This window comes from Micromys minutus (assembly GCF_963924665.1).
Source record: "Micromys minutus genome assembly, chromosome: 25".
In the NCBI taxonomy this organism is placed as follows: Eukaryota; Metazoa; Chordata; class Mammalia; order Rodentia; family Muridae; genus Micromys; species Micromys minutus.
Window position 1 is genome coordinate 3,907,966 of NC_137960.1, and position 142,847 is coordinate 4,050,812.

At 51.1% G+C, this 142,847-nt stretch overlaps 3 protein-coding genes across 7 annotated transcripts in view; 1 reads left to right on the top strand and 2 right to left on the bottom strand.

The window, feature by feature from the left end:
* The first annotated feature begins 9,895 nt into the window (after window positions 1-9,895).
* Window positions 9,896-54,054, top strand: PACSIN1 (protein kinase C and casein kinase substrate in neurons 1). Its single transcript, XM_080937677.1, has 10 exons — window positions 9,896-10,026; window positions 46,105-46,220; window positions 47,011-47,167; window positions 49,194-49,429; window positions 49,817-49,972; window positions 50,065-50,240; window positions 51,226-51,346; window positions 51,442-51,569; window positions 52,101-52,288; window positions 52,676-54,054. Exons 2-10 carry the CDS (start codon window positions 46,167-46,169, stop codon window positions 52,783-52,785), a joined length of 1,326 nt encoding a protein of 441 aa, XP_080793803.1. The 5' UTR covers window positions 9,896-10,026; window positions 46,105-46,166; the 3' UTR covers window positions 52,786-54,054.
* Window positions 54,055-59,177: 5,123 nt separating this feature from the next.
* Window positions 59,178-63,125, bottom strand: SPDEF (SAM pointed domain containing ETS transcription factor; the record flags this gene model as incomplete). The annotated part of the gene is made up of 6 exons (XM_080938336.1): window positions 63,037-63,125; window positions 62,083-62,508; window positions 60,199-60,396; window positions 59,831-59,878; window positions 59,582-59,728; window positions 59,178-59,356 (listed from the first exon to the last, which is right to left on the bottom strand). The coding sequence occupies exons 2-6, from the start codon at window positions 62,486-62,488 to the stop codon at window positions 59,178-59,180; spliced, it is 978 nt and encodes a 325-aa protein (XP_080794462.1). The 5' UTR covers window positions 62,489-62,508; window positions 63,037-63,125.
* A 26,212-nt stretch (window positions 63,126-89,337) lies between these two features.
* Window positions 89,338-142,847, bottom strand: part of ILRUN (inflammation and lipid regulator with UBA-like and NBR1-like domains) — a 59,230-nt gene continuing 5,720 nt past the window's right edge. The window contains exons 2-6 of one of the 5 annotated variants that reach the window (XM_080937777.1): window positions 138,971-139,073; window positions 129,389-129,543; window positions 121,335-121,532; window positions 105,236-105,564; window positions 91,822-91,996 (exon numbers count right to left, since the gene is read on the bottom strand). In XM_080937777.1, coding sequence (XP_080793903.1) covers window positions 91,961-91,996; window positions 105,236-105,564; window positions 121,335-121,532; window positions 129,389-129,543; window positions 138,971-139,023 — 771 coding nt within the window. In that variant the 5' untranslated portion in view covers window positions 139,024-139,073 and the 3' untranslated portion in view covers window positions 91,822-91,960. Of the gene's footprint in view, window positions 91,997-104,992; window positions 105,565-121,334; window positions 121,533-129,388; window positions 129,544-138,970; window positions 139,074-142,847 lie in introns of those variants that run through there. The other 4 variants (XM_080937779.1, XM_080937776.1, XM_080937778.1 and 1 more) reach the window with 4 other exon arrangements.

Consider the following 142,847-nt stretch of genomic DNA (forward strand, 5'->3'; position numbering starts at 1 on the left):
GATTTATTGATTTTTTTTTAAAAGATTTGTTTATGTATATGAGTACACTGTAACTGTCTTCAGACACACCAGAAGAGGGCATCAGATCTCATTACAGATGGTTGTGAGCCACCATGTGGTTGCTGGGATTTGAACTCAGGACCTCTGGAAGAGCAGTCAGTGTACTTAACCACTGAGCCATCTCTCCATCTCTGTAGTTCATACTAGCCTGAAACTCACACTATTGCCTAGGCTGGCCTTGAACTCATTACACTTCTGCCTCAGATTCCCAAGTGCTAGGATGGCGGCCCACATCACTATGCCCGACCAGGTCCCACCTGCATCCCATCCCTCAGTAAGAAGGGGATTTCTGCTCCTGCACTCACGGAGGGGCGGAGCCTCACGTGAAGATGCACAGGATGTAATAAGTCTGTGGGAGCTGTGGAGCTTCTGAGCACGGAGCCACCCTCTCTTCCCTGGTCGTCTCCAATTCCGTCATGTCATTAAGTTGCCTTGAACTAGGAAACGTCTTCAAGCTGATACTCAGCGTGCAGCTACAGTCTGGGTCTGGTGTGGCGGCACAGCCTCCATCTTAGAATTTGGGAGGCTGGGGCACACTTACCACCCCCACCTCTCCACCCCCCCACTACACACTAGGTGACTTTTTAAAATGGCAGACTTAGGCTTGATGACACATGACTGTGATCCCCAGACATAGGAGGTGGAAGCAGGAGGGTCAGAGGTTCAAGGCCAGCTTTTGGTACGTAGCAGGTTTGACTGCATGAGACTCTGTCCTCCATCCATCCAAGTACCAGCCAGGCTTGAACTGGCTTAGCTTCTGAGATCATATGAGGTCAGGTGTAATATGGCTACAAACTCAAGAACTTGTCTTACAGTTTCAACAGAAAATCAGGGCTCAACTGTGAAGAGCATTGGCTGCTCTTCCAGAGAACCTAAAGTCAATGGCCAGGACACAGAGCAGCTCACAGCCACCCGTAATGATAGTTCCAGGGTGTCCGACGCCCTCTTCTGGCCTCCATGGGTACTGCATGCACTTGGTGCTCATGGGCACATGCAGACAAAACACCAGCATTGACAAAATAAAAACGGATACTTTTTAAAAAAACAAATGGTTGCTTGGGGGTTAGAGTCTGTTACACAGGCAGTGGAATTCCATTTCCTTGCTGTGTACCTTGAGGAAGAAGGTGTGGAAAGGCTTAGGATGGGAAACACTGGTCCCATCATGGAGGAATCAGAGGAAGAGCCAGGAAGGGCTGGGGGTTCAACTTCTACAGGAGGATTTGGTTATGCATGCTGGAGGTCAGGCTGGCCTCTGCGTTCAGCTGTAAATAGTCTTTTCTTGGCCTCTTGAGTCCAGATTGGGGTTGGAGACTCAGCTTCAGAACATCTCTGTTTTGGCTGGGTTTGGACCAGCCAGCTCACATACCTTGTGCTGTGAGACTCCAAGCACTCGATATAGCTCTGGGACTACTGTGGACCTAATAGTGCACACCTGTCTCCCAGCACTTGGGAGATGAAGGCAGGAGAATCAGGGAGCTTTGGAGGGCTGTTGGGGACTCTGTTGTCCTTGAGCCTTCTGCTGTGGCCTCCATGGCTTTTCTCCTTGGCTTGAGTTCAAGACCAGTGGGGACGGGGCAAGCTGTGCTCCCCAATGGGGCCCTGGTTCACTCAGCTGCTGCCTCTGGTCACTGCGGCAGGTAGGGTCCAACGGGCAGGATGGACTGAGGGACAGGACGGACTGAGGGACACAGGGAATGCTACCACATAGCAACACCGCAGGTATTGTGGTCAGAGATGGTAGAGAGACGCAACCTTGGCAGAAAACACCAATCACTCCTTCCAGGCCACGCCCCGACTCCGCCCCCAACCGGAAGGCCCAACCTTTAGAAGCAGAGAATCCTGCAGGGAGAGCCGAGCTGGCTCCACTCCTGTCTGTGAGCGGCTTTCATCTGATGACCAGCCAAGTTGCCGCTGGCAAGAACTTTTGATTGTTCACCGAGGTCATTTTTATATTGATGGCATCCTTGGGACATCCAGTGACCTCCCTTATAAAGAACACAGTGCCTTATTCACTTGTTTTGTCGTTGTTGGGTTTTGTTTTGTTTCTGAGATGGAGTCTCAATGTGTAGCCTTGTCTGGAACGAACTGGCTTTGTAGGATAGACTAGAGAGATGGCTCAGCTCTTCCAGAGGTCCTGAGTTCAATTCCCAGCAACCACATGGTGGCTCACAGCCATCTCTCGTGTGTCTGAAAACAGCTGTGGTGTACTGTAGACCGACCTCAGACTCACACTGTCCTAGGCGGACATGGGGGTCAGTAGCCAGCCAACAACCTAGCCTAGTCCGTTAGCTCGGGGTTTGGTGAGACCCTATCACAAAGTCTGAAAGTGACCGAGGAAGTCACCTGTCATAAGCCTCTGGCCTTCACACACCTATCCATACACACATTCGTACCACGTGAACACACACATACAACACGCGCACACACACCCACGCCAAAACAGTAAAAGCAGAGAACAGCAGGCTAAAAGTTCCACACTGACCCCTGAGGCAGTGTCTTCTGCATAAACCCCATCTTCTCTTCTTCCAGTGGGATTTGATTTTGGAAGAAGAAGCTGGTGGCAAGGAGAACCAGGCTTGAGGCCCACTGTTGTCCTCAGATATCTGGGCCAGTCACCGGTGGTGGTCTGAAGATGCTCAGCCCAGAAAGCAGCACTATGAGGAGCTGTGGCGGAGGAAGTGTGTCACTGTGGGGGCGGGCTTTGAGACCCTTCTTCTAGGTCCTGGAAGCCAATCTCTCCTGGTTGCCTTCAAACAAGAATCAAAACTCTCAGCTCCTTCTCCAGCACCACGTCTGCCTGGACACTGCCAGGCTTCCTGCCATGATAATGGAACCGCTGAACCTGCAAGTCAACTCCATTGAAATGTTTGTCCAAGAGTTGCCATGGTCATGGTGTCTGTTCATAGCAGTGAAACCCTAACTAAGACATCACCCAATCCTATGGCCAAGAGCAAGGGTGTTTGACCAAATGTGGCCTCTGTGGCCACAAGATGCAGATCTCGAGCAACGGGCTTGGGTTCAACATCAACCCAGACCATTTCCTTATCAAAATAATGTGGGTTTCAAAGTATTATTGAGTGTAACAGTTAATCCTTTGAGGAGGGAGACACAGGGTCTCTCTTTGTAGCCCTGGCTGTCCTACAACTCACTCTGTAGACCAGGTTGGCCTTGAATTCACAGAGATCCACCAGCCTCTGCTTCCCGAGTGCTGGAATTACAGGCATGTAATCCAGCAAGACCCTGTCTCAAGTATAATATTGAAAGAAAGCAGAGCCCGGGAGAGGCTGGAGACTGTGGGAATGCACAGGGCACAGTCTTTGTGGCTGGGGAGCACAGTGGGCAGGGCTTTGTGGTAAGGCACATGGCTAGCATACAGGAGCACTGGGCTTGATCCCAGCAAATCAGAAACAGGGGTAAAGCGTGCACAACGGTTATCTGTGACCTGCTGAGAAGCAGGAGGGTCAGAGGTTCCTCAGGACCACAGCATGTTCAAGGATATATTGCACTACATGAGACCTTGTGTTGTTTTTTATTAACAATTTCTTTTTCTAGAATTATTTATTTCATGTATGTGAGTACACTGTAGCTGTCCTCAAGACACACCAGAAGAGGGCATCAGATCCCATGACAGATGGTTGTGAGCCACCATGTGGCTGCTGAGACTTGAACTCAGGACCTCTGGAAGAGCAGCCAGTGCTCTAACCACTGAGCCATCTCTCCAGCCCCGAGACCCTGTGCTAAAGCACCAAAAGTGGGTGAGGGATGAGTAAGAGGACCCGGGCTGGACGTGGGCGTGCTGCCCAACAGGCATGTCAGCAGAGAGAGGGACATTAGACAGAGAGACCCGAGTCAGGTGGTGGTGCTGCACATCTTTGAGATCCAGCACTAGGGAGGCTGAGGCTCACAGTCAGCCTGGTCTACGTAGTGAGCTCCAGAACAGCCAGGGCTACACAGAGAGACCCTGGTTTGTTTGTTTGTTTGTTTGTTTGTTAAGAATGCTCAACACTCAACATCAACAGAACAGGGATCTGTATCTGCCCGGGTCTGGTACAACAAACGCCTTCCCACTGCCGATATACTCTGGCTTCAGGCCTAAGGCAATAGGGTTGAAACCATGAGCCAAAATAAACTCTCTCTTCTGAAATGGGTTCTCCTGGGTGTTTGTCACAGTGAGGACAGGCTGACATACTGTGGTGAGAGGTTCGCTGTGCACAAACGCCTCGGAAACAGCACCCTGTAGGAACGTCCTCTCCCGGAGCTGTGACTAGTTTCCCGTCTGATTCTTTGGGACAAGGTGTTGCTCTACAGACCAATTACTTCAAACCCTCCATCCTCCTGTCTCAGGCAAGTGTTAGAGTTAAGAGCAGATGAGGGTTGGACTAAGCAGCTAAGGGCACTTGCAGCTGAGCTTAACGGCCTGAGTTTGCTCCGCAGGACTCATATGGTGGATGGAGACACCCAATTCCCAAAAGTTGGCCTCTGACTTCTACATACCCTACCACCCCCTCCCTGACACGAGTAAATAAATAACTTGGGGGCTGGAGAGATGGCTCAGTGGTTAGAGCACTGGCTGCTCTTCCGGAGGTCCTGAGTTCAATTCCCAGCAACCACATGGTGGCTCACAGCCATCTGTAATGGGATCTGATGCCCTCTTCTGGTGTGTCTGAGGACAGTGACAGTGTACTCACACAAAATAAATAATTCTTTAAAAAACAAATAAATAACTTAAAGAATAGGGTAGTGAGTAAGGGCAAAGGTGCTTGCTGTCCAGAGATGCAAGCCTGAGGGTCCAGAGTTTGAATCCAGGGGACCCCATAAAGTTAGAGAAGCAACTCTATGATATCATCCTCTGATCCCGCCCCTGAGACACTGATAATTATAGAGATAATTGAAACTCAATAAGGGTTGGAGAGACGGCTCAGAGTGTAAGAGCACACACACACTGCTCCTGCAGAGGACCTGGGCTCAGTTCCCAGCACCGCATGGCGGCTCACACTGTGCGTAACACCTCCATCACTGGGGCAGTGGAGGCAGGAGGATGAGTTTACCGCTATCCTCAGCTGCACAGTGTGTCCAGGCAGTCGGAGCTACTACCTAAGACCTTGGCTAAAAAATACAAATCTAAACCCAAAGCAGCATCCCTAACCCCCACCAAACACACACCCGGCCTCTAAGGGATTCTGTTTGTAGTTAAGGTAAAACACCACTAGGTGGCAAGAGTGTCCAGGCCATAGCCACAGGACTACAGTGCTGTTGAGCCCTCAGGCTTGGAGTAAGCACCTAGTCTAGAAGGCCTGTAACACGGTGGTCAGTAATCACAGTGGTTTGACCTGCGGAGACATGAGAGTGGGAGGGGGAAGGAAGTAGGAGGGGAAGGGAGAAGGGAGGGGAGAGGGGGGGAAGGAGGAGGAAGGGAGGGAGGGGGAGGGAGAGGAGGAGGAGAGGGAGGGGGAAGAAGGGGAGGGAGGAAGAGAGGGGGAGGGAGAGGAGGAGGAGAGGGAGGGGGAGAGGGAGAGAGAGAGAGAGAGTGAGAGAGAGAGAGTGTGTGTGTGTGTGTGTGTGTGTGTGTGAGCGGAAAGGCTGTCCCTCAGCATTGCCTGATCCCGAGTCATGTTGCTGAAAGAGAGCTTAGAAAATGAAATCCTGTCCTAGGAAGCCGAGACCCAGCCAGTCAGACTCCCTGCTCCGTCTTGCTTGGTCTCCAAACAGAATTCAAGGCACAGTGACCGATCAGAGCTTGGAGATCTGTTTATAGCTCCAGCTCTGTCACTGATGTGCTGTGTGACCCGGAACAAGTCTTTTTCACTCTCTGGCCTTCAGAATCCCCATCTACTCAAAGTGGGATAGATTCCTGGCCTTCCTTCCCAACCAAAGTTGTGGTAAGAACAGGGCTGGTTGGCCTGGGGGTGCGATGAGTCGGTACAGTGCCTATTGAGCATGCGCAGAAGGCGCAGCAAGTAAAGGCGCGCTTGCTGCAGAAACCTGGTGACCTGAATTCAATCCCGGGTCCCACCTGGAGGAAGAGCACCGACTCCCAAAAGTTGTCTTCTGACCTCCATACGCGCACCATGGGACTTGCACTCGAACACACGTATCATGCATGCTAGGCACACACAATAATAATAATCGATAATTGTTAGCCAACATGGTGACACATGACTTTAAGGCCAGTATTTGGAAGGCAGAGGCAGGGGGAATCTCCGTTAGTTTCAAAGCCAGCCTGGTTTACAAAGAGAGTTCCATGCCAGTCAGGGATACATAGTGAGACCCTGTCTCAGAAAATGAAAATAATAAATTTTTCAAAATTAAAAACAGAACAGTGGGCTGGAGAGATGGCTCAGTGGTTTAGAGCACTGACGGCTCTTCCAAAGGTCCTGAGTTCAATTCCCAGCAACCACATGGTGGCTCACAACCATCTGTAATGGGATCTGACGCCCTCTTCTGGTGTGTCTGAAGACAGCTACAGTGTACATACATATATATGTATATGTATACTTAAAAAAAAAAAAAAAAAAAAAACTGGACATGGTGATGCCCGCTTGCAGTCCCTGCACTGTAGAGAGAGGGCAAGGGTCAGAAGTTGGCATCACGGCAATGGTTCAAAGCCACCATAGGAAGACACATGTGACTGTCTGAGGAAGAGAGGAAAGAAAGAGAACTCAAAACCTATCCTCCTTCCTACCCCCACCTCCCACAAGCCATTTTTTCTATAAGGAAGACAGGGCAACTGAAGTCTCCCTTTTGCAGGGCCCCCTCTCCCAGGCCTAACACGCAGTGTCAATTACCAATGCATTATTCATTCATTGATTTATTTATTCCCATGCCTTTTGGTGCTGGCCCGCCTTTCTGTCCGCTTGTCTTTTGTGTTTTGCTGGCATCTGCAAACCCCCGGGGACCAGCTGCGCTGGCTCCTCGCTCTACGTCTGAGGGAGGATGGACCCAGGGAGACTCAGACCTCCGGTGGGGAAGAACAGTCCTATGGAAACAGAGAGGGGTCAAATCTCAGTGGGGCTGACAGAACGTGAGGCCAGGAGAGCTGCTGTGCTGAAACCCAGGGCATCTATGGAAGCACAGACTTCTGGGGGAGAGGTACACGAGACAGGAAGCGGGGTGGGGGCGGGGCACAAAACAGGAAGGTGGGTCAGGTTCATCTCTGCCAAGCAGGAGGTCTGCAATTAGAATGTCTACAAGGAAGCTGGTCTAATTTAGGAAGTGTGGCCATCCCGTGTCAGTTCCCGAAACTTTTTATTTTAGGTTACACTGGGCAGAAATGTGTGTGTGTGCGCGCGTGCGCGTCCATGCGCGCATGCATTCTCAATTCAACCCCAGCCATGCCTCAGCTCTGCAGAGAGCCAACCCCTGGCTGCCTTTTCCTCACTCCTCTTTGCTTTGGTTTGCTTGGTCTTTAAAAGAGACGACTTTATTTTTTAACGCACGTGTGTCTGGAGTCTGCGCACGTGTGTGCAGGTGTCTAATGAGGCCTCCAGAGGGCGTGAGGATGCTCTGGAGTTGGAGTTAGAGGCAGGTGTGAGCTGTCCTGTGTGGGTGCTGGCAACCAAAATTAGGGTGTCTGGGAGAGCAGAAAGTTCTCTTAACTACGGAGCCTCTATTCGTTTAATATTTTTATTTTTTTAAAAAGACTATAGAGGTTCCATTTTTAATTTTTTTATATTTATTTATTTTGTACATGTTAGTACACTGACACATTGTTTTCAGACACACCAGAAGAGGGCATCAGATCTCATTACAGATGGTTGTGAGCCACCATGTGGTTGCTGGGAATTGAACTCAGGACCTCTGGAAGAACAGTCAGTGCTCTAACCACTGAACCATCTCTCCAGCTCCATGAGCCATGTTATTAAAGCGCTCCGGGTCTACAGCTCTGTGAAGGCTGCACTTTCTCTGCGCCTCTGGCCTCTCTTCTCCAATGTATGACAAAGGGAGGGGCAGGTTCTCTAGCCTTTCCCTCCTTGACAGCTGTGAGAACCTTTGTGGGGAATGTGCCCTCTTGAATGTGAGCATTCCTCCCGGAGAATGTGACCACCACCACCATTGACGGATGAACTCACGAACAGAGCTGTGGGCGTGTCCGTGGCTCCCCTAGGTCCTAGGCCCCAGACACTCTATCAACAGCTTGTCACACGGTTATCAAGATGAGGCGTCTGAGTCAGCGTTTCCCCGGGACAGCCGTGTCACCCATGTGAGCCTCACAGCTTTGCCTGGGGCTGATGGTAAACTCCAGGTTGGGGTGTGGGGAACAGGCATGGGATGCCGAGCCTCATCAGCCTCAGGCTGCCGTATCCCCGTGTACAGAGGCAGCCCAGAGCGTCGGGCCTTGATGGCTTTGCCTCAGTTCCTCGACTCCTGAGCCATTTGACTAACCTGAACTTCAGCTCCCCTTCAGCACCACTAGAAAACCTTTCTGGATAGCTCCGTCCAGAGTCCTTCTGTGGAACACCAACCCCTGTCTCGGTTAATCTAGACTTGATTGGATCTGGAAGGAACTCTGGGTAAGCGTGGGAGAGTTTCTCCGGGAAGGACTGACAGAGGGGAAAAGAGACTCTCCCAAGGTGGGCGGTCTTTTTGGGGTGCTTGCCCACCTTTGCTTCATGCTCCTGAATGCATCTGTCCTGTCGCTGCTGCGGCCGCTGCAACCAGAATCCCACGTTTTCAACCTTCCAATGTCTCTTGAAGGCCTACGATGACTCCGGGGCTCTTCCGGAATCTTCCGTGCGTTCAGTGCCGCCTTGGGAGCGCAGACGCTTATGTGGTTTAAGCCGATCTAACAAGCCCCTTTGTAACAGACATTCATTCCATCCCTGTGTTCCCTGACTAATACATCCACTCACTTGACTGTCTGGTCCAACTCCAGAGTAGATGCCGCCCATGGCCTGCTCATTGGGCGATGTTTTCTTCTAGGTTCTACCAATGTAGCTTGAAACAAGTGTTCGTGGAATTCTCAGCGAATGAACGAACACTGTACGCAGGCACTTCTCTGGGTCTCAGGACTGGTAGACTTCAGAGCTCACGGTGAGGCGTCGCCTCACGGGGACAGGAAGACTTCCTCCCAGGAACCCGAACGTGAGCTAAGGAGGGGCAGAGATGGGCGATTTTCTCCTCCTGGTCTTACTTCTCTGGTCTATGGCACGTTCTGGACACATTGAATGAATATTCAGTTCTACATCAGGCCCCACTCCCTGGGGCAGCAGCCTGGCTCCTGAAAGCAATTAGAATACGCAGCACGAAAGCAAGCAGCTGGGGTGTGTGTGTGTGTCACTTTTTAGATCCCCAAGTCCCAAAGAGCCTCCAAAAAGGCCTCCTCCAGTCAGCTTTGCTGACAGCCAGCCGAGGTGAACTGTGGCCCGAGGATCCACACAGGTCTCCTTGGCAGAGCGGAGTGTGGAAGTGGACCGCGGGATAGGATGGAGGAGAGCATCCTCACTATTTGGCTACTCGGCCGGCTCCTGTTTTCCACGTGCCCAACACACATGGGTAGGGGACAGGGTCATCACACCAGGGCCTGTCCTTCATGTATCCATACACGTACAGGTGGGGGGGTGTCATCGCACCAGGGCTAGACCGCAAACCCCTATCCTGCGTGCACCCCCACACGAGAAGCAGGGATTAGGAGCGCGCAGGAGCCACACACGCCGAGCTGGGGAGCAGGCGGCCGGGCGGGCGCGGCCTCCGGGTACCGCGGCGCTGCCACCTGCGCAGCCACCGCGCCGCCATTGGCTCGCGGAGAAGCCGCTCTAATCCGCGCCGCCTCCGCCCCCGCGCGGCGCTGCGCTCAGCGGAGCCTCTGACCTTCCTCCTTCCCGCAGCCCCGGAGAGACGCGCGGCGGCCGCGCCAGCCTCCTCCTCCTTCTCTTCCTCCCCCGGGAAGCCGTCCGGGCTTGAGGCTGGGCCGCCGCCGCCCACTTTGCCGCCCGCCCAGCCGATGGTGTCCGGTGCTCCGGCGCCCAGGTAGGGGGTCTAAGGCGTTGAGAGAGCGCGGGGTGGGGGTAGGGTTGGGAGTGGGGGCAGTCCTGGGCTCTAGTGCGGGATGCAGGTGCCCAGCGTGTGATGGCGTTGGACACAGCCGAGGGCAGGTGCCTGGGGAGAGGTGGGCACGCGCCCCGGGTTGCTCTTGGGCTTGACCCAGACAGTGCCAGGATGGCCCCTTGGGGATGCTAAAGGGGAGGCCTCTACCCTGGGGAAAGGGGGAGGAAATGGGATCGTTGGGAAGCTGGGGCCTGGTCCCCCGGTTTTGAGTGTGTTTTTCTGGGACAGGCTGGGTTGGGTGGGCCGATACCAGCTTGGTGCGTATGTTATTTCTGGATCAGAGTGGGCTGGGGAGAAGCACAGCCGGCGATGTCTGGTTTAGATTACAGGTACTTCCTTCTTTGCTTCCGACCCCTCCCCCACCAGCTGGGGGTGGGAGGTGGAAGGAGAGAGGAGGTGGCAATGCTGAGCCCCCCCCCCCCCCCCCCCCCCGCAGATGCTGCAGAATCCTCTCTGCGCCACACTGCCTTCTCTCTCCACCAACCTCAGACCATTTGGTCACGTTTGGGGCGCTCTCCTGATCTTGTTAACCTTTCAGCGGGCTATATAAAGGTTAAAGGGTCATTAATGTGTCTGCGACACAGTGGCAAACCCCCAGAGCTTGGCTAGACTCAGCTTCAAACCCTGGCTTGGCTTTTAAGTTCTAGCCTCCCTCCCCACCTCCCCCAAGCCCAGCTCTGCAGCCTGGGGGAACTCACACATGCGGCACCTTCTTTTTCTAGGCACCACCAGAAATAGCCCATTGTCAGGGGCCCTGGCACAGCTGGGGTACAGATTGCCTGTGGTCTGGGAAGCTCTGCCCACAGCCTGGTTTTCTTACCGGATGTTTGCCTGGCTACTCAGTTCAGTCTCTAAGCAGCTTCCTGGTGCCCCAGGTGAGAGGTCACCTCCGGCCCAAGGTTCTGGGACCCTGTTGGCCCGGAGATTACTTATGTCTGGCCTGTCCCCTCTAGACCAAAGGGCCTTCAGGTTAAGAATCTGATTTGTCTCTGACACTACTCCAGTGTCTGAGAACTCCTTGCTGAAGAAATGTTTGCAGTATGAATGAATGAATGAATGAATGAATATGTAAATTCTGTGTGTAGCAAGCTGAAAGACTGAGGGGAGCCCCTTTGGTCCTTCTATTCCCCGGGACCAAAGAGCCATCAAGAAACTCCTTAGGGCCTGGGGTTGAGTGTCCGCTGTGACTATTGGAGGGGCTTCTGTCCTGCTGGCTCCTGACTTGTTGGTTCCCTGTGTCCCTGAGGAGCCTAGCCCTTTCTTGATGAACCTCCTCTGTGTCCCTGGGGGGCCTGGCCCTTCACTGACTGTCTCCCCTTCTTCAAACTACTGGGTGGGTGATTCCTCCTCTGGGGCCATGTCTATAACTATAAGCAGACAATCCGGGTCAGCTTCCGGGGCTCGGTGGGTCCCAGTCAAGCTGTCCTAGGTCCCTGGAGTCTTCCCAGTAAGCAGTATGTGTAAAAGGTGACAGTGGGCCTTTGCAGGGTCCTCCTTGGCCAGCCTTGTTCCCTTGACAGTTGCACAGCCCCCCGCCCCCAGTAGGCTGTACCACCCTGCCGGTGAGCTGACCCCTCTTCCATCTTTCCTGCCCTCTGAATTCTGACACTCTTTCTCTCGCCTGCAAACCTTCCGAAGCTTCCTTGCCTGTGGTCTTTGCCCAGTCTTGTTCTTCTCAGACTCGCTGTCTGAGCCTTTGAGTGGCACCGTCCCTGGGTTATGGAGACAGTCCGTGAATGAAGGAGGTGTGTCTTGGTCTGGTGTCCCCAAGGCCTGACACAGAGAGACTGTCACTTGTGGAAAGTGTGACGCAGTGGGTCCTCGTGACTTCAGGTCACTTGAAAGGTTCTTCCTCAGGAGATGCCTGCATCCTCAGCGGGACTGAGTGGCAGCGGGAGACTCATTGGAGAAGTCAGGCCAGGAAGGACAGGGAAGGCCAACAGGGGAGGAGCTCACTGATCCACAGTCCTCCCCATGGAAGCTAGAAGAGGAGCTGAGAGAATGGCTGTACTGAGGAGGTACAGGATCCCGCCAAGGGCCTGGAACCAACTATGACAAACACTTCCTGCTGAGCCCCGCCCCTAGCCCCTCATTGGAGGATTCTAGGCAAGGTCATTTCTCCTAAGATATGTAGCGCCAGCCCTTAGTTATACTTTTTTGTTTTGTTTGAGACAGGGTTTTTCTGGGTAGCCCTGGCTGTCCTGGAATACACTCAGTAGACCAGCTTGGTCTTGAACTCACCAGAGATCCACCTGTCTCTGCCTCTGCCTCCGGAGTCTTTTTGTTATTTTCTATTATGCACTGGTGTGCCTGCAGAGGTCAATGGTGTTGGATCCCATATATATATATGAATACACTGTCGCTGTCTTCAGACACACACCAGAAGAGGGCATCAGATCCTATTACAGATGGTTGTGAGCCACCATGTGGTTGCTGGAATTTGAACTCAGGACCTCTGGGAGAGCAGTCAGTGCTCTAACCACTGAGCCGTCTCTCCAGCCACCATATTTTTTTCTTAAAGGAAAACAACCAGAACAACCACAACCACAATCACACCCTCCAGGCCGGTGGGATGACTCAGTGGGGAGAGGCTCTTGCCATGAAGACAGATGATTTGAGGTCAATTTCTGGGACCCACGTGGGTGGAGGAGAGAACCAGTTCCCACTGGCCGCCCATTGGCCTCCACTCATGCTATGGCAAATAAAAAAAAAAACCCTGTAAAATAGAAGAAACAAACCCAACCTTTCAAGCCAGATGTGTACGTCTGTGCGCATATATATCCACAAAGACATGAGATCAGCCCATGGGAGGTAGAGGCAGGAGGATTAAAAACCAAGTCCAGCTTTGCAGCTCGTTTTGAGTCTGACGTAGACGACATGAGACTGTTTCAAGCAAAAAGCTTTCGGTTTTTTTTTTTTTTTTCTTTCTTTTTTCAAATGTAATTGGCGTTCTCTTCGAATCTTTTAGAGCGGGCTGGAAAGCTGTTAGCTTCCGTAGCAGCCCTTTGCCGGCCCTGTGTATCTTGCAGTTGGTTTCCATGGCCACGAAGGACTGGGCCTTAGGGACTGGCACAGGGTGGCCAGGGCACTAGGAGGTACCCAACAGGAGCCACCCACCCCTAGAAGCAGAGCTTCAGTTCACCGACAGTGGCTATCGCAGATGCCCCCACAGGCTTTGCACAGGCGGCAGGACCTTCAGAGGTGTGTCCAGTTAGGTCTCGGCATCCTCAGGCACAGCTGCTGGGGCCAGTGTGGGGCACCTACACCCCACATCTGTACCACGAGCAGCCAGGGTAATACAGGATGCTCTCTTCTAGGAAGGGTGGTCAGGAGGAATCTGCTGAGGACTTTGTGAGGCAGGAGCTTGGATGACAAGAAAGTGGGTATTGGAGAGGTGCTTGAGCCTTCAAACAGGGGTTCCTGAAGACCGGAAGGACCAGAGGCCGCAAGCATTGCGTGGTGGGAGAATGCCGGTGGGAGGATAGCTCAGTGGTTAGGGGTACTGGCTGCTCTTGCAGATTCCCAACACCCACATGGTGGATCAAAGCTGTCTGGAGCCTAAGTCTCAAAGCATTGTCAGGTACCAGGCGCACAGGGTGCACAGGTATCCATGCAGGCAAAACACTTATACACATAAAACTAAGCAAATATATCGAAGGAAAACAAAAGCTGGTATAGGCTGCGATAGGGGTTGTCCAATAAGATTCGGGATGTCTAGATAAATGATGAGATCCGAGTTTGAGCTAGGGGCGTGGCTCCATAGTAAAGTGCTTGTGTAGTGTGCCTGAGACCCTGGTTAAATTCCGTCACTCAAAAAAAAAAAAAAAAAAAAAAAAAAAAAAAAAAAAAAAAAAAAAAAAAAGCTCAGGGAGCTGGAGAGACGGCTCGGTGGTTAGAGCACTGACTGCTCTTCCAGAGGTCCTGAGATCAATTCCCAGCAACCACATGGTGGCTCACAATCATCTGTAATGAGATCTGACGCCCTCTTGTGGCCTGCAAGTGTAGACAGAACACTCATACATTAAAAAAAAAAAAAAAAGTTGTTTTATTCCTTTTTGGCATAAAAATCCCAAATGTTGTGTGAGCACACTTGTATTAAAAAGAGGGGTTTTTCATGATATCTCAGTGACAGAGCGTTCTCCTGTGAAAGTCCTGAGCTTAACCCTAATAGAAACATTTAATCTGGGGCTGTTGGTCCAGAGCTGGTGCCCCAGAGGGCAATGGCTGCCAACACTGAGGTCTCACACAGTGGAAGGAGGTAATAAACTTGCACAAATCAGCCTGTGACTGTTGTACACACACACGCACACACACACCTCTCCACAATGAATACACAAATAAAAAAAGGACAAACTTGATTTATTGACTTGCACTGATGCCCTTTGGCCTCTAGGCGGAGCTGTTTAGGGATGGAGTAGGAAAGAGAAGAAGTCTCGAATTTGCTCTTTTTCTGTCCTGGGGGAGGGGTAGTGGGTACTTATTTGAAGTTAACAGCTTGTGTGTGTGTGTGTGTGTGTGTGTGTGTGTGTGTGTGTGTGTGTGTGCGTGCTCGAGTGCGCACGCATGGAGGTTAGGGGAGACCTCAGGCGTCAGGGCTCACCACAAGGTCTCCTATCCCGACAAGGTCTCTTATTCTGCGCTGCTCAGTCCAGACTTCCTGGATTCTCATGTCTCCTCCCCTCCGGTCTTAGGAGCACTGAGATTACAGACACTTCTGTTTCCAGCTTGGTGTGTGTTCCGGGAACTTAAACTCAGGTCCTGATGCTCACAGGGCGAGCCTCTTACCCACCGAGCCCCAGCCCCAGCCCACAGAGCCGTTTTGAATTCTGTGTCTGCAAACTGATTCTAAACGCCACCCAGAGAGTGTTTGCCCATTCAGATGGAGCAAGAGATTTACCATCAAGGTGGAGTTCTAAATAAGGTTAATCCAGGGCAGCACAAATCCTTGCAGTAAGCCTTTTCCTGTCAGAGGGTGTGGTAGACAAACCCTCACCTCTCTGGAGGACAGTTCGCTGGCACCCCTTTTGTGGAAATTTTGGGGGTGAGCCCAATAGGTGCAGTGTTAGCAAGGAATGATGGTCAGTGAAGGGTCACCAGGAGGATGAATCCGGTCAGGACTGCCCCTCCCCGGCCTCCACCCGTGCCAACCAAAGTGGTTCTTCATTCTGCTGTATTTAGTCAGCTGTCCTTGAGTCTGCCGGGCACCCGGTACTGTTGTAATCACCTGGGGATACTGAGGGCAAAGTGAAAAAACAGTTGTATTTAACTCATGGGAGGGCAAAGCAGGTGACTTTGTATGTAATTAAGACTTGATATGGGCTGGAGAGATGGCTCAGTGGTTAAGAGCACCGACTGCTTTTCCAGAGGTCCTGAGTTTAAATTCCAGCAACCACATGGTGGCTTATAACCATCTGTAATGGGATCTGATGCCCTCTTCTGGTGTGTCTGAAGACAGCAACAGTGTACTTATATATAATAAATAGATAAATCTTAAAAAAAAAAAAGACTTGATATTATTGTTGTTGTTATTATTATTGGGTTTGGAAACAGGGTTTCTCTGTGTAGCCCTGGCTGTCCTAGATCTCAATCTATATAGACCAGGCTGGCCTTGAACTCAGAGATCCACCTGCCTCTGCCTCCCAAGTGCTGGGACTAAAGGCGTCCGCCACCACCACCTGGCTCATTCTTATTATTTTCAAGGTTTTAAAGTGTGTATGAGTGTTTCATCTGTTTGTACATCCATGTGCCACATGCATGCCTGACATCTGCTGGGTGTGAGGTCCCCTGGGACTGGAATTACACACACTTGGGAGCCACCCTGTGTGCTGGGAACTGAACGCAGGCCCCTCTACCAGAGCAGCTAGTGTTCTTAACCATTAAATCAGCTTCCCTTTAAAATGATTCTTTTACATTTATTTATTTAGTGGTGGGGAGTTGGGGCTAAGGGGAAGGGAGAACAGGCCTGTGCCCTTGCGGAAATCGGAGGACAACTTCTAGAAGATAATTCCTTTCACCGTGTGTGTCATAGGGATGACAGGCGTCCCCAGGCTTGGCCGCAAGCATCCTTACCCATCTCATCTGGCCTGGGTTCTGTTACTTCTTTAGGTTTTTCTTCCTTGAGTCGGCGCCTGGTTGTGCACCTGAGTGTCCTGGTCCTTGCTGTGTAGCCCCGACCTCTCAGCCGTTATCTGAGCTGTTTGTCTCTACCCCTGAGGACAGGGTTACTCAGCTCCTTTCTTCTTTTCTCATTATGTTGCCCTGGCTGGTCTGGAACCCACGGAGATCTGCCTGAGGCTGGGATTAAAGGTGTATACCACCATACCTTGTCCAGCTCATTTTTTTATTTACTTAGGAATCTTTAGATTTGTTTTATGTATATAAGCGCCTGTGTCTATGTATGTATACCACATGCGTGTCTGGTACCTGCAGAGGCCGGAAGAAGGCATTGGATGCCCTTGGGTTGGAACCAGTCACACTGAATAGACATGGGTGTGAGACAGACCCCACTGCCGTGTGGTCTGGCTCTAGAGTTTTGTGTCCTCCCTCCACTGTCCCTTTGAGCCAGGCTGGGTTCAACACTGGTCTCAGAGCAAAGGATGGAGATGGGGCATTCTGGGCCAACTTAAAGATTCGTGAGGTTCAGGACAAGAATGGCTTCAGGACTGGGGGCAGGATCCGAACAGGACTGAGTGGAGATATAGCCAAGAAATTGGTGATTGCTGACGCTGGAATTTTCATTAATTAGTTGTTTGTTTGAAACAAAGTCTCATGTAGCCTGGGCTGGCCCCTTGGTGGCTCTATATCCCACCTGACCCTGAACTCTGGTCTTCCTGCCTCACCTGCTCAGTGCAGAGATTGCAGGCACGCACCAGCATACCTGGCATCGGTGATGGACATTTTAAGTGACCTGCTTCACTGGACCCTTCTAGAACCTTCACTAGACCCTTCTCTCTTCAGCCCCACCCTGTAGCACCTGGGCCTTCCCAAAGGCACACCTGCCACCGAGACTTTTCCGGGTCACAACCGTCAAAGACGTCGTAGCAGGAGGGTAGGGCTGGTCCAGGCTAAGGCCTACCATGGCCTCACTGAGAGGCTTTGCATCACTTAGGGCTTCTCTTGGGCTGTTTTCTCTTCTGCCTTTAAAAGAAAATTGTTAATTTATTTATTTTGAGACAGGGTCTCGCTGTGTTGCCTTGGCTGGCCCTGAACTTGCTACCTAAACCAGGCTAGCCCTATTTTATTTTGAGACAGAATATCACTGAATCCTTAGTTCCTTCCGTAGCTGGCTTCTACCCTGCAGTCCTCCTGCCTCATCCCCTTGAATATTCTGTCTTTTGGAGTGTGTGGTGGTGGCTAAAGACTTACTCTAGGACTTGATATCTCCTCTGTGTTTAATTTGGAAATTAAAAAAAAAAAGATTAAGTTATTAAGGGCCATGGTGGCACATGCTTTAATCCCAGCGCTCTGGAGGCAGAGTCAGGTGGATCTCTGAGTTCAAGGCCAGCCTGGTCTACAGAGTGAGTTCCAGGACAGTCAGGCCTACACAGAGAAACCCTGTCTCAAACAACAACAAAGATGTGTGTGTGTGTGTGTGTGTGTGTGTGTGTGTGTGTGTGTGTGTGTGCCTTTGTACCCCAGAAGAGGCACAGGAAATCATGGGACTGTGTTTACAGATGATTGTGAGCTGCCATGTGGGTGGTGCTGAGACTCAAACTCAGGTCCTCTGAATGAGCAGCCATTCCTCTTAACTGCTTATCCATCTCTCTAGCCTTATTTGAAAATTCCCTATTGTCCAAAACTATAATTCATGCACATAGAGAAAAGGGTACTTGATGTCTGCTTTTCCCTTCCTGCCGTCTCCAATAATGCAGTCTAACCAGATCTCGGGTATGGATTCGCCGGGCCTATCTGAAGACACACCTCTAACATAAGGACTCTCTTTTGTTTGTGTGAGACAGGGTCTCACTCCAACCTTGACTGGCCTGGAACTGCTCTGTAGACCAGGCTGGCCTCAAACTGATAGAGATCCATCTGCCTCTGCCTCCTGAGTACTGGGGTTAAAGGTGTGGCCCACCATGCCTGGGCATAAAGACTTTTAAAACAAATTTTTGGGGGAGGGGGGTTGGTGGTGGCCAGGGGAGATGGCTCAGTGGTTAAGAGCACCGACTGCACTTGTAGGAGACCCAGGTTTGTTTCCCTGCACCCACATGTTGGCTCGCATTGACCTGTATCCCCAGTTCCTTTGGGTCTCACAGCTTCTTCTTACGGGCATCCAGGGGCAATAGATGCCCCCCCACACCACAAAAATAAACAAATAACAGTATTTTACAACTAAGACTTTTTAATCAGATTTTTGTTCATGTGCACACATACAATTGTGTGGAGGTCAGAGGTCAACTTGCAGAAGTGTGGGTCTGAAGGATCAAACCCCGGTTGTCAGGTTTGGCAGCAAGCACCTTTACACGCTGAGCCACCTTGTCTACCCAAGACAAGGACTTTCTTTCCCTGGGCAATTTTCTCTTTGGTTTCCTTCCTTCCTTTCTTCTTTCCCTCCCTCCTTTTGTGCTGTATCATTAGAGATGGAGCTCAACGCTTTATATATGCTGGGAAATTAAGGTTAGCCTGAGCTACATGTCAGGTTTGAGGGTACCCTGGGCTACAGGAGACCATGTCCTAAAACAACAGTCAAAAAGAAAAAACCTGAAGGTCGGAGATCGGGTTTGTGCACTTTGATTGGCTGAGCCGTCCGGTTCTGCGCATGCTCCTGCTGGCTCCCGCTTCTTTGCGAGTCCTGGCCTTCGTCTGCAGTCCACAGCCTGGACTCTGTTGACTGCAGACTCCACAGCGACATGTTCCGCAGGTCCTCTGGACTCTGTGAGTTGGTAGCTGGGTCCTATCTGTCTCCTGATGCTGCAGAAAACCGGCTCAGGGGTGCATCAGGGCCCTCAGAATCCACACCTTTCCTCGACTTCCGTCTCTCTTCCCAGTCTCCACTCGATGCTTCTGGACTACAGGGGAGCCATCACAGGAGTGCCTGCCCGCCTTGTGCCGAGGGTAGGATCCCTCCTCGCTTCAACTCTTTAATGACTTCCCTGCCGTTCAGAATGTCCCAGCCAGGCACCGTGATGAACACTTTTGGTCTCAGCATGCAGGAGGCAGAGGCAGGCAGCTCTGTGAATCAAAAGGCCAGTCACAGTTCATAGTCAAGGTCTACATATGGCCTTCCAGGGAAGTCAGGGCTACATAGTGAGACTCTCACAACAAGAAAGCCTTCAACATGGCTCAGGCAATTGTCAACCAGCCCGATGACCCGAGTTTGATCCCTGCCACCAGTTTTCCTCTGACCTCCATATGGGTACCATGATACATACATACATACATACATACACACACACATACATACATACATACACACATACATACACGTACATACATACATACATACATACATACATACATACACACACACATATAGGGCTGGAGAGATGGCTCAGTGGTTGAGAGCACTGACTACTCTTCCAGAGGTTCTGAGTTCAATTCCCAGCAACCACATGGTGACTCACAACCATCTGTAATGGGATCTCATGCCCTCTTCTGGTGTGTCCGAAGATAGTGACAGTGTACTCACATAAATAAAATAAATCTTTTTTTAAAATGGATGTATGATATATACATATATACACACATCACATATACACATGTGACAAATATTAAAAATATTAAAAATAAAACAATCCAGGTTCACACTTGGGAAATGGAAATAGGAGGGTCGGGAGTTCAAGACCACCCTTTACTACAAAGCGAGTTCCAGGCCAGCCTGGGCTTTATGAGACCCTGTCTCTAAACATAAGGTGGGGATGTGGCTCAGTTGGTGGGGTGCCCTGCCTGGTGTAAAACCCTCCCAGGCTGATGGCTTCTTGCTCCCAGCTGGACGCTTGCTGTACCAAATGCTGAGTGAGTCAGTTTTGAGTATGGCCTGAGTGCTGGCCGCTCAGTGGTGAAGGACACACACTCTGTCCTTGTCACCTAGATGCTCCTGCTCAAATCCCAGTTCCCCTGCAGAGCTCTGCAGCCTCACTTCCCAGTGACAGCTTTGTGCTGTGCACTGTGCAGGGCTTCCTCACATGCCTGATGCTTGGTTGGCATTGCTCTCTCCTTCCTTACAGTGTCCCAGTATGCTAGGCAACCGCTCTCCCGCAGAGCTACAGCCTGGGGCCTCTATTTCCAGTTGCAGATGGGGATTCTGAGACAGAGGGGCCTCAGGTTTCCAGCCAAGGCCCCTCAGCAAGTGTGTGATCCCGCTGCCAGACTATACTGAGGTTTTGCCCCTCCCCCGTCAGGGTATCTGGTGTCCCTATCAGCAGTCCCATCAGGCTGCAGCCCCACCCCGTGCCCTGCCTGGGTATCAGGTGCCTGGTCACCATCTCACCTGTCCTATTTGGCAGGCTCCTCTGATGCATCCCCCCTGTCTCATGGGGGCGGATCCTGTCTTCACCCCTGCCCCATTCCCAGCCCTTTATCATTGGCCCCCTGATGAAGGGGCAGACCCTGCGCTGCAGTGCATGGTGGGGGAGGTGCCTCCTCGCCTCCCTCTGGCTCAGGGCAGCCTCCAACTGAGCTGGACCAACGTTAGACCCAAGGACAGGACTGAAAATGGGTGGCCCCTGCCAGGTCTTCAAGCCAGGCTCACAGGAATCATGCGTTGAGGTACTGAGGAGGGAAGGCAGGCAGGAAGGTGGGCATGGGCCGGAGACACAGGGTGGGGGCTTATCAAGAGGCCACCCTGCTCTACAGGGCTGTGGCAGTGGATGCTGCAGCCCTGCCTGAGGTCTTCGGGCTCCCCGAGGGCTGGGTCCCCTGACAACACTCAGATGACGTTTATGTGAGGAAGTTTTGTTCTTTTTTTTTTTTTTTCAATTGACAGGGTCTCATGTGTCCCAGACTGGTTTCAAACTCACTTCGTAGCCAAAGATGACCTCGAACACCTGATCTTCCTGCCTCTAGCTCCCCAGCTATGGAGGGGTGCACCACACGCCCGGTTTCTCTGCTGCCTGGAATAGAATCTAGGACCTTGCGTGTGCTCGGCAAGCACTCTGACAACTGAAGTCCCCTCTCCAGCCTATACCAGTATAGATGTATATGTATACGCATATGTATAGGAGCATGAATGTGTGTATGTGTATATGCATATATATTTATATCCTATATATGTATAGGATATAAATGCATATACACACATGCATACATACATGTCTGTAGTTTTATCTCTTATTTGTATGCATGTGCGCCTACCTGTCACGGCGGAATCCATGCCAGAGTGGGTTTACTCCTTTACCATGTGGCTCCAGGGCACTGCGTTCGCCAGCCCCTCCTCCTCCTCCTCTTCAGAAGCCAAGTCTCTTGGAGCCCAGATTGACTTCAAACTCCCCACCCGCCTGCCTCTGTCTCTCGGGATTACAGGCATGGGCGGCCGCTCTTGGCTGAGCATTTCCTTTACAGCAGAACTCACTCGGCCTTAATATGCTGTGGTGCAAATGTCGAGGAGGTGCCCAGCCATCAGGATGCCCGGGAAGGAGTAAGTAGTGGGCGGTTTGTGCGGACAACTAGATAGCACTCAAAGACCTGAGCTGTGGAGAGTTGAAAAGAAGCTAAAACACGTTTTACAGAGCCAGTCTCGGCCGGCTGCGCGGCTGTTGGTGGGTCAAGGAAGACGGTGTGTATAGTGAAGGGATAACGGCGTCAGGAGTTTAGCGGCCGGATGGGGCCTGATAGACAGACAGACCTTCAGGGCAAGTCAGCTGCACCAACAGGTCCTGGAGATTTTCCAAGGCCAAGTGTGAACCCCAGACGGCGGGTGTTGGGAAGTGAAGGTGTATCCATGGAGAGCTCTTAGTTGGCAAATGTGCCCCTGGGTGCAGGGTGCTCTAGGTGGGGAGACCCTGTGTGGGGCTGAGGGGAGCATTCTGTGCCTTCTGGTCACTTAGCTATGAACCTGGCAGTCTTAAAAATAAAGGGTGCCTGAAGAGGTCTCTGCAGTCTAGAATATCTGTGACCCTTGAGTCTTGGCACCCACAGAGCGGCTTAGAACTGACCCTGACTTCCAGGTTTCAGGCCTTTCTTGGGCAAAACACGCACACATGTGTGTGCTTGTGCATGAGCTCCCGTGTGTACATGTGGTGCCTGTGCACATGCACACGTGTGTGTGTGTGTGTGTGTGTGTAAATGTGCCTGTGTGTGTGCTCATGCCCATATGTGTACCTTCGTGTGAATGTGTGGCTCCTTTTTCCTTTTATGTGGGAGAAAACACACTGTCTCTAGAAGGGGAACAGGAGGAACATTACCTTGTACAGGAAGGCAGAGCATGGTGGGGCAGGGGCCAGAGGGTAGGGGACAAGTTTGAGGAACTGTCTTTGTCCGCTCCCCTTTCTTCAAATAGCACAGTTGTCAGATATGGGTGATGGCATCCTCCACAGCTTCACACAGTCACCTTGTGACATAGGTGCCACCCTCTCTGCCCTGCAGCTGAGAAAGACCAGGGAGCTGGTAACTCGGCAGGAAGAGGGTCTCACGATGGTGTCACCTGTGTGGCAGGCTGTGCCCATCACCGCTGCACAGTGTCAGGAGGTGTGAGGGTTAGAAGGGCCTGGGCTGGACTCTGGGTGAAGATTTGGAAACAGGAGGTCTAGATGCAGGAAGCTGCTCACAGAGTTGTCCCACATCAAGATGGTGGCCGGGTCCTCACACTTCTCACTGGGCAGTCACAGGGCACAGGCTTTGCTCTCCAGCTGAGGGATACCCAGAGGAAAGACTCCGGGCGTGAGCCACCACTACCAGGTATACTAAAAGTGCCCAAACTCTTGCAGGGTGACCCTCGGCATTCCCAGCGTCCCTTTTGGCCCTTGGAGTCTCTGCTCTGGGAACAGCTCACTTTGCTTGGGACAGCTGCTTCTGGCTTCTGATTGGCGTGGTGGGGTGTGGCGGGGCTGAGCATCACACAGTGGCCGTTCTTAGAGTTCCTTTACTGTTCCACAGATGGCTTTGCAGCCTCGAGGGCTCCAATATGGTACCGTAGCTGTATTTTTTTTTTTTTTTACCACCTTTCTTATTATTTTATTTTGGTGTTAAGTAGTTAATTAGCTTCTTTTTGAGACAGGGTCTCATAAAGTTGCTCAGGCTGTCCTTGAACTCGCAGGCCTCTGTGACATCTTTGTTTCCCAAATACTAGAATTAAAGGTGGACATCATTATGGCTGGCCTTCTGTTTATTTTTACTTCAATTTTTTAAATGTGCATTGGTGTTTTTTGCTTGTATGTATGCTCAGATCTTGGAGTTACAGACAGTTGTGAGCTGTCATATGGGTGTCATGTGGGTGCTGGGAATTGAACCCCGACCTTCTGGAAGAGCAGTCAGTGTTCATGACTATTGAGCCATCTCTAAAGATCTCTACTTTAAATTTTTAAAATAATTATTTATTTATTATATATAAATACACTGTAGCCTTCTTCAGACAGACCAGAAGAAGGCATCAGATCCCATTACAGATGGTTGTGAGCCACCATGTGGTTACTGGGATTTGAACTCAGGACCTCTGGAAGAGCAGTCACTGCTCTTAACCACTGAGCCATATCTCCAGCCCTACTTTAAATTTTAAAAAAGATTTATTATTTTATTTTACATATATGAATGTTTTGCCTTCCTGTATGTATATATACCATATGCCGTGGAAGTCAGAAAAAGGTGTTGGGTCCCTGGAACTGGAGGGAGGGGTGGTTGTGAGCTACCCTGTGGGTGCTGGAAATTGAACTCTGGTTCTCTGAAAGAGCAACCATCTCCCCAGTCCCTATTTTTAGTTTTGGGACAGAATGCCACATAGTCTAGGTTGGCCTTGAAGTTTCTGTATAGCCATAAATGACCTGAACTCTTACCTGGTCTCCGGTCCGCGTGCTGGGATCCCAGGCCTGTGCCAGCACGCCAGCATTATGCCTGGGATGCAGCCCAGGGCTTTGTTCATGCACATTCTCCACCAGCTGAGCGTCACCCCAGCCTTACCGGTGACTTCTGGTCCCTGCCCTCGGCCACACTGCTTCTGTCGGCTGTTGGCCTGGCTGGCTTCTGGAGTCTCAGTTATTGTGGCCATGTCTGTGGACCTGCTCGGTGGCAGCTCTGACCTGTCTGCTAACTGTGACTCTTGTCCCGTGCGGCTCTCAGATGGGGTCCGCAACCCTGGCTGCTTCAGGAGACATTATTGGGGACTTCCTTCTGGTGACCGAGTATCTGCCAGGCCTTCTTGTGGAAGCAGGACCGTGGGCAAAGTTCAGGTCCAAGGTGGCTTGTCCCCCAGCATGCCCTCTCTGAAAGCAGAGCTACGATAGAACCCTTGGCCTCTCCTGTCATTCCCCAGGATGCCAGAGCTGTGTCCCACTCAGGGCTTTAGAAACAGTGGCTGCTCCCCAGCCCCCAAACATGTCTGTTGGCAGAGGCCAGCATCTCCTGATACCACCCGGACTGTTCTCCCTCAGGAGGAGGGCTGCTCTGGAAAAGATCAGAGGGCACAGGGGTTGAGTCTGAGGCACAGAGGTGACAGGCAGATATCGGGTATCAAGACTGACGGGACTAAAGATCTGCCTTTCAGACCTGACAGCGTCCTCCCAATGCGATCCCACCCATCAAAGCTTGTTGTCCACACCGAGGACTTTCTGGGGAAGGCTACCTATGCCAATAATCCCAGCTACCTGTGGGTGAGAGAGGAAGAGACTAAGAGTTCTAAGGTCAGCCCAGGCAACAGAATGAGCTATACTAAGAAATAAAACTAACTAACTAAAGAAAAACAAACAAGCCACCAACAGCAGCAAAAAACCCCAAACCATAGCAGGGTATGGAAGTCCTAGCTATAATCCCGTTATTTGGAAAACGGAGGTTAGGAGGCAGAAGGATCAGGAGGTCAAGGTCATCCTCAGCTGTATAACAGGTTCAAGGGCAGCTTGGCCTATGTGAGAACCTGTCTCAAAAATAAAATCAGGACCGTGCATGTCTTTAATCCCAGCACTCAGGAGGCAGAGGCAGGCCTGGTCTACTGAGTAAATTCCAGGACAGCTAGGGCTGTTGGTAACCTGCCCTCAGACCCAAGCTGCAAAGGGAAACTCTTCTCAGAAAAACCTTAACACGATAGATAAATAAAAATAAAGAAATAAAAATGAATGCATGTAGACAACCCCAGCAAACCCAGGCGCTGGACCTTCAGGGTGACCCTCTAGTCCAGGGACTCAGATCCTTTCAGCTGGGTCAAGAGAGGTTGCAGACCACACTCTCTGGACAGAAGACAGGGTCCCTCTCCTGCCCCTGTGCCAGGACAGTGGCCCCTGGCAGTGGGGACCGATAGATCCCATCCAGCCCAAGTGGAGCACCACAGACTGTGACTTTAGTAGGAACTGTGTAGACACTGTGTAGACATTTCCTGGAGGGGACTGTGGTCTGGATGTTGCTAACTCTGCCAAGCAACATGTTGGGGATCCACTACATTGGGGAAGAGGGAGGATCTGGGGGCCTCCAGTGAAACATTTGTAGCAAAGGTCTGATCCCAGCACCCAACCCCGATGACACACCATCATGCAATCCGCAGCTGTAGGCATCCAAGTCCTTCAGCTGCTCCGCGGGGTGCAGGAAATGGAAACGGGGTATACCCTGCCACCTGTGAGGCTGGCTCCTATAGGGCTCATACGGACACCCGGACACCCCTGCCAGCCTCTGAGGGACAGCAGCTCCCCAAGGTACAAGAGAACATAGCAAGCAGAGAGGGAAACTGAGGCCAGTCTCCTGTGCAAAATCACATGGTGAGTTAGGGACAGAGACCCGTTGGCCAAACCATGGATTGCAACCCAGGTTTGGTGGATTTCCCTCAGACTTCATCTTCTGGAAACAGTTCAGGCTGGCTCCTCCCACTTCCCAAGTGAAGCACCACCATGCCTGCCTCTACCTTTTGAGATAGGGTCACAAGCTCAGCCTCAGACTGGGGTCTCCTCCTCCGCAATGTCACGGTGACAAGTGGGTGCCATGGAGTTCTTTACATGAACTCTGGGGACATGGAATACAGGTTCTCCGTGCATGCTTCACCAGCTGAGCCATCTTTCTTTTTCTTGTTCTCCACCTCTTCCTCCTCCTCTTCCTCCTCCTCCCCTTCTTCTTTCTCTTAGCCCTTTGAGACAAGGTTTCTCTGCATAGCCCTGGCTGTCCTGGAACTCAGAGATCCACCAGCCTATCTTTCAAACCCTTTTCTTTTCCTTTCTCTCTCCTTTTCCTTTTTTTTTTTCTTTCTTTTGAGACAACCCAGGCTGTTCTTGAACTCAAAGCCCTCATGCCTACCTGAGCCTGTCACTGTTCTGTCAGGAGCACCTCTTACTCACTTCTCTGTTTTCATCAGTATTTCTACCCTTCCCTCTCTGCCAAGTGAGCTGGATTCTCAGCCAGGAGTTAGGGGAAAGGCTAGCATAAATAAAATTAAAAAAAAAAAAAAAAAAAAAAACAGATCTAGAAACCAACAAAACAAAACTATGAAAATAGGCCCAGGGAGGTAACTCAATAGCACTGGCTACTCTTGCCCGTGTCCTGTTTTCAGAACCCACATGAGAGGACTCCAAAGCCTGTCACTTCATCTCCAGGGGGTCTGACACTGTACGTTCCCAGGTACCCATAAACACTGGACATAGGCACAGAGGAACATAAATAAAAAAATTAGTAACAATATTTAGCAGGATGTGGTGGCTCACTCCTTGGATCCCAGTCCTTGGGAACAAGATACAGGTGGATCTCTGAGTTCAAGACCAACCTGGTCTACAGAGTGGACCCTCTCAAGTCCAAGGCTAGCCTGGTGACTCTACATCAGAAAACAAAATGAAAAACCAACAAGCGATCGCTGTAGCTGGGAGGATGGAGACTTGCAAGGCCCTGGCTTCTGCCCCCAGCTCTGCACAACAAAAAACCAAAAACAAGCAGAAGGCTTTGGGTAGACACTTTGCCCTAGAAGGTTTGCAGATGGTCAGGGAGACAGTGTCCTGTTGGTAATCACTAACAAAATGTAAATCAAGCCCACAAAAGATGCCACTTCACACTCACTGGTGGCAGCCATGAGCCCCAAAATAGAAAACGGTCCCTGTCGAAGAGGATGTGGGGACACTGGGACCTGGTGCCTTGCACAGGACTTGCAAAACCACACAGCCAATGGGGAGAACAGCTGGTGCTCGTGGGATCCAGGAACTGAAATCTTTGTTTCCAGTTCTCCTGGGTACTGAGACCTTTAAGTACCTGAAAGGTTTTCAAAGGGGATACTATGTAGTCACTGGGCCCCAGGTGCCATTGTTCCCAAAGGCTGCAGGAATTTCATTGGCAGATGAATGGACAAACAAAATGTGGTGTGCATATAAGATGGAATATTACCCAGCCCTGACAAGGAAAACAATTCTGATTCGTGCTGCTGCACAGGTCACATTGAAGATGAGTAAAAGAAACATGAGATCCTGAGTTCAAGTCCCCGGCACCCGCCTTCAAAGGCCAGGTGTGGTTATGGCTACAAGATGAGACTGTTTGTTTTGGGGGTGGGGCTAGAGAGCTGGTTCAGCTATTAAGGGCACTTTTTTATTTTTATATTTTTAGACAGGGTTTCTCTGTGTAGCCCTGGCTGTCCTAGAACTTGCTCTCTAGACCAAGCTGGGCTCAAACTCAAGAGATCCAGCTGCTTCTCCCTCCTGAGATCAAAAGCATACACCGGCACTGATGGGCTAAGCTTGTGTTTTTACTTTTTGTTTTCAGACAGGGTCCCATCGAGTTAATCCCATTTCTCCTTGATCACTTTGTAACCCAGGCAGACCTTGAATTAGACATCCTCCTGCCTCAGCTTCCCAAGTCGGAATAACAGGCCTGAAACACCACCGCAGCCTGTAGTTTGTGCTTCAATAAGTACGCTGCTGAAAAGCTCCTCAGTGTGGGGTCACTTGGCAATGTCTGTGTGCTTTTAACATGTCTCCGGGGAGTGGACCCCTTGGATCTGGTGGAGTCGGGCCAGGAATGCTTCCCGGGTCCCACTGAGCCCAAGAAAGCCAGTGTCAGCCAGTGCTGAGTTGGAGAAACCTTCGTGGACACCGATTTAGTTGTGTGTGTTTTCTCTGTACTCCCCTCCACTGTGTGTGTGTGTGTGTGTGTGTGTGTGTGTGTGTGTGCTGGAGATGGAACCCAGGGCCTCCCTCACATATCTAAGCACATGCACACCCCTGAGCCACACCCTGTGCCCTCACAAGCATCGGGAACCCAGTCAGGAAGGCCGAGGACGAAGGGCCGTAGGACGCAGACACTAATTTCCACGCTTGACTTCCACACTTGAGTCAGATGTCCTCACTGTCCCCTTGCAGGTTGAAATAGCAGAAATAGATGTGGGACTCGCTGGCCCGGAGTGTCTGGGTGTTGCCACGCGGGAAGGCATAGCTCCTGGTTGTTGTCTCCTGGAGGCCGTCTGGGCTCAGTTCGCCTCATGTTGCTGCTGATGCTGTTTTATGGAGCACTGAGCGTCATCTCTAAATATAGCGGTGACTGTAGAGGCTGCTGCGTCCCTAAGTGTGAGCTGTACGCGGTTGGGGGTCACAGCAGAGGAGACAGGAGTAGGTGCAGAAACAGGCCTTGGGTTCCATGAGGCCTGGCATTGGACATGTTTGTGCTTCCTTCCCCTCCCTCTCCCTCTCCTCCTCCCTCTTCCCTCTCCCTTCCTTTTCTTCTTTTTGTCCTTGCTTGTGAGCTTTAGCTGTTAATGGATGAGGCAGCTCCCCAGCCTTTTTTAGACAGGGTTTCCCTGTGTAGTCCTGGCTGTCCCAGAACTCACTCTGTAGACCAGGCTGGCCTCGAACTCAGGGAGATCCGCCTACTAAGCACTACCTGTTTTATGTGATGCAGGAGATAGAAACCAGGGCTTCATGTATGTTAGCAAGTGAGCTACATCTCCAGCCTTGCATTCGTGTGCTTTGGTGGCCCCCCTTAGTGTTCCTTTGACTTCTTGCCTCAGGAATGTCCAGTTGGTGGCTGTGCTATTAATTAGTGAAACCTGAGGACTGACTTGAGACAGTTTCACTGGGTAGTCCTTTCTGGCTGTCCTAGATCCCTCTGTGTAGACCCAGATGGCCTGAACTCACTCGGGTTCTCCTGCTTCTGCCTCCCCAGGGAGTGCTCTACCACACCTGACTTAAATGTATATTTTAATATTTATCTGCTTGTCACCTTGGTAGTGTTTTATTCTTTGAGGGAGATTAGGAAAGCCTCCGAAAGTCCTTTAAGTACCTCTCCGATACGGTGAGAGCGATAACAACCCAAGCGCTACTTTGTTACTTCAACAGAGAATTCCAGAGAGCCGCCTGTGGTCTTTTTCCACCTTGCTCTCCGTCTTGTTGTTCCCAGGTGTGTTGCCAGGCATTCCGTGTCACACACTGAGAGCAGACCCCAAGTCACCCACAGGAGTGATGTCTCGGAACCGGGGACAGGTCTTTTCTCTCAGCCGCCGCTGTGTCTGTTCTCCCTTAGACAAAGTGCTGCTTCTCACCCCTGGTTCTTGAGAACCCAGTGAGCGCTGGGTTTGGCTTGGTGTTGCTGGTTTGTGTTTTTTATTTATCTGGGTGGTTTTGCTTGTTTATTTTTCTGCCCTCTCTGGAGTGCCTTTTTAGGTCTCGTATCTTCCCTCCTCTCTGAGGACTCAGACAGCAAGCATGCTAGATCTTTGGTTATTTTTATTTTATTTTATTTTAAAAACGAAGTTAGTAGAATGACCACATTTTAAAAAATAAAAGATTTTATTGTGTGTATGTATGTATATGTATGTGAGTACATTGTCACTGTCTTCAGCCACACCAGAAGAGGGCATCAGATCCCATTACAGATGGTTGTGAGCCACCATGTGGTTGCTGGGATTTGAACTCAGGACCTCTGGAAGAGCAGCCAGTGCTCTTAACCGCTGAGCCATCTCTCCAGCCCCTGGGTCTTTGGTTATGATCACACACTTCCTCCTCCCAACAACCCATTTTCTTCCTGTAGTTCAGACTGAATATTCTCTGAGCTCTGCGCCATCTCCATCTTTCTGTGCTGGACTTGACTATGTTCCTCTCCTCTGTTGAATCCATCCATCAACCCAATAAAAAAGGCTCCTTTATCACTGTGGATGTTCAGTATGGGCGCTCAGTATGGCCGACCAAGTTCTATAGCATTGGAGCCCTGCTTCCCCCGTTACCCTGTCCTTTTCTCTGTCTGGGTAATCCTCCCTGACACACACCCGTCCTCTATCTACCCATCCACTGACCCATGATCCAGCCACCCACTCGTCACCCGCCCGCCTGTATACCCACTCACCCATCCCTCCCTGTCCATCTGTCCATCTACCTACTATTGTTTCTTTAGATAGGGTCTCCCTATATAGATCCACCTGGCTTGGAACTCACCATATAGGCCAGACTGGCTTTGAACTCACCTGCCTCTGTCTCACCAATGCTGAGGTAAAAGGTGTGCCCCTGGACCATCCATCCATCCGTTCGTCCGTCTGTCCGTCTGTCCGTCCGTCCATCCATCCATTCAGTAGCTTTGGGTCCCTCCCATTTCAGGATGCTTGCCTTTCTGTTTTCTCTGCCAGAAACACTGTGCCCACAAACCATCACACCTCTCCCTCTCTCCCTCTATTTAGGTCTGTTCAAATGTCACCTCTTCAAAGAGAGGCTGTAGCCTGGGGGTGTAGCTCAGTGGCAGAGTGTTTCCCGGCCCCCCACCCCCAGCACTGCAAGGTCTAAAATGGCTTCCCTTCAGCTGACATTATTTTTCTAGATAACCCAGGCTAGTGTTTGAAATGACATTATTTATCGTGTAACTCCCCTTTCAGTATGAAATGTCCCCGATCTTATGGATGCTGTAAGGTTTGTTATATGCAGTGTGCCCCGCCCTTCTCCAAAGGATGGCACTGCACATAGTAGGTGTTCAGGAAATACTTGCTGAACATACTCAAAACACTAGCTTTGGAATTTACCCAGACACAGCACAATGTTGGTGCCGGCTTCACCTCCCAGCTGTGTGTTGGACAGGGGTCTCATACAGAGTCCTGGGCTTGTGGAAGGCAGGTTCTGATGCAGGATACCTGTGGTGACACCAGGATTGTGCCTGTCTTCATGGGCAGTACAGAGTAGGCCTGCTCTCTGTCTCTGTCTGTTTTCTCTGTTTCTGTGTGTGTGTGTGTGTGTGTATGTGTGTCTCTCTATGTGTATATTTGTCTGTGTGTGTCTGTGTGTGTCTGTGTGTCTATGTGTATGTCTGTGTGTGTGTGTGTTTGTGTGTATCTGTGTGTGTATCTGTCTGTGTGTGTATGTGTGTCTGTTTGTCTATGTGTATGTCTGTGTGTGTATGTGTGTCTGTGTATGTCTGTGTGTGTATGTGTGTCTGTGTATGTCTGTGTGTGTATGTGTGTCTGTGTATGTCTCTGTGTGTGTGTGTGTGTCTGTGTGTGTGTGTAACACTAACCCTCACCTGCAGAAGGTCTGTCCTCTGCCACTGACCTTCACCCTAGCCTTGGACCCAGGTTTTGAGAATCGGAGCCTTAGTTGCTCTGAGACTCGGGTTTCATCCCAAGCCCTGTGCCTGCTGGACTCAGCCGCTCAGTCTGCTGTGCAGTGCTCTGGCCTGGAACTCTGATGGCGCTTCTGCCCGTTCAGTCCCCAGTGCCCATGTGTTCAGCCTCGTCTGTCCTGTCTCTGCAGAGCTGCTCAGGGGTTGAGGAGGAGTCTGGCATTTTGGCAGTCAAGAGAACATTATGCAAATGACATGCAAAGCAGCAGCTAATGAGCCCTGATTGCATTTGTCCCTGGTGCTGGGGAACATGTGGATAATTGTGACAGGGTGGGGGCAGGGGTGGTGAGTGTTTTGGGGGCTGGGCAAGAAGCCACAGCAGGGGTGACAGAAATGGGTGTCACAGGGGAAGGCTTGAGAGCAGCTGCTGTGTGGCCTATGCATCCATCACACTGTCCTTGTCTAGGCTGTCCTGATAAAGGGGTGGGGACAAGGGCAAAGGTCAGTCACAGGAGAACTGGAGCTATACACGGGGGAGCAGAAGACTGGGTCACAGGAATGGGTGTGGGAAGGGGTCTTCCCTGAAGTAGGTGGGCCAGATTAGGCTCATGGTAAGGGTGGTGTGGTGAGGACACTCTTCATGGGGAGAGAATGCAACAGGAAGGGTCTGCTCCTCCCAAAGGGTTCCTCTGGTAGCATTTGGGTCTGCTGGGCAGCAGATGGGCTGGGTCAAACTCACTGGGAGGGGGTAGCTGTCTTCCCAGTCCTTGGGTTGAGCCTCTCTTTGGAGGAAAGATGAACTAAGCTTGGGGGCTGTTGTGTATGTGTGTGTGTGTGTGTGTGTGTATGCGGGCGCGTGTGTGAGCGTGCTTGCTCATGTGCCTCCTCCCAAGCACCACAGCACCTAGAAACCCAGTCCCCCTGCAACAGCTGTGACTCTCTCCAGAGAGCCTCTGCTCAGACACTGGCAGCCGACTTCTTCCGAGGCTAGATGTTGGCTCTGGTGCCCATCGCTTGACCGATGTTCAGATACCATGGCTGTTTGCCTTTGATCTGCTGAGGATGAGGATGGAACTTGGCTCTGAACCTTACAGACTTCAAGAGGCTGTTACTATGTTTTCCAGATAAGTCTTCCCTAAATGTGGTCACAAAAATCATGAAGATCAATGCATAGAGGCCCAGCCAGACCCTTTCTTGACTTTATCACCTTGGGAAAAAGACTTAGTCTGGGAGCCTGTTTCCGAGTGGACACTGTAGCCTTCTCGTGGTTGGCAGGGTAACTTGTACCAACATCTGCAGTGTTGTGGTACTTCCTGTGGTCTGTGGCTGGCTTAGTTTGACTGTCAGCAGTCTTCTGGTTGACAGGGACTTGTGTGATGTCATTATTAAGAACCAGGGCCTGGTGGTGCACACCTGTGATCACGGCCCTCAGGATAGAAAGCCAGCCTGGACTGCAGAGTCAGGACAAAGCCTGACTGGGCAACTTCTCAAGACCCTGTCCCCAAATGTAAAATAGAGATTTGTCAGGGGTGCTGGTGACATGACTCAGCATATAAAGGAGTGTGGAGCAAACTCTGGCCACCTGAGCTCAACCCCAGAACCCCTCTGTTAAAGAGAAAACTGTCCTGTAGGCTGTTCTGTAATTTCCAGAAGTTCACCATCGCATAGGGGTGGCGTGTGCCTACGCACACACATAAGATAAAAAGTTGTGGGACTGGAGAGGTGGCTCAGCAAAACATTCATAGACATAAATAAAAATAAGTAATCACAAAACATTAAGAGAGACGTCACAACGATTCTTGTCTCAGGGTTTTGTTGCTGTGAAGAGACACCATGATCATGGCAGCTTTTAGAAAGGCAAACATTTAATCAGGGCCAGCTTACAGTTTCAGAGGTTCAGTCCATACCATCATGGAGTGGAGCATGGCAGCGTGCAGACAGACATGGCGTTGGAGGAGCCAAGAGTTCTACGTCTTATTCTGAAGGCGCCCGGGGAAGGGTCTCCTTCTACACTGGGCAGAGTTTGAGCAGAAGGAGAGCTAAAAGCCCACCCCCACAGTGACACACTTCCTCCAACAAAGCCATACCTCCTAATAGTGCCACTTCCCATGGGTCGAACATATTCAGACACTGCAGTTGTGTCCTGGAACTCACTGTGTAGATTAGGTTGGCCTTCAATTCACAGAGCTCTGCTTGCCTCTGCCTACTAAGTACTGGGATAAAAGGTGTGTGCTCTCACACCTGGTCCATCCATACATACATACATACGTATATACATACATACACAAATATCCTATGCTGTTTATAAGTAAATTTATTGTCTTTATAAAACTCACTATAAGGGGCTGGAGAGATGGCTCAGTGGTTAAGAGCACTGACTGCTCTTCCAGAGGTCCTGAGTTTAATTCCCAGCAACCACATGGTGGCTCACAACCATCTATAATGAGATCTGGCGCCCTCTTCTGTCCTGCAGACATACACGCACACAGAATGCCGTATATATAATAAATAAATCTTAAAAATAAAATAAAGCTCATCATAAGACCAAACTCTAATTCCTATTGTTCCCATGTTGTTCCTTTTCAAATCGACTTTCCCAGTTAACTACAATCTAACTACACTGGACTCACTTTTCTTATAAAGATTTATTTATATGAACATGCTATTTGCATGTGTGCCTGCATGACAGAACAGGGCATCGGATCCCATTACAGATGGTTGTGAGCCACCATGTGGTTGGTGGGATTTGAACTCAGGACCTCTGGAAGAACAGTCGGTGTTCTAACCACTGAGCCATCTCTCCAGCCCTGGACTCACTTTTTAATGCCGTTCTTGTTGTCTTCCACTTGGCTCGCTCCCCTGGTCTCCCTTTGAAACACTCAATTAGATGCTGTCCAGAGAGGAAGATACACATGTGAGTCTAAAGTGGGCCATTTGTATTTCTACCTTTGTAGAATTTTAGATTTATGTTTTATTTTATGAGTGTTCTTCTTGCTTGTATGACTTAAATGTGATTTGCATGCCTGTTGCCCTTGGAGGCCAGAAGGTGTTAGGTCTTCTGGAACTGGAGTTACAGGTTGTCTTAGGGTTTTACTGCTGTGAGCAGATACCATGACCAAGACAACTCTTACAAGAACAACATTTCATTGGGGCTGGCTTACAGGTTGAGAGGTCCAGTCTATTATCATCAAGGTGGGAACATGGCAGCATCCAGACAGGCATGCTGTCTACATCTTCATCTGAAGGCTGCTAATGGAAGACTGGCCGCCAGGCAGCTAGGGTGAGGGTCTTAAAGCCCACGCCCACAGTGACACACCCATTCCAGCAAGGCCACACCCACCCCAACAAGGCCACACCCATCCCAACAAGGCCACACCTTCTAATAGTGCCACTCCTTGGCCAGCATATCCAAACCATCACACAGTCATAAGCTACCATATAGGTTCTAAGAACTGAACTCAGGTCTCTGAAAGAGCAGCCAAGGCTCTTAGCCCAAGTGCTCTCTTGTTCAATGAAGAGTTATATGTATGTGTATATGATATATGTGCGTGTATGTGTATGTGTGCAGGCACGAACGCACTCATACACACACACACATATTTTAAAAGAAAAAGCGGTGCAGCATACTGGTAGAGCACTGTCATCCCGTGTGTGAAGCCCTGCTTCAGTGCCCAGTACCAAAAAAAGGAAAACCAAAACCAAAGAGACTTTTTTTTTTTTTCCATTTTGTTTTTATCAAAACAGATTTTGTTTTCTGTTTTACCTGCCCTCTCTGGGGAACAGCACTGGGGTGGTGGAGCTCGGCCATTGAAACAAAACTAGAGAGTGAATCTTAGCAGGGGAGGCTGGGGGACCCATGGAACGTGTGCGGAACTCTGTGACCCCAGAGTGCGGACTGCACTGATCTTGTTCTAGGAGCATCTACATGCAGAGGTACCACAGGCGTGGTGAACCGTGCTTGTGGGAAGTAGGAGCTTCCCTTAATCAATCACCGGGAAGGGTGAGGAGGTGCAGATGGGGAAATACACAGGAAGGAAATATGAGCCTGGAGCCACAAGCAATAGCACAACCCCATGTCATGTCCTTGTGATGGAGAGGTTTGTGGTCCAGGTCGGTCCCCTCCGCCCTCAGTGTGCCAAGGGCCAGAGTGCCCTTAGCCACAGAATGTGTGCCCCCCCAACACACACACAAGGTTGTTGGCAGCAGAGAAGGGTCCCCAAGCAACAGACGCTACAGTGACCCTTACCTCGGTGTTAGTGTCAGCTGGGTACAGATGTCCTGTAGGTCATGCTGTATATCCTGGTCTCCGGTCCTCTGTCTCTGGCCACTACTCCTCCTGGGTTGGGTCACAGGGCTGTGCGGGGCTCCAGGTAACATGAGGTTTGGATCACAAAGAGGAGTTTCAGGGTGGGGTGGAGGTGGCCCGCCTTCAGCAGCACAGCTGAGCCAAATGGTCCAGCTCATTAGTACGGGGTGGAGCCCCATAGTCACTTCCTGTCTGTGGAGCAGTGCATGGTTCAGGTCTAGGTCAGGGCACTTTGCTGTGTTCAGGGAGCGTCCTCACACCCAGGCTGAGGGGTCAAATGGGTAGCTGAGATTATATGGGAAGTTTGTGTGTTGTGGGTACTGGATCAGTGTACACATGTGTGCCCACGTCTTAAAGATGTGTGATGGCTCATGTTAGTATTGTACATGTATGTGCTTCATGTGCACTGGTGAGCTGGGTCACAGACTTGTGGAAATGCATGCATGCAAATGCATGTAATAGATACACGTGTATGTTATGAGTACCAGTGTGTGCTGACACAGGTGGATGCAGGAATCAGATATGTATGTGGAGATGCCTAGAGGTCGGCACTAAGGGGCCTCAGGGTTGGCATCAGAGGCCGGGTGCCAACAGCAAACTTGAGAGCTTTTATGACTCAGGTGATTCAGTCTATAAAGTGGAACACTCAGAAGGCAGAGGCAGAAAGATAGGGAGTTCAAGGCCGGCCTCAGTTCCACAGTGTATAAGACACAGCTACACACACAGACACACACACACACACAGACACACAGCTACACACATACACAGGCACACACACAGACACAGACACACACACACAGACACACACAGACACAGACACACAGCTACACACATACACAGACACACAGCTACACACATACACAGGCACACACAGACATAGACACACAGCTACACACATACACAGGCACACACACAGACACAGACACACAGCTACACACACAAACACACACACACAGACACACAGCTACACACAGACACAAACACACAGCTACACACACAGACACACACACACACAGACACACAGCTACACACACATACACACAGGCATGCACACACACAGACACACACATGTGGTTGCTCTTTCAGAGGACTTGACTTTGACTCCCAGCGCCCATATCTGAGGATCTCTGCAGCTCTAAAAGAACCAATGTCTCTGTAGGCACAGGCGTGAATAAATAAAATAAATCTTAATAGACAACAACAAGCAATCTGGGGACCATGGAAATGGCTCAGTCAATAAAATACTTGCTTCAAGAGCCTGAGACCTGAGTTCAAATCCCAAATGACTACATAAAAAACAGAGTCGCAGTGTGACACATGCCTATAATTCCAGCAATAGGGGCTCTCTGGTTAGCTAGTGCAGGCCAGCTGGTGAGCTCCTGAGGAACCAAGCCTCCACACACGCATGCATTGAAAAAAATATCCCGTGTGTGTGTGTGTGTGTGTGTGTGTGTGTGTGTGTGTTCGCGCGCGCGCGCACATGCATGTTTAGAAACAGGATCTCTCTGTGTATCTTCTACTTTCCTGGAACTTGCTCTGTAAACCAGTCTGGACCTGAACTCAAAGAGATCTGCCTGCCTCTGCCACCTGAGTTCTGGCCACCACTGCCAGCCAATTACCGTTATTGTTAATAAAGCTGTATGGTGGGGCTCATGATCCAGCACTACGGAGGCAGAGGCAGGAGGATCTCCTGCGAGTCTGCGCAGTGAGGCCCAGGTTAGTCAGGACAGCACAGCGAGGCTGTCTCAAACATAAATCCATTAATCCGTATAATGGGTATAAACTCATGGTACTGGATGGTGAGTCGGTATTTCAGTCAATCTTGCAGGATTGGGGGTGGGGGGTCTGATCACTGAGCCCCAATGATTAGCGTTCGGTGAAGTGTGAAGACCAGAGCAGGAGCGTCACGTGGCCTGCAGTGAGGTTGGCCGCGGGGGGGCTGGGGGGGTGTCCGGCAAACCCGTGGCGGCTGCGAAAATTCACGAGAGGCGGCGCGCCTGCGCCCGGGTCACCGCGGCGTGGTGCAGAAAGAGGGCGTCCCCTGCCGTCCATCCAGAGAGGACGTCTGTGCGCAGCATTGCCCGGTTGCCATAGAAACGAGCAGCGGGCGGTGGGTGGCTGGGGAAGGAGGCGGGTCGGGAGGGGGGGAGGCCGGCGCGTGGGGGCGGGGAGCTGGCTCCTGCAGTTCGGGCGCTGTCGACTCCCGAGCCAGACCGCGCCGGAGGGGACCCCGAGGACCGAGCCCGACGCCAGGCGCCCTCCCCCCCCCCCCCCGCGTCTTGCCCGCTGCCACGGAGCAGGTGGCTAGCCAGCCCTTCAGACCCTGGCCTGGCCCAGCAGGGGCAGTAAGCGCTCACCTGTCCCCAGCTTGGTGCCCAGCCGGGCTCAGGTAGGCGATGGGGGTCTGGAGAAGTCTGCATGGAGAGTGGGGACCCGGTGCCCCTGCCTTCCTGCTGGCTGCACCTGGTAACAAGCGTGCAGGTCTGTGCAGGTCCATGCTGGTCCGAGGGGCTCTGAGGACCAGGGACCTGCTCTCTGCATCGCATCGGTACCATAGGCGCGACTTCTAGAGCTGCCTCCTTCCCTAGGGGCAACGGGCTTAAGAGTCTTACCACAGTGCCCTGTTTCCCCTAGGTCAGTGTCAGACAGGGAGGGGCCAGGCGTGGGGAGAAGTGTGTTTGTCTCCCACCCCCGCTCTCCTGCTGGTATGCCTTGCCCTCTGCGGCCAGACCCACTGGCCATTTGTCACGAACCAGAGCCTCTGGGATGACTCCTGGGTGGGCTTGTAGAGTGGGCTGAGTCAGCCCAGTCGTTCCCCCTCCGTTCCCCCTCAGTGCTCTTCTCGTCAATGGGATGACAACCTGCAACTCTCAAAAGGGCTCCTGTCCCAGCCCCCAGCCAGCCCGGGGATCTCTGTGCTGTGGGTATGCTGGTGGCCTTCCTCCGCTTCTCTGTGCTCCTGGGGACCTGCTCCCTGCTACTCCGGGAACAGGGACACTGCAGAGACACCACCGCCGCTGCTGCTCCGGGGGAGGGGCAGATCGGAAGTGAGCAGGGGTGGCCCGGAACCCCTGCAGAGGGCCAGAGCAGGCTACCTTGAGAGTGGGCTAGGGCCAGAATGCTTTCAGGAAGCGTGGGGCTCCCTCCTTCCCATGCGAGGCAGGATGGGAGCCTGTGTGGTTTACGGTGGTGCTGATTTCTGCAGATGTCAAGTACACAGTCTGGGAGTGTGGGACGGATTCACGCCCAGAAATCAGGGCAGAGAGGGCAGAGGTGTGCGTGGGCAAGAACCGGGCCAGGGGTGCAGATAACCGTCTCTGAACTCCGCCTCGGTCCTTTTCCCTCCCTCGCTGAAGCTTTGAGTTGGTATGCCTCGCCCTCTGTGGCCAGACCCACTGGCCTCAGGGCAGTCAGCTTGACCTCCCAGCAGGGCTTAGTGTCTGGAAGGTAGTGGCTTTTAGTCAGCACCTGCCCCTAGCTTGACCTCTGCTTCCTCCTTCCCCGCCCTGCCTGCCCCCTCCCCACATCCCTCTTCTTGGCAGTTTTTACATGATATTTAGCATATACTCCATTGCCACTAGACTCAGGATGGGGTACCCCCTGGGGGGTGTGTAACTCATCTCCAGTTGTCTGCAGCCAAACCACCTGCTTGGTAACCAGGCTGAGACCTCACTTTCCGCGGGAGCTTCTTCCACATAAGAGAGAGCCGGAGGAAAACCCTGGTACTCAAAGGCCTGGAGCTGAGGGGGGCCTGGGCTCCCCAAAGCAGCTCCATCCAGTCTATGTCAGCTGCCCAGACCCCAATTCCAAAGTCACCCTTCCACATCTCTCAGCAGTAAGGGTCTTCCTGACTCCAGACGCACAGTATTTCCACACCCACCTTCTCTTCCTTCCTGTAACTGCCTCTTCCGGGTATCCTGCTCTCCAGCCGTGAGCCACAAGGCTCTGTTCTCTGCCCACTGTAGGGCTTCTCTGCAAACCTTGGCAATGGAAGCTAGACTACACCCCATATCTCCCTCAGTCCTTGTGTAGTGGCTTCTGTTTGGCTGGGACAGAAACTCCGGTGTCCTGAGCTGGAAGACCTGGATACATCCTCCACCTGCCCCCCCCACCCCCCACCCATAGAAGCCCTGATTCCACTTCAGTGTCTTTGAGCTGGCTGGGCCCTCTGGCTGAGTGCTCCTCAGAGCCCTTTTTATTGTCTCCCTCTGGTCTTGGTTCAGAGACCTTAGAAAGGCCTTCTCTGGCCATCTGCAGTTAAGTAGGGTGGTGGTTGTCCCCAGCTGTCGTTCCCCGTCCCTTTCTGTGCCCAGGTTCTCCATTTCTTGCCTTTGGAATTTCATCCCCACAGGTTCAGACGTCTCTCCAATTGCAGCTTGCATCCTTCCTGAAAGCCATGGCTGCCACACGAGTCCCAGCCTCAGGGCTTTGTATCTTTAGCCTCTGGGATTTGGTTCTCAAAGTGGGAGGGCGGTGTCCTGGCCTGGGCAGTGGTCCAGCGACGCAGGCAGGATTGGTGATGTGACTCCCTTTGAGAGGCTGAAAAACAGGGAGAACAAGGTGCTACATCTGCCTTCACCAAACTCCATCTTGCCATTGAAGAGAGCCAACGCTCCCTTCTCTCTGTCACCTGGATTCTGTACCATGGGGAAACCGATTCGTCCCTAGCAGGAGTGTAACCCATGCCCACAGAGGCAGCAAGACAGACAGACAGCCTGGTGCCTAGAGAGGCCACCAGCATTTGATCACCGGTTAAGGTGATAAACCCAGACCAGAGGGTAGGTGGCTTTACTCTCAGACAGCCTACACTTCTGCTCCCCACTTATGGGCGCCTCACAAAGGTCCCCCCAAACTTAGCCCCGAGACAGGTGGGAAGGTAGAGTCCCTGGAAACCTAAAACAGAGGAATCTAGAACCCCTTGGATCCCTGAGTCCTTCAGGCTTGGGGTGAATCCCAAGCCTCACTCCCGCTAGGCAGTTCTAGGTGCACCTCCCCCCAACCAGCTTCTCAATGAGGAAACTGAGGCACCAGCCATGGGAGTAGCCTGCCTACAACTGAGAAGGGGGAGAGCTGAGATTTGAACCCAGTCTTCAACCCTACATATGGCGTGGGCAGTACACCTCAAAGCTGACGTGGTGCCTGAGCCGACTCTGAAGGGGAGGTGTGAGGAGAGGCTGGATAGGGCTGGGAAGTCAGGAAGAGAGGCAGAGGGGTGGCACACTTGGGGGAGAGTGACCAGAGGGGGCTTGTGGGCTGAAGTGGGGGCAGGGCACACAGCACCTCACAGCTAAGCCCCCCCCTTTTGCTTTACTACATTGGAGTCCCGAAAGAAGCTTGTCCGCCCTGCCCATCTCTAAGGAAGGCAGTGATGGAAGCCACGGGTGTGTGTAGAACCTGAGACAGCTTCGGCTGGCCAGGAGGTCTGGAGGGACACTGCAGTGCTGGGCTGAACACCTGGGAACAGGGACATAGGAGGACCCAACCAGCCCAGAGTCTCCTGCCTGCTGTGTGACCTTGGCCTGCTGCTTTACCTCTCTGAGCCTCACCTGCCCTGTAGGACTGAAGAGCCTATCTCCGTGGGTTGTGGAGGAAGAGGATGCATGTGAAGAAGAGGCAAGCACATCCGTAGGTGACCAGAACCCACGGGTGTTTTTGCCTCTGTTCATATGTGGGGAAACTGAGATTCCATTCCCATTAAGAGATGTAGCCAGGATTTTCCTGGTGACAGGTGGTAGTCAGAGCCCCATTCAAGGGTGCACTGGCCTCACAGAGGGCTCCCCTGAAAGGGTTGTCATAGTACCCACACTAGGAGCAGCCAATGAATAACGAAGGGTGACCTCAGAAACAGCCCTTTTTACAGATGGGACAACTGAGGTGCAGAAGGAGTTTGAAGTTAGCCTGCTGGCTCCCCTCTGTGTTGTAAGACTACAGTGGACAGCTTCTCTGCCAGGGTCAAATCCTAACTGGGACACTAGGTCTTCTCATGATTGAAGGGACGGCAAGTCCCTCCCCTAAGGATTTCTGAGGAGACAGCTGAACTGTGTGCAAAGGTCTGCGACACCTGCCACAGAGCTCAGCAAGGCTCTGGTTCCCCGATGCCTCCGTATCTGGCTTCCTCTTCACCTCCTGAGGGGTGGGGCTCAGAAGGAACCAGTCCTGCGGGGACTATAGCTGTGGCCAGGGTCGGATGCAATTCACTGTTTACATCAGTGGCTCTGGATGTGCCATCTTAGCTGCCCCGTGCCTCAGTTTCTCTATCTGTCCATGTAGATGACGTACCTAGCATGTACACCAGCACACCCAGGAAATACCAGCTGGCGACGGCCAAGCCTGATACCAACCGTGCCAGGGGCTGCAGCTCAGCCTAGCATGAGAGAGGCCGAGAAGGAGAGTGACTTGTCAGTTCACACGGCTTCTGATGCTCTGATATCCCAGGACATTCCGTCACCAATTGGGAGGAGCCGGGCGTGGCAATTCTTCGGGGGAACCCATAGCATCCTGGCATTGCTCTGAATTCTGGTCCAAATGCCTGAGAAACGTGTGCATTTCCTATCCCTAGCCTTAGGGGGCTGGGGAAGCTGGGGTTCCCATGCTGTTGGGCAAGGAAGCAGCCTGGCAGCTTCCTCTTTCTTCTGCCCCCAACTTCCTGCCCCGCCCCCCGCCAGCTGGCTGGACTTGGGTGTGCACGCTGTAGGAGGGCTCCATCCGCCACTACCAAAGCCACCCACCCTTGACTCTGCCCAGGGATGCACAGAGAACATACTGTGCCAGCTGTGTGCCCCTTCAGTCTAACCAGGTGGGCATCGGACATGAGCCCCAGAGTCAAGCCCTCCAGCTGCTGTTCGCCGTGTACAGAACATAGGACAGACAACCCTGGTGCCGGCTGGCTGTCACCATGACCCTCATGGCCTGAAGTAGTGCTGGGCAGCTGGTCCCCATGAAATTACATTTACCCCCCACCCCCATACATACACCGTCGCGTTCCCATGCCCTGAACACACTCTTCACAGCGACATCTCTGGGCTGTGCATTTCCCCCTCTATGTGACTTGGCGATGACCACCTGTTGTTACTGATGGTGAAAGGCTGGAGGGAAACTGGGTGTGGTGGCCTCTTGTCTAGAAAGTCCAGGAGCCCGTTGGACATGTTACAGAAAGTGCCAGATGCCGGCCACGTCCACTTCCTGACCCCTGACAGAAAGCCCTGTCATTAAGAAGACGTGGCGCTTTGTGGGAGAGGAAGCTCTTCCTGCCTTGGCGTGCTCCTGTCTGTCTGTGCTACTGAGAACTAATTTGATGTCACCCTGCTTCCACTACCCCACCTTGTCTGCCTCCCCAACCACTTTCCCTCATGGGTCGGACCCCGAGGGGCTGGGATTCGGAGGACCTAGAGTCGGCCATGGGCTGGGCTTCTTAATTCATTTCACTTGTTTAATTAATACTGTTTTGTTTTTGATCATGTATATTGCGTATATTTGTGTGTGCGGTGCCTGGTGTTCCAGCTGGTCATGGGGTGCTGGGAGTCGAACTTGGGTCACCTGGAGGAGCAGCAAGCATCGCTAACCACTGAGTCATCCCTCCATCCCCTCATCTAACTCTTAAGTCATTTCCCAGCAAAGCCTGGAGGGTTGAGAATGGACTTTTCAAGGGCCACATGCTACCTCAGCTGGGAGTCCAGGAGAGCCCAGGGAGCCATGCTGCCTGTGGCCTGTGCATTCTTAGCCTGACACACCAGGGCATAGCCACACTGCCCCTACTGTGTGCTGAGGGGACACCCTCTAGCCGAACTCCCAGCTGGCCATCCTTTCCTCTTAGGCTGGAGGGTGGGGTTGGTTCGGATTGTTGCTTTCGAGACAGGGTCAAGCTATGTAGCCCTGGATGTCCTCTATAAACTTAGCTGACCTCAAATTCGGAGATGTCCTCCTGCCTCTGAAGGTCTGCACCACCACACTCAACTTTCTTTTTTAATTTCTTTTACTTTATGTGGATGGATGTTTTGCCTGCATGTGCATTTGTATGAACATTACAGACAGAGCCCATGGCGGCCAGAGAGAGCATTGGGTCCCTGAGGCAGGAGCTAGCTGGTTGCGAACCACCGTGGGTGCTGGGAATTGAAGTCAGGTCCTCTGGAAGAGCAGCCAGTGCTCTTAAATACCGCCCCTGCCATACCACCTTTGTTTTGGTTTTGACATATAGTTCATGTGCTGAGGTGGCTCAGTGGGTAGAGCACGCACGTACAGACCTGTGGCCCTCAGTCTGGATCTCCGAAGCATCTGTGTTCCAGCTAGCTCTCTATTGGTGCGATAAACACGGTTTTTGAGCCAGGGGTGTCCTATGTAAACGAAGCCGACCTCAAACTCAGGGATGTCTTCCTGCTTCCTGAGTGCCGGTGTTGAATGTCTGCACCACCAAAAGCCACGCAGGACGGAAGGGTTTATTTGGCTGACACTTCCCAGTCCCAGTTGATCTTTAAGGGAAGTCAGGCAGGAACTTGGGCAGGAGCAGAGACGGGAAACATGGAGGACCGTTGTTTACAGGTTTGCTCAGCCTACTCTCTCACGGGGCCCAGGACTACCTGCCCAGGGGTGGCATTGCCACATCAACCATAAACCAAGAAAATTGCCTCCACTTTCCCGCTGGACCCAGTGTGATAACAGCCTTACTCGTTCCTTGGAGCTGACTAGCTTTTCAATTATGTTTTGTGGCCTTCCCCAAATAGTTTCTCTCTTATATATACTTTCCGGATAGGCTGATCTGCACACGTTACTTTGGAGGCGTGGCTTAGGATGGGGTGGGAGCTGTCTGCACTGTACTTTACTTAGCCCCAGAGAGGTGGATTCGGGTCACTCCCAGCCTTTGGTGTCAACCCCACACTGTTGCAGTGGGCCAGCTTGTATACGCTTGCCTGGCACCCTGAAGATGAATTTCCTAGAGGCAGTGTTGTGGGGTCGGGTGGGGGGGGACCTCTGTCCGGTGAGCCTGAGTGTCACATGTCATCCAATTCCCCACCAATTTGGCTGAAGAGGCTTGTGGCCATTCAGATTTTCAGTCCCAGGTGACACAGGAAAGCCACACTGGGTCCTTTACAGGGATTGGGTACCAGGCCAGAGCAAATGGAGAGGTGAGGCTGGGGGCGGGGCATCCCTGACCAAGGATCCTCGTGGGTTGGTCCCACTTGCCCTGAGTCTGAGGGGCAGTGGTTGCTAAGAGATGGGGTGTACCTGCCCTCTCTAGGAGGAACTGAAGCTTGGGGAGGTAGGCCACCCTAACCCAGATACCGCACTGTTCACAGTACAGTTCCCATGGCTGCCTTGCACAGACAAGGAGCCATGGCTGCCTCTTTGAAGGCCCCTTGGCCCTCTGTGGTGGTTTCCTGATGATTGAGGCCCAGTAGGGGAGGGGTTGCCCCCTGGTCCCTGGGGCAGACCGTGGCCTAGATTGGCCGACTGTGATGTCTGGTGACAGATCCAGGGCAGACACAGCACCCCGGCATGTTGTATAGATCACAGTGTGACCCCAGGGCCAGAAAGCCACATGCTCATACATGTGGGGGAAGGCTTGTGAGCAGCTTAATGGGGTTCTTGAGACAAGGCCAGGATGGTCAAAGCGGATGGACAGGGGCCTAAGTGGAAGAATCGAAGGAGCCCCTAGATCAGGATGTAAATGACAGAGAGGTTTCCTGTCAGCTTCCAGGGAATTGTGTGGCAGAGGCTGGGGCTCTAGGGGCTGAGACCAGGAGCTCTGCATTGGAGTCAGAGGAATCCAGACCTAGTGTCAGGATCCAGCTGGGTCGCGGTCAGGCTAAGCAGAGGGGAACAGTGCTCAGCAAGGAAGCCCACTGGTGCTCACTGGTAGAGAGAAGGCTTGGGGAGGCGGGAGGGAGGGCTTCTGTAGAAGGCGGCATGAGAACCGTTCAGCTGGGAGGCGGGAGGAGCAAGTGTGGAGAGAGATGTTGAGATGTGTATCAGGAACTTCAGATTATCCTCAGAACGGTAAGCCCTGCCAGGAAGCCCCCTTCCCAATTTGAGGCTCATCCCAGGGAACCTTCCTTCTCCATGGGAGTCAGGGACACAGACCTGGAACAGGGCCACTTCCCTCACCTCTGATCTCTCTCCTGCCCTTGCAGCTTGTGAGCAGCAAGCCTGCTAACTGCAGACCCACACCTGCCCAGCCCCCTTCAGTGGCACCATGTCCGGCTCCTACGATGAGGCCTCAGAGGAGATCACCGATAGCTTCTGGGAGGTAAGTGGAGCTACCGCCTGTCCCCCATTCAACCCGAGACCTCAGCCTTGTACCCAGACTCCCTTGGACCCCTTCAAAAACCCCAGTGTCCAATAGGAGGTGAGGTCTTGAAACAGGGCTAGGAATAATGCCCCCAGCTCTTGCCAAGCAGCGGCCCCAGAATATGCCTGTAACATTTCATACTCTAGGTCCAAGCCTGCAGACTGGATGACTTCCAGCCCTACACACCGGCATCCGCTATACTGTATGGTTGTCATGGCTTACCGGCCGTTCCCACTGTACCCCTCTGCATGGTGGGCAGGGGAGGACTTTTAAACCAGAAAGTAGGGTGAGCCAGGAGACCCCCATACCCCGTAGAGGTAGGGATGAGACTACAAGCCAGCATTTCAGGAGCCTCTGAGAGTCTCGGAGCCCTGGAGAAAAAAAAACAATATTGCTTTTGGCTTTGGCAAGCAAAACAGAAACTGGCAGGCCTAGATTAATAAGTGCTCAAAGAGGTGCCCACAAAACATAATATTGTGTCGAGAAACAGCAGCTCCGTTCAAACTTATATGACTCGTGTAGATATAATAGAATTAGCTCACAAGGGCAAAAATGAATAATTCATTATAGCCCAAGTCCAAATTATATAAACCCCCCCCCCCCAATCTGCTTTTTGCCAGCAACCAGGAAGCTTCAGAGGAGGGGAGGGGCAAGGTGGAGGGCGGGAAGAGGCGGGAGGCGGCGCGCCCCCTGCAGGCCAGGGCCGGGATCACAGGGACCGCGCGGTCACTCGCTGCTCCGACGCCAGGTGGGGAACTACAAGCGGACGGTGAAGCGCATCGACGACGGGCACCGCCTGTGCAACGACCTCATGAGCTGCGTGCAGGAGCGCGCCAAGATCGAGAAGGCGTACGCGCAGCAGCTCACCGACTGGGCCAAGCGCTGGCGTCAGCTCATCGAGAAAGGTGCCCCACCCCCGGGCTCTAGCGGGTCCCCCAGGGCGGGCCCCGGTGCACCCAGCATTCCAGCTACAGAGCCTTTCACAACCAAAGACCAAAGGACCAAAGGGACCAAAGCGGGTCTCTTCATTTTCTCCATTTTCTCCTGCTTTGTATGACTCTAGACTAAACACCACACACACACACACACACACACACACACACAACTTTTTATTTATTGGAAGAGGCTTAATTTTTTAAAAAGATTTATTTGTTTATATCTATAAGTACACTGTAGCTGTCTTCAGACACACCAGAAGAGGGCATCAGATCCCATTACAGATGGTTGTGAGCCACCATGTGGGTGCTGGGATTTGAACTCAGGACCTCTGGAAGAGTAGAGAATGCTCTTAACCGCGGAGCCGTCTCTCCAGCCCAGAAGAGGCTTAATTTTGAGACAGAAATTTATGTAGCCCAGGCTGGCCTCCAGCTTTATATTCGACGGAGAAAGACCCTGCGGTCCTGATTCTTCAACCCCCCTCCCCAATCGATGATTTCAGGTGTGGACAGCCATGCCTAGCTTCTCTTTCTCCCTCTCACCCCTCCACCACTACTTTGAGACAGAAGCTCACTGTGTAGTGCTAACTGCCTAGAACGTGCTATGTAGCCCAGGCTGGCACTGAACTCCACTTGCCTCTGCCTCGTGAGTGTTGGGTTTAAATTGTGTACCGCCGTATCTGGATGCTGCCGCCACTTCCAATGCGTCCTCTCCTCCTCTTTAAGGTTTTGCTGTCTAGACCAAGCTGGCCAGACAGGCCTTTTCCATTAATATGCATACTTTTTATGAATGATTTGAAGGGAAATTAGCCCTATCACCCCCCTTCTCAAACTCTCCAAATATCAAGAACAATTGCTCATGCACCCTCCTGCTCTGTCAGAATCAGAACACTTAAAGCAGCTCATGCATAAGCTGAGCAGTGGGGGCTCACGCCTTTAATCCCAGTACTCGGAGGCAGGAACAAGCTGGTCTCTATGAGCTTGAGGCTAGCCTGGTCTACAGAGCTTGTTGTAGGATAGCCAGGACTACACAGAAAATCAAGCAGGGCTGGAGAGATGGCTCAGCAGTTAAGAGCACCGACTGTTCTTCCGGAGGTCCTGAGTTCGATTCTAGCAACCACTTCACACCTACTTCTTCTCACAATGCCCCTCTCCTGGTGTGTCTGAAAACAGCTACAGTTCTCATATACATAAAATAAACAAATCTTAGAAAGAAATAGTTCATACACTTTTTTTTTTTTTTGAGAGGTTGCTCTCAAATTCTCTAAACAGCCTAGGGGCCTAGGGTGACCTTGAACTTCTGACACCCCAGTAAGCAGTTCTGGTTTAGGCAGTGCTGGAAATCCAACAGAGGGCTTCCTGTGTGCTAGGCGAGCATTCCACCCACTGAGCCACACCCCACCTCTGTGTACACAGTGGACAAGGGCAGTGGTCTGCCCTGGTCCAGGGCCTAAACCAAAGCACACTGAGCTTCCCGTTGCCAGGACCCTGGGCTCCTATAAAGCAGAGGTTTCAAGTTCAGGTTTCCTTGTGCTCAAGCTCAGAGTCTCCAGTCCTCGTGGGGACTGCACTGCCTAGCAGCAAGGGAATGTGAGGTCTGTTTCCCAGAGGCTTAGATCCTTGTCACTCTCCGCTGGTTTCCCCAGTTTCAGGTTCAGCATCTTTCCTAGAACACCTGTCCTGGGCCCAGCCCTGTTCTGAGCCTGCAGAGACCCCTGAGGCACACTCCGAAAAGGGAAACACCAAGTGGGAAGCAAGACAGACGCTGGAGAAGAACCCGTAGGGGGTTGCAGGCTAGTGTGAGAGCGGGACAATCAGGGAAGGCTTCCTGGCAGAAGCAGTCATCCTGGGTCTTAAGAGGAGGGATGGAAGTTCGGGGAGATTGCAGGAAAATATCTCTGTGGCCATGGGAAGAAAGCAGGAAGCCCCAAAGAGGAGAGGAATGTAGGCATTGGGCGCTGGGGGGCTCCCTGGAACTCGCTGACATTTCCTCCAGGTCCACAGTATGGCAGCCTGGAGAGGGCATGGGGTGCCATGATGACAGAGGCAGACAAAGTCAGCGAACTGCACCAGGAGGTGAAGAACAGCCTGCTGAACGAGGACCTGGAGAAAGTCAAGAACTGGCAGAAGGAAGCCTACCACAAGCAGATCATGGGCGGCTTCAAGGAGACGAAGGAGGCTGAGGATGGCTTCAGAAAGGCCCAGAAGCCCTGGGCTAAGAAGATGAAGGAGGTACCTCAGACAAGCAGGACAGTTGGCCAGGTCAAGGGTGGCGGGGTCACAGGAGGGCATCTGTGCATGGGGAGGCTACCACCAGGGAACACCCGCATCTTGCAGAAAGAGCTGTCCACACACGGTCTCTGGTACTACGGTATGTGATGTGCCCAGCACACAGCCGGCTGCCTCCACAAGATCCCTCTCATGCCTGGCACGTCTGCAGTGCCAAGAGGGGCAGCAACCCCAAATGAGCCCATAGGCCGGAGCCTCAGAGCCAAAGTCAGGACCAACAGCCCCCTGCCTCTTACAAGGGCAGCTCCACAGTGGAGGGGTGTGGAGTGGGCAGGCACGTGTTGCTGATGGGTGACCACATGTATGCCCACCCTGGCCCTCTCCCCGCAGCTAGAAGCAGCCAAGAAGGCCTATCACTTGGCTTGCAAGGAGGAGAAGCTGGCCATGACCCGGGAGATGAACAGTAAGACGGAGCAGTCGGTCACCCCGGAACAGCAGAAGAAACTCGTGGACAAAGTGGACAAATGCAGACAGGATGTGCAAAAGGTGGTCCTGTGGGGAGGTGGTGGTGGCGGGGTGGTCCTGAGGGTGCTGGCTGGAGCTGCAGGCCTGATAAGGCTCCACCCCGGTACCCGCAGACTCAGGAGAAGTATGAGAAGGTACTGGAAGATGTGGGCAAGACCACCCCGCAGTACATGGAGGGGATGGAGCAGGTCTTCGAGCAGTGTCAGCAGTTTGAGGAGAAGCGGCTAGTCTTCCTGAAGGAAGTCCTGCTAGATATCAAACGGCATCTCAACCTAGCGGAGAACAGCAGGTACCAGGCACGGCACGCTGGGTCACTGGAGTGCAACACCCCAGGCCCGGTGACCTGGAGGGGCGGGAGGACTCACAGGGAGAACCGGTAAGAGCCTGCAGATGCAGCTTCTGGACAGGTGAGCCGATGCCCAGCAGATTCCGTGGAAACACAGGCTTGGGTGCCAGTGGTGAGGCCACTGGGGCTGCATGCACCCACCGCTGCTCCCCAGAAAGCGTTCTGCTCAGGCCGGAGGGAAGACATAGCTCCGTTCCCCGCACCCATATCAGGTAGCTCACAACTGCCAGTAACTCCAGCTTCAGAGGGTCTGTCTTCCTCTTGCGGCCTCTGAGGACGCTCACAACTCTCACACACAGGCACACGCATATAAAATAAAATTAAAGAATAAATAAATCTTCGCGGGGAGAGACGGCTCAGCAGTAGAGAGCACTTGCTGCTTTTACAGAGGGCCAGAGTTAGATTCCCACCGCCCACATCAGGAGGCTCACCTGTGACCCAGACCTAAGGCCACTAACACACGTGTGCTATCTGCTATCTGCTCACGTGCACACCCGGATAAAAATACATCTTAAAAGAAAATCCTGCTGAATGTCTTTAATCCCCACTCTTGGGAAACAGTAGCAGGCAGATCTCTTATGAGTTCCCACGGTTACATAAAGAGATTCTGTATCAAAAGAAAACAAAGTAAGTTTTTTTTTAAGAAAGGGCTGGAGAGACGGCTCAGTAGTTACACACTGATCCCCTGCACCTACAGCAGGGGTGGCTTGAGGACACTCCTAAGTCCAGTTCCAGGGAATCCGGTGTCCTCTTCTGGCCTCCGAGAATACCAAGGACACGCTCGGCACACACCTACTCATGCAGACTAAACACCCATATGCATAAAATAAACACAGTTTTTAAAATGGAGGGAGGGGCTTTCCTTGCTGAGCATCTTGGCCTCTGAGTGGGCTGAGACGAAAGCCTACACCATCCCCCTCCCATACAGCTACATTCATGTCTACCGAGAACTGGAGCAGGCCATCCGAGGGGCCGATGCCCAGGAGGACCTCAGGTGGTTCCGCAGCACCAGTGGCCCCGGGATGCCCATGAACTGGCCGCAGTTCGAGGTGAGGATTGCCCAGGGTGCTGAAGTGGAATCCTAGGCAGGTTGGGAGGGGACTGCCGGTTTAGACCCCTAAGCCTGACTTCCCCCCACCTCCAGGAGTGGAACCCAGACCTTCCCCACACCACTGCCAAGAAGGAGAAACAGCCTAAGAAAGCAGAGGGGGCTACCCTGAGCAATGCCACTGGGGCTGTAGAATCCACATCCCAGGCTGGGGACCGTGGCAGGTGAGTACCTCCCATGGAGCTCCTGGGCAGGAGAGAGACCCACACACTGGGCTAGATGTTTTATCCAAGAAGACAAGAAATGACCCCAGACCATAGCTACTATGTGTCCTCTGAAAAACAGGTGGGTGATCCTTCAAGGCACCTTGCAGTGAGTCACAGGATAATCTAAGCACCCTCCCTCCTTACGTTAATGGATTCAAGCCTCTGACCAGTCAGAGAAGGAATAAATGTGTGCGTTTTAAGTCCAGAGAGACTAGGCAACGTGTCACACCTCAGAACCAGGGAAAGCTGTCTCGTATTTAGGGGTAGTGTCTCTCACAGGATCACACACACAGCCCTTGGGTCCTCCTTCCCACTAGCTGACATCCTAATGCAAACTGTTCAAGCTGAGGCTCACTGGCTGGGACCCCGCCCCGCGGATCTGACCTCAGCTCCAGCCTTATAGAATCCGGAGCCCTGCTCGGGCTTAGGAGAGGATGTTCTTACGGATGGGGTCAAGGCCACTGAGAGAGGTCTCCGTTTGCACCTAAGTGTTAGCAGCTATGACCGAGGCCAACCGTATGCCACCGAGTGGTCAGACGACGAGAGCGGAAACCCCTTCGGGGGAAACGAGGCCAACGGTGGGGCCAACCCTTTCGACGATGATGCCAAGGGAGTGCGTGTGCGGGCGCTCTATGACTATGATGGTCAGGAGCAGGATGAGCTCAGCTTCAAGGCCGGTACGGAGGGGGGAGGGGTTCGTCTGAGGGAGGGGAGGGGCTCCTCTGGGGGAGGGGAGGGGCTCCGCTGGGGGAGGGGTGGAGCAGGGGGACTAGGGGGAGGATACTGGGTGTGGCTTGAAGGTAGGAAGAGAGCAGGGGCTGAAGGAGAGGCCTGGCCTGGGCTGGGTAGTGCAAGGGTCTGGCTTGAAGACAGACTTTTCAAGGATTGGCGCGTAAGGGTAAGGGGTCAGAGCACGGAAACCCTGTGAGGTGCCGATTCAGGAGCATGGGGCAGCATTTGGGTGTTCAGTGGGGCTGTAGCCCTGAGTTGAAGTGTAGGTAGGTCGGATGGAGCACTGGGCAGAGAGATGCATTAACAAAGTGTCCCCGTGTCGCCCTCTCCAGGAGATGAGCTCACCAAGCTAGGAGAGGAGGACGAACAGGGTTGGTGCCGCGGGCGGCTGGACAGCGGGCAGCTGGGCCTCTACCCTGCCAACTACGTCGAGGCCATATAGCTACTTCGCTCTCCCGACTCCTCTCACTCCTTGTCCACCGCCTCCCCCCTCCCCCTCCCCTCACCATAGAGTTCCAGACATATTTTCCGATCAAGCTTTTATTTTTTTAAAAGTCAAAACAGAACAAAAAGAGGAAATACGAAGAGACAGCGTTTGCAGCCTACCTGGAGGCCAGGGGAGTGGGGCTTAGGACGATGGCCCCACCCCCAGCGTGGGCAAGGATCTTGGGACTTAACCCGGTGTCACATCTGGTCTACAGAGTCCACCAAAGAGTCTCCTGAGTCTTGAGGGAGATCTTCTGGATCCTTCTACCCTGTTCTGCCCCAGCTGCCAGCAGCTGCCCTGGTTACCTGAGCCCAGCTTCCTAAACTCTCCTGTCCCCTCTTCTCTCCTTCTTTAATCCCCCTTCTCTTAAAGGGCCCCCAATCTTTAGTCTTCCACTCGGCCCTGGGGGTGCTCTTTTCCTCCTAGAACCCAGACCAGTAAGGGGGGGAGGGGGAGAGAAATTGTCCCCTTTCTCTGTGGAAGTGTCTGGTGGGGGAGGGTCTCTTCTCTTCCCCAGAATTGAAGGCAGGTGAGAGGGACAGAGTCATGGCATCCCTGTCACACAGCAGAGGAAGAGGGAGAACAGACCGTCCAGGCTGTGCCAATTCTCCCAATGCCAAGCCCATTTTGAGGGGTGAAAACCCTAGCTGGGCCGGTGGACAGAAGGGGTTCTCCTCAGAGCCACTAAGCATCTTGCAGAGACCCTGCCCGTCTCCCGAGACCTTGGCACTGGGCAAAGCCTCCTCCCCTGAAGCCCAGGGCAAAGCCAGCAACAGTAGCAACCTCCTCCCATTCCCCAGGGAAGAGGCATTTGGCAACCCGTCCCCCTCCCTTCATGGTCATCCAGAAATGCCTCAACCCTCCTAATCACTGTGTCAACATCAGCCTTTGGGAGGCCAATCTACAGGGCTCTCACCTGGCCAACCAGGAGATTCAGGGGCGCAAGGGAGCCGCCAGGTCTCTCACGTGGCCTGCGCGGGGAAGACACCGGACTCGGAAGCATCCAGCTTGGCACTGTAAGGGGAAGCTGGCAGCTCAGGCTGGTGTGAAGAACAAACTCTGGATAGACACTATATCTTTATCCTTATCCTTGACCTTTTAGTCCCCAACATCCCCCCGAATGCTGGCAGCCCCCCCACTCCCATTTCTCTAAGCCTGAGTCTCCCTTAAAGAACTCTGGGGGTGGAAGGGGACACAGGGGCCCTTGCTTGTGGTTGGAAAGTAGGTGGCGAGCTCTCCCTTGGGTGGGTGGGGTGGGGAACAAGACAGTTGGCTAAGACCTCTTACAGTGGAAAGTGCTAAGAGGCTGTTTCTCTGGACCTTTGGGAACACAGATTTGAGAAAAGTCTCATACCGCTGGTGTCTGTCTGCCAGGCCTCTGGCCTAAGGACACCCTCTGACTCCTGGTGGCCTTTTGGGTCTCCAGGGAAAGATTATACCACCCATGTTCTCCAGGACCTTTTAGCTCTCTGCTGCTTCTCCCGTTACTGTCAGGTCATGGGCCTAAGCACTGGGGCTCTGACCTCCCCACCCCTTTCTCGTGAGTAGGGCTGTGGAAGGGCTTCTGTTGGACCAGCTCTCCCTCAGGAACAGGAGTGGGAGCATAGCACCCAAGGGACAGGGCTGTCATCGTCCACTTCCCTGTCACTGTTCATCCTAGGGGGCTCCAGCTGCAGCCCAGATTGGGTCCTGGGCCCCTCAGGACAAGAAGCAGGATTCACCCCCTCACCCCCTTCTCCACAGCTCCTCCTGCCTCCCCAGATGGCAGGCATTCTCCAGCTCTTACCTTCACCCTCACCTCAGAAAGACAAGAAGCCGCCATGTTTGCACCTTGGGGCCTGGGCTCCCCCTCTTTGCGCCAGTGGCTTCTCGGCACCTGGGGAGGGGCTGTGGCCCTGACAGTACCCCAGGCCCACCCCCACTCAGTATACTAGCTGCCCACTCACGGGCAGGAACTGGAAAATCCATCCCTTACAAACAACCACCTTCAAGGACCCCCATCTGGGACCAGACTTGGTCCTTAAGTTCCTCAGCATCCCAGTGTGGGAGGGTCTCCCCCTCTCCAGAAGTCCCCAGAGCCCCAAGCTGAGTCCCACCTGTTATTGCTGGTGTCAGGGAACCTCAACCTTGGGCTAGACCACACCCCTCGCCGTGTCCACACCCCAACCTGTACTCCCCAGGGGCCCCTTGATGCTGCACGGGACCCCGCAGGGCTCGGTCAGTGATGTGTTTTATCCCCAGTTAACCACCATCCTGTGGCCTGGTTCCAGGAGGAGCCCAGGTTACCCTACCACCCGCCGCCACTGCGTCTGCCACCCCAGGCTTTCTGACATCATTAGTCCCAACACTTGTGAAACTCCGAGACATACTATGGTCTCAGCAATGCACCTGTTTTGTACATGATTGTGTAATTTAAAGGTGTATAAATACAAATATATATATCTATCTATCAGTTGTGACCGTACGGCTGTCGATAAAACCAGAATTCTGTCACCCTGCCTGGACTTGTCACCTGAGTCATGTGTATCCTCATGGGGTTTGTGTGGTCCCTTGGAAGGGTCTTCAGAGTGGAGATGTCTCTCCTGGAGTTAGCACTGTGTGAGGCAAGAGTGCTGACCCGGCTGGGCAGTTGAGGGCACAGGTCCTGACCAAGGGAAGCTGCTGAGGTTCTGGCCTCAGATAAAAGGTCACTCTGACTGCACTGGCCAGGAGAGCTGGGCATGTAGAATCCTGGACTCGTAGCTCTTGGCTTATTGGTAGCATTCTTGTCTAACGTATGAGGTTGTGTTTCCATACCTGGCCCAGCAATCAGCCAATAAATAAAGAGCCAAACTCATGGTCCAAGGGTGAACTTGATCTTTAAATAGTTCTGAGTTTGGGTTTGTTTTGTTTTATTTTGTTTTTGTTTTTTTTTTTTTTAGATTTATTTATTGTATTATACATTGTAGCTGTCTTCAGACACACCAGAAGGGGGCATCAGATCCCATTACAGATGGTTGTGAGCCACCATGTGGTTGCTGGGATTTGAACTGAGGACCTCTGGAAGAGCAGTCAGTGCTCTTAACCGCTGAGCCATCTCTCCAGCCCTAGATCTGAATTTTAAAGCAGAATTCTAAAAAGCCATTGCTCAGGTCTCCTGTGGAGAGACACTGGGTCTTTCTTGCTCTCCTAGAGCTTTGACCTGATGTGAACACATTTCCTAGGAGGCCCCCTGCAAGCTTCTGCACTGGCAAGCTAGGAGTGCCCAGCACGCCATGCCCTGCCAGGCCCATCCCTGAGACTCTGATACCCACTTGCACCTCAGCTAGGTCTTTTCTGAGACTTCTTCCCTGTGGCTTGCTTAGTTCCCCCATTCTGTGGGATATCTGAAAGGTTCCTCTGACCCTAGCAGTCTGATGGGGCCACACACACACACACACACACACACACACAGAGAGAGAGAGAGAGAGAGAGAGAGAGAGAGAGAGAGAGAAAGAGAGAGCACCCCTTGGCCATTACTTTCCCATCCCCTAAGGGAGGGGAAGCTGCCATGGCCATCCATCTACCTTGATACCCATCCCCGTCTGAAGTCCACTCTTAAACAAACAGGACCATTCTCTCTTATTTCATTATCTCCCTTCACTTTGAAAAGCAATTTATTTACATTGTGTTTATTTACAAATGTATGGGACACAGAGTGAGCGGGTGGCCGTGAGCAGGCCTGAGCATGCATATATGTGGAGGTCAGGGGGCAACTTTGTGCTTCCTGGTATAAAGCAGCCTCCCTTCCTTCTCTCTCCCCCTCTCGTCCCTCCTCCCTCCCTCAATCTCTCTCTCTCCTTCATTCCTTTCTTTTTCTTGTCTTTCCTTTGCTCAAGTTAGAGTCTTGGGCTGTAGAGGCGGCTCAACTGTTAAGATCACCGGCTGTTCTAGCGGAGGACCCAGGTTCCATCCCCAGTGCCCACATGGCAGCTTACAACCTTCTGTGACTCCAGTTCCAGGGCATCCAACACCTCTGACCTCCATGGGTCATATCCACATCATGCATGTGGCATACAGGCATACATGAAGGCAAAACGCCCATACACAAAGCAAATCTAAAATCAAATAATAAAAGAGTCTCATGTCACTGGCCTCGAAATGTCTGTAAGGCTGAGGGCGGTCTTCTGCCTCCAGTTCCCAAACAGCCTCCCTGCCAAGCCCAGGGATCTTAGAGTCCAAGTGGTGGCCTCTTATTCACATCAGCTGTTCCAGTTTGTTTGGGGGAGCCCTGAAATGAGGCTTCCAAAAAGGGTTTGGGAAATGTCTACGCCAGGAAAGGTTCCAATAGGGAAGTGCCAACAGAGGAGGAGAAGCCATGGCTTGATGCCAGCTCACAACTGTCACTGGGTAGATGGCAGCCTTGGAAATGTTCGTTGGTGGGAACTGCCCTTCTGGTCTCCCATATCTCCCCTCTGTGGAGCTGTGTCTGCTCCCCAGTCTAAGCATGCAATCCTCCTACCCTTCTGAGAATTCCCCAGCCGGGCCTGAGCTCTGAGCCCGGCCCAGGTCCAGCTGGGACATCCAAGTGGGTGACTTAAGGGTCTCCTGAGAGGCAGGAGGGACTGGCTGGAAATGAAACCAGTTTAACAGAGCTGAGCCTGCCTCTGGCCAGGGTGCCTCTTGCCTGGGGATGGGAGACAGCTGGGGCCTAGCAAGATGGAAGCCTGGGTAGAGCCCACCCCTCCCCCACCCAAGTCCAATCCCAAATGACAGATGCCAAGGCACTGTTTGCTCATCCTCAGGAGTAAACATTCTTCAGGGGACAATAAAATGCTGGGGGCAGAAGGCAGGGGTGCAGGGTGCCTTTAACCCTTGCTGATCCAGCCAGGTGTGGTGGCACTCCGGAGGCAGAGACAGGCAGATCTCTGAGTTCAGGCCAGCCTGTCTACAGAGTGAGTTCTAGGACATTCAGTGCTACACAGAGAAACATTGTCTCAAACAAAACAACAACAACAACAAAACCCTCCGGGTGCTCTGGGTGGTGCTGGCTCCATCCTTTCTTGGAAGGTAAGAGGCTGGGGGACAAAAGATGCTGACCCATTTGGGAAGAAAAAGTAGGGAGACTCCTGTCCCTGGGGCAGGTTGGGTGAGTTCATGGTCCTGGCATGTGTGGCTGTGAACTAAGGACTCGGCCATCCCGGACCTACGAGGCACCATGGTTTTGTTGAGAAGGTCAATGACAAAGGTCAGTGGCCCAGCAATAGAACACGATAAGTCCTCAGGATGATTAGGGCAAATAAATCTGGGAAGTGTGACACAGCTGTGTTGTGCCGGAGAATGGGCTGGCTGTCTGGGACACACTGTGCTCCTCACACACAAGTGGCTCTCATGCCCAGGTAAGGGACTCACAGGTCCATGGATGGACCTTGTGAAGTCTTTTGAGGGGACAGAGGCTATAAATCCTTAGGGTTCTTAGAGCCTTACATAGCCACTGTCCCAAAGTTACTTAATCACCCACCGTCTCCCACAATCCACTATGTGGTTCATCTCTCTTAGGCAGCCAAGCCAATCCTCTTGCAGGAGAGCCAGCCCCCTGGCATACCTGGGCACACATGCCAGCAAGCCCTGCCCTCTAACAGAGCAGATGCAGAGGCTGCCCTCCTTACCTTGGGCCTCTGTATCGTCCCTCTTCAGCCTGGTCCACATCCTACTCCAGCTATGCTAGGCTGAGGAGAATGCAGTGCCTGGCTAGACTATCCACTTTGTCCTGGAGAAGCCTCTACCTCTTCCAGGACTTCTACCAGACAGCTCCCGTTTTCCTCTCAGGCTCTATGACACTTCCCTGGGTAAACTTCCCTCGTGGTCCCCACCCTGGAGGCACAGTGACCCTTGACCTCTGCCCGGCCCCAGGCTGTGCTATGCATAGCCAGACACAGGGTACCTATCAGTTGCCTTACACCTTTATTATCCGTTTCTAGGGCACCCCTGGTTTCCCCAATACAGGGCACAGACATCTCTTAGCACCGTGCCAGGTTTGGTACAGGATAGTGGCAGGAGCAGAACCGTTGACATCACTGTCCTGTGAGCTGACTCCATTCAGTCCCCGTGCGCCGTAGGTGGTTCCTCTGGGAACTCCACAGTCCAAGCCTGGCTCAGGGAGTTCTCCATTGTGAACAGTCCTAGCTCCCTTTATCCTCCCGGGGCCCGTGTAAAACCTCAAGAAGGACCCAGAGAGCTCATGTGTATCCCCAGATCAGTGGCTGACTGTCTGGGACCTTGGATTCTGGGATACCAGCAGCCCCTGGATTCAGATTGAGCAGAGAGGCCCAGGCTATCCAGAGAGCGGCTGCCTGGGGCAGGCTGTAGGCCTCTGGTCTTTATGCCTCTCAGACTGGATGCACAAACTGGTAGACGAGGCGCTGAGAGATGTCGGGTTTGCGAATTATCCCCTTCTTGTAATACTGGCGGATGGAGCGGCTTAGTTTATCGTAGTTCATGGCTGGCCGGTTCTTGCGCACACCCCACAGTCGGGCCACCTGTGCGGAGTCCTCAATTTTGAAGATGCCTGGGAGGAAAGGAAGGCGGGAAGAGAAGAGAGGTCTCGACCTGATTCACCTGCACTTCACATTGAAGCCACGCCTCCGACTAGCCCCGCCCCTCTCGGCATTCTGAGCCCCGCCTCCACGGCCCAGAAGCTCCACCCCCTCCCCCTCTAGTCCCTCCAGACAAATGTCAAGCCTCCTTCCAGCTCCTCCCTGCCCTGGTGAACGGAGTCCGGGGCCCATTCTACCTTTCTCCTTGTTGAGCCAGCGGATGAAGCGGCCATAGCTGTGCGGTTTGAGTAGCAGTTCTTTGAGGAACTGCCACAGGTGGATGGGTTGCCCGGAGCACGACGAATCCACCTCACCGTCCGTCCAACCCTCCTCGCTGGTGGAGGCTAGAAGCCAGGGCGAGCAGGATTAGTGGCAGCTGCGACCACTGACTTCTCAGGGCAGCCTCCCTCAGCCCCACCAGGCCTTCCTGAGCCGGCCCTACTCACCGCAGTAGTGAAGGGCCCCAGGTGAGGTCCTCTCCTTCATCCAGGCCGCTGTGGAACAAGGAGAGGAGGTTGGAGACCCAAGCAGAGGTCCCCACCGACAGATGAGATTCTATGGCACCTTTATCCACTGACACACCCTGACAATCTTTATTACTTCTTTAGTAAAATAAATAAATAAATAAATAAATAAATAAATAAGCTAACCTTAAGAATGGTTTTCCCTTTAAAAAGAAAATAGGAGCTAGATGTACAAATGCCTACCATGCCAGCACTCAGAAGGCAGAGGCTGATGCAAATCCAAGGCTAGCCCAGTTTACATAATGGCCGGGAGCCGGGAGGGACTCGGCCTGTGCTGTCTTGTGTCTCACCTGACTTCCAGATGTCCAGGTGGGCATGCAACACATCCCCACCCAAGGGTGCACGCTGGCGGAACTGCTCCTCAGACATGGCGCACAGCTCCTTGCCTCCCAGCTCCTGGAAGGCCTTGCCTGCCGGGGGCAGCCGGTACTGGTGTTCTGTCCACAGAAGCCACTTCTGCACGTTACCGGGGCTCCAGTCCCCAGGGTCTGGACAAGAGACACCATCCTAACTTAGAACTGCTGGTGGGTGCCACCCCAAAGGTGGTCATCTATGGGGTGAAACACCCATGAGGTTTTGTTACTCAGGACCACATATCTAGAGCCTTGAGACACCCTATGAAGGCAGACACTCCACAAAAAAAAAAAAAAAAAAAAAAAAAAGGCCCTAAACCAAGCTTGTTGCCTTGGTAACCCATCACATCTCCATGTCTCCCTACAGAGCTCTAAAGAGAACAGTTACACCAGACACCTCTTGCCTTCCACTTCTCAAAGAGAAAACCCACCCAGGAACCCCTCCGTCCTGGGATTTTAGAGACAGAGACGGGAGTGTGCAGGAGGAGGGGTCCAATTCCTGCCCGGTGCTTAGAAAACAGATTCGTAGCAGCTACCCCAAGCAGCTATGGGTCAGCTAAAGCTGGAGGAGCAAGTCACCAGCTATGTGTGCCCCAGGGAAAAAGTTCTCAGGGGAGCCTAGCAGGGCACACAGCTGGAACCTGACTGGGTCACAGTGACAGGGTGGCCTCCAGGTCAGTGTCCAGCTTCAGGTAGTGTCCCAGCTTAGTGACCTGCAAGCTACAATGTTCCCACTTCACAAGGCCCTTTTCTTCCCCGAGGTCAATTCGATTTGTTTCTGTCCCCATTGTTCTGAGAGCACACCTGACTCAAGCGGAGCTGGAGGAAGCCGAAGAGGCCCCGTGGGAGAGCCCTCTGCAGTGTGGGAAAGTGGAGGAGAGAAGATGTGGGCTGGAGCCTTGCTTGAATGGTGGCAGCATCTAGCAGGCTGGGGGTGGGGGAGATGATGCAGGGGCTGACTGTGAGAGTGAGAGAGGCCCCTTCTGCCTTTGGGGAGCCATAGGATGGAGGCCAGGCCTCTCTGGACTACAGCAGTTTCACCTGCAGCACTGGCTCCATGATAACCCCAGATCAGGCATGAATGGTCACACACACACACACACACACACAGAGAGAGAGAGAGAGAGAGAGAGAGAGAGAGAGAGAGAGAGAGAGACAGAGAAAGACAGAGAGAGAGAGAGACAGAGAGAGAGACAGAAAGACTGTTCCTTGGTGTTCCTTCTCATCAGTTGACTAGGGTCACAGTCAGCTGTTGAAGAACCATCATCCCAGATCCACACACAAAGGACCTCCATGTCCCGTGCATTGCTTAGTCTTTCTGTCTATGCACAGGGCCCAGCAGGTGAAGTCAGTCAACAGTTGTCTATTGAGTACCTCTTATGGCCAGTGCTGACAAGACACCGGGACATCCAAGTCCTCTAGCGAGGGGTAGACAGCGAGGTAGGAAGAAACCTAGTCCCTGATGGCAATCATATCACAAGAGCAAGAGAAAGGGGGAGGCCGGGGTGAGCCGTGGAAGACAATCTCAGCAGCGGGAGGTCGAACAGAGATGCTGCCAGTGAAGACCTGGAGGAGGCCAAGGAAGGGCTAAACTGGTTATCTACGGGAAAGCATTCTAGGTTGCAGGACCAGCAGATGCAAAGGTCCCAAGAAAGTGCTACAGGAAGAGCAGGGAGACCAAGTGGTTAGAACAGAGCCAGTGACAGGAGAGAGGAGCTGAGTCCCAGAGAAGTCCCAGTCAGGAGAGCCAGACCAGAGCAGGGGACTGAATGCTCTTTATCCACTAAGTGAGGGTCCCGGGCAGAGGCGGGAGGGTCTCACCTGCTGTGATGTTCAGTAGCTTGCATGCCGTCTCGATATCTTTTAGGACCTCGCCCACCACCATGGACTGCACCTGCTCTAGGGAGTGCTCATCCAGCGTGCTCCCAGAGGCCTGGCTGTCGATGACTGGACACTGCTCAGGCTCCTCCGGGTGGTCCTCCCTGGCACTGGCCTCGGGGACTTTGGCGACCCAGCTGCCATCCTCGGGGTACATGTTAAAGTAGGAGAGGTAGAAGGCAGATAGGCCTTGCTCAGGCGTGGCGGGTGGACTAGGACTCCACTCGTGCTTCTCGGGGCCCATTGCTCCTGATGCCGCCTTCTCCACCCCCGTCCGAAGTGCCACATCTGGGGACAGCAGCAGGCAACCGGAGGACGTGTTGCACAGGCCAGGGCTGGAGCTGCCCATGCTGCTGCTAGTGGCTGCTTCTGCAGAAATCAGAGAAGAAGAAAAATAGGTCTGATGGCTGTCCAGGCTCTGTGGGGGACCCCTAAGCTGGTTACAGGACTGAGGGCTCAGCAAGCAGTGGGCTGGGCCTGGGAGAGGCCTGGGGGCTTCTGGGTCACTGGGCAGTGAGTATGGGCCTGACTGGAAAAGACAATGAGGTAGATGTGTGGGCAAGGGGGGGGGGGGCTGGGCAGGTGGGAGTGGCACATTTTCTTTAAAGGTCTTAGGTAGCCCTGGCTGGCCTGAACCATCTGGTCCCCCTGCCTCTTGCAATTCCCAAGTACTGGACCCATCTCTGGTTACCCTGCAGGACCCACTGTGTAGCTGGCTTTTGCCACTTGGGTGGGTGCAGCAAAGAAAAAGGCCCAGTCTGGAAAACCCCTGGGGTTTAAAGGGCCACAGCTAACCTGTTGGAAAATGGCCTACGTTTCAGGGAACAGCTTCCTGATCTCTTGGACTAGTTAAACTTGTTCAGTGCCCACCCCACACCCTGCTTGCTCAGCACCCACCTCCTCTTGCTCAGGGCCCGGCTTTTCCCACCCTCCAGTACTGCCCATCAGGACCTGCAGGGGAAAGAAAGCCAACAAGGGAGAAGGTGTTGCCTCAGGGTCCAGCTTTTCCTTTCAAAGAACTCTTTAAGCAACAAGGAAGAATAGGCTTGGGTGGGTGGGGTAGACAGGGGTCGGTGGTGGGTCTGGATTAATTTCAAGGCCTTTGGTGCAAATGTGTGTGTGTGTGTGTGTGTGTGTGTGTGTGTGTGTGTATACCGTGAGCCCTTGGTGTTTACTGAGGCAGTGCCTATAGCCTGTTCTGCCCAAGTCCCCACCCTGACCTGTGCCCACACCCTATACCCCAGGTGGCAGCCCCACCCGAGGAGAGCCTCCTTCCGTCTCCATTCCTCCTCCTTCCTTCACCCCACAATGGCTTCCTACCCTGTCCACATCCCTGGTGGCCCCATGCCTGCCACGTTAGGACAGTCTCTGCCAGCTCCCTGGGCCCTGTGCCCAGCTGCTAGCTTTTCCAAGAGGACTTGATTCCCTGTGGCCTTATGTTTGCCTGGCCTCAGCCACAGATGGGAGGGGGGATGTTTCCTGGGGTCCAGGAAGAGGGACCAGTGCTGACCTGGGTACTATGTAACACCACATCCCCACCTTGTCTGCTGAGTAGGCTTCACAGCCCTAGCATCTGTGACCTCCCCAGAGAAGGCAACCCAAACTTTCTTCTTACTGATGGGGCAGTCAAGATGCAAAGGGTCTTTTGGACCCTGCCCCAGCAGAGGCTCCTGCTCTCCTGCTCTGCTCCCCAATGCTCAGGGCTCCCCTGACTGAATGACCACGCAGGGGAAAGGCCTGGGGCCTGGTGGCTGGGGTGCCTGGCTATACCTCTGGTCTCACATAGAGCAGCTGGACTGGGTCAGGAGAAGAGGGTATCACAGAGAAAGCAGACTGTCATGCCAGGGTGCCCACACACCGTGCTGGATGGTCATGTCAAGCTGACACATGCAGAGGTCACGTGAGAGGAAGGAACCTCAGATGAGGAAAGGCAAACCTGTAGCCTCTAGAGGTCCTTTGTTTGTTTCTTTCTTTCTGTTTCTTTTTGTTTTGCTCTTTCAAATCAGAGTTTCTCTGTGTAACAGTCCCTACTGTCTTGGAACTCTGTAACCAGGCTGCCTCAAACTCGCAGAGATCTATCTGTCTGCCTCTGCCTCTGGAGTGCTGGGCCTAAAGGCATGTACCACCACACCTGGCTGAGAATTCTCTGAATTAATGATGGATGGGGGAGGACCCAGCTGATTGTAGGTGGTGTCACCCCTGGGCTGGTAGCCTTGGGTTTTATAAGAAAGTAGGCTGAGCAAACCATGAGAAGTAAACCAGTCAGCAGCATCTTCCATGGCCTCTGCATCAACTCCTGCCTCCAGGTTCCTGCCCTGACTTCCTTTGATGTACAGTGATGTGGAAGTGTAAGCTGAATAAACCCTTTCCTCCCCTGGTTGCTTTGGTCATGGTGTTTCATCACAGCAATAGTAACCCTAGCTAGGACAGCTACCACAGCCTGGGCTATGTGGACTCAAGGGTCTCTTCTCATAGATGCAGATGGCCAGGCTCAGGAGACTGTAACCTGGCTGTGTGTGAACTCTGATCCTTGGGCTGCAGTCTTATTAAGGCACCTGCTCTGGCTACCTTCCTCCTTCTGAGTGTCTTGCCTACCTCATGACTGGGTCCCTTCTCCCTTCCAGGAAGGACCTTCCAGGACCTCACGGCTGGGTCCCTTCATTTTCGAAGTTCATCTTCTGCTCCTGGCTGTTGGCCCCTCCCCACTACCAAGTTCAAGTTCATTTCCTCCCTTCACCCTTTAACCCCGACTCCTTTGCTCAAGCATCGGGCACGCATGGCTCCCACTGCCTGCCTTGCTTCGTGGCTGGGATGTGGCTCAGGAGGGTGCTTGCTCAGCAAGTACACACAGAGCCTGGGTTCCATCCCTGGTTCTGCATAGGAGCTCTGTGGTGATTAGTCACAGGGTTTAGACCAGAACAACCAGTCAGCATGGGCTCCTTGTATCCAGGCTCTAATAAAGCTGGCCTTTCTTGCCTTGTTCCTTGCATGGGGGCATAATCACAGCATTCCCACCTTGTGCTGTTGGCCTCTTCCCCAAGATGCCACTCTCTCTCATCCCAGGCTCCCTAAGCCCCAACATCCGAGGATTCCTTCTGATGACCCACCAGTGATTGGCATTTTAGTCTGTTACTAAATCTTCAAAAGGCCATCTGCCAGTGCGTCTATGAGCTCATGGGTAAGGCTGAAGCTTAGGGAATGGCTAGGTGGAACCCAGAGATGCACTGAAGAACCAGGACCTAACCAGAGATCTCCTGACATCAAAGTAGACAGCCTGAGGTCTGCACGGGCCTGGCTTGTTGGACACAGGCCACCATCCCTGTCTTTCTCAACTGCCCAAGGACTGCAGTTTCCTGAGTGATGCCTGTGTGTCTCCAAACTTCAGGCAGATCTCAGGGGTAAAGCCACGTGTCGGGATTAAGGCTCAGTGGGGTCTGTCTTGTTCTTACCCCAGAAGCCCTGGTTACCTCTCCAGACAAAAGAAGGCTTGGTAACAGCTGGTGCAGGCCGGGCCAGGAGGCAGAGCCACATCAGAGAGTTCGTGGGTAGCTTGGAGTCTATCTTTCAGCCCCTCCTTTCCCCCAGGAAGGTAAGTGAGCAGAGGGCACAGATGGACCAATGGTGGAGACTCCAGGACACAGCTTCAGGCCCAGTGAAAGTCGCATTGAAGGACACCAAGTGAGGGAGGGTGACGGAGTGGGGGAGGGTGACGGAGTGGGGGAGGGTGACAGAGTGGGGGAGGGTGACGGAGTGGGGGAGGGTGACGGAGTGGGGGAGGGTGACGGAGTGGGGGAGGGTGACGGAGTGGGGGAGGGTGACGGAGTGGGGGAGGGTGACAGAGTGGGGGAGGGTGACGGAGTGGGGGAGGGTGACAGAGTGGGGGAGGGTGATGGAGTGGGGAGGCTACTGTAACCCCCTGCCAGTCTCTCATGGCCTGGAGACAGAGAGGTCTAAACTTGGCTGTTGGCTACTCCCCAAGCCCCCCAACTTCTGCACCCCTTAAATAGGCTACAGATAGAGTATGGGGCAAGACTAGACCTGGTGAAGACCCCCACGAGAGTCTGCACCCCAAGACCCACCAGCTGGTCAGCACCTTGGAGAGAGCCAGGCCAGTCTTGGTTATTCGGAGCCCCAAGGTTACTACTTCCCTGCCTCTCCCCTGCCCATCCTTTCAGACCCCGCCTTCCTGGGAATCCCTCATATCAGTCCTTCAGGAGAACTGGATTCAGGCCTCCTCACTGCCAGCCGGTCTTGCAGTGCCCAGAGTCCGGCCTCACTCCATTAAAACCACCCCAGTAGTCTGAGGCTGGCTTGGGCCCCACGGGACCTTGTCTTTAAAACGGTGAGAGATAAGTGGGGTGAATGGAGGGACATGACTGAGTGTCTCCAATTGTCCCTGGAATTTGTGTCCACAGGTTCTCAATGGCTCCCCTCTGAGAGCAGTTACTGTCACCAAGCCCCCAGCTGGGGTGAGCCTGGGGCTTGAAGAGAGTCCACTAGCCACCCTGTCAAGTTCAATTTTGCCTGGCTTTCAGAACTTTCCAGAAACTTCAGCTTCCATGTTCACTTGGCCTCCTGTGTCTGTGAGACTCCCCAACCCCAGGAAGCTCCTTTATTCAGGGGGCTCTTAGGGTCCATGTGGCTGCACTTCCTGTCTAGCAGACACACCTCCCACATCTGAGCACACAGATGCAGGATAGAGCAGCTTCTCCCTGCCCAGGGAGCCTAGGACAGGGGACAGGAGGCAGGGACTCAAGACCCATTCGCTCACCGGGGACAGGAGGCGGGCCTCTTGCTGCCTGTGAGAAGGCACCTCTGTCACAGCCTCAGCCTGAACCCCAGCTAGGAAGTCCCTTTGCCACATCTCAGCCCTGGGTTAGAGGTGCCTTCAATCTGGAAGAGCCCTGGAGAAGTCTCATTGGCTTTTTCTTCTGTGCTGGGCAGGGGGATGGGGCTTTTCCCAGGGCCCCTTGCAGGGTGCTGATGAGGTCCCTGGCTGGCCAGGAGTGATCAGAAAGAACAGTGGGAGAGGTTGGAGCCCAGAGTGTTAAATGTCAGCAAGGGCCCATGGCGATGGTGCCAAGGTTTGCTTTGTGAAGAGCTGTTCTACCTGCTCAGCTGCCTGTGGGGGCTCTGGGACAGGGGAGGGTCCCAGGCCAGTGCTAAGCCCCGCCTCCTGGGCTGCAGCTCTAGGTTTCTTCTGGGACAGTTTGTGCTGTTTGTTAAACGGCTGTGGGTGGCCTGGGTAAAGGGGTTGGAATACTGATCAGAGACATCAGCTCCAGGGAGTGGTGCTGGAGCATGTTTAATGCACACCAGGAACCGGTGAAGGGGGAGATTGGAGAAGAGGAAAGGAGAGGAGGGAGGTATGGGGGTGAGGGTGGGGGGAGGAGAAAGGCAGTGGTTCTGGTCCAAGTGAAAAAAAATGGCGGGAGGGATAGGCTCCCTGCCCCTCCCCCATCCTGCCCAGGTCTATCGTAGTTACTGACCTCATCCACACCTCCATACCTTCCGGTGGGCACCAAGGCCGTAGATTCCGGCTCGTTATGCCCTCACAAGTCTAGGGTACAAGCTGGCAAGTCCAACCAGTGTCCGACCAACTCCCGTGCAGCTTTCAAAAAGTCCCATTCTGATGCCGGCCATGATGCCTCCCGTCACCGAGGGGCTGATCTCACCTAACCTTGCCCAACATACCGGGAGCTCCAGACACAGCCTGTCTTGCTCTGTCTGCCCTTCCCCGGTCTTCCGGCTCACTGGAACTGACCCTTTCTGGGTTCAGCACAGGCCACAGTCAGCATAGAGTCTCTTGTGCCTGCTCCCTGCCAGGCCCATCTCTCATCAGCCGCTGGGCATCCGTGGGGTGTAGCGCCTCTGTCTCAGGTCTGGGTGGCAGGGAAGTCCCACCTGACTAACAGGGTCCCTAGGAGCATGAGTGGCAGGTAAAACTTGCATCTCTGGCATGAAAGAGATGCTGGTCCACAGCCTGGCTCCCAGACCCCTCCCAGTCCCCCCGAATGCGGGGGATACCGTACTCTTCAGAGGCAGCAGAGGCTCCGCTTGCCAGAACCATCCCAGCGGTGGGCACCTGCTGCTTGCTGTGCTCTCTACCTCAGTCTGGGGAGGGGAGCCCTGGGGCCTGTTTACCTTGTTACTCAGGGGAGCAGCTGGTATGGGGCACCACGGCTTTATTAGGGGTTGCCTGGAAGCTGTTTGCTTGGGGAGGTGGGGACAGGAAGTGAGCTGAGTCTGTCTTGCCCAGAGGGAAGGGGTCAGCTGTGGAGGGCTGTGGCTGCATTGGGGCTTTTCGATCCTGATGGGAATAGAGGCAAGGAGGTCTGCCCACTTCCCTCCAGTATCTCAACCAGCCTCAGGGGTACCCCGGGTTCTCGGCCTTCAGTCCTGACGCTATCATTCCTACCCCCCCCCCACACACACACACGCTCTCTCCTCAGCACAGGAACCTGACACAAGAGTGTCTTCACTCAGCAGGTACAGGCAGCTGTCACCAAGCCTGAGGACCTGGGTTCAGTACCCAGGACATGCATGAGGGAAGGCAGGGAATGGCTCCAAGCTGGGTGTGTGCAGGAGGCAGAGGCAGGTAGGTCTCTGAAGGACTCCGGGCAACAAGTCCTCCAGCCTTCATAGGAACACCCCTATTCACAGGCGTTCTCAAAATAATGCAGTTTTTAAAGACCCAAACAAGGAGAAATGGGTCCCTTCCGGGTGAGGGTTAATGTAAACCAAAGACCAGCCTAGACCGCGGAACTGAGCGCTGGGGCTCAGAGACAGAGACCCTGTCTCAAATCCCACGCCTGTAATCCCAGCACCCCAACACAGAGGCAGGCAGATCTGTGAGCTGGAGGCCAGCCTGGTCTACACAGTGAGTAAGACCAAACTCTGAATAATCATCCCCCAAAATAAGACAGAAACAGATAAGAGAACTATTTCAGGACACACATACTCACACACATGAACAATCACACACACACACACACACAAACACAAACACTCAAACACACACACACATACACACATAAACACACACACTCACACACACATACATGCACACACACATACACAAACACGCACATACACATATAAACACACACACTCACACACACACACATATAAACACACACACATATACACATACACTCAAACACATACATATACACATAATCACACACACACAAACACACACATACACAACATAAACAGACACACACATACACACTCACACACAAACACACACACACATACACGCACACATACACACATAAACACACACACACTCACACACACAAACACACACATACACACATAAACACACACACTCACACACATACACGCACACATACATAAACACACACACACACACATACATACACACACATGTTGCTTTCTTTGTGTGTCCACACAGGAGCCACAGCCCCCTTGCTTTCCTGGTGCCTAGGTTTGCTCTATGGTCTCCCCCCAGGACTTCCAGTCTGTGCCACCCTTCCCTGCCATGTTCCTGGGCTCTGCCCCTGTCTCTCTTGCTTTTGTCCATGTCTTGAGCCCCTAGGTCTAGTGAGACCCCGTTTGTCCACCGTGGCCAGGCCAGGAAGACACTTGCTCCTTCTCTCTGGCAGAGGAGCCAAGGTGGCAGTGGCCCATCGGGTGCCTGAGTTTCACTGTTAGGGTAGAGCTGGCCAGGCCCCGGGGCAGCTATACGTCTACACGGCTGTTTTCCCCTCAAACTATGTAGGAGGGCTCTGTGCGGGGCACATAGGCGTGAGGCTCCAGAAAGAAGGGGTGTCCCCTAGGCTCTGGCTCTGACCCAACCAGGCGAATGGCAGCATATGGAAAGAACAAACTCAAATGTCGAGGATCTCTCATATCTGCAACAAGAGCTCCAAGCTTGCAAGGCATGTCTCCACTTTGTGTCGGTCACCAGCCTCCCACAGGTGACAAGGAACCCCACGGAAGGAAGGGCGCACTGCTTCCTACCACACTCACCCGTTAGCCGCCTGCTGTCTGAGGAGTTGTCCTCTGTAGACTTAACCTCAGGGACCAGGAGGCGGTGGGCAGCTCGGGGCCCCTGCTGGGTCTCAGTCACTCATCCGCGGAGGCAGCAGAGCTGGGGGACAGAGGTGGCTCCCGGTGGGTCACCAGAGCCTCTCCACCCTTAAGCGTGAATCTGAGGCCTCAGGCCTGCAGGTCTATAGGCAGGCGGCCCCTGTCAGAGGCTCAGGGCCACCTGCTGGCATCATGACAACACCCAACCTGGGGGTTCTCACCGGAGCCGGAGCCTCGGGGCTGGGGTGCTAGGTGTGGGAGGCAGAGCGGACGGCAGACGGAGTGCAGGAATGTGCTGGAAGGAAGTCAGAAGTGAGATGCAGAGTTAGCCCGCCAGCTTTTCCATTATAAGTAATCCTTCCTTATTTACCTGAACAAATACGGCTCCCTGCCTACCTCAGACCGCAGGCAGGCTCCTGCTTAACCCTTGAGGGCCTTGCCTCCCAAGGGAAGGAGGACTCAGGCCCTCCCTCCTTTAATCGACCATCGCCAGCATGCTCATTTCACGCGTTCGAGGCACAAAGGACCCCACCCGTGGGACCAGGGTCTGGACTCAGAGTGATCATCCCAGGATGGGAGCAAATTAGCAGAAACAGTGGCGGTTCGGGGACACTGACTCCTGTGGCGATCATCAAGGTGATATAGTCCGGAGTCCAGATCCTGAGCTCTAGACTCCATCTGCTGACCGGAGCTATGCCCTCTCTACCCCATAGCTTCCTGCAGTTACCCTGCAGTGATGCGGAGGACCCAGGGCAGGGTCAGTCAGCAGCAGCATGTGCTTCCACAGCCCCCGAAGGGGAGCAGCTCAGGCCCCCCACTGACTCAGGAAGAAACACACAGAACACTCTGGTACCTTCTCATGCCCCAGGGGCAGAGCTGAGTGTACCCTGACAGGATTACCTCAGAGCGCAGCTCTCCTCCTGTCAGCTCAACTATGGGGTCTCACTACGTAGACCCACCTGCCTCTGCCTTTCTAAGAGCTGGGATTACAGACAGGTGTCACCACACCTGGCTATCATACTCTTTTTAAACTAAAAAGTGTGTGTGTGTGTGTGTGTGTGTGTGTGTTTCAGAAGGGCATTGGATCCCCTGAAACTGGAATTGTAGGCGGTTGTGAACTACCTTGTGGTGCTAGAAATGGAACCTTGGTCCTCTGCAAGAGCAGCCAAGGCTCTTTTAACGGCTGAGCCATCTCTCTAGCTCCCAAAGTGTTCCTGCAGCTTTCAAACTCATGCGACCATCCCTCAGCCTGGGCTTGGGGAAAGCACCCTGGCCTTCAGGGTTAGCCTCTTACCTTGACCCACACCAATATCTTCCAACAGCCGGCTGGGCTGACTATATGGCCCAGGACACAGGTTATGCTCACTGGCTCAGCCTGTGAGAAGCTGGCATGAGGCGGTAAGCTAGAGTTTAAAAATGTCGGCAACTAACCACTGGAGGATCCCCAGAGATTTGATCCTCCAAGGCCAAGAAGCAAAAGGCCGGGCTGGAGAGATAGCTCAGTGGTTAAGAGCACCGACTGCTCTTCCAGAGGTCCTGAGTTCAAACCCCAGCAACCACATGGTGCCCTCTTCTGGTGTGTCTGAAGACAGAGACAGTGTACTCATATAGATAAGTCATCTTAAAAAAAAATCAAAAAGAACAGAGACAAATGGATCTCTGTTTTTGTGAGGCGGGGGGTAGCAAAGTCTCAGTATGCCTGAAACCCCGTGTAGACCAGGGTGCCCTTGAACTCAGAGATCTGCCTGCTTCTGCCTGCTGGTTGCTCATCATAAAGACATGCACCACACGCTCAGCATCCTCAGTTCTGTTTGCTTGCTAACACTGGACCCTATCCAGCGCTGGGGTTGCCAGGGTTTGCTGCAGGCTCCCTCCACCCAAGACTTGAATTTGATGGTTTCTTGTTTTGTTTTGTTGAGACAGGTTTCTCTGTGTAGCACTGGCTGTCCTGGAACTTGCTCTGTAAACCAGGCTGGCCTCAAACTCAGAGACCTGCCTGCCTCTGCCTCCCCAGCGTTTGTGTATGTATGTGTGTGTGTGTGTGTGTGTGTGTGTGTGTGTCTTTCCTTAGACAGTTTCATACTGTCGCCCAGGCCACCCTAGATCTTGGAAATTCTCTAAGCTCTGTCTTCTCAGCATATCCAGCCCTGCCTACTCCCCTCCGGCAGTCAGAGCACCATCAAACCCAGGATGACAAGGTCTGGGCAGCTGGCTGGCACACCCTCCTCACCTTGATGCTCTGGCCACCAGCCAGCCAGGCATGGAGAGCTGGAGCTATGACCCGAGGTCCAGAGCAGGTGTCAGCAACATGGCCCAACTGGTGGAAATGGGGAAGGGGGGTCCTACGTGCTCTGTGAGTGAAGGTTGTGCACACATCTTGGGAACGTCTGTCTGGCTGTCACAGGACTGCTGCCTTCCTGGCTTGCTTTCTGTTTTATCTCCTAGAACTCCATTGTCTCTCTGTTTGGCTTTCTGAAGAACTCCAGGTTGTGATAACAGCAGAGAAGCCTGGGCCCATTCCAGGAAGGATGGGACTACCACATCCCCAGTCCTGGGCTCTGGTTTCAGGAAGGCAGCAAAAACACTGGAGGTGTGGGGCTCCTTCCTTTGAAATGTGAGGGGCCTGAGGTTCTGACCTGGTCGGAACCATGAGGGAAGGCAGGATGACCAGAAAGCCTTGTTTATGAGACTCCAGGCATTATCCAGTGGATGAACCCGGAGAGGCCTAAGAACACAGTAAGCCTGAGATCTGATCCCAGACCCCACTTGTACTCCCATGGGTGCTGACTCAGCACATGAAGCAAGGGGTCACTGCCCATGCAACTTGGGGGTCATTCACAGGTAGCAGACAGAGACTCCTGACTGGCCCTGAGCTATAGCTGGGCAGGCCTTAGGCTGTGCCTGGATAGGGACCGTGGGGACAAGGAATGGCCCAGAAAGTAGCTGTTTTAATACCTGGGGCATGTCCCCTCATGCCCTAGTTATGCTGGTCCCTTGATTATTCCAGATGACTATGCGTTCCTCTGTGCCTGGCCTAACAGCAAAGTCTGTCTGTGTTTGCCAGAATCCAGGTCCCCAGATGCAGTATTCCTCCACCACGTGGACATCCTCTTCGCCTCCAAGCACACCTTGAGACACCCCATGGGGAAGGCCACTGTTCACTGAATCCAGGCTTGGCCACCCTGTGCTTTGTGTGGCTTCTCTCACACTTCCAAGGACACTGCCTGCTCACACCTAAGATGGCTTCTGAGGTGATCCTCAGGGGTCCTAGCCAGGCAAGCCAAGGGAAGGCTGTGGACCTGTTGGGAGTGGGTGCACACATGAATGTACACAGACACACGGACAGTATCCTCTTCCCCCGCAACCGCTCTCATCCCCTCAGCACTGCCTCCAGCTCCTGGATGCTCAGAACAAAGAAGACTGTCGTCCAGGAGTTATGCTTGTGCCTGAACTCGGGGTGGGCAAGCCAGGAAAGTTGAGTAGCAGACTGAGGAGGTGGGGAACTGCTTGGGTCTCTTTGAGGTTGAGCATCGAAGGGTTAGCTTTTGCAGGTGGCTTTGAATGCTCAAAGGGAGATGGAGGGATGAAAACACTACACCACCTTAAAGGCCCCGGCCACTGGTGCACCGGGTTGTCCAGGCTAAGCCTGCCACTGACCAGACCATGGCTGCCAGCCAGCTGCTGCGCACCGTGACCTCCAAGCACTTAGACAAGCATCTTCAATGGTCTCAAGGGTCCCTTTGACGTGAAGCTACTGTCACAGGCTTCCTCTTAATCTTCAGAGAGAAAACTGAGGTGGCGGGTGCTAAGAGGTTAGGGAGTCAACTCTTAGCCACCTCCTGCTTGGGATGTGGTATCAGTTGCTCCCCCTTCCCTGCCCCTGCACCAGGTGGACCCCAGGCCTCCGCGGGGGGTGGGGGTGGTGGCCTGCGTCATGCCCTCACCCAGGGAGCTGGCTACTGCCTTTCCCCTACTGACGCAGGGCCAGCCGGCCTGCCGGGCCTTACAAAACCACAGGGCCGATAAGAATACAATCAAGCCTGTTTTGCTCCTTTAGAGAGGCTGGGCCAGGAGGCCACCACTGGGGTGGAAGGGCTCCTGGCAGCTCGGGCACTGCTATCAGAAACCCTGCCCCCACCTCCAGCAGCCCCTTTGAAATTTACCCACCTTATCAAAGCCCTGTGCTTCCCCCTAAACTCCAGGGACAGCTGCTCTTTGTGTGAGCTCAGCCTTCCACTGGGCCCAGGGATGGTGTGTGTGTGTGTGTGTGTGTGTGTGTGTATGTGTGTTGGGGCTGAGGTGGGCTCCTGGGAAGAGCCCCTGGGCTGCTGACCCTGAGTGGCCCCCAGACTCACAGGAGCACAAACCTTGTTTGTCACTGCCAGGGACACACCCCTGCACCTGAACATCCACCTCCCTTCCCTAGCATCCCGCTCACCCCTCCTCTGGGCAGCGTTCCTCCACAGGTGCCAGGTGGGGAAAATGACTTCCTTCCTCCTCAGCACTTCCTCAGCCACAGAGACCTGCTTCATGCCTGGTCCCCCAGCCGCACCTTCTGCAAATGTTTATTGAACATCTACTACATGCCAAGTCCACGGCAGTGGTGAAGGACCCCAGCCTCGCTCTCCCTGGAGCTGGTGTTTTTGCTTTGGAAATGTAAACACTGGCACTAAGGGTCAGAGGGTGCTGGTGGGGTGCTGACAGGGAAGGGAGACCGGAGGGACTGAGACAAGCTGGAAGATAGGCTTTTTAGGGAGAAAGGGGAGGTCACTGGAATGGTGATCCAAGGCTAGCCTCCTTTGCACACTCAGAACCATGACACAGGAAGGGAAAGCCAGGAGAGAGGTAGAGAGCCTAACTGAGTGTGGAAAAGATGCCTGGGTTTGTGACCTCAGCACAGGGGAGGCAGAGGGAGGCAAATTGCCAGTTCAAGGCCATCCTGGGTTACATAGGGAGTTCCTGTTTTATCACAAAATAAAAGGTTTCTGGGATTGAAAATAATAAATGGACCTGAATTTAATCCCTGGGGTGGTCCAAACAGAACCAGGCGGTAACCCCATGAGTGCGTCAAATTTGTATTTCAATAAGACCACATAGGTTAGAGTCTCGGAGCCCTGTGGGGGTGCTCGGGACTCTTGGCTTCCTTCTGAGGCCCTGGCCAGGACAGTCTGGCCAGAGTTGGGGCTCTGAGCAAGGAGGTTAACCTTAGATGTGAACGCAGGGCTCACGCCCTGTCATCCCCAGGCTTGTTTGGAGTAGAGACTTGGGACTTGGGGAGGTGGAGGCAGGAGGCTCAGGAGTTCAGGGTCAACCTCAGCTACCTGGTGAATTAAGGCCAGCCAGGGCTATATGAAGCCCAATCTCAGAAAAAACAAAAGCAACAAAACACCACAAAGAGGGGCACTGTCCGAGCAGTGAGGCTGCGTGTGCCTGGCACTCCACGGTTTGGCACTGCCGGTGCCAAGAACTTGAGAGGCTTGCCCCAGGTCCTCGCGTACATGGCAGACTAAATCCACACTGTTCCACACACTCACGGGAGGCAGAGGTCAATCTTTTTAATGGTAGTTGTTTCTTTGAGCCAGGGTCTTGCATGTGCCCGCGGCTCGCGTGGAACTCGGGATCCTCTGAGTGCTGGGATGCCAAGCCTGAGCCGCCATGCTCGGTCTCCTTAGGCTCATCACCATGTTCAGTAGCACAAGGAACCCCACTTCCAACCCAGTCTAAAGGTCTCGCACAACACTACGTGTTAGCGTCCCCTGCTGCCCACGTGACTCCTTCGTCGGCTCCAGACGGTGCCACAGGCATGGATGGATGGAAGAATGGAAATCTATCAGGTTTCAGAAAACCTGTCTGTGGATGAGGCTGGCAACACCAGGGTATATTCTCCCTCTGACAGATCCCTACATGGTGATATCACCCCACAACCTCAGGGAGCTCCTGGCCAAGTTCAGGGGTCCCAGCTGCACGTTCAGTTCCTCAACACCACAGTCATCCCTCTTGTGCAGGAGTTATGATCCATACATAGCCTTGCAGGGATTGGGAGGAGCACTGCACCTGGAGGTTGGAGGGAGCACTGCACCTGAAGGCTGGGGGAACACTACACCTGGAGCTGGGGGAGCACTGCACCTGAGGGCTGGAGGGAGCACTGCACTGGTGGCTGGGGGAGCACTGAACCTGGGGGTTGGAGGGAGCACTGCACCAGGGGCTGGAGGGAGCACTGCACCCAGGAGCTGGGGGAGCACTGCACTGGTGGCTGGGGGAGCACTGCACCCAGGAGCTGGGGGAGCACTGCACCTGAGGGCTGGGGGAACACTACACCTGGAGCTGGGGGGAGCACTGTACCAGGAGGCTGGGGGAGCACTGCACCGGGGGCTGGAGGGAGCATTGCACCCAGGAGTTGGGGGAGCACTGCACCCAAGGGCTGGGGGAGCACTGCACCCAGGCACTTGTGGATAGGTGCCTGGCCTCATGTTTGTTCCCTACCTGTTCAGATCCTGGATTCCCTCAGTGCAAGAGACAAAAAGTGCAGCACCCCACCCACTGCCCAGTGAAGAAAAGGAGGAAAGGAGCCTGAATGGTAGAGCGCCTGCCTAGCATGCTTGAGACCATATGTGTGATCTCCTGCACCACAGGAGAACGAGCAGTTTGTGCTGGATTTGGTGACACACCTGTAGTTGCAGACATCACTTTCCATGTTCTCGAGTCCTTCTGCAGAGCCCATGCAGACGTCATCTCTCGGGACTAATACCCCAACACTGCACACGGTTGTCCCGGCCTGTCTACCTGGGGCCAGGAGCCCATGGAGACAGGCTGTGTCACACTCGCTTGGTGTTCTTAGACTCAGGGATGGCTTTGCAAGGATGAGGAGAATGGGTGTATGTGTGAGGGAGGCTGGAAGGGTGTGTGGAGAGGTGAGTGGGTAGGTGAATAGATGAATCTGTAGATGAAATGGGTAGGTGGGCAGGTGGGTCAGTGGGTAGGCAGGTAGCTGGGTTCGCAGGTAGGTGGATACATGGATATGCAGGTAGATGGGTCAGTGGGTAGATGGACTGATGGATGGACAGACAGATGACTGAGTCAGGGAATGAGTGTCTGGACAATGGATGGGAAGAGAGGATGATGGGCAGGCATCACTGGGTTGTGTGTGTGTGAGTGTGTGTATGTGTGTGTGAGTGTGTGTATGTGTATGTGTGTGTGTATGTGTGTGTGAGTGCGTGTGTGTGAGTGTATGTGTGTGTATGTGTGAGTGTGTGTGTGTGTATGAGTGGAGGTTGATAGATAGGCATGGATGACTGGGTGAGCCAGGGCTGGGTGGACAGATGGACCGCACAGTGGATGTCTGGAAGGACAGGATCTGGCAGTGGGAAAGGGGAGGGAAGGAGAGCTGGGGCAGGTGTAGGCTTCCCTCTGGATGGACAGGGTCACAGTGTGAGGCCTGCTTGTGTGGCCAGGGCACTGGGTGTGCAGGAAGAGGAGGGTCAGGGCACAGTGACAGGAATAGGAGCTGCTTCCTGGTGTGGGGTTCTCACCTATTGCCACACCTTGGGGTTCCCCAGAAGTGACTCAAGTCCTGTCAGGTGGAGGGTGCAGATAGGCCACTCAGACCCCCAGTCAGGTCCCTTGGTGGTGGTAAGGACTCATCACTAGCTCAAGACAGGTTTCGACATGTCTGGCCCTGTGCTCAGGGTCAGGAAAGGTAGGCCGGAAGCCATGAATGGGGTCAGGTACTAAGTCATGATCCAGCTGTCTCTGTCTTACGGTCTGGCTGTAGAGGGGCTGAAGCTTCTCTGGGGGCCCTGGTGGAGGGGCAGGATAGGCTGCCTCTCAAGGCACAGCCTGACTGTCCAGTTGCAGGGCTGTGGGCCCTAGTGGGCAGGACACCCAGTGAGAGGCTGGGTGGAGGGAGCTGAGCCCCATCTCCTCCCCTACAGTTCCCTCCTGCCCTTCACATCCAGAGGGGTAGTGAGCCCCTTTCCTCAGCAAGAGCCCTTAGGAGTGTGGGGTTGTTAAAAGGTGGTCTGTGGGAACCTCCCTGAACTACAGACTAGAGTTGGGAGAAGCCACTGGCTGGGTTAGTCTGATGATTTGTTTTGAAAGGATATGGAGGGCCAAGAGAGGGAAAGAGCTTGCTCAGAGTCACACAGAACTAACTGCCTTCCAGGCACGCTTCCATGTGTCCTCCCAGCAGCCCTCTGAGGCAGGAGAATCATTGTGATCTATATAATGTGGGAGGAGACATTGCTGCCCGGGATGTGAGGGAAGTTGCTGGTGGCCATATTGGTTGTGAGTGTCAGGTGGCCTGGCTCTAGAGCTGTGTGTGCAAATTTTGGAGCCTGTTGGCTGTGCAGCATCTGTTCCCTCTCCCGTCTCTGTGCCTTGGTAACATCCTACTGGACAATGATGTCACTAGGTAAACGACTGACCCTTTCTGGTCACTTCTATACATAATAACTCTGTGGGGCAGATGAGAAACTGGAGGCAGAGAGATGCTTAGCAGCTGACCCAGAGACCAACAGCCAGGAGAGAAGAGCCAGACTGCATAGGATTCCAAGTCTCTAGACCCTGTCCTGGGGATGATCAAGGGGCCCCAGGGCCAGTGGGTGTCAGAGTTTTACCCCATCTCTTTCCCAATGTCTTGACTAGTGACCCTTGCTCTCTTCTGCCTGACAAGGCTCCCACGTCACATCAGAGAAGCCAGGATCCCCAGTGTCCTGTCTACTCACACTTGACAGCTGCTTCAGGAAACGGGACCCACCCAGCTTCTCAGGTGTCACTGCCCAGCGGGCAAGGAGACCCACACCCGCCAGCTTCCCTGTTGTTCCTTCAGGCCTTCAGAGCTCATGGGAGCCCAAACTACCACCTGGGATTTCGGGTCACTGGGTGTCAAGATGAGGACACCAGACCCGTAGGGGCAGTGAGCACTGACGGGCCTGTAGTGAGGGGCTCACCTCTCACCGGTGAGCATGTACAAGTAAGAACAGGTTCAGGCCACTCAGCTGGCCCTGAACAGTACCCACTTTTTCTTCAAGTGGAGGGAGGGACAACATTTTGGGGGGCGGGTGAGGACTCACTGATTGGTTGGCTATTTACACCAGGCTGTCCTCAAACTCAAAGAGATGCACTTGTCTTTGCCTCCTGGGTGCTGGGGTCAAACATCACCACTAACACGTAAGTGGTAGAGATTTCAGAATACGTCTGTGGGGCTTGGATCACCTTCTAGCCCGTTGTTGAGACGTGCAAACTGAGGCAGGCAACATCACAGACGGTAGCAGAGCTGATCAGGGCAATTCAACGTGGTCCCACGCATGTAGAGAGGTGCCAGCCAGAGCCAAATGCAGATTCTCTCTTGGCAACTTCACCGGGGATGGGCTCACAACCTGAACCAGTGAGTTTAGGACCAGGCTCTTTCTCTGGCTTTCCTGTGCAATACACACTAAGTTCCTTGGTTTCTCTGGGCCTCCACCTGATCTAAAAGCCGAGAGGAGCCAGTCATGGTGGACAGTATCTGAACCTGGGAGGCTGAGGTGGGAGCATCCTTGAACCTATGAGTTCAAATCAAGGTCAGCCCAGGGACCATAGCATGACCCCATCTCAAAACTAAAAACCAAACAAGTGCTTCAGGCACGGGAGCTGAGGGGTTAGCCGGGGTCACCTGCCCTTGGCTGGCTCTCCTGGAAATGCCTGCAGACCCTCTCGTCCTGGAAAGGCCTTGCCTGGCTCACTCAGCATCCACTTCATACGATGCCGCAGCAACATCTTGCTTAGAGCAGCTCTTCACGCATGCTCATCACCACATTTCCCTGGGAGGGAGATCTCTGTCATTTACAAATGGGAACACCGAGACCCCAGCAATGACAGCGACCTCGGCCTAACCCAGTGGAGATGTCTGCCAAGGCCCACCTGCCATGCCCCTGCCTCTCCTCCAGCCATGGCTGGGCTCAGAGGAGACTTTAGGATGGCTGCCTCTCACCCTGCCTGTGGAGACCTGACAGGTCAGCCCACAGCTGGCTGGAATCGAGGCCCCCTGGTATCACCTCTCCTCCACGGCCTACTCTTCTCCTTTCCTCGGTGTTGCAGCCCTTTTCTTGGCGAGGCTCCCCCTTCCTAGGTGGGCCCTGACCTCACTTCAGCCCCACATGACTTCATTTTACAGGTCAGGAAACTGAGGCAGAGGAGCCGGGCAGGAAGTCAGGTGAGAGCTCCGGCTTAGCTTAAGTCAGCTCCCAGTGTATGCTCCCTTCCCGCAGCCGTGGACAGGGAGATAATAGGGATGAGTCATTTGGCTTCGGAGGAACAAACAGGCTGTCGGTGACGAGGAGCCTGGGATGGAAACCCTGACCTCTACCTGACTGAGGGGTTGGGCAGAGTGGAGCAGAGCCCAGTACCAGGCTCCGATCCAGATGCCTTGTGAGCTGGCATGCTTTACTGCCTGCGTCTCTCCCTGCCTAGGTTGGAAAACTGGGGGGCCAGGCTCCCAGGCAAGGCCTTCTTTCAGTGGGGTCACCCTCGGTTTGCCATCGTCCCTAGGTGTCACATCCTCCTCACTCAGACTGTAGAGGGACTGGGAAGAGGTCAGAGGGGCCTGTCTGCACTGAGCCTTCCCAAGTGGACTTTAAGAAAACTCAGAGGTAAACTGGCCCAAGGCCCGGGGGCTGATGGGAGGTGTTTTGGTAAATGTCTCCAGAAGAGGAGATCGGAGCATGGAAGGGAGAGCAGACAGAAGAGAAGAATACTCTAGTGTTCCCACCCCACACCCCGGGGCCTGACACATGTGTCTGCACCCTCATCTCACACCACAGCGACTCATTTGGTCTCTATTGGGTGAGGCCTCCTAGGAGGGGCTGTTTGCTCTCAGGGCTCAGGGCCCAAGATGGCTTTATGGTGCCATCTGGAAGATGTGGCATAGGCGGAGCTGGCTGGCGCAAGGCCAGGGCAGAGAGGGGACCAGTGACATGATGAGGACCTGCCCCCCAGCTGTTGCCTGGCTCTGGAAGAGGTGGGGCCGAGTGAGTGGGGGTCCAGCCTAGAGATTCAGATGGCCAGTGATTAGCCCTAGATCACACTTGCTCAGTTACGAGGGACACTGGAGCCAGGGCAAGGGTGGAACAGAAGATGTGACTGGCCTGGGGCAAGGGCTCAACCTCCCTGGAACTCACTATCTTGTACTGTGAAGTGAGAAGAATTTGTATTTTCTCTCTGTGTGCAGGTGTTCATAAAGGCCAGGAGCCGAGTGTATTCTTTGGGCCAAGGATCCCTAGAAAATCTACCTGTTTCCACCTTCCCTGTGCCCATGTGTGTGGGAGCTCTGTAGAGGTCAGAGTCGATGTTGGGTGGTGTTTTCCTCCAACTTATTTTTTGGAGACAGGACCTTCAACCCGGGACCTGAGCAGTTCAGTTAGACTGGCCGACCAGCTCCACACACCAGTGCTGGGATACAGGGTCTCCTGCTTGACTAACAAGCGCCTTGTCTATTGAATCATCTCTCCAATCCCTGATTGACTGATTTTTAGATAGGCTCACACGTAGCTCAGGTTGGCCTGAAACTTACTATGTAATGAATGACCCACAACTCCTCCTCCTGCCTCGAGCTGAGATTTACAGGGATGTTCCACCATGCCCATTTCATGTGGTTCTGGAAGCCAACCCCAAGGCCTCCTGTTTGCTAGGTGAGCACTCTACCAATCTAACCACACCCACAGCTCCCCACAACTCCCAGAGGTTTGACAGGCTTCCCTTCTGAACAACAGCTTCCCGTGTGAGGCTGCAGGGAGCTCCTGAGGGGACTCTGAGCCTCCTGCTTGTTTATTACTTCTTCAGAACAGGAGGTAACTCCAGTGTTCTCACATAACACATGAGTCGTTCTTGGTCTTCCCTAGTCTCAGGGACACTAAGAATCCCACCTTAAGCTCAGGAGCAGGCTTCTTCCCCAACAAGAGTACCAGGATCTAAGACTCAACCCTGGCAGTGAAAGGGTTACTGGTCCCACCTGGTACTTTGATGCAAGGCTGAGCTCCCTCCAGGACAACTTGCTGGCCCTGGAGATTTCCTCTACTGCTCCTTGGAGTCAATCCATCCAGGACCCCAAGGCCTAGCCCTGGAAGAAAGAACACAGAGTCAGGGTGAGGTTCCATCTAGGACCCAGAAGCAATCTGAGCTATCTCAGGACTGGAACATTCCTTCTCCCTATCCCTATAGATCTTGATGTCTTCCTCCTCCAGTCTGGGAGGGCCTCACTGGGCTATGTCCGCAGCACTTGAATCCTGCCTCAGAGCTTTCTCTCACAGTTGCCCTTCAGGGTCTGGGCCCTAGGATGGAGACCCCCCCTCCCAACTTCCCAGCAACCCTCATGGCTCCAGAGCCAGATGTCTGATCTTTCTCCTGTTGACTTAGCTTCTAGCTGTGCCGTGTGCCCAAGAGCATCCTCTTTTGGTGTGGGTCTGTGTGAAGATGTCTCTGTCCCCACTTAGATACTGGGGCAGGGGCAGGAGTGCTTCCTGCAGGGACTCAGGATCTGAGGAGTTACATCAGCATCCTGAGGTGTCCAGTAGCTCCGGGTCAGCCTGAGTCTGCCCTTTTTCCTGCTGGACACCAAAGGGCTGGTTTGGCTGGACTCTGCACTCGACTTGCCAGAGCAACACTGAGGCTGAGAAGCCCCAGGATTTTGCTAGAGAGCTCACAGCTAGCTGGAGTGTGGGAGAGGGGAACAGTGCACGCTCTTCGTGGAGAGAAGAATGAAGTATGAAAGGTTTCCCTAGACTCTTTCTCCTTCTTTCTTCCAATGTATATTTATTACTTATTTTTAAAGATATATATCCACATATACATACACACACTATGGCTATCTTCACACACACCAGAAGAGGGCATCAGATCTCATTACAGATGGTTGTGAGCCACCATGTAGTTTCTGGAATTTGAACTCAGGACCTCTTGAAGAGCAGTCAGTGTTCTTAACCACTGAGCCACCTCTCCAGCCTGTTTTTTTTTTTTTTCTCTCTCTCTCTCCCTCACTCCCTCTCTCTTTCTTTCTTTCTTTAACGTGTGTGTGTGTGCTCTAGTCAAAGGTGGTAGAGGGTGCTGGGAACAGAACTCAGGTCCTCTCTAAGAGCAGTGTGTATATGCTTTTAACTGCTGATCTGTCTTTCCAGCCCCTCCGAAAATCCAGATTTTCTTGGAGCCTTCCTATGCAACCAAGATCTGATTAGATGGATGGCTACATGTGTTGTTGGGTGACGGCTTCAAGCAGCTGTAAAAGAGCCTGAGCTTAGCCTCGTGGTCATCTGTTCTGACTGACAGCAGCTTCAGGCGTCTTCTGACCCCTGCCCTCTGACCCCTGGTGAACCTGTCTTGTTCTCGGGGTGAGAAGAGCTGCAGAGACAGTCCTGGGACACTAACTGTGTGATGTGGCTGCCTGGGAGTCTTAGACCTTCCAGGTTGAGCCTTGGCAGGAAAGATGGCTCAGTGGTTAGGAGCAATGCCTGTTCTCCCAGAGGACCTGGGTTCAATTCACAGCACCCACATGATGGCTCACAACCATCTGTAACTCCAGTTCCGAGGGATCTGACACCCTCACAGACAGACATGCAGGCAAAACACCAATGCACATAAATAAAATTTTAAAGTTTTAAAAAAGTTATTTTCCCCATATTAAAAAAGGGACATTTACCAGTTCTGAATAGTGGCTCCTCTTGTGAGCTCCCCTAGGAAGGCCCATGTAGGAGCTGCTGGTGTGCTGGGCCATTTCCACATCCTTCCTTGGGTGATGGTTTCCCGTGTTCACACAGCAACACTGCATTCTTAACGCGTGACATGTGAGTGACAAGTTTAGCCTGTTGGAGGTTGTCCTCAAAAAGCAGAATTCAGATGACTGATTATAGAAAAGCTAAATGACAGATACTATGAAGCCTGCAGGTGCACAGATGACCTTGAGCTATTATTATTATAATCATCATCATCATCATCATCATTTGAGATAGGGTCTGAGGCTCACGCTTGAATCATTACTTAGCCACAGATCACTGCTAACTCCGGATCCTTCTGTTTCCACCTCCCAACAGCTGCGGTCACAGGCATGCGCCGCTGCGCTTTGTACTGTGTCTGCCGCATTGGCTGAATGTTAGCCGAACAGCATCCGCTGCTGATCTTTGTCTTATGTTTTGCAGTGTTAGGGAGTAGTGCCTTACTACTGCATTCTCCTGCCCGAAGTGTGAGTTTGCTGTGGACACATGCTGACTTTGCTGGTGCTGTCCAGCCCTATGGGAGCAGGGCACAGGGCCACACGTGTGCTGGGTCCACACTCCCAAGAGGTTGTGCTGTTGTACAGGCATGCAGAAGGCTCTGCCTGTTCTACACAGGACAAACCCTGAACCTAGAAACCCAGTGTTCTTTCTGAATTACTCCGGGGCGGGGTGGGGAGGGGCTAGCTGGATGCAGGCAGGAACCACTCAGTGCCCCCCTACTCAGGGAGTCATTTCCAACGGCTGCAACCTTTCAAAGATGCAAATGAATTTGGCTCCATGCAAACCGGTCCTGAGAACCTGAGAATCCAGGCTGCCTCCCCTCAGGGCCAACCGCCACTCGGTCGTCTCCGCCAACTCCTGAACAGTAAGCAACCTTGCAGCTTGGCCGAGGGATCCCAGTCAGGGAACAACTGCCAAGGACTGATCCTTCTTCCCTGGGGGTCTTGGCATTCCTGGCTGGCTCTGGTGTCAGGAAGGGAGTCTGGGCAGGAGGGGTCGACACTGACAGTGACTGGGGAACAGTGAATGTTTAGGCTTGTTCAGTGCCCCTCCCTCGGTGCTGGAGGTTGGCTCTGCACACATCTTCAAGTCGCACTGAGTAAAGGGGCGCCATTCATGAGATCTGTGTCCCCACAGATGCTCACTCCTTGCCCCCGCCAGGAGTGTATTTCTAGCCCTGGAAGACCGATGGACAGAAGGGGGACTAGACCGGGTGTCTCCAAACAGAACTCATTCCAAATTAGCTATGGCAAACCTCCCAGCTCTTCTTCAAAGGCGCTGCAGCCCCAGTCGTCCTCCCCTGTCCCAGGGCCCTGGTGGAGGTGGGGCTGGCTGCCGCCTGGTGCCCATCTGGCCCTGACCCGCAGGCCTAGCCCAGGCTGACACTGTTCCTGTGGACACCTGGACTCGGCCCTTGTACATTCCACCCGATGAAGCAGTGGCTAAACCAAGCAGAGGTTTCCTGTCTGTCATTCTCAACCTGGGCCAACAGGAGCCCCTGATGGGTGCCTAATGTCCGAGCTGGCCTGGACAGTGTTTTCTCTAAGAGAACAGCCAGTATTACACGGGGAAGCCCCTTGTCACTACAACCCACATACAATGCCCGCTGTATGTTTTATTCCTCTTTCTGAATGTCCAAGGTCTCTTTTGGACATTCCCTACCCTCCACCCTAAACCAAGAAATGTGCATGTCTGCTGGAAAGGAGAGCTTTGACCTGGGGGCGGGAGGGAGCATGTGTGTCCTGAGCAGGCTCTCAAACGCCCAGTGTCCCATGTGCACGCAAACCTGGTCGCGGCTACCAGACTGCCATGACAGAACAGAGGTCATTCATGTTGGATACCTGGCCCAAGTACCTGGTGATGAAGCTGACCATTGTCATTCTTGTGATACCTGTGGACTTAGACTTAGGAACTATTTAGGACACACAAGACTGTGAGTGTCACCACCTGAGCCCAGCCCCAGTCACTCAGCAGTCCTAGACTCCTGCTGCCTGGGAGCTGAGAGAAGAGGCGGAGCCTGGTCCTGGAGGTGGGGCCATGCTTTCTGAGAAGGCCCAATCAGAGCAGAGAGCCCACCTTCCCGAGGAGGGCTGGCTCACATGCCTGGTATAGTATGCCCTGTATCAGGAGAGATGGCCAAATTCAGGGATACTTCACATTTGTCCCCCACCCCTTGACCTGTTAGGGCTGCCCCGTAATAAGGATCACTTACTTCACTGTTCAGCTCCTGTTCCTTCCTGGAGACAGTGACAGTCTAGTGGGACAGGGATATTGGGTATTTTGAACACTGGTACAGGTGAGGATGGCCCCATGGGCCTCTCTCATCATGCCCCAAGTCACCCACAGCACCTGTCATCTGTCAGATGGCCTGGGTGTCTTTGAGGAAAGGACCTCAGGAACTGAGAGTTCCGTTCTTCACTGCCAGGCCCTGAGAGGTGAACCCCCAGGCTGGATAGCAACACCCTCATCTACCATCCAACCTGTTGAGGCGACAAGGACCAGGGCAGGGGCAAGGCCAGCTGCCAACCGGGGCAGAGGGCTTCAAGCAGGCTGGTGACAGGTGCATCTCACTCCTGTTAAGCCCTCAGCTGCTCCAAGGCTCAAAGCTTCCTAGCTCCCCCTGGACTACAGATTCAAATCCACCTATGGGCTTCACAGACCAGGCCTTAACTTCAGGAATTGCCTCCCAATTAAGGCCCGAGTCTTCTATCTGATCTTCTTTCTCTCGTCTCTTCCTCTCTTTTTCTACCATGTAGCTGAGACCGGCCCTGAACTGGTCCTCCTGCCTCTACCTCCCAACTGCTGGGATGGCAGGCATGTGCCACTACACCCAGCTGACTCATCTTTGTGAGAGCCTGGCTTTCCCACAGTTCTTCCTCAACTCAGCAGCTAGAGGAGGGACAGGGATCCTTAAAGGTTTTTCTGGGTGGCTCACACCTCACCCGGAATGGACATCCCAGTCATATCACTGAGCCTACCTTCCTTAGCACGTTATCCTCTCTGCCTGGACTGTCACCACCGCAGAGATTCACAAGGCTTCCCCAACTACCCTTGACAATCTCCTCAGCTCTGGTCACCTCTTGTCACATGACACCTGTGGTTGACAGGAACAAAGCCCAAGGGCTGCTGTTTCACCTGTACCCCAAGGCTGCCTGGGGATGGTGGCGGTGGTTGGTGGGGTATAGAGAAAGCTCAGCTGGTAAGGGGGCTGGGTCAGGATCCCTAGCAGCCTGTAGCTGCGATCCCAGAACTGGGGGACAGGGTAAGTGGGTCGGTCCCAAAGGCTCACTGACTAGCCAGACTACCCAAATGAGCAAACCAAAGGTCAGCTTCCCCGACCCTGGCCCCCCAAATAAGGTAGAGAACAAGAAGACATGTGCTATTGTCCTCTGGCATCTACACCCACCTGTACCCCAGATCTCTGCATCTCAGGACCAAGAGGGAAGAGACACAAAACACATGGTCCTTGCCTCTAAAGTAGCTTGTCCCTCTCAGATCTGTCAGTGTGTCTGGACACCCCACGTCTACACCCAGTTCTGTGCTGTCATGTCTGGCCCTTTACCATCGGCGGGCCTGGGACCGTCTTGAGAGCATTCATCGCTTGTTCTTTTGCCAGCTGGTCGAGGCTCAACTCCAGGTGACACCTGGGAAACAGCTGGGTCACAGAGGCCAGAGTGGGGAGGGACCTTCTCAGGAACAGAGTGGGAGGCCCAAGTACAACCTGAGCTGGACAGGGAGGCGGCTGGAGTGCTTGTTTTGCCAGGAGGGCTGGGTACCCGACCACTGCAGCTGCTTGCTCCCATCCCCCAGACTCAGCTGAGAGCCCCCTCCCTGTTACCTAGCCCTCGTGGGAATGGCTCAGGCCAAGAGCTACCACTGAACTTGCTCCTTTCTCCCAGGGCCCAGTGACTTCTTGACAGGTTACAGCCCCAAAAATAAACAGATTCTGCCAAGCAAATAACTGTTCAGGAGCAGAGGTGTTGGGGGGTGGGGGGAGCTCGACCCAGGTGACAGGGTGGGGTTGCTCCCCTGCAGAGAGCAAACAGCTGTAGGCACCTGGAAGGAAGCAGGGTGCAGGTGCACTGTCATGGGTGAGGACACTTAGGGTCCCTGGTCCTTCCTGGGGAGTATTGCATCAGCTCTTGGCACAGGAGATCAGCTCTTTATGAGGCCTTGTCTCTTCCACCAAGTCTGTGTCTAGAGGTTCCGGGGCTGCTTATGAGATGGTTAAGGCAGTCCAATCCCCCAATCTCTGTATCGTGAACCCCCAGGTTCATGAGCATCACTTGAATATAGACAACTTTGCCAGGTGGAGGGAAGGCCCATGCGTGGCCTGCAGCTCCAAACTGGCTCTTCAGTTAGTGGAAATGCCAAAGAGGCCTGGGAGGCCCCCAGTCCAGGTCCTAGCTTGCCTCATCCTGAGCTATGAGATACGGGAAGAGCCGAGATAGCGTCTCACACAGCTTAGAATGACCTAGAACCCGATTCTCCAGCTTCCGCAAGTGACTGGATTCCAGGTATGGGACATCAGACCCCGCCAGATTCCAGCTCTGAACTCTGAAGATCTGGCAGCAGTAAGCCCACTTGCTCTGTATTGGCCCCAGTGTTCTGGAACCTCTGTGAGCCCCAAGGACACAGGATCCCATGGGAGGCTGACTGCTAGTTCACCTGGCAGCTGCCTGCAGTGTGCTCCTAGCTCTCAGGTTTCCGGTGCATCCCAGAAACCCGTACAGTGTAGGCAGTGAGAAGCACCCAGGAAAGATTCCCACCATCAAGGGACTCAAGTAAGATGTACCCATCTTCCAAGTCTAGGAAGCCAGTGCACAGGTGGGATAGGACAACCCACCCCTGGCTTGTCTGTTTTCCAAAAGGACAGTGTGGGACAGTGCCACGGCTGGTCAACACAGTCTTGGCTGGCATTTCTTCCGTGCTGAGATGGCAGTGATCAACAGAGGTGTGGTTCGTGATGACACATTTGGAGACAGTCTCTTTGGTTTCTGATCACTGAATACCAGAAGATACAAGTGTAACCCAAGGCTGACTCCCCACTAAGAGCTTGATTCTGGCATGCCCTGGCTGTGGCACTATTTTGGGAGGTTGTGGAATTCTTAGGGGTCAAGTTAGCTGCAACATCTCACCAGCCATGAGCCTTTGAAAGCAACAGCTCTGCCCTGGTCTGGTTCTTGGTCAGACAGCGTGTGAGCAGCTTCCACCGCCACTGAGACAGCACATCTCAGTCCTCGGCCACTGTCATGGCTGTCCTACAGAGACTAGTAACTTTCCACAGTATGTACCTCAGGGTCTCCCTTCTCCCATCTGCACCAGCGCCATTGTGGGTGTCCCAGGCCGACAGGCAGCTAACTCAAGGATGCAACAAAACTCACACGCACACATGAGGAAGGCAGGTTTGTGTTAATTTAATCATACAAATATTCATTTACATGGTAAGGAAAACCTCATCTTCATCTCCTAGGCACCACGAGGCCCCACCAGACAGCCACCACTGTCCGGATGGGAGGGACAGCAGGCTGCCCCACATTCACCCAAGGAAAACAAGGGGTAAGAGGGCAGGTGGAGAGAACACAGTCTGCACCTGTGAGCCCGACAACTCTCTTCCTTTCCTGCTGGGACTCAGGCTACATTCGGGGATCTTTACACTCATGCCCACTTCCCACCTCAGTCACCTTGGTGAAAGCGCCTGGCTTATGGTTACAGCCAGTTCGTACACAGGGAGAACAGGCTGCTTTTGTAGAAAAACGCCCTAAATTCAGTTGTTTCTATGGCAAAAAGAACAGGCATGCACACACGCGCGCAAACACACACATGTGCACACACACCACAGATTCTTCCCAAGCCTGCACCCACCTGCCCCCCCCAATCCTCCTGAAACTTGGCATGCACTGCCAGATGGGGGTCCTGCCAAAGATGGCCCAGTGCTCACGTGGGAAGGCTCTAAGGGCTGCAGAGAAGGCTTGCACCAGCTCTGGCCTTCTGAAGGAGCTAACTCTCCAGGATGCAGACAAGGCTTGTTTCTGGGAAGGAAGCCAGGGTACCTGAGCCGTTACATTTGCCAAGTGAGGCTGCTACAAGCAGGAAGGGGCACAAGAGGAGAGGAAGGACACTTGGCGACAGTGGAAAACTGAGCAAGTGTGGTACCCATTGGGGTCAGGTGGGGAAGCCAGTGAGGCAAGGCTGAAGACTCATCGTTCAGGAGGGCATCTGGAGACATGGCGCTCCAAGGCCAGAAGCAGGAAGAATGGCCGGGCATGCATGTGCTCTAGGGTGGCAGTGTCCTCAGAGACTGGCATCAGTTGTCTGGCCCCAAGAAGGTCCTCAGACAAAAGTCCCCTGAGACTTGTGGCTTGGGCACCTGGTAGGGACTGTCCTTGGCTCAAGGGGCCAAGTGTGCAGAGGAAATAAGGGTCACAGAAGCCCCACCTCACTGGAGACCCAGCAACATCGCCTTCTCCACCTGCCCCAGGGACTTTTGTTGGTCTGTTTTTTGGGACATGGAAAGGTGAGGGGGTTTTCATAGAAGCTTTTTGTTCACAATCAAGTGTTTAAAATCAACAGTCTCAGAAGAGGATGAGGAGGAACACACATCACACACTTTTTGGAACCCAAACACCCAGACAGAGACAAACAGGCAGGCAGACCCGCACCCATACCCACACCACGCTAGAGGACCACCTACAGCCACTCACACCTTGATCTCCCTGCTCTGCTCACAACCCTGGAGCACATGGGGGCTGGAGGCAGGCGGGGGACCCTGCAACCACACCAAATCCACATCCCGGCTCTCAAACCACCAACTTAGGGAAGAAGGGGTTAAGAGGAGGGACTTTGCATATTCTTGTATCTTTGGCAGTCAGCTGTTCTGGCCTGGCTCAAGAGTTCCGTGGAGACGTCCACACTTCCACACGAGTGGAGTCCCTGGGACACCAGTGGGCACCTGCCCATGGAGCAGAAGCCTTGCTCGGGCTGGGCTGCTCTTGCGGCCCCACACTAAGCAGCCCCGCCGGAGGAGGTCTTTTTGTTTCCACCTGACTGTGGTCTCAGGTCGTGGTCAGCAGGGGCTCCCACCCAGGGCCGTACCATCCATCATTCTCTAACGGCTGGAGCCACAGGACATGTGGGGCATACCCAGGGAGGGAATCTGTGTGACAAGAGAAGCAGGAGACAGTTCACACTTGCTGATGCCCAACAACCATGTGTGCACGGAGCACGCGCGCACACACACACACACACACACACACACCCCCAGCGAGAGCCATGGGGAAGACAGGCTACCGCACTCCAGCTGTTACAAGTGTGTGAAAAAGGACAACTCTGGCTTCTGTGGCCACACAGGAAAGTCCTTACCTCAGAGAGGTTCTGATGCTAAGAAGCCCCAAGGGACAGATACCATTATCAAAGGGGTGAATTAACAAGAGATTAAGGAAAAGAGAGGAGGAAGGTGATATCTCATTGGCAGGTGCCACTAAGAACAAATGGGGTCAGACTCTACAGTTGGTGGTACACAGCAAGTGCCCAGCAACCCCGACTAGCAGAGTCCCCAAGCATACCACACCATGTGACATGTTTCCATGTGACCTTAGTGTGACAGGTTTCCAGAGCAGGCACTACCCTGAGGAACTAACGTGTGCTCAGAACTACAACCTCTCTGTAGGTAAAGTAATTTTTGTTTAAAAAGATGGCTTATTTCCCCCCCCATTTAAATTTCTTCCCCTTCCCAAGTGACCTAACAACTCATTAGTGACGTCATCACCAAAACCCAAGGTGGCTGCGTGGGTCTCTTCTCTGTCGCCTCAACACCATTCCTGCAGCTCGGCATTCACACATGCACACTGAGTTCACTCAAAACTAGTCTCTTTCTTCCTCTTCTTCTGTGATTGGGGGGTAGGTGGGGGTCTGAGCCAGGGGTCCGTTCGATGTGGTCTGCAATCCAGAGGAACCCCTTGCCCTCTCCCCCCCAAAGTCAGGCCTTCTGTCTTTTGTTAGTTTTTCTTCTTGCTGACACCCGCTTAAGACTGGCCGAAGGGGTAAGGCCCGTGGAGCCCCTGGAAGAGAGTGAAGACAGTCAGTGACAAGTCTCGTGCTGCCTGACAAGCAGAGCCAGCCCCAGCCAGAGGCATGAGGGTCACTGCCCTGGCCACTGAGCATCTCCTCAACCAAGGACCAGGATGTGAACAGCTGTTAAGTTTACCACTGAATCCCACACCAAGCTGCAGAGAAGAGAGGCCGTGAGACACGGCCGTCTTGTGATAGTTCAACGGATGCTCACTTTCTTCTTCCAGCCAGGCTGCAAACTTCCCGTATCCTTGACAACAGGCTCTCAAGGCTCTCCACGGCAACACGATGCAGTGGATGAAGCCGCCTGCTGCCCTGAGTTTGGTTCCTGGAATCCACATGGTAGAAGGAGAACTGACCCTATACGTTGTCCTTTGACTCTGACGTGCATGCTGTGGCACACACAAAATGAATACATGTAAAAACAGCACACACATGGTACCAGGACATGCCCTACACTGTCCTTATTCCTCACCTGTATCCTCAATGTAAGGTGGCCAAGTGCCTGCCTGGTCTCAGGGCTGCCACTTTCCCTGACTGAGGCCTGGGAGGTGACAGTTGCTAGAGGCACCGCCAGCAGCATAAGTGAGGCCAGCATTCTGTCCCTTCTGCCACATTTCAATCACTAGATGCTTACTTTCCCTGTCCTGTTCTGTCTTAAGACAGGGTCTCTCTACGCAGCTGGTGCTGACTGGGATTCTTTATTATAGATAAGTCCCTCTGTGTGTTTATGCACAACACATGCTTGCAGGAACCCATGGAGACCAGGGGCAGGTGCTGGGTCCCTTGGAGCTTAGGCTACAGGTCAGTGCTCGGAAGCAACCTGCATCCTTGGCATGAGCACCGAGTACTCTCAACAGTGAGGCCCCTGGCCAGCCCCAGCACTGGAATTCGTGAGCCTTCTCACCCCAAAGGCACTTCCCATGCTCCTTGCGGAGTGGTGAAGACTTTCCACCTGACTGCCCGGGACATCAACAGTGAAGCTCTACAGGGCAGTGATGTGCACTGGGGAAACAGACTCGGGATCTTAAGTTGGAGCCTGGTCTAGAGTGAGGTCCAGGATAGCCAGGGCTACAGAGAAACAAACAAGGAGACTCATGCTAAGTCAGCACAAGAAGAGCAGCAGGACTGTGCCTCCCTTTCCTTGGGGGGACTCACTCAAAGCAAAGACTTGAAAGGTCAAAGGAACAGCTAACCAGCTAGCTCTAGGGTCCTGTACTCCACCGCCTCTGTGGAGAACACAGGGGATCTGGTCACCCACAAGTGACCAGAGGCAACTAGTGCTTGATGTGCATCCTGAATCCAGGTATAACTTACAACGGGGAGACGTGGGACATTTCCCATCTACTTGACGCAATATAGGCAAAGTCAGCATGCTTTCAAAAATCAAACATTTCTTTAAACAGAATCATGTGGTTACAGTGGATCCAGGTAACAATCTCATGTCCCAGGGACCACCCTGGCTCTCAGAGGACATCTAGTTTAGTAACTGAACTAGGACAGGTACCTGACAAGGCTCAGACAGCTGGAGTGTCAGTCAGGTTTGGAGGGTGGGACACCTGGACCATCCATCCATTTAGGCCCTGCAGTGGGTAGGTGGCTAGTGGAAGACGCACATCCACTTACCAGTGGAGATGGAGGTGAAGACCTGGGAAAGTGGGGTCTGCTCCCTCCTCTGCGTGCTCACATGACACTTCCTTCACACCCCTGACTCCTCCACATAGCTACCCATTTTCCAGGTAGCTATCCTAACACACAGTTCCTGGTTCAGGATGCTGAAAACCAGAATTCCAAGGAAAATGCCATTGGATGCCAAAGCTAATTAAGGTTGGGGGCATGAAATTTTTTTCAGTAGAAAGTACTGAAGATCAGAAGCATTGGCGTGTCTCTAGAAGCTCAGTGGTGTGTGTGTGTAACCAACAGAGGAGAACTGGGAGGGATGAAAGGAGGTGTCAACTCTCCACCGGTGCTGCAACAGCACCAACAGCACCAACAAGCACGCTACCTAAGTCTGAGATCCAGAGACAAACAATGCTCCAAATGACGACCAAAAGGCACAGCACTGGGGAGCCAAGGCGTTCATGTTTAGGATGACAGGATGCCACACACCTGTGGGCCCTTCACTAGCCACATCTTCAACAGGGAAATGGAGGCTGTGACCACCTTGGTAGTCAGAGCTGCAGCCCTTGGTGGCTCTACCAAGCATGGGCTCTTAGATTTCATCTTGTGGGCCTTGATGGGAGGCCCACATGCGCAAGTGGTAAGAACGCAGCAGCTGAAGGCAATCTGCCTTTACTCAGCACTTCTAGCTACAGTCAGTCACCCAGAACAACCCAAAGGAAGCTTAGTCTCGTCAGACTGGGAAATAACACGATGCTCAAAGGTCTGAGCAGGCAAAAAGCACAAAGGGAAAAGGGCGGGTTTGTTTTTTGATGAAGGACCCACCTATCCCCACCTCCACAGTGCATGTTGGATCCCCAGGCTTGCCTGTGAATGCTTACATAGGAGCATGTGTGACTTCCAAACAGCTGACCTCCCCCATTCCCCATTTAATAGTCAGGATGAGATAGATGTATGCACTGGGCAGGGACAGGGACAGGGATGCAGACATGCTCTCAGAATGCCACCTGGTGTTGGACCCTCAGATCAACCAGTGTGTCTTACTGCTTAGCTTATGGTTAGCCTTGGGTCTCTACGAACTGAGGCTCTAAGTCTTCTGGAAAGACAAAGCCCATGTAATTCTCTTTCAAATCAAGAACAGCACAGGTAAAGAGCTGATGTCTAACTGTGCAAAGGTGGCAGAGGGACAGTTTAACTGCTGTCACTTCAAGGGGAGGGAGGGAGGATAGAGCCATCTGCTTGCAAGCCACCTCATGACCTAGACACCTCACATGTAGGATTATGTGTGCCATGGGGAGGCCACAGGCAACACTGCACCTGATGCAGTGGAGAAACTGTAGAGTGTCGGATGTCCTGTGTGGAAGGAGGCCAAATGGGAAAGTGCTTCTCCCAACTGAGGCATGGAGAGAGCCAGCAGTCGGGACACAAGGCCCATCCACATCTCAGACTCTGCTCTACAACCCGTAGAACAGGTTCTGGTGGTCAACACCAAGCCCAGCCTGGAAGCGGGGTCTGACGTGCAGGCACTGTTCACTCTTTACTGGCACCAGCGTCTAGTGACGGCTTTGCAGCAAGTGTGCCTGCGTGTGGAGACAGTTCCCTGAGCCCACAGCTCCCTGATTAGCCACCTCCCCTGCATCGACTTAGAAAGAGACTGCTGCGCCCAACTGTTCCTCATGCTCCTGCAGTGCCCACTGTAGCCACTGAGCCACCTCCCTAGCCCCGATCCTCACTTTCATGTCTCTGTAGCCGAGCACTGCTGATAAGGAAAGCAGACGGCACCAGAGAGCTCTGAATTCAACTCTGACCCAAACAAAAATCAACTCAACATGGCAAAAAAGCCATCTTTCTTTATAGCCATGCCAACCATGATGTGAGCACACCAATCCAGTAAAGCAACGTCCTTCTGGCTCTACATCTAAAGGGCAATTCTTCCTAGAGTTAGCTCAAAAGTGCAGAGAAACGGGTTTCTCTGTGGAGCTGTTACCACATATCCAGAGAGGAGGAACAGCTCAGGGCCTGCAGTAGCTTAGGAAGGAGCAGCTGTCAAAACTGCAGGCAGCCTGATCATAAACTAGTCGGTGCCAAGTAGTGAGGTACTCCAGCCAGCCAAAGATGTTTCCTCTTTGCCTCTGAGAGAAGAGATCATTCTGCTTCAAGCCAGGAGAACTCAGGGCAGCTGGACCAGGTCCTGAATGGTCTGTCTGAAGTGTGATGTTTACTGCAAACCACATGCTGGTTGCCTTTCTAAAATATTTTTCAAAGATTTATTTATTACATATAGATACAATGTAGCTGTCGTCAGACACCAGAAGAGGGCATCAGATCCCATTACAGATGGTTGTGAGTAACCATGTGGTTGCTGGGGTTTGAACTCAGGACCTCTGGAAGAGCAGCCAGTGCTCTTAACTGCTTAGCCATCTCTCCAGCCCTTAAAATATTTTGTTATGCATGAATGGAAGTTCATGAAAACCCATCCTTATTTTCTTCAAGAACAATTTAAAGATCTAGCACTTGTATGCTGAAGATACGGGGCTCAGTGGTAACATGTCCAGCAGGTGCTGCCCAGGGTCAAGCCTTAGTACTTGTGAGGAAAAGATCTGGATTTCTGACACAGTCTGCAAAGCAAACCCATCACCACCAACTGTCTGAACCAGTCCTCACAATGCCAACCCTGTGCAGCAGTGAGAGCCACAGCTAGTCCATGAGCTTCTGTGAGGGACCGAATACAGAGATCCTAACCTATGGTGTCAGCATAAACCTTCCCCAAATGGGATGCACACTGAGCATCTGCATTTAAAACACGAGTGTTGAGATGTCTGGGATCTGTTCCCCAGATTTCAGAATATCTGTATGGATTTAATAATCTGGTTGAGGGACGGGACCCAAGACTAAACGGTTTACAGACATCTCACATATGGCTCACTCACTGTATATCAAACAGGCTCTTAGTGTAGAGTTTTCCACTTGAGGAATCCTACTGGTATTCGAAATTTTCATGTTCTGTATTTCCAGATTTAAAATGCTTGAACTTATACTAATAGTCACCAAACAAACACCCACATTAACTGCATTGCAACATACTTGAACGAGCAAGCAAATCACTTAAGAACCAGCTCTGCCTCAGCCATGACTCCTTCATCTCTCAGTCTCTGTACTGACAGCCGCGGCCTCTGAGCACAGGCCCATACTGCACTAAAAATGAAGGAAGGGACTTGTTCTGCTGGGGACTCAGCTCGTGTCTTTTATCTTGGGGAGGAGGGTGGCAAAAAGAAGCCAAAATTTCTTTAAAAAGAATTCCCAGAAACTGTTTGGATTAATCTTTTCTCCTCTATTTGAAAACTTGCTTAGACAAACCACATCATAGAAACTTTCATATACCTGTCTTTATTTTGCTTCTGTGATTTGGTTTAAATAAATAAAAAGGTTCACATGGGTTAATAAAGAGAGGCTTGCTGCATGCAGGGAAGCTCCCCCACCCCCATCAGCAAACACTATGAGGCCTGCTCATCCTCTTCTCAGCTTTGCTCGCCCAGTACAAACATAGCTGCGTACAAGGTTTAGCAGGAAGTGCTGTCCTGATACTGGACTGCATGCAGCAAGTGCTGGGGCCCTGCTGGAAGGACTGGCCATCTAGGGATCCAAGGATCTTGCTGTCAGGAAACAGACCATCCAGCAAAATCCAAACAGTCGAGCTCAGCCCTTCCACCTGCTGGGTGAAGGTGTGGCAGGGTCACTTTCCTGGGAAAAGTCCTAAAGTTCAAAGACACCTTTATTTCTGCGATGCCCAAGGATGAGTGTAGACACCTACTTCAGGCATGAGGACCACAGCAGGGTAACTTGGAGTCACTGCCTTTGGATTCTGTCAAACTACTTGTTATGAACGAGTGCCCTGTGAAACCATTTTACTCTAGTCTGTAATGGTGCCCCAGCGGTCTAAACTACTGTTAGCCAACCCGTCTACCTTTCTGCATCTGCCCCAGCCTGTCAGCCATATGCTTGTCTTCCCTCTCTAACCGTCAACTGTCCAGCATCCATCCTTCCGTCTAACCTCCTTCCTCTGCACATTCCAGGTACCCACACCCTGCAAGCACTTTTCCTGATCCAGCTAAGAGCCTACCACGAGGAGTCAATCCAACTGTAGCTTCGATACTATCCGCCGGCCGGAGATGAGGCTCAGTTGCTACAGGGCTCATACAGCCCACACAAAGCAGTCTTTGGCTAGAAACTGTCTCCGGCCACCAGACCGAATGAACAAAGCACTAGTTGAAGCTCTATAAGCAGAAGAAAGATCTTGGCTGAGTGAGGACTTGAGAGTTTCTTGGTCTCCTCAGGACCCACTAACAGTCAGTGCTGGAACCGAGATGCGATGCTGGGCAGGGTTCTCTCTGCCCTTTCCTAGGGCAAGGAGATCTCTAAAACAACTAAGGAAACCAGTCAGGCCCAGTGACATATGCCTTCAATGCAAGCACCTGGGAGTCGGGGGTAAGCAGGAGGACTTCTGCCTGTGCCAGGGCAACCACAGCCATGCAGCCAAGACTCTGTCTTAAACCACCTCCCATCATCCACCAAAAGAAGCCAACAGGAGCAGAGGCATTCTACCCCAGTGCTCAGGAAGCTGAAACACAAGAAGTGAGCTAACATGGGCTACCTACAACAACAAAGATTTTTAAATGCTTGGTGGGCTCAGCACTTTACCATTAAGCCTGAAGACAAGTTACCCTGAGCTGTGTGTGGTATGCGCACCCACACACACATCTCTCTCACACACTCGTGCACCCCAAATGTTAAAAATTTTTTAAAAAACCCTCAAAAGGAAGAGGGGGCTGGAGAGGCAGCTCAGTAGTTAAGAATGCTTGCTGCTCTTCTGGGGCCAATGTTCAGGTCCCAGCATCTCACCAGGCAGCTCACTACTGCCTACAACTTACATGTTCCAGAGGACCTGATGCCCTGAGAGCACCTGCGCACCTACACATGCATCACACACACACACACACACACACACACACACACACACACACACACAGGTAAAAAATATAGTACCATTTTAAAAATTTATTGTAGCACAATAGACTTTTCTGAAAGAAAAGAAAAAAGCTAGTAAACACAAAACCAATTTCTCCATATCCCATTTCCTCCTCCCTGGCTCATGTCCCTGCCTATGGTGAGGAGCACTGCTGATGCTGAAGACAGGGGTCAGCAGAGGCTGACAGACTTGTGACTGGCCCTAGTCCCTCAGGCCTCTGCGGGAGGGAGGATGGGCTCTCATAGAGGGAGCAGCTCTGCTGGAGTCGGCAGCCGTCAGAGCAGCCCAGTCACGGCACTGCTGTTCACAGACCCTGCCTTAGAACCCCACCAGAGATAGTGCAGCTGGGGCGGGGCGGGGAATGACCGGCATGACATGAGCTGGCAATCCTGAGAACACAGCTGTCTTGTGTGCGAGCCTGCCCAGTGTCAGCAGGCTGAAACAATGCCCAGAGCCCCAAAGCAAACACAGAGGAGCTCGATACCTTTGAAACTGTTGAGGTACAAAGGAGAGTTCCTGGACATACTTTTCAGACTCAGTCAATCAGCAATGCTACATAACAAAAGACATTTTCTAGGGCCCATGCTGTTTGCTTAAATTATTTTAAAGTGCACACACAGTCCATGCCAACACAAACACCAGCACAGCTCAGAGAGGCCTTTCCTAGTTCCTCTGAGCCTGCAGGAGAGGGAGTCCTCATAAAAGCATCAAACCCCAAACAGAGTCCCCAGAAAAAAGCTTTCTGTATAGAATGCAGGGCTGCCAGAGCACGGGCAGGCGGGCCTCCTCTTGCTTCTTTCTCCTTGCCACGGGTTCTCGGCTGCTACAGGTGAGTGAGAAACCTCTACACCTGACACAAACATACAGACCGTCTGCACAGGTCAGCCAATCCTATTCATCAAAATGGGGTCTAGAACACCGGGCTCTCACTGGATTTTGGCCATGGCCTACTATTAAGTGCCATGGAAAGGCAGCAGGCACTGGTGACAACTGTATTATTCTTTGTAACTATGGAAGTCCCAGAGCTAAGGGCAGAGGGCTTAAGAAGGACCCAAGTTCAATTCCGAGCACACCATGGCAGCTCCCAGACACCTCTAACCCGGGGCCTTGGCTGTGCTTTTCCACTTGGATTTTGGGTTGGTGGTGGCTGTCACCTGAACTCCTGTCCTGCCTCGCCTTCTAAGCCACTGTGGCTTTAGATGTACCCACCATAGCTGGGTTTCTGTTGTAGGTTACAGGGTCTCTCTGCGTTGCAGCACTGGCCTGGAACTTGCTGAATACTCCAGGCTGTCCTCAAGCTCAGCTTCTTTTTTTAAATATATTTTTTTAAAAGATTTGTTTATTCTATGTGAGTACACTGTAGCTGTCGTCAGACACACCAGAAGAGGGCATCAGATTGCATTACAGATGGTTGTGAGCCACCATGTGGTTGTTGGGAATTGAACTCAGGACCTGTGGAAGAGCAGTCAGTGCTCTTAACCAGTGAGCCATCTCTCCAGCCCCAAACTCAGCTTTTGCCCCTCGGTGTTGGATACACGTGTGCATGTTTGTATTTTAAAAAATACAGGGCAGGGGTGCACATGTACACACACACTCATATTCTCTGTGTCTCTCTGGGAAAATCTGTATTCTCAAAAATACAGGGTAGAGGTGAGACCAGACACAGAGGGCAGATGGCACTCGGCTTCGGCTATTGCAAAGTGGAGGGAGGAGCGAGCAGAAGGCAGCAGAGATAATCACGTGATCTCCCTCTGAACCAGGGCTTGGCGGAAGTACTAAGAAGCTCAGGCTGTGATCCAGTTTAATGTGGAAGCACATGACAAGCAGCAGCCTGCTTCTTCCCAGAGCTGAGACAAAACAACCATACTTCCCCTGGGGATCAGCTTGCCTGGTGTAAAGGCTCTTCGCTACAGACAGGAAGGACAGATTGCACCTGCTGTCCCACAGCCTCATACTTATCGTAACTTGTCCTGAATGACTTCACTTGTCTTACTGCTCTGGAAGGTCTTGGAAAGCAGAGAGATGTGGATTATGAGCCCGTCCCTGTTTGTACACACCTGCACAGCTACCATCAGTCCACACAGGGGCTCGCTGGCCCCAGAGCTGAATCTGTGAGAATGCACTGCCTAGAGTCCACCCCTGTCTTCTGTTTGTACATCCCGAGACTGCACCTCTGTTGCTGTCACTGTGAAGGGTCACTGAATCGGCCACATCTGAGGCCTGCCAACTCTTGACAGAATCAAGAAGCCAGCCTCAGGAATTTTTGAAGCAGGTCGGCATAAGCTTCGCTTGCTGACTCCTCGGGCAGCTCCCCTAGGGGCCCAGTTCTACAGGCTGTGGGATGCTGCTGGGACGTGAGTTCTCACCCAGAGCTTAGACTGTTCACACCGACAGAGGTGCCATTCTGTTGACATAAGCACCCAGCACTCAAGAAGCAGGGTCCCTGAGAGATTTCTGCACCATCCTCCCAAGTCTCACAAGTTAAACTGCTACAGAGGCAGCAGGAAACCATTTCCAGAGACCTCTCACATGGGCTTCCAAGAGCACCATGTTCTTCTTTGGCCTGGCCCATTACCCTAGGTAATCTCAGTAATTCCAATCTCTTGCCAACTGCTGATGCCAACAGCAGCTCACAGGCACAGCACCGCACACACTGAAAACAGCAACAAGTAAAGCACATGCACCTCCTGAATCTGCAGTCCCTTTCTATACTGTCACAAATGTCACTTGGCTTGTTTGCCCTGAGAGTTCAAATGTGAAGAAGACACTGCTCAAAATCCTCAGCAAATGGAATGCTATCAAAGGAAGATACCACAGGCGGCTCTGTACTAGAATGTCTCAGCATACCTCAGTGCCACCTCTCTCCTGCCCTGATGACACCCCATCATCTCAGTTCATGCTGGTCCTCAACACAGTTCATTCACCCAACAAGAGAGCCCAGGAAAGCAAGCACAGCAGCCCAGAGGAGGCAGAGACCTCTCAGCCATGGGGCATCTGTTTCCTGCTGTGACACTGGGCTAGGCACACAGGCCCTCTGAAGTCTGCCTGGGCATTTAGGAACAATTTAAAAGTAGCTCTTCACAATGTTAAGCATGTCTACCTCAAGTGCCAGCTACGCCTGTGTTCTCAAGTCAAATATACACATTTAGGATTACCTACACTTTACTTATTAGCTTACTGTATGTATGCCTGAGTATCTCTATGTGTACAAGTATCCTAGGAGGCAAAATAGGATGCTGGGTCCCTTGGAGTCACACATGGCTGTGAGCTGTCTGATATGGAGTCCTCTGTTAATGTTTTTAAGCACCACACCATCTGTCTATCCCCCTTATCTATGCCTTCAATGCCTCTTTACAAAGTAACACAGTACACACATCATGGAAGTCAGAGAACAGCATGGAAGTTGGGCTCTATCTTTTCATCACGTGGGTCCTGCATATGGAAGTCATTTGTCAGGCTCAGCAACAAGTACCTTAACCACTGAGCATCTCACTGGCCGCACACAGACTTAAAAGTTGCATTATTAGACAGATCTCCATTTGTATCCACTTCAGTTTCATATGTATATATCTATATATTAAATTTAATTTTTGTATGTATGAGTATTTTGCATGTGCATGCAGTGCCCATAGAGACCACAAGAGGGAGTCAGATCTCCTGGGACTGAAGTTAAGAAAGGTTGTGAGCTGCCATGTAGTTGCTGAAAATTTAACGTGGTCCTCTGAAAGAACAGCCAATACTCTGAACCCTGAAGCCTCTCTTCAATCTCCTAATACAAATATTTTTCTTTTCTTTCTTTTGCTTTTTTTGTTTTGTTTTGTTTTGTTGAGACAGAAAGGTTTCTCTGTGTAGCCCTGGCTGTCCTCAGAGACCCATCTGCCTCAGCTTCCTGAGTGCTGGGATTAAAGGCGTGTGCCAGCACCCAGAGCTAACCCAGTATTCCAAAGCCATGTGTGACTGCTTCATCCATTCTTCCTTAGCACTCACAGCTCTTCATGTCACTGTCCCTCACCGTGTGGGTCTCTTCCCTTCATTCTGTGCACTCCTACTGCGGACGCTTGCATCCTGCTCTGCGAATAACTAATCTTCCGTGCTGCATGGTCAGCGGTGTGGGCAGGGATCAGCCCTCTATCCCTGGGCTCTCACTGTACAGTGATGCTCTACACACAGTGGGTGGTGCTCTACACACAGTGGGTGTGTCATCACTCACTGGCCACTGCCTGTGCCATTCCAAAGGAGGCGGAGTCAACAAATCTTAATGAGCACAGAAAATGTAGTCAGGTGTTTTGTAGTAGTTTTCTGAGTAAGATTTTGCTTGGATTAAAAACACTTGTCCCAGTATCTCTTTAAGATCAAAGTTTCGCATTATCAATCCATTCTACCCACGTCTTCCTAATGTATTTAGTGTGGGTATGGCATGGCGCCTGTGGAAGTGAGTTCAGCTTTATCAGCACCTCTACTCACTGAGTCATCTCACTATCGAGAAGTTGCTTTTATTTGTATTTAAAATGATTTAAGAATTTATATATAAAGCAAGTGTGGGGGCGCTTCCAGCACTCGAGAGGCAGTCAGTGGATCTCTGAGCCCCAGACCAGCCTGGTCTACAGAGTGAGTTCTAGGACAGCCACAGCTATGCAAGGAACTCCTCCTTCGAAAAACCAATGAATGAACGAACGAATGAACGAACGAATTAATGAACGAACAAGCAAGTAACTAAGCAAGCAAACTTATATGTGTGAATGTTTTATCTACATGCCTGGTACCTGTGGAGGTCAGAAGACGGTGTTGGATTCCCTGGAACTGTAGTTACAGATGACTGTAAGCTGCCATGTGGGTTCTGGGTCCTCTCCAGCCTTTTAAATGAGGGAGGGGTGGGCAGTAAGAGTGTAAGCTACTCAGTTAAGTACACGAACTGGCTCCCACACTCTAGTACTAGCAGCAGGGCTGAGCAGGACCTTAGGCTGGCAGGAAGCTCAGCCCTTCACCTGTGTTGTGAACATGTGATTAACCATTGCAACTGATCAGAATCCACAATCCCTGAAGAATATGGTTCACAGCTAGAAATGACATTAGCTCCTTAGTCAGAACTCCCTAAGACAGCTTTTATTCACAGTACAAGGCCCAGCTGAGTAAAGCAGCGCCCTGTTCTGCAAACATCGGAGTACGTGAGCTGCTTCTGCCACCTTTCACCTTCCACTGACCTTTGCTGCATCAATCTCCACTGTAAGGAGGCTTCCTTAGTGAAGGCTGGCTGTTCTACTTGTTGTACAGGCAACAGAGAGCTTTAGAGACAGCACTCAGGGTGCAGGATGTAGCTTGGTTGGTAGGGTGCTTGCCTAGTTTGCATGAGGCCATGCTCCATCTTCAACACAGTATAGACAGAGGTATGGTGGCTGGCTGTGAGTTAGCATTTATGGACACAGAAAAACAAGTTCAAAGCCACCCTCCTCAGCTATTTAGCAAGTCTGAGTCCAATCTAGTCTCTAAGAAACACTGTGACTATGAAGATATAGAGTCCTGGCTAACTGCTGAACCAAGCCTGTAAGCCCAATACTTGAGAGACACAGAAAGGAGTGTCTTACCACAAAAATCAAAGAAAGTGGAGCCTTTTCTTAATGCAGGCAAGTCACTGCCTGGCCCACTTACTTCTTACATCCTAGACAGAACATGGCTGCACAAGTGTCCACATGACGACCTCAGCACCCACAAACCCACTGTGCATCCTCCAGAGTGAATAAAGCTAGCTCCTGAGACTGACCATCAAGTACTGTGAGCACACTACCCTAACCTCCAGCACACAGCTCATTTAAGTATCAAGGCTGAGTGTCAGCTCAAAACCCAGGTGGACTGGAGACAGCTCTGTACACAGGAGGAGAATACACACAGGGCTGAGCTTGACAACGCTATAGCTGTGGGCTCAGACCCAAACCAGCAGCTGGGAGCCATCTTTACCTGAGAACGGCTGACCTGGCTAGCACAGAGAAGCTGGCAACTCAAACAACGCAGTCTCTCGAGAGCCAGAATACGGAGTGGCAGTCAGTCCCTCCCTTATCTCCCACATGTGCAGAGTCAAAATATCACTCTGAACCACTCCAGGGTGCGGGGGAGGGCGTCATGAGCCAAAGCAAACTGAAGACATCAACACACATCATGTGACACAGTACATAGTCACAGACAACAATCTTAGAACAAAACCACCAAGCTTGACTCAGGGAAACCCACTCAAAACAAGAAAACACAGCCGGGGCCTGCTGCTTATGACTAAGCTCAGTATTCTCCCCCCCCCCCCCCCAAGCATTGCTAATAATATTCTGACAGTCTTAAAAATATTAATGGTAAAGAGCCTCGGTTTTCAACACCCGAGTGAGAACAGAGAAGTAAATTACGCCTGGGGATGAATCAGCAGCCACAGGGCACTGAGGCAAGGGAGATAGATGTCTTGTGGTGACACTGCCGAGGAGGGCTGAGCAGTTCAGGAGCCACGTCTGCTCTGGGCAGTGGTGGTCTAGCATCCTAGGTTTGCCACGAAGGAGCATCATGAAACCCAGGGCCCACCACCTGCCCCTTCTCCGAGGGCACCTACCTTACTGTAAGTCACTACTGATAAGTTGTTTGCGTGACTGCTGGGGGACAGATTTACAGAGTTCTGTGACAGTCTATCCTGATCTTGCTCGGTTTGGTCAGGAACAGGAGCCCATGTATTTTTGCTGATCGAGTCGAACTCGGAACCCCCAGGGTCTGTTAGGTTGTTTTCATCTGATTGTCGGTTCTTTTGGGGAGAGGCAAACGGGTTGAAGTTTCCTTCTACCTTGCGATGTGGCTGTGTGTTGAATTCCGTTTCAAAAGATGACAGCTGCTGCGTTACTCCTAAAAGTCCACCCACCTCCACACTGAGAATCACCCAGATGACATCTGAAACAAAAAGTAGCCGAGTCAATGCCAGGCCCACCCTTGGCCCAGGCCATTACCACCGAAAACCCAAATACTGCCTGCACCCCGAGAAGCTGCTCTCCACAGCCAGCACTGTGAGTGCTAAGGAGACGTGTGCACAGCGCATGCTGCTTTGCCTTCAATGAGGCGAGGGCAGGCTCTGTACACTTCTGTGGTGGGACCCACGACGCTGCGAGGAAGGCTTCCCAGTTGATGGAAATCATTACCAGAGAGCACAAAAAACTGGAAAGCTCCAGTTCACAGAATGAACTGCTCTCTGTGCATCTGATTAATTCTGAGAATTCTGGTAAGGCAGAATTCTTAAAGCTAAAAATGCTATGCTTTTGGTTATGACTAAAATTACAACTTAACCCTTGCCCCCCTGGGGAGGTAATTTTAAATGACCGTCTGCTGTTCACAAAGAGGTGACAGCAAAAGGCAGTCTGGGTGATAAGGATGCACTGTAAAGTGAGCTAACAAAACATGGAGTGTCATTCTTTAAGTACACTGAAAGAGCCGTGAGTTCTAGGCTAGCCTGGCTTTCACGAGCTCTGTTCTTGTGACACAAGAAGACCTGACTAAACAGCACCGTTATTTTTTAAAGATTCCCTGGGACTGGGGCTGTAGATTATGGGTTCTCATGCACAGGATGGGCACATGGTAGATGCCTTTAGTCACAGGCCAGCCAGGACTGCACAGTGAAACCATAGCCCTAAATAGGTCAATATCTGGTGATAACCTCATCTAAGCAGAAAGTAAAGGAACTTTACTTTCCTTTGGTGCTGAGACAAATGTGAGAAGGCCTGCAGGGCCATGGAAGGCGATCCACCCACGGTTCGGCAAGGCAGACTGTAGTGAAGGGAGGACTGGGGCCCATGAGGACATTGTGTCTCAAATGCCGCAGCTCTGTACACACACGGACTAGAGTGCTTTGGCATCTAGGAGCTGTGCAGCACAGGGAGTGGAGCTGCAGCGACACCTGCTGCTAATGCCTGGAACTAGCAATTCTTTTCCTCTGAGAAAAAGAAGACAGCCATTAAAGCGAGACTACAGTTCAGTACTCCAGACACACAAATAAGGTTCAGTTGCATCCAATTCTGTGTCTGCTGCAGATCTCTGAGAGTTTGAAGCCAGGTTGGTCTACATAGTGAGTTCAGGACAGCCAGGGTTAGGCAGAGAGAGACCCCATCTCAAAACAAACAAAACCAAACATCAAAACAACAAATTAAATGTCCCACCAGCTACTTCCATAAATTGTGTTTCTGAGATTCGGGTGTCACTATGTATTCCTGACTGGGCTCAAACTCAGTAATTTTTCTCCCTTAGTGTCCCAAGGAGACAGCACTGTGTTAAGACACCATTGATGGGGTATGCCACTTTATTAAGTGAGAAGACCTGGCTTCTACACTGAGTTAATCTGGGGAAACAGTGATGTGGACCCTAGGAACAAGCTGTAAGCAGGCCCCAAGGGAGTCGCTGCACACCTTCCTCTACTAGCGTTCTACCGGAGTGAGCATGTCTGCATAGGTGTGAGCCTGGGAGAGCATGCTTGGAGGCCTGAGAGCAATGTCGGGTGCCTTCCCTCTATCACTCTCATTTCTGGAGTCAGGGTCTCTCACTGAACCTGGAGCTCACGACTGCCTAGAGTGGCCAGAAAGCACACTTCAGGACCCCTGCCTCCACCCACCAGTGTTAGAATCATACACATAAGCTGGCCTTTTACCTGGGTACAAGTACTGTACCCACTGAGCCATCTCCCTGGCCCTGTGTGTCCCGTCTTACAGTCCAGTTAAACATTCCTGCTTTTTGTATTCACCTGTCTGGTTAACGTCTATTCTACATACAAGCTAAGTGCAGCACACTCAACCTAGGAAGCAAAATGCTTGAGAACCAAGGCCATCTTCGGTGAGACCAACACTCGAGAACCAGCAGTTCTGACCACGGTCCCTCATACCTGTGCCGCCTGTGCCTTCGCTACTAGCTGAGCCCACCAAGCAGCTGTCAGTGTCCCATGAGACACCTGATGGAAAAAGCCCGATACCACCACGGACAGTACAACATGTGCCTGTGGAACAAGCGCACTGTCCGGGTTAGCATCTGACCTCCCAACTCACTGAGTTTGTCCTGCAGACGAGCGTGAATTACTTTAAAACAGAAAGGCGATGATGCTCCCATAAGCTGTCCATTTGTGCGCCCTATATGACACTCTTGACCTAAACACTAACTGGCTAGAGACTTAGCTCAATAGGTACAGTGTTTGCCCAGCATGTACAAATTCACTCCAGTTCTATAAAAACTAATTAAGATAGGGTAAAAGTGGCATTTGTTTTTAAAAGAACTACAAACCAGAACTACAAATCAGACCCCCTCCCCCAAATAAACTACTGCAGGGAAATGATGTCACTTTCTGGGAGCATCTGCGTCTGAGGCCGAGTGGGACCCGCTAGTGTGGAGCACACAGATCTTTCAACTCACACTCAGTATCCCTAGGATGCTGAACCCTGAGCACAAGAACTAAAGCCAGTCAAACCAGCCCCACTTCAGGCCTTTATTTCCTTAGCCACTGGCATGTGGCCTTTGACACCAATAACTAAAACAAACCAACAGGATGCACTGGAAAAATAGCCAAGAAGGTAAACTTAAGTGGTAAACAAACCCAGCCAGGACTAATTAACCAATGGGAAACCTGGCTTGCAAATGTCTGGTTTGAAGGCCATGATCTTGGAGGATCTGAGTCAGAACTTCCAGCTGGAAGATGCAGTAGGTCTATTTTGTCAGGGAACACACTGCCTCAGAGGCAAACATTCCTAGTGAAATAGAAACTTTCTTCTGTAGAAACACTCAACAAATTAGTAAAGAAATAATGTAACTGGCCAGGATCCCAGGCAGGGGCATCAATCATATGTTCTGGACTAGCCTGGGCTACATAGCCAGGTAAGAAGGGTGAAGATGAAATGTTCTGCTTGGAGTCCACTGTGCTGATGCATATCACCAACACATGAAGACACCTTAGATCACTCAAACCATGGTTAAAGCAAGGGCCTACACTTGCCCAACAAGCCCAGAGCAACACCCCCAAGCTGCAAGCCTCGTTCTGCATAAGATCCCTCTGAAGGCTGCTGACCATGGGACTTGAGTGGCAGAGTGAGTGCTGTGTGGCTGGAGGACAGCACAGACATGCAGACAGTGCTCCCGAAGGGACAGCAGAGAGGAGCCAAGACTGGCTGGACACCCCCCTAGTGACTTGTTAAAAGGCCCTCCAAGAACAACCCCCGCAGCACGAACACAGAGAGTCCAGATTTTTTTTTATGACTTATTTTTACTTCCTGTGCACTAGTGTTTTGCCTACATGAATGTCTGTGTGAGGGTGCTGGATTCCCTAGAACTGGAGTTATAGACAAGTGTGAGCCACCATGTGGGTGCTGGGAATTGAACTCCAGTCCTCTGCAAGATCAGTCAGTGCTCTCACCAAAGGTCCCAACAGAGGCCAGCTCCAGGACTGGAGTATGGGAAATGTAAGGCAAAACTGAGCATCAGAACAAAGACATGGGACAAGGCTCAAGAGTCAGCCTGCAAGTGCCCTGTGGCTGAAGCTAGAGTAACTATGAACAAGTATTCCAGCAGCAGACGACTCAATGTACATGAGACCACACAGGTAGACAGCCATGACTGACAACATGAGGAACAGACAGACTTGCTTGCAAAGGATTCCAGACAATGCGCCGGACACGCCCTTCTAGTTAGGAGCTGTAGGTGTTTCCTTATGTTGCTTTTAATCTTATGGGGTTTGGTTTTGGTGTCTTGAGACAGGGCTCTCCATATGTACCCAGGCTTACATTAGACCCACGCCTCTCAGACCTAATGCTGGACGGACATTATGCAATAAACTTCGTTGAGATGGCCAGGAGCTGCCCTTGGTGAGGCTTTAGCTCCCCAGTGACTGACAGGGCACAGCACTGGTTATGCCTGCTCCTCCCATCTTCCAAGTAAACCTATTTGTTTCGGGCTTCAAGGAAGCTGTTCTCAATCCATGGCATAATCCTAGCTGGATGAAGGCAAGAACCCCACCTCTCAGTGTCCTCTCCAGAGTCACAGGATTCACTGACAAACTGTGGGAAGACTTTAACATGTCCCTGTCCTTTACTCAGTCTCACCTCAATGGCTGGGCCTCTTGTGGAAAGGCAGTCCCGTCCTCGCTCACCCACGGCCATCTGCAGTGAAGAGCTAAGAAGCGCCTCCTGGCCAGACGCACCGAGGCTGCACGCCCTGGCTGAGGCTCTCCTCCCTTCTCTAATTTACCTTAATCTCAACACACCAAAACTCCAAACTGCACTTACCACCGCTCAACCAAACTAGTTTCAGTCTAAAAATGAAGCAGGATCTCCTTGTCAACACTCTGAAACTCTTCTTTAATGATGGATATCTGGGAACTAGTCATGGTTGAACATCCCTTAAACCCCAGCAGAGGTTAAGAAACTTAACACCAGCCTGGTCTACAGAACAAGCTCTAGAACAGCCAGGACTACATAGAGAAACACTGTCTTGAAAAGCCAGACAACCAGATGATGCTTGTTCGGGTAAAACCTTTTTGCTCCTTCTACCATAATATGCAATGCTTTTTAAGCACAGCTTATTTTTAGAGCAGGTTCAGGTTCATAACAAAATCAGAGAAAGTACAGACATTTCCTTCATGGTCACAGCACGGCCCCTAGTCTGTTAAGACAGGTGAGGCCCCATGACATCCTCCGGCCACAGCTTGTGCTGCCTGTTCAGTGTGTGCAGACGTGCACTGATGTACAAGTCAGACTCACACTCTGCCACCTGGTGGTTTTAGAGACTGGAGACAACGCTTTATCAAACCTGTTCTTAGAAAGTTCCTTTGGGCTGGAGATGGTTCCGTGGTTAGAGCACTGGCTGCTCTTCCAGAGGTCCTGAGCTCAAATTCCAGCAACCATATGGTGGCTCTCAGCCATCTGTAATGAGATCTGATGCCCTCTTCTGGTGTGTGTGAAGACAGTGATAGTGTACTCTCATACATAAAATAAATATTAAAAAAGAAAGAAGGAAGGAAGGAAGGAAGGAAGAGCGAGCCTTTCTGTGTGTCTGTGGAATATCTTGATTTCTGCCAGGGTATTTTGCAGAGCCCGTGAAGGCTCTCATCACCCCATAGACTCTTGCAGATAATCTCTGGAGATCCATTACTATTTAGCCGTTTAGGCCATGTGATGAAAATCAAGAGGAAATCGAGTGAAATTCAAAAGACCTGTCACACACGCTGTTGTCCCTGAGTCTGTCAGTGAAGTGAACTTGTCCCCTGAGGGGATGCAGTTCTTGTTGGAGGCGGTATTAAGGTGGATTGCTGCTCCACGTGTGCCTGTGTCGTGTATGTGTCTTTATTGTGTTTGATGCTGCCTATGCTCCCTAGGTCTTTGTTTGATGTCTGACACCAACTGGGGAAGTCCCCAGCCTTTACTGACTGTTTCTCTCTTTTCCCAGGAACACACACAAGTGTTCTACTTGTGTGGCTACACAGTTCCTTTCTGCTTTTTAAAGTAAAGCTGAAACTTCGGGTAAGGAGAGAGTATCAGATCCCCCGGGGAGTCGTCAGGAAGAGCAACAGGAGGATTTCACTGCTGACAATGTCTCAGGCCCTCTCTTGCCTCTGCATTACCGTCTGAGATTTCAATGAAAACCCTTAAACCCAGAGATTATTGTCTCAGCCCATTACACTTTTCTGCTCACGCTGTTCATATGCCAGCGTGCTCTCTGCACATGACAGTGTGCGGACTGCGGACTTTAAAAAGTTCTCAGTCTGAGCTAGGCACGACGGCACAAGCCTACAATCCACCTACACCATGACTCAGTCTCACACTAAACAGCAATGGTAGTACATGCACTGAATCTTAGCTCTTAGGAGGCAGAAGCAGGTGAATATCTGAGTTTTATGCCAGCCTGGTCTACAGGATGAGTTTCTAGATAGCCAATGCTATACACAGAGAAACCCTGTACTCAAAAACAAACAAACAAGCACCCCACCCCTACTCCACTTTTAAACAAGTTTCTGGTCTAGTGTTCTTTGGGTCGCCTGCCTGATGCCCTTGTCTCCTTCACAAAGAAAGGTTGTGGTAGGGAGGCCCAGTGGGAGGGAAGTGGCTACAGTCCTATGATCAAGTCCACCTCTAGTGATCTCTGCCTTGTCTGTGGACTCCATCAGTGTTCCTCAGTTTCCCCTGTACAACTGTATCTCCCTTTCTCCATAAGGAAGGTGGAACTGCAAAACTGGACATTCCGTTGTTCCCCTAAAGTCTGAAAGCAGCAAGCATTTCTTTCTTAAGATTTATTTTTATGTATGTGAGTGCTTATGTGATACACACCAGCATGCCAGAAGAGAGCATCGGATCCCATTACAGATGGCTGTGAGCCACCACGTGGTTGCTGGGATATGAACTCAGGACCTGAGCACTCCAGCACAAGGAGCACTTAAGCAAGGCATCACGAAGCACTGCATGACACACACCCAAGAGCTCACTCCCGTGCCGTCTGGTCTCCAGCCTCCCCACACCAACAACACGGAATCTCACGTATTACCAGGTAGGTTAGAAACACTTTCATCACCACGATGCATGCCTAAGAGCAATGGCTTCCATGGCCCTCAGAAGCCAACATCTATAGTAACAACACAGCTGTCGGGCATGTTCATACAACAGTAAGACATTCAAACACATTTACTTGGGGAAAGAACTTTCTACAGCCCTGACCCTTCTGTCTGAAATAAGACACTGAAGTGAAGCTGCAGTCAATGCCCTTGCTGCTCTGTGACCTGGACCCTGACTCTCCTTGACAAAATCCCACCATGCTGCCAAGCATGAGAAATAATGAGAGCTCAGACAGAGAACCCTTAAGAAGCAGCTGGGATGGTGGCTCACCGAGTAAGGACTGCACTAAGTCCCCAGGAGGACAAGAAACAAGGGGACATGTATCCTCAGAAGTCAGTTAACACTGATTCATGCAGTGAGGACAGACTGACAGCGAGGACAGACAGTGAGGACAAAACAATGTGGAGGGCAGCAAAAGCTGACACCCAGGGTCATCATCAGACTTCTACACTTGAACAGCTGTGGCACTGACACATACCAATGTACACAGCAAATAAATAAAGAACAGAATCCACCTCAATCAGGGTCCACACAAGATAAACTGACAATTGTGGTGGGGTTCCTGCACTAAGCAGCCAGGGTCAGACCTGTTTTAAACAGAAAAGACCTTCCCTTAGTGGGTACTTAGAGGGTCACCACCTTCTCTAATCTCTCAACTCCTGTGAGGTGGATGTGTGTTTATTTTACAGAGACTGAGCTGCTGGAAGGTAGCTGTACTCCTGAAATCAATGCAAACGTGACTCATGCTCACTCTAGTGTAAGAGGAGAAATCATCATCAAACTACAATGCACCAGGTTGGTTTTATCTGTTCATTCAGCAAGCATCCCAGACGGTCTCTGCTATGACTACTGGATTTTAGTGAGGTTATACCTTGGCAGTCTATGAAGAGTACCCGCCCACAGAAATGGGAAGCACAGTAGCCACAGGGGCTGCAGATCCCTATGTCAAGAACTCTAACACTCTGAAACTGTAAGTCGAATCAAATTGTATTTTATAAAGTTGGTTTTAGCACAGAAATAGAAAGCTAAGACAACAGTTACTATTAATCCAAAGGATATATATAGTACATAACCATTAATATTTTGGTCTTTTTATTTATTTTAAAACAGGATCTCTCTGTGTAGCTTTGGCTGTCCTTGAACTCAGAGATCCTGCCTACCTCTGCCTCCCATGGCTGGAATTAAAAGTGTGAACCACCACCATTCAATACACATTTTTAATGTTTTGGAATTACACAAAACATTTTTATATAACCTGTGAGTCAAACAGGAAGCCTCCAGGGAACTTTGAAACCTCTGGGAACTGAATGAAAGCAAAGCAATCTGGAAGTTGAGGGTGATAGTAGCTGAGGGTGACAGCGGGAGAAGGAAGGTGGCAGCGGGAGAGGGTGACAGCGGGAGAAGGAAGGTGGCAGCGGGAGAGGGTGACAGCGGGAGAGGGTGGCAGCGGGAGAGGGTGGCAGCGGGAGAGGGTGGCAGCGGGAGAGGGTGACAGCAGGAGAGGGTGATAGCGGGAGAGGGTGACAGTGGGAGAAGGAAGGTGGCAGCGGGAGAGGGTGACAGCGGAAGAAGGTGACAGCAGGAGAGGGTGACAGCAGGAGAAGGAAGGTGGCAGTGGGAGAGGGTGACAGTGGGAAAAGGAGGGTGACAGTGGGAGAGGGTGACAGCGGGAGAAGGAAGGTGGCAGCGGGAGAGGGTGACAGCGGGAGAAGAAAGGTGGCAGCGGGAGAGGGTGACAGCGAGAAACAAGGTTCAGGAGACCGGGCTCCACCATCACATCACAGAAGCCTCAGTCCATGCCTTGTTTCTAGAAACTAGAAATGAACAAACACAAACCGAGTGACAGGAATGATAAGGAGCATAGATAAATACATGAAACGAGCTGGGCCCAGCCCTGCAGTTAAAGCACAGAGATCATTCTCAGTCAGCCTTCACTGACCACAGTGAGCTCCAGCCAGGCTACATACATAAGACACTGTGTGGAAACAACAGCAAACCAGAGACATCTGCAGATCCGAAAAGAACCTAAGTAAGAATCAACAAAAGCAACAGATGGCCCTTTGAAAAGGCCAATACAGCTGACAACACAGGTTCTCCCTCAAGACAACATTAGAAGAAAGGGACCCACAGCACTAAGGATGAAAAGAGGATGTGCCACCAGATCCACGTGCTTCAAGGACAGCAGGACAACAAACTAGCTGACACTTAGTTGAGAGGAGCCCCAGAGTCATTCAAGATGAGTGACTTCACCTGTGTAGTCAGGAACACAAACAACAACCTAAAAACTCCAGGCACATCCTTGTGTGACCTGCAGGTTCTGTAGAAGAGGAATATTAAGGTCTATACATTTTTTAATGTATTGTTACTATAGTAACCTATGTGTGTGCATGCACACAGCACCCCGTGAGAATCGGACAGTAGCTTACAGGAGTAGATCTCTCCTTCCATGATGTGAGTTCTATAGACTGCATCAGATCCTCTGGCTTAATGGTAAGTGGTAAACACCTTTACCTGCAGAGCCATCTAGCCAGCCCACGGGCTCTCATCAAAAATTGGAAAAGCTAGGCATGGTGGCACATGTCTTTAATGCAGCACTTAAGAGGCAGGTGATCTGTGTGAGTTTGAGGTCAGCTTAGTCTACATATTGAGTTTCAGGCCAGATACATGGGGAAGCCATCTCTCAAAACAAAAACAAAAAAACCCCCAACAGAACAATAATTGGCACAGGCAGGTGGATCTGCGGAGAGCAGGCCTTCCAGTGTTTTTCCGGTGACAGGCTCTCGCTCCAAGCCCAGGACCACTCTGCAGCCCAAAAGGCTTGAGGCTTAGCAACCATCTGTTCTCAGTGCTGCTTGGACTCCTTACAAGTCATAGCTCCTGTGGAGACACTAAGTGCTCTGTGGCACTAGGCTCCACCATCCAGGTCTCCCCAAGACCCACCTTAGGCAATAGACCTACTTCTTTGAGAAGTTCATTTTCTCATTTGTGGCCACAGGGTTGGCATCCCCTGAGCACCCAGCAGGATCTCCCTAGGCCTTCAGCAATGTGGGCACTGGCTACAAGGAAGCAGCCAATCCAGCCAGGCCAATACCAGGGCCCCATCCTGACTGGGCAGAGCCACAGTCCCAGCTCCTGTGTAGGTAGACAGGAGCCGCCCCACCTGAAACCTAAGCAGGCTGCAGCAAGCAAGACACCAGCGGAGCTGGGAAGTTTCTTCTTTCTTCACACTGAGCTGTCCTGATCCAGAACTGTGCTTTGCACCAAGTAGATAAACCCCCACTGCTGTCCTCCCGCCATAAAAGCGGTCCAGTGTCGTGAGTGGGTCTTTCCTACAGAGCAGCCATTAGTCAGCCACAGTAAAATGACACTGTGCTGAAATAACCAGATCACATCATCTACACGTGCTTTAAGTTCACTTCCACTTCACTTATTGGGTCTCCGTGGTGTGCCCATCCACGGCACGCTTGTGGAGGTTAGAGGACAACTCGTAAGGCTGGGTTTTCTACTGAGGGAGCCCAGGGATGTCAGGCTTGGACTAAGATCTAACCATCTAACCAGCTCATACATTTAAGTCCTCAAGTAAGTCTTGGGTCACGTATAAGGTCTCTCTACTAAACACCTAAAATTTTGAAATATAAAAAGGAAACTACAAAAGGAGAAACTGCTTTAGCGCCATTACACCAATGCTGACTCAAGCCTTCTACAGCACTCAAAAGTCAGAGAAGGCAGTAGCAGAAGCCACAGGCTTAGTGGCAGGCTCAGCATTCATGACCTCTGCACAGGAGGAAGCACAAGCTCTTTCAAGACAAAACAAAAACAAAAGCTCAGGACAGAGCAGAGGTGGGTGGATAGGTGTACACCCATTTCTGTGCCTTTGAGGTCAGCCAGGTCTACACAGTGGGTTACAGGAAAGCCAGGGCTACAAGAGGCCCTGTCTCAAAAACAAAACAAAACAAAACAAGACAGAGCAGAGAGAACTGACTTCTAATTGAAAAGTCTTCTGCACTGTCAGGGAAACCCACAAAAGCACTATGTGGTGGGTGTCAGCCACCATTACAGGGCAGACAGTGAGCTGCCGTCGCTGGGTGATCCCACCTTTAACCTCAAGACTAGCAGAGGCCTCTAAACCTAAGGGAGCAGTTGCTTCCTAGGCAGTAACTCAGGAATACAGCTGCAGGAAGACTAGAGCTCTCAGAGAAGCGAGTAGCTCCGAGGCTATTGACTGGCTGCCCAGCCTCCCTGTCTGTGGGAGCCTAGGGAGCCTGCTCTGGGACAAGACAGAGGGTATTTACTAGGAAATTCCCATCGCAAAGCAACCCAACAGAAGTTTGCATGCATTGACATCTGAGTTCTTACTTTCAGGCTTGGACTATTTAATCAACTGAGGAGGTGTCAAGCATTCACCGTGCTCTTCAGCAGGGCAGATAATTGCTCAGGAGTCAAGGCAAGAGGGATTGATTACACAGCGAGTTCCAGGACAGCCAGGGCTACACAGTAAGACCTACCTCAACAACAAACAACACAACAGAACCAACAGTTACGTTAAAAAGAAGCCACCACTACCTTAAATCCAGAACCCTGGACTGTAGTGTTGCACAAGATACTTCTGCTCTAACGGGGTGATGATGCTGTTTTCAAATTATATCCTGGAATGGAGGGCACACACTTTTAATCTCAGTACTTGAAAAGTAGCAGCAGAGTGGTTGATCTCTGTGAGTTTGAAGCCAACCTGGTCTACATAGTAAGTTTCAGGAAAATTTAGAGTATATAACATGAAAACCCTGTTTAAAAAATAAAAGCAAACAAGCCCTCAAAACTCTGCCTTCTACCAATCCTTGTGGGTGTGGGTAGGGGCTGTGGCGCTAGTGAAAGCAAGCACAGAAAAATCCATGCTGACATCATCCAGTGAGGCTGCTACCCAGGACAGTGGGGCTTTTGATGCTTCAAACTCAGACACTCAAATATGTTGCTAGTCCCTACCCCACAGACATGACCAACAGCTTCACACAACTTGTCTTTCCACGGTGGGAAAGGTTCACACACCTATCTGTATTTCAGAAGTCTGCCTGAAAAACGTCTTTCTTCTTTGTTACTGTTAACTTTAAGTATGCTTTAAATATTTTTAAATATTTAACTATTTTTGAGACCTTTCTTTCCCTACTCTCTGAAGTGCAGCCATTTCACACCCTGCCTCTGACTTAGATCTGGGCAGTTATAACCACACGGTGGCAGCATGCCCAACAGCAGGCTTCCTTGTCTGAATCTGAAATAGCCGGTCTTCAGAAAAAGACTCAAGATTTATATTTCATTTACAACTTGATATGTCCCTCCTAAAACACTTTCCAGACAAGTCTCACCAGTTCAGAGCAGTATCTCCACCGGGGTTGCCCCCAAACACTCATGGGAAGACGTCTAGAGAACACTGAAGGGAATTGATGCCTCGACAGACAGCTCAGAGATTAAGAACACTGGGTTTGGTCCCTTGCACCCACATGGCGGCCCACAACCATCTGTACCTCCAGTTCCATGGAGATCTGATGCCCCCTCTCCTGGCCTCTCAGAGCACCAGGCACACATGCAGTCCACTTATACACATGCAAATCAAACATTCATGTACATTCGCAAGAGAAAAGGGAAGGCAGATGAATCTCTGGGAGTTCAAGGCCAGCCTGGTCTACAAAGTGAATTCCAGGACAGCCAGGGCTATACACTTGGAGCCCATCACAAAAACCAACCAAACCAAAAAACAAAAATGTATTTTCCCCCCAAAAGAACTGAAATAATTATACTTATTTAATGCATGCATGCGATGCATACATAGTACCTCAGCGTGCATGTGGCAGTCAAAGGACTCCTTACAGGAGCTGGTCCTTCCATCACCAACGTGGGTGCAGAAACCACCAAGTGTATCTAACCTATACTTGTATTTGCACACCAACTTACACTCATCTAAAAACAGTGACGTCCATTTAAGAACTTTCCTGAGCTGTAGTATGAATGAGCCCAGAATATCGTCAGGGGAGATGACACGCACCTTCAACCATAGCCCTGGAAGGTACAAGCAGAAAAGATCACTATAAGCCAAGGCCAACCTGAGCTATATAGAGAGGTCCAGGCTAGCCTTGGCTACATTGAGAAATCCTGTTTCAAAACAAAACAAAATTTAAAAAGAGATAAATAAAAATTTTACTGAGAAAGGCCTGGGAAGCACATTTGTAATCCTAGCCCTTAGTAGTCAGAGGCAGGAGGATCCGTTAATGCTGGGGCTGGGAAGATGGCTCAGTGGTTAAGAATAAGCATTGCTGCTGCAGATGATTTGGGTTTAGTTCTCAACAACTACACTGAACCTCACAACCATCTGTAACGCCAGTTCCAGGGGATCCTGTAGGATGATGTCATTATACAGCAAAGTGGGCCCAGTCTATCACTGGATAAGAAGAAAAGGCGGGGGAGGGGGGAGTCTGGGAAAGAGAGAGGAGAAAACACGGAAGCAGACGTGGATGTTTTTCTCAGCACATCTCTATAGAGATAAGGTTGTAATAAATATTTTCTAAGGGATTGAACTGTACAGGATCATTTGACTTATGTTGGTGAACAAATTATATTATACCAACTGGATCAGAGTATTGGGTGACTTAATTGAGTTCGAAGTCATGGGATGCACAAAGCCCTTCATGGAGTTGGGATGTGTGTGTAAGGCTTAGCAACAACTTGGCAGCAACATGCCAAGGGAAAGTGAGTGAAAACAACACACTGGGCAGTCATGGACCACTCAGGAGACACAGCTGGGCTTGGGTGGAGTAGATCACACCTGGGTCAAAAGAAGCCGGGGTCTGTGGGTCTGTGAGTACTTAGAGGTGGTGTGGAGCCAGTAAGATAAAGGATGCCCCGAAGAGCAACGTGGCCCTATGGGAACTGGCTCAGAATGAAAAGTTGTCATTTTTTAATATTTACTGCTGCAGGATCCAATGCCTCTTTCTAACCTCCAAGGGCTCTTACATTCACATGGTATACACACACACACACTCTCTCTCCACCACCCCAATCACCCTCCCCTCTCTCAGGGTCACACATACCTACACATGAATTTAAGTATTTTTTAAAAGTTTAGTACCAGCCTGGGTTAAGGGTTATGTGTAGATTCTAATAGCCTGAGCTACATATATAACTCTGTGTATAACCCAGACTGATACTAAACTCTTTTTAAAAATAGTTAATTTCATGTGTAGGTATGTGTCATGGTTTGAATATACTTGTTTCAGGGAGTGGCACTATTAGGAGGTGTGGCCTTGTTGGAGTAGGTGTGTCACTGAGTGTGGGCTTTAAGACCCTCATCCTAGCTGCCTGAGAGTCTTCCCCTAGCAGCCTTCAGATGATAAGGTAGAATCAGCTCCTCCTGCACCATGCCTGCCTGGATGCTGCCTAATTCCACCTTGATGATGAAAATGGACTCAACCTATAAGCTAGTCCCAATTAAATGTTGTCCTTACAAGAGTTGCCTTGGTCATGGCCTCTGTTCACAGCACGAAGACCCTCACTAAGACAGTATGTGTCTTGCCTGAAGGGGAGAAAAAGAAAGAAAAAAAAGAACCCTAACTAAAAAAGAGAGGGTTTGTGGAAGAGCTCAGATATGGATCCTTGGTAGAGTGCTTGTCTAGCATACAAGAAACTGGGGGTTTTATCCCCAGTGCAGGGAATGAGGGGAGAATGAAAAGCTGAAACTGAGCAAGAAGTGGTGTCACTGTGCTTGTAACCAGAGCCCTTGCAAGTTGGAGGCAGAAAGGTTAGAAGGTCATTGGTGACTTTTAGCTACACAGGGAACTCAGAATAGCCTGTGCTACACTACACCTGTCTCACAAGGGGAAAGAGCTGGGGCGGTAGGTCAGAGCCAGGGATCCAGCGCCCTCTCTGGTCTCTAAAGGCACTGCATGCTGGTGGTGTACATTCAGACAAACACCACACACAATAATAAATGACTTAAGGGAGGAACAGGAAGAAAGCGATGGATTTTCTCGAGCAGGAAGGAGTAAAAAGAGAGAAGAGAATGACGGATGGACCGTGACGGTGTTAGGCCATGAGAAGAGCAGAAATCTGCTGGAAAGAAAGCTTTCAAACAGTAAGGACAGAGATTGATGGTGGGGATGGCCAGGCTGTCAGGTGCTTTCATCTCTCGGGAATCTGGCTCCATGACAGGAGGTACAGGCTGAGCAATGATGTCACACACACATTGTAAAACACTCTTTTACACTGCAAAAATATCTGGTTTCCATGGGCTGAATATGAAAACATTACTTCCAGGATACATGGCATAATACCAAAGGTCCACTCACTCCCAGACCAATTATGAACTCACCAAAGGACACAGGATATATAGAATCAACAGAAATTGGTTGTAAGAAATGACCAGTCCAGGGGTTTGGCATAGTTACCAAGGGAGGTTGTTCACAGAAAAATTTAAAGTCCCAGCCTATGAACATCCAGGTGTTTTGTCCATAATCCATTAAAACAAAGAGTTGAAACTCTGAAAACTGGCCCTGGCCAGAGAGTTTACACACATCCTGTGCAGACAACTGAGAGCAAAAGCTGCTAACGCCATATGGCGCAGGAGGTTACCAGGCCCAATGAAACCTGCCTCTCAAGGCAGTGACTGAGGAGTGAGATGCAGCTGAGCAGAGCAGAGAAGGCTGTAAAGGCCGCCATCACTGACTGCAAGGTGCAGCAGGGGAGCACGGCCTGGAGAATGGCAGAAGGGAAGAGGGTTGGCAGCTGCCAGACAGCCCCACTCTGTGCACGCCTTGATCCCCACAACTTTACTCCAGGGATGCTCACAATGTCTGCAGCTAGTCTTCTCACAGCACCTGTGGGACTGCACAGAGGTCAGCACCTCAGGAAACAACAGCTTACAAAGTCAAGCACACCTCACACAGGCCACTGCAGTCTACATTTCTAGGATGCAATATCACCACCATTACGGCATTTACCACACCATTACTGTGTGTCGCTGTCATAGCACCCAATGGCTTCATGTGGAATGCTATGAAGTTACGCAGTGCTGCCTCGGTCCCCCTGTCCTGGCCTGCACGAGGACATACTCACCTCCGTAATAGAGCCCAGTAGCAGTGCACATCCGCCACTGTCCCTGGTACATTCCTGCTCTGCTGGGGCTGCACATCTGGACGCTGACGTCTGCAATCTCTTGGGGCTCTAGTGATCTCACCATCACCATGTTCACATGTCCGAACTGGTCTCCCCCAACGTACTTAAGACAAACCCCTGGAGGCCAGGCCTCTGCCCCTATGTTCAAAGAGAGAAAGAAAAACTGTCAGGCAGGCAGTCGTTAGCACTGTTCTGGAGTGTATTCTTCATGAACAGGCACAAGCCTGCTCACACATCCCTGAGCAACCTAATGCCTCATGCCATTCAGCAAACTGTGAGGGAGGAAGAAGCGGCTCAGCAGGCAACTTACTGCAAAAGCCAGATAAAGTCAACTTGACCCCTGGAATTCACATAACATGAGAAAATCAATTCCTTCAAGTTGTCTTTGTGTGTGTGTCATTCTTTAAATGAATGTTTTTTAAAAAGAAATTGAGGGGGTGGAGAGATGGTTTAGTGAGTGGTTAAGAGCACTGACTGCTCTTCCAGAGGTTCTGAGTTCAAATCCCAGCAACCACATGAGATGATTGTAATGAGATCTGATGCCCTCTTCTGGTGTGTCTGAAGACAGCTACAGTGTACTTATATATAATAAATAAATAAATCTTAAAAAAAAAAAAGAAATTGAGAAAAATCAATCCATGGCCAACAGCATACCTTTATAACTTGGCAAATTTCACGAGCAAAATCATTCCTTAAGATCTGTGTCAGGTGACAATGCCCACTCCTATAGGCCCAAGAATATACATGGAGAGGAAGACCAAGCCCAAACCCAGGAAGGACAGCTTTCCATACTAAGAGAAAACATGTGGCCATTTTCACTGGAATTTTTAAAATACAAACATGACCAGTTCCCATGGCACAAGCTTGTGATAGCAGCTCTCAGGAGTTGGAGGCCAGTCTGGTTACACAGCAAGCTCTAGACCACCCCAGCTACACCTTGAGATTTTGCTTCAAGACGAGGAAAGAAAAAGAGAGGAGGGAGGTAAATAGTCTGCTCCCAGTGTTTCCTAGAGATCAGAGGATAAAATGTTCATTCTCATCCAAAACCAGTGTTTCCAGGACAGGACAAGAGGTTGGTCTGTCAGTAAAGGGCTTACTTTCTAAGCACTGAGTTGAGCCCCAGAACCCATGTATAAAAAGCTGGAAGAGGCTAGGAGGTGGTTCAGCAGTTACAGGACCTGCCAAGCAAGCAAGATGACTAACATTTGAATCCCAACCCAGGTAAGTGCCACCCTGGCACGGCAGCTCTCCTGCAATTCCAGTCTCAGAAGAGTCAGAATACTCAGAACCAACTGGCTACCAAGGAACGAAGATGTGAACTCAGGGTTTGACTCAGAGACCTGCCTCAAAAAGTTAAGGTGGAAGATCAGTGAATGCAGATTCCCAACATTAACTACGGCCTTTGTTAGAATGTGTATGTACCTGCATAGGCACCAGGCACCCACAAACACTTGTGCAAACTTAAGCAATTATGCATCCACAGCAAACACATGGCAACATTAATATAAAAGGCCAGATGTAGTACTATGTGCTGGTAATATCAGGCATGGGCAGAGAAGACGTGTGGATCCGTGAACCCTGCCAGCCAGCCAGCATAGCCTACCTGACAGGTCACACTCAGTAAGGGGTTGGCTCCAAAAAGCAGCAGACAGTACATGAGGCTGTCTTCTGGCTTACAGGCATATACCCCATTCATGTCGCCTGATTTAATGCTTGTCTTCTGGGATCCTTAATTATGAAATACCAAGGGGCTCAGAGACTGCTTAGGTCTCAGGTTCAAACGGTGAGGAGAAAACGAAAAGCTGCAAAGCTTGAGAGATCTCCCACACGAAATTAACTGTCCCAGGAGGAGTGGCTACAGCCAAGGTGCTAATGCAAAGGATGGGAGTGGTGATGCAAAGGCTCCAGCAGTAACACTTCCCAAAAATCTCACCTGGCATGCGCTTTTGTGTAAACTGTAAATGTGCACATCAAAATGAGAAGTCTATATGCTGACCAATCAAGTGCTACATGCACCAGAGATGCCAAGACGTGCTCTTCTGTGTGACTACATGCCACAGTACCGTCTCTTATTTTATTATAAGACTTGTGTTGACAGGTTTTTCTGTGCAGCACTGGTTGTCCCAGAACTTGCTCTGTGGACCAGGCTGGCCCTGAACTGAGAAAGCCTCTGCCTCTAGAGTGCCGGGACCAAAGGTGTTCATTCCCATGCCCAACTAAGATGGCTCCCTCTTTTAAAGGGGCTCACACCTACCATCCCAGCAATAAAAGAAATAAACAGGAGGATTGCTACCGTCTAGGGCAAGCCTGTGTGAGACACTGAGTTAGTTCAATGAGGTGGTGGGGAGCTGCTCGGCAATTAAAAATGGCTATGGCTCTTACAGAGGACCGAGTTATCTCCTAGCACCCACACAGCACCTCCCAGCCTTTGACTCCAGCCTGATGAAATGTAACATTTTATTCAGACCTCCTCGGGCTCCAGTACAGACCCACACATAACACACATCTATGCATAGTCTAAATATTAAAATAAAAAACATTTAAGCATAAAAAGAAACAATGACAAACCACCAGCAATTTCTGCCAGCAACTAAAGTGGCACAGGCCCCCAGAAGCTGAGTTTAAAAAGATTGCTGAATCCCAAGAGTGCAGGGACAATCTACGCAGAGTAACAAGGTATTAAAACAAATCTTAAAACATAAAGACTGCCAGTCTATTGCTTTCTTAACAGTTTAAAGGGCAACCAGGGCTGGCAGCACTGGCATCACACGGCAATGCTGGTTCTCCACTGGGGCTGGCACAGCTCACTGCGACATGAGGTGCCTTAGAAATGTCAGTCTCATCAAAGATCAAGATTCAAGGGGAGAAAGGTACAAATACACACACACACACACACACACACACACACAAATGCACATTCTGTTAGCACAAAAGTACCAGCAGGTCTGTTTTGAACTTCTAAGAAAATATAATTAGCCAAGACAAGGAGTGTGAGACTTGGCTGTCTTGGCAGACAAGGCATGGCTAGGAGACCTGAATGGCTGAGGCCCAGGGCTCCCAGCTATGCACAGAACAGTGCACTGCTACATCACAGGAAGACACAGAGGAGTAACAGGAGGTTGGTCCTCTTTTGGACAGTCCTGCTAGCTGTGCCTGTTTGATGCGCTGCATGAGCAGCTCTTGAAGAAAGAAGAGAGAGGTGTCCTCTGCCAAGTCTGGAGTGTGATGCCATGAAGGGAAGGCCCAAGCACCAGCCTCTGAGCTACCAAAGGTGTATTCTAGTTGCCAGTCACAGGGCTAGGACAGGTAACTCTCACAAGGTACAAGGCATCCTCAGCCAAGCCTGGCACGAGCCTCTAATCCACAAGCCAAGAACAGGCAGAAGAACCACAGGCTCAAGGCCGACCCAAGCTACACAGTAAGACGCCCTGTGCTGCAGAAACAGGAGGGATACTGAGCCGTCTGGGCCACCTGCTGAGCACACCTGAACTCTAGACCTGAGAATCTGAAAGGACTCTAAATTAGGTCCCCAAGACAAACCAGATAGATCTTTCTGGAACAAAATGACCACTCATGAGCTTTATGACCTTGGAAACTAAGTTCCGTATTTGATTAAGGTGGCAGTGCTCTGTTATCACAAAACAAACCAATAAAGGAGCCAACCACATCCCATCAATGCCAATCCTGAGACAATAACATCAGAAAAAAACAAAACAAAACAAAACAAAGTCATCTAGTAACTCCAGAAAGCCTGGATATGGCCACGAATCTGTGGATACCGGTGTCTGGAGATGTCTGCAACACGGGCATGTCTGTAGAGATCTTGTGTATGTGTGGATGCAGCCCGTCAATAAAATGCTCATTGTCTTGTAAGTTTAGGCAGGAAATAGAAGGTAGGACATTGGTAGAAAGAATTCTGGGATAGTCAAGTGCAGAAAGACACCCTGGGACAGGAAGGACAGATGGAAGAGAAGGACAGAGGAAGGCAGCCATGAGTCAGAGCATAGAATAAGCAGGATATTAAGAATGAGCTAGACAGAGAACAGGCCAAAGCCATGGCCAGGGTATTTTTACATATAAAGCCTCAGCCGTTATCTCTGCGAGCACAGCTTACAGTAAACACCCCACAACACAAGTCAGTGAAAAGACAAAGCTCCCAGGGAGAGCTCCCAATAACCCTGGGATGTGGAGGCAGCTCCATGGAGACAGACCTCCCACACCTAACGCAGCTACACCGTGCCAGAATGTGACAGATGAGCGCAGGGAAATACCCTCTGCAAAGCAAGGGAGAGAGCTGCCTATTTTAGTGACTGAAGGAAGAAAGCCGAGGAGGGAGGGGTACAGGTGAGCACAGCCCAATCTCAATCCTAGTCACAGACACTGGATCTCAGCAGAAGTCGGAATTCTTGCTCAACTTCCTTTCCAAAGGCTAGCTCCATTTTCATTTCTATGTAGCTCAAAAATACTAACTACAACATGAGCATGCTCAAGACACCCTCAAGGGATAATCACAGGTGTGCAACATCCAAGACAAACTAGTGACAAGTGTAGCTTAGCCCTGTGTGAGAAACTAAGATGCTGTGAGGTGGTGACAGAAATAGCTGTCTACTTTATGCATTCGTTTGAGTGAGTTCCCAGGCCTTGTGCATCAAGGTAAATTCTATCAGCCAAGTTACATGAGTACCTTCTTACATCTTTACAGGGAAGATTCTACAGCAAATAAGGTCTCAGTCCTGGAAGTATGCACCTACACAGCTAAATGTCAAAGGGTTGCTTCAGAGTATGTGCCGGTTAAACTCTAGGGAAGTTCCTGGGACAGCTACAGGCAGTCCTTACACATCTCACCTGCTGCATGTTAGCAAGATCTGCCTTGACAATCACATGATATTGGCTTCAGCCTCAGAAGAATGAAACCTGTTTGTGCATGGTAAAGGATAAAATCTGAAGTGACTGGAATTCAGACACAAGAATGGCTTTTCACACACACAAGCACTGTGAGCCAACAGCAACAACCTCAACAGTTTAGGTCAGCAGAAAGGCAGGCTAACCATCAGACAACCTCCCCCACATCCGCAGAGCTATCTACTGAGTAAATACTAGACCAGAGGCTTTACAGAAAGCAGAGTAGCTGCTCTACAACAAACGAGGTTTTGTTGTTGTCTTGGGACACTATCACTATGTCTGTCTATCTGCCTGTTTCCCCTTCCTCCTCTCTTTCTCTAGCTTAGGCTAGACAGGTATTCAACATCTACCTACCTTCATTTCCCCAATACTGGGAATCCTAGCACACTGAGCTTCCTCGGCCTCATACCTACAGGCTTGTGGCAGGCTGTGGTGGCACATGTCTACCGTGGTGACATCGTCTATAATCTAGACTGAGGAGGCCTCATAAGGTAGGAAGATGGAATGCTTGAAACTAGTCTAGCTATAGAGTAAGACTTTATCCCAAAACAAATATAAATACCCCATATAAATAGCTGGGTAGGCAAACTCTGAGCTGTAGGCCAAGCAGAACTATACAATAAGACCTTGTCTCAAAACAAACAAATAAAAGATGCCTGACCCAAGCCTGAAAACTGAGTTCAATCCCAGGACCCACAGGATGAAAGAAGATGGTACAACCCAGAAACAACTCACAGACTGTGTGAAGTTCAACAAAAAAAAAAAAAAAAAAAAAAAAAAAAAAAAAAAACAAAAAAAAACAAAAAAAGAATATATTTTAATTAAAATAGAACTGTATCACATCCCCCTTTCCTCCCTGCAGCCCTTCCTAGTCTCTCTCCTATCCCCTCAAATTAATAGCCTCTTTTCCTATATTATTGTTACATATATATATGTGTGTGTGTATATGTACCCACAAATACTTAATTACAACCTTAAAACATATATCCGAAATAAATTTAAAAAAAAAAAGAAAGAAGATGGTATAGCACTTGGGCATCCACAATATAAAAGAAATGATGTATTTAAGAGACAGCCACATGGCAGCTCCCAGCTGTTGCTAACTCCACCTTCAGAGGATAACACCCTCTCTTAACCTTCTTCAGCATCAAGCATGCATGTGTTCCTATCAAAATTCCCATACACATAAAGTTTTAAAATATGTGCTTATTTTTAGAAAATACTAAAGAACTCACAAAAATATCATTTTTCCTCCTGTAAATATGTAAGGCACTGGCATGACCTTAAATAACTTCGGAAGCTAGCACAGTATAGCACATGCTTCAACAGCACCTGAGAGGAGCTCAGGGAGACCTTGGAACCCCCACCTCAAAAGAATGAAACCAAAGCTGACCTGGTGGCCCAAGTCTTTAATCCCAGCCTGTCTACAGAGTTAAGTTCCAGGACAGCCAGGGCTACACAGAGAAACCCTGTCTCAAAACAAACAAACAGGAAGGAAAGAGGGAGGGAGGAAAGGAGGGAGGGAGGGAGGATGGATGGATGGAAGGAAGGAAGGAAGGAAGGAAGGAAGGAAGGAAGGAAGGAAGGAAGGAGAAAACAAACCAACAGAAGACAATATGTATGTTTGAAAACCACTTTTTAGTCTGTAATACTGATTTTCCATAATTCTGAGAAGACGAGGGAAGCTCAAACTAGAAAGATTTCTGGTGTACTTTAAAGAAGGAAAATTTTAAGGTGAAAAAGAAATTAAGCAAAGTTAAAAGCAAAACAAAAAACAAAAACAAAAAACCCCAGATATTGGCTAAGAGTTTAAAGAAGGCAAAACAAAACAGAAAATGTGAGCATGTTCCTGGGTCAGAGGAGCCTCCAAGGTAAGCAGGAGAGGAAACACCGTCTATGGCTGGACCTCAGCATCTGCTCAGCTTTCCTCAGGAGTCTCTCTGAACTCACACAGCAAAGGAGAAATAACTGAATCTGAAAGAGCAATCCTTATATAAAACTCTAGTTCAAAGCAGGCACGGAGGAGCACTGCCATGTTAAACAGTGGCCAGTCTAGGCTACAAAGAAAGACTATTTCAAACAAAACAAAACCGGTTAGCCAGAGTTTCCTCACCAGAATGAACTGAATTACAGAGAACAAGGAAACTGAATCTAAAGAAAGGTAATTTCCTGAAGTTTGCTCAGGGCTTCTGAGTTTTAGGTACTAAGAGTGTTAAGGCAGAGTCTCCATTAGACAGGACAGAGACACAAAACAAGGAAGTTAGAAGGAAAGTCGGTAACAGACATCTTATTTCTCCTTCGCGTGTCCAAGTCCCACAGTCACTGACGGACGAGTTAACAGTGCGCTTTACTTAGTGACCTTTTAGCTTTGCCTTTGAGACTGGGTGGCCGTGTAGTTCTGGCTGGCCCAGACTGACCACAAACCTGCAGCAATCCTCTATCTTTAATCCCTGAGTGCAGGATTACAGCGGAGTGCCACTGAGCTTTTATTAACACACCCCTTCTGAACTCAAGTGCACACGCCCGACCCTATTTCTCAACATGGTCTCAGTGCCTCACAAACAAACTGCAGTGCAATCTGAGTCCTGTGGAGGCACAGACATGAGTTTCCAAGGAGCAGATGCCACTGCTCTGCCCAACTACACTCCTCAGGCACAGAAGACACCTCTCTCTCCTTGGGCCTGGCAGAGAGGACGGGGTTCATGACAGCAAAGGTAGAGCTCCAGGGGAGAAAAACAGTACCCACAGTCTAGTTCCTAGTAGTAAACGAGAACTAAGACTTGTCTGCATATAGCAAGAGACTAAACCTTCTTCCTCTTTAAGACAGTTCACTGGTGTCTGGTCATTGTGCTGGTACAAGAAAATGTTACAGTAGTGCATTAGAAAAACTCAGTCATGCTATGTGGTGGTACATTTAATTCGAATACTCAAGGTAGAAGCAGGAGGATCTCTTTGAGTTCAACTACGGCCTGGTCTACAAAGAAAAACCCTGTCTTGAAAAACAAAACTTAGTCACAGCCATAAGCTCCAACATGCCCTTTGCTAACTTTTAAAACAAACAATTAACACACATATCCCCATCATATACTTACCAGAATTCTGGATCCGCCATGTTTTTATGAACTGGGTATCAGGGGGTATTGACTCCCCTTCTCCTATGGTGACATCTTCAACAAAGGACATGGAGGGCACACTGATATTTGGGCTCTCAAAGTCATAATAGGCGCCAATTGCTGCTTGTAAGTTCCTAGAGATAAAAAGACAAGAGACTTCAGTCCACTGTCTCTGCTGAGAAACAACTGGAAAAGCAGAACCAACAAACTTGTGCCACTTTCTCCTGAAGGCACTGCACAGAGGGTGACAGACCACTGTCACCTACATGAAACACAGACGCAAGGACAGAAGAACATTAAGAGTCTCTCCAAAGCCAGACACGGTATGACTCCAAACAGAATAAGTATGGCATAATCTCCAAAGCCAGGCCTATAACTCCAGGATTTGGACAAAGGCAGGGAGATTACCACTCTTGTTACTTTGTTTTTAAAAGATTTATTTTTTTATCATTTTAATTATGCACACACACACACACACACACACACACACACACGTGCGTGCGCGCATGTGTGTGTGCGTGCGCGCATGTGTGTGTTTCTACATGCATATGCACACAGTACTGCAGGCAACCACAGAGGCCCATAGGTTCAAGGTCTATCTTGTCTACATACAGAATTCCAGGACAGCTAGGAGCGACCCTACCTTCATAAAACAAAGTGAACCAACCCCTCATACCATTTTACTGTGGATGTGAACATGTGGGTGTGTCATGTACTCAGGTGGAGGTGCATCACACTCAGGTCACAAGGATTGTTGGCAAGCATTCCTAGCCACTGAGCCATCTGGATGGTCCAAGTTCCACTTTTTAAAAACTCTGCTGATTTTTTTGGAGTGTTCATACTTCCCACAGCAGATGCCATTATGCACAGCTTTATTTGACATTGGGTCTCTGTCACTATTTAACCAATCACTACTGAGTGTTTCTAAACTTCATCTTTTCCAGAGTTTCAGCATCTGTCACCCTGTATGTTATCTACAAGTCAGTCCCTTTATGTAGCACTTCTTTGGAGGATCTGATCCTCACTGCTGGGTACAACCTTCCTTCAACATCTGCAGCAGACCTGCTTCCCTGGGTTGGATCTCTGCTAACATAAATAACCCATCTCACTGACATTTAGAGCACTTTTCTCTTCCCTGGGTGCGGTGAGTGAAGCCTGTAAGCACTCAGGAGGATGAGGTAAGAGTTGTAGAGTCTGGAGCTAGCCTCAGCTAAATATGGTGACTGTACTGGCTGGTTTTGTGTCAACTTGACACAAGCTGGAGTTATCCTAGAGAAAGGAGTCTCAGTTGAGGAAATGCCTCCATGAGATCCAGCTGTAAGGCATTTTCTCAACTAGTGATCAAGGGGGGAGGGCCCAGCCCATTGTGGGTGGTGCCATCCCTGGTTCTATAAGAAAGCAGGCTGAGCAAGCCAGGGGAAGCAAGCCAGTAAGTGACATCCCTCCATGGCCTCTGCATCAGCTCCTGCTTCCTGACCTGCTCGAGTCCCAGTTCTGACTTTCTTTGGTGATGAACAGCAGTGTGGAATTGTAAGCTGAATAAACTCTTTCCTTCCCAGCTTGCTTCTTGGTCATGATGTTTGTGCAGGAATAGAAACCCTGACTAAGACACTGTCTGAAAAAAACAAAAATATTAAAGTGACCACTTTTTTACATTTGTAAGAGCCAAAAGCCAGGGTACTGGCAAAGAACTGAGATTCAACTTCCAGCAATCACCCAACCACAGGGCCGCTAATTACCTGGACCCCAAGCATGCATGTGGTATACATACTCGTACACAAGCAAAACACTCATGCACACAAAATAATCTTCCTCTGGCCTTCACACAGACCAGCATGCATATGCATTCACCATCAAGAAAGACTATGCGTTAGCTGGGGAGGAGACACAGCCTGTAAACCTGAGAACTCAGGGAGTGGAGTTAAGGTGATGAAAGTTCAAGGCCAACCTGAGCTACATGAAACCCATTCTCAAAACAGAAAAGGAAAGGGAAGAAAATAAAATACCATTTGTAACTTCCTTCTAGGAAGAGCCACTTGGCTAGCTGCTCCTAAGGAGCCAAGTACATAATCCAGAGTCCTCCCAACACAACAACATCCCATCGGGGCTGGTTCACGGCTCTAGTGTGAAAAACCAAAGGCCACAAAGGCAGTTTAAATAAAAATGTTACATAGATCAGAAGCATTTCTGGTAATGATATTAAGGGATTCTATCAGGATCCGGAAGCTGACCACCAGTTCTGTCGCACACAAGGAGCCGATCTGCATGCTTCTCAGAGTGAGCAACAGTGCTGCTCTTACCTCGCACACCGTAGGAAACACAGGTGCAGCCAATACCTTCTGGCTAGGCCTCTGCGCCTGCTTCTCCAGGTGTTTGCAGCTGCCAGAAAGGCAGACTATACTTAGCAAGGATCATGTGATGGCGGTGCATCACACTGAGCAGTAAGGACTGGAATTACAACACCAGCTGCCTGCTTGTCCCACGCACTTGATGAAATTTACATGGAGCAGAGATGGGCCAGGAGCCAAACTACACCTGTTCACTCCCTCTGGATACAAAGGCTTGGACCTTAGTCTTCCCAGCGGTTTCCTTTGTAGATAACAATGATCAAAACCATAGATAATGACTGTAATCCTAAGGTGGCCCACAGACAGACTCCAAGACAGACCAGCAATCAGCTCCACCCTTAAGGACTGAAGATCAGGTGTGAGAAAAGAAGCTTTGAATTTGTTCATTTGAAAACATTTGGTAAAAGTTGTGTCCATTTTTAAATAAAGACTATTTTCTGCCTCATTCTCTAGCAAACAGCCTGTATGGTCTTCTGCTGGGAGGGACAAACTCTTGCACATTCAAGAGAATCATTGATTCTCAGCCATTTGTGTTCCTGTTACCCATGGGTGTGCCATCAGGTCTCCCTGAGCACTGGAGAAACCAACTAACAAGAGCAAAAGTCACACTCCCTTACTAGGCAGAAACGGCTCCCCTTCCTCAAGCCCCTCCACCATCCCCCAATTATCTGACAGCCAAAGCAAGCAAAAGTGCTTCCTCACCCATACCCGCTTGGTACAGGTAGTTCAGCCAGAAAAGACAAGGGTTCTCTTAAAGCCTAAACTGAGAGGAACGGACTGGAACGAAGGGAGGTGACCAAGCAGATCACTTCCTAGACACAAGTTGAAAGCTGACTGCAGCCAGACACAGCTGGGCGAGCCTCCTCAGAGCTCCAGTCAGATTACTGCTCAGACCCTGGGCCAGCAACACTAGCTCAAGCAGCTCCCATTCAGTGCTAACATGTGTGCTCCTGTCTCCACACAGCACATTCTGCTCCTGGTGACCAGAAAGGAAGAAAGCCTCCGCCCAGTCTTCCTCAGAGCTTCTAGGAGCAACAGTCTTCAATACAAGATGCTGGGCTGTGCTGGCACACACCTTTAATCCTATCATTCCGGAGGCAGATGGTTCACTGAGCTTGAGGCCAGCCTGATCTACAAAGGGAGTTCTAGGACAGTCAGGAGTCAGGGCTGTTACAAAGAGAAATTCTGTCTCAAAACCAAACCAAAACAAAAACCTGACAAATTACCACACTGTGGAGTGCGTGCTTTATCCCCAGTGTGTCCTTTGCCCTCAGACCCACATTCCAAGGCACACTGCAAAGGGAGATCAAGGTGCTCACCAGCAGACCTTCTCTGGCCAAGCCTCATGTTTGCTTTCACTCACGGGTAGGAGTCTGAGAATGAGACATATGGCAGGAAGGCACTTCCTGTGGAAATGGAAAAATAGGGCCAGCCAGAGTTCAGTCCAGATGCAAGCTGCTAATTACTGAGGTGAACTTGTACATGGAAGCCACACTGGTATAGTAATTTACTGCAATGCAAAACCCTAAGGCAAGGACTGTGTGCTGCTGTGCACTTGGCTGTGTACTCAAGAAGAGAACACCAGGACAAAAGCACTGCACTGGTAACTTGAGGCTGCACTCTATAAGTCACTTCCGTCATAGACCTCTGCGTCCAAAAACTCCCGTTTTGGTCAAAAATGCGGGTTTAGAATTAACTCCTTTTGGTCCCTGGACTTAATTTCTTGAAATGTTTTACAATTGATGTGTTTATGGTAACCAGTTTCTGGAAATGTTGAGACACTGTGAGGAGACACGAAAATGTGGAATACCCCAAATGCCCCAGGATGACAGCACAGAGCACGTTCAGACACAATGCTCCTTACAAACAGTTTTGGTTTGTCATGAAATTCAGACAGTGAGTTAAGATATGATCAGATAAATCTACAATTAAGCAGAGTTTCAAACGGATCTGACCCTAAGACTGTCAAAGAGCTGTTTCCTAGTTTAAAAATATAAAGAACTTAAAGTTGCCCAAAAATATCTGAATGCATATTCTAGTCTATAATGCAGCTGTTATTGCTGTAAAAATTAGGAAACATAATAAAGGCAGATGTTATGGGCTGTGCTGAAAAACATCATATACCTTTTACAGTCTTTGATCGAATGCTTCCCCTTGTCTAAGATTCCCTGCCTGTGAGATCTCTGCACAGTGCTCCTATAGGGACCAGTCTCCAAGTGGCTCAGTCTCATTTCTTCCAAGGAACATGCTGGCCACACCATCTTTGAAGACAATATGACTTGGCACACGCAGACCACAGTGCCCTCTACTGCGCACACGTAAGAGAATATCTGCAGAGGAAGTAAGCAACTGCATGCTCTTGTCTCCAAGCAAAAAGATAAGTTCCACAGAGTGTCAAACACCCAACGCTACTACACACAAACCAGGACCAGGACACTCAACTCAGCTGCAGTTGCAACTTTAAGCACCAGCTGCTGCACAGTAGCTATGAAACAGGTACCTTTAAAAAGCTACATACAGGATGGGCATAGTGGTACAGGTCTTTAATCTGAGCACTCGGGAGTGACTCTGAGCCCAGCCTGGTTTACATCTCAAGCTATAGACCAGTCAGGACTACATAGAGACTGTCTCAAACAAAACAAAACACAAAACACTGTAGCTCAGGCAGGCCTTCAACTTGGGACCCAACTTGCCTCAGCTGGGACTGTAGCTTTGGACTGCCAATCTAGGAGTCCTTATCATTTCAGGAGCAGATGAGGTTGTGCATGTGATACGTGTGATCCAGCACAACGGAGGCTGAAACAGGAGAAGCTGTAACATGGTGGTGCCAGTCTGGGCTACACAGTTAAACCCCAGGCCATCATGAGCTAGACAGAGGTGGACCTTGCTAAGACAGAGTAGCACAGAAAAGTGGCCGTCTATGCTGCAAGCCCATCACTTAAGAGGTGAACTCAACAGGCTCAGGAGTTCACAGCCTGTGCCATACAAGGAAGGCAAGAGGGGAGGGAGATAGGTAGAAAAGCTAAACAAGGAAGGAAAAGGGGGAAAAGGTGGTGGTAAGAACAAAACAGTGTAAAACCTTTATTTCACAGCAGGTGTGGTAGTGCACACCTGTAATCCAAGGAGGTAAGCCTGAGCTTATTAAAATGAGAGACTATCTTAGAGCACTGACTGCTCTTCTAGGGGTCCTGGGTTCAAATCCCAGCAACCACATGGTGGCTCACAACCATCTGAAATGAGATCTGATGCCCACTTCTGGTCTGACAGCTACAGTGAGCTCATATATATTTATCACATATAATAAAGAGAGACTGTCTCAAAAGAACCTATTGCCATTTACCCCCAGAAAGAAACTGTACCTTTAGAGAATGCTAGTTTTACTTCAAATTGACAGGGTAGATCATTTGAGGGGAGGGAACGCCTCAATTGAGAAGATGCCTCTATAGAACTGGACTGTGGGCATTTTCTTATGATTGATATAGGAGGAATCAGGCCACTGTGGGTGGGGTCAGCCCTGGGCTGGTGGTCCTAGGCTCTGTAAGAAAGCAGCCTGAGCAAGCCATGAGGAAGTCAGGGAGCCTCCTCCATGGCTCTGCATCCGCTCCTGCCCCAGGTTCCTGCCCTCGCTGCTTTGAGTGATGAACTGGAAATACACACAAATGTGAGTGACACTCTTTCCTCCCAAAAACCAACCCTATCTCAGACTGCAACTAACAAAAGAACGAGTAAGTAACCTTTGTGCAACCATCTGATAAAGAATTCAGGTTCATCCCTGGATGCTGTGGGCTGACAGGCTGCTGAGGTTCTCAGTGTTTTCACAGGTAAACACTGCCAGTCAAGCATTCAACCTCACACAGCATTTGGCTGGAAGACAAACAGCTAGCCATTATTTCTAACAAAATTTATGGTTCGAAATCTAATGATACTGCAGCTTATCAACAACGTCGGACACTCAGAGGTGGCAAGCTTAAACTCTACATACAGGTTTAAAAAGAAAAAAGTCCTGGGATGGAGAGCAGTCAGTGGTTAAAGCATTAGTCACCGATGGGCAGCACCCACATGGTGGCTCACAGTCCTCTATCTAACTCCAGTCCCAGAGATCTGATGCCCTCTTCTGGCCTCCTTGGGCTGCAGGCATGAAAACACACACAGTGGGCAACATACACAAAATAAAACATTTTAGAAAGTCCTAAATTAAAGATTAAGGGGATTAACTGCCCTCTTCTGGCCTCAAGTGTACCAGGTATACACATCACACATACATGGTGCTCAGGCATACATGCACAGAAAACACATAAAAAGAACAGTAAAGTAAAGGGACATGATGACCGAATATACCTGATATTCTTTGTGAGGAACAAGCATGCTACACTGTTACTTTGGATTTCTGAGTCCACTACTTAGCTCAGGCTGATTTAGAACTCCTGCTTTAGCTTGAGAATCTTGAAGAAAATTATGGGTTTAAAAACAAAAATCATGCTGGCTGTGAACCACAGTCCCCTCCTGTAATCTCAGCTCAAGGCTGCTGAAGGGTCACTGTAAGGCTAAGGCAGCTTAGGATACACAAGGTCAAGGCCAGCCCAGGCCACAAAGGCTGCATATCAAAAACCCAAAGCTATCCAGACCAATGTATCCATAGGCACTCTAGGGACAGGCAGGAATTGGGAACCTGCCCATGCTGACGTTTGTGCTGACAATGATCTGAACTTATGAAGATGTCCTGTTTTCTCTGTGGGACTTAGAGATGGACTGTAGGCTGCCTGAGGCTCATCATAACTGTTGAGGAAAACAGAATTCATCCAGAAAAGACTTGCATGGGATACAGGACAGTATCAAGCTCTGGAACGGTTTGGCAGATATTCACAACCTGCCATACAAACTCCTAGGTATCTAAGTCTATACTAAGTCTCGTGAGTGAAGTGTTTAGAGCATTTATTCATCAGAGCTAGTGAGAGCTGGGCTGCTCAGTGGAGAGCACGTGAGTCCTGGACTCCATCCTTGGCACAGAGAAAGCAGGTAGGGTAGAAATGACAGGACAATCAAGAGACCAGTGCAAGGTGTCTGCCCAAGTCCACCCATTCTTCACACACACAATGTCTCTCCAGTGAAGATAGATGGAATCCTAGTGGGCCAGGATGAGCATGAACTTAATAAAGTCCCATCCAGAGGAGAGCCAGCAACATGCTACACTGTTGCTCTGCAATCCATCAGCAACAGGGCAAAGGCAGGAGGACCCCTGAATTCAAGGCCAGACTGGCCTACGGATCTGGGTTCTAAGACAGCTGGGGCTACACAGTGAAACCTCCTCTCAATCATAACAAAACAACTTAAAGACCACACTGAAGAGATCATCCAGACAACAAGAGGAAAATAAATACTTTTATCAAGAAGTACAAATAGCGCTATTGCTTTCTTGCTCCTCTTTCTCTTACCCTTGTCCCTCCTCTCCCCATTCCGTCCCCCCATGTGCTCATGGCCGGCCTCTACTCCTCTCCACTTCTCTCTCCCTCCCTCTACTACCCTCTTAACTCCCCTCCCTATGCCCTAAATAAACTATTCTATACTTAAAAAAAAAAAAAAAAAGAAGACGAAAGAAAGAAAAAGAAAAAAAGAAGTACAAATAGCCAGGCCAGGTGAACAGGCCTGTAATACTCTCAGCACTTAGGAAACGGAACCAGGAAGGATGACTGAAGTTCAGGGCCAGCCTGCTCTCCGATGCCAGGCAAGTCAGGACTTCATTCTAAGAACCTGAATAAAAATATCCTCGATAGCCTAGCATTTGGGAGGCCTTGTGGCAGGAGAAACATGAGTTTAAGGTCAGTCTGGACTATAAAATGAGGGGACTCAAAATTGAATAGGAACTTCCAAGGCCAATAGGAAGAGGGTTGTCTCTAATGGCAGGCCCACCAGGGCTGAGCAGAATCTGAAAACACAGAGGTGCACTGCAGTCCAGTGCAGCTATCAAAGGCTTCCAGAGAATGGAGAGATTATGATTCATTCAAAGAATCAAAACAATTACAACATATCAAGATCCAACCAGGCCTTCAAAATCCTGAGAAAAATATAACTAGCCTTCAAACAAACTGCCCAGCCAAACTCCTATCAATTATGGGTCAGAGGGTGAAAGAAGTTGATTCAGAATGCCAAAGCCTCAGATATTTATTTCCACTGCACTTGCAAAACGGCTAACATTGAGGGGACGGAAGATTTTCCAAGAAACATGCTCAGTCTAACTAACAGAATGAAGCCCAGGCTAAGAAACAGGCAGCAGGCCTGCAGCCCAACCAGGAAGACCAGTATGGAACTCAAGTGCTGGAATCCATCTTATTTTACTCTTTGAGAAAGGTCTCTTTCCTTCTCCCTCTCAGTCTCCTTTCCCGAACCTCCCCCCAACCCCCTCTGCATAATCCTGGTTGTCCTGGAACCCTCTCTGTAAATCATGCTGGCATCAAACTCAGAGAACTACAGGCCTCTGCTTTCTGCATGCTGGAATTAAAGGCATGTGGCACAGGCGTGGCACGGACTATTTTTTACTGTTTACTTTTATTTAATGTATATGGATGTTTTCCCTCATGTATGTCCGTGCAGCATGTATGCATGGCCCACAAAGGCAGAAGAGGACATCAGATCCCCTGCATAGTTTAATAGACAGCTGTGAGCCATCATGTGGGCGCTGAGAATCCAGCCTGGGACCTCTGTAAGAACAAAGCCTTTAACCACTGAGTCAGCTCTCCAATTTCTTAGAATACTTTTTATTTTAAAACATTGGAGGGGGAATAGGGGTTGACAGAACACTGTATCTGACTTTATGGAAAATAAATACACAGCTGAAAGGAACAAAGATATTTAATTTGAAAACCAAACCAAACCAAACAAACAAACAAACAAACAAAAGTCAAACAAAACCTGTAGTTAGAGCAGGCAGTGGTGGCACACAGCTTTGATCCAAGCACAGGCAGCAGGATCTCTGAGTTTGAGTTCAAGGCCAGCCCCAGATACAGGGCAGGCAGAGCTACAAAAAAGAAACATTAGGGAGGCAGGGGAGAGGCTGGGATAGGTGCTAAACATCTGTGTTAGCCAACTGGGCCGAGGTGATCACCACACACAGCACAAACCTATGAAATGTCACACAACCTATAAACACAACCATGCTTAGCTACTAAAATGGATTTTTAAAACAGCTGAGGAGATAACTCAGTGGTACAAGATTTACCTAGCATGGCCTTGGGTTAGCATTCCCAGTCCCTCAAAGTAAATGTATTTCATTTCTTTGCATTTGATGAGTCACCGAGGTACACCAGCAAGCCCTTTACATTCTGTCAAGGGGTGAAAATTAAGAAAGGTGAGTGTTGAACCTAGCTCTTTTCCTTACTGTGCAAATACTTCACATAAATTGAGGGGAAAAATTATCTCACACAAGTCATAGAAATATACAAATGACACAGAAAGATCTACAATCTCCCGGATCAAGTAGCTCAGCCACTTGTAACTAGATCTCCAGGGAATTGGAGACCTTCTGGCCTCTACTGGCAACCCTGGGATACGTTCATACAAACACACATCTTTTTGCAAATAAAATACATGGTGCACTGACACAGAGACAAAACACCCACACAAATTAAACCTAGTAGCATTAAAAAAAAACTAATAAACAGCAAAACAGTTCTGGTGCCAAGTGGGGAAAAAGGCAAAGTCTTAATAATTTCAAAATCCAGATGGCTGGTACACGGACATGATGCATCATGTATTTTTTTCTGATTATTCGAGAAAGCCATGAAACAGCACACTGGAGGCAGGAGAGGGCAAGAGCATCCGGAGTCCATGCCAGCCTTAACTACACAGTGGGTTTGAGGCAGCCCCAGGTTACATAAGGGAAAACAGGATGCAAAAACACCTTCCACCCCACAGACAAGCAGACCTGGCCAATCTTAAATTCAGAAAGCAGGCTCTCTGCTAACTGCCTCCTTAGCAAGATAAATTGCAACACTCTTCCAGGAGGGCATCTGGAGACATTCTAGCGAGCCCATGAAATAATGAGCACAACGTGGTGGCTCATGAGTCCCAGGCTTCAGTCCACGCCCTATAAAAATGGAGAGTTTGGTGTGGTTGTACACACCTGTAATCCCAGCACTGAGGAGACTGGAGGCAGATTACTGCCAACTCCAGACCAGCCTCTACACTGTACACAGGAAAACTAAAACTAAGTGACATTTTACAATAGTTAAAAATGGACAAACAATACATCACAGAAATGCAAATGAGGATATCCAACTGTCCCCCAGTGTCTGAGGGCAGATTCTGGCTGCCTCCACCCCCATGGACACCCAAACATGCTCAGGGCTTCTACGACTATGGACAGTGTCCCCTCCTCCCTTCTGGGTCCCCAGCACAGTGAGAAACAGGTGTTAAAGTACTGTGACCACCCAACAGCAGCTCAGAGCCAGCTCCAGTGTCAGGGTATCCAATGCCCTCTTCTGGTCTCTTAGGACACTAGGCATGGGCACGCTGCACAGACCAAACACTCAAACACATTTTCACCCCAATCCCTGCTAACAGACTGTGGGGCTGTGATGTAAGTGTTAAAGGGAAGGGATAAAAGCTTCCCTGACGAGCACTGACTCAGCAGTTAAGAGAGCCAGATCCTCTGGCACAGGGCTCAGAAGTTTTAACATCCTTATAGTAGCGGAAGATCTGATGGTTTCTTCTGGCCTCCATGAATACTGGGTACACAGCACACACAGATAAAACTCTCATATACATAAATATATCTTTAAAAAGATTAATTAGAAAGAAAGAACATTAAGATGTTTCCATAATGGAAAAGAGAAAAGAAAAACTAAGAGGCTACAGACTGGCTCAGTGGGTAGCGTGCATGCCTAGCAAGCCCAGCAATGTATGCACTGCCAATGGGGACAGACACCTGTAATCCCAGCACTGGGCAAGTGGAGACCAGAGCATGAGGAGAAGCAAAACAGAGCAAGAACCAGGCATGGCAGCGCACACCTTTAACTCCTAAGCTGCAGAAGTAGGAAGATCACCTGAATTGGAAGGCTTGTCTGGGTTAAGAGTGAGACTCAACCAGAGATTCTTTAGAAGCTTGTCTCATGTTGTCCATGGGCTGATGACCACAGCATAGTCATATACATATAGACCAAGTATGAATGCTCAGCAAATCTCCCAAGTACTAGAATCACAGACATACACCATCAAATCTGGCTAGTTATGGTATACCTATAAAGGAGCAACTGGAAGGCTGAAGCAGAAAGGTTCCATGTCACTAAAAGACAGGAACACAGCTGAGCTCTTATCAGTCACTGTCACGGCCCAGCAACCGCACTGGCAGCTTCCTATACCTAAGGGAAACGGGTGCTCACGATCCGAACAGGACAGACTGAGATGGGGAGAAAGGAAGAGAGCAGCCAGACACAAAAGGTCAAATACTTTATCATTCCATTTATAGACTAGTTCCATCTGAGGTAACAGGACTGAGGGCAGGTGCCAATGATGGGGGAGGGGCCTGGACAGGAGGAAGTGGGGCAATTTCATGAAGGTTGTGGCTGCCCCTGGGGTAATTGCTGTGAGGTACAGTGAGCCTCATGGAGTGACTGCTGGCTCATATCTGTAACCTCAGCAAGCTGAGAGGCAGAAGCAAGAGGAGCCAGTAAGCTTGCTGCCAGTAAATCCCAAAGCAGACTGGTCTATATATCGAGTTCTAGGCCAGTCAGGGTTACCCTGTCTCAAAACAAGACAGTCAATTTTACGACAGCGATTTTCTCATTCCTAACAATACCACCTGACTAAATAAATCCCTGTCCCCAAAACAATGCCACACTTGTCAATCTCATCATCCCTGTCCAAAACAAACACAACAGCCACACAAGGCTTTTCATATCCTGTACTGTGCTCTGAGATCTTATCTGTTATCTCAGTGTAGACTAGGAATCTTCCTGGGTATCAGGAAACTTTTCTCTCATGACTTCAGGTCCTGAATTTCCTATCAGAGACAAATCGAGTCAGGAGAGACACTTCTAGCTCTCTCACCTTTCGCTAGCAGCTGCCCCCAGGGGCTGGAGAGATGGCTCAGTGGTTAATGGCCCTTACTTCTACAAGTTCAGTTCCCAGCACCCACGCAGGGTGACTCACAAGTGCTTTGAACTCCAGGATCCAGGAATCCAATGCCTCTATCCTCTGTGGGCACCGACACTGGTGCACATACTGACACACTGATACACAAGTGTGCACATGTGAAATAAAATTGCTTAAAAACAAACAAAAACCACTCCCTGGTCGTTAGTTCTTGCTGCTGCATTCACAGTAGATGAACTCTGGGGTGACAGTGGATGGGAAATGGTAAAGAAGCCAGTCCTACAGCAGTGTGGTGGCTCAGTGCTCGCCTTGAATCCCAGCACTGAGGAAGCAAAAGCAGGTGGATCTCTGAGTGTGAGGTCAGCCTGGAATACACAGCCAGAGTTACACAAAGAAACCTTGTTTTAGAAAAAAGAAAAGAAGAAAAAAATATACCCCTGGGGCTGGTAAGATGGCTTGGTAGGTAAATATGTTTATGATCAAGCCTAATGACCTGAGTTTGATCCCCAAGACCTACCCTGTAGGAGCCAGCCCAATTCCCATAATGCACTAGGCATGCCCACTTCCCCATCCTCACAAAAATAAATAAAACGTAAGAAGCAAAAGACAAGAGCCAATCATGCTTCTGTAATGCAGTTCTTGTCTGTGACTGGAAATGCAAGCTATACATGAACAGCACATGTGAACACGTTCACCAAGACAGCAATGTACTTTTCCTATGTCTCTTTAACTAAAATGACACTCAGGAAGCCATAACTGGAGGATCAAGGTCAAAGCTGAGCTATTTAGCAAGAACCTATTTTGGGGAGAAAGGAGGAAAGGGGAGAGGTGAAGAGGCCCTGCCACTCCTCCACATTAAGCAGCTCAAAGCCACCTGTAGCTCCAGTCCAGACCTGCATCTCTCTTCTGTTCTTCAAGAACAGACCGAGAGCACACTCAAGAATCCATATAATCAATTTTTAAAAAGAAACCCTAAAATGAACATGTTCTATAAGCTTCATAAG

What these genes read in the sequence shown, in the direction of transcription:
- PACSIN1 (XM_080937677.1), top strand. Translation starts at nt 46,167, where the DNA reads ATGTCCGGCTCCTACGATGAGGCCTCAGAGGAGATCACCGATAGCTTC. An exon ending in GGGCTAAGAAGATGAAGGAG is followed by an intron (nt 49,430 to 49,816) that starts GTACCTCAGACA and finishes CTCTCCCCGCAG; the next exon opens with CTAGAAGCAGCCAAGAAGGC. An exon ending in CAGGCTGGGGACCGTGGCAG is followed by an intron (nt 51,570 to 52,100) that starts GTGAGTACCTCC and finishes TTTGCACCTAAG; the next exon opens with TGTTAGCAGCTATGACCGAG.